General features: G+C 35.9%; 3 protein-coding genes and 1 long non-coding RNA gene across 7 annotated transcripts in view; 2 read left to right on the top strand and 2 right to left on the bottom strand.

Moving 5' to 3' along the window:
- Nucleotides 1–38,830: 38,830 nt before the first annotated feature.
- LOC150109245 (dnaJ homolog subfamily B member 9-like) lies at nucleotides 38,831–74,758 on the top strand. 3 transcript variants are annotated; one of them, XM_090406667.1, is made up of 4 exons: nucleotides 38,831–39,024; nucleotides 51,398–51,646; nucleotides 61,964–62,371; nucleotides 74,203–74,758. In XM_090406667.1, exons 2-4 carry the CDS (start codon nucleotides 51,421–51,423, stop codon nucleotides 74,271–74,273), a joined length of 705 nt encoding a protein of 234 aa, XP_090262793.1. In that variant the 5' UTR covers nucleotides 38,831–39,024; nucleotides 51,398–51,420; the 3' UTR covers nucleotides 74,274–74,758. The 3 variants fall into 3 exon arrangements, with proteins under 3 accessions (XP_090262793.1, XP_090262786.1, XP_090262801.1); XM_090406660.1 differs by having other exon boundaries at nucleotides 38,831–39,038; XM_090406675.1 differs by lacking the exon at nucleotides 38,831–39,024 and adding an exon at nucleotides 39,483–39,526.
- On the bottom strand, nucleotides 53,108–109,881 carry LOC150109244 (uncharacterized). The gene is made up of 3 exons (XR_016549614.1): nucleotides 109,780–109,881; nucleotides 69,138–69,186; nucleotides 53,108–53,461 (listed from the first exon to the last, which is right to left on the bottom strand). It is a non-coding gene; the product is annotated as an uncharacterized LOC150109244 (long non-coding RNA).
- A 124-nt stretch (nucleotides 109,882–110,005) lies between these two features.
- On the top strand, nucleotides 110,006–129,395 carry LOC150109243 (histone-lysine N-methyltransferase SETMAR). Its single transcript, XM_090406649.1, has 2 exons — nucleotides 110,006–110,253; nucleotides 128,465–129,395. The coding sequence occupies exons 1-2, from the start codon at nucleotides 110,143–110,145 to the stop codon at nucleotides 129,236–129,238; spliced, it is 885 nt and encodes a 294-aa protein (XP_090262775.1). The 5' UTR covers nucleotides 110,006–110,142; the 3' UTR covers nucleotides 129,239–129,395.
- A 14,324-nt stretch (nucleotides 129,396–143,719) lies between these two features.
- Nucleotides 143,720–144,179, bottom strand: part of LOC150109242 (prestin-like) — a 276,267-nt gene continuing 275,807 nt past the window's right edge. For both annotated transcript variants that reach the window (XM_090406632.1, XM_090406638.1), the window contains exon 18: nucleotides 143,720–143,934. In XM_090406632.1, coding sequence (XP_090262758.1) covers nucleotides 143,828–143,934 — 107 coding nt within the window. In that variant the 3' untranslated portion in view covers nucleotides 143,720–143,827. The remainder of the gene's footprint in view (nucleotides 143,935–144,179) is intronic.

Raw genomic sequence — 144,179 nt, 5'->3', positions numbered from 1 at the left:
AACCCGCATTTCCCGTGCCAGAGATCGACTAACTCGGGAACCAGTAGAAAAAAGGTTAGAAAATGTTCCTCTGGTTGGCAACTAGATTTCAATCAAGACTTCCTTCTTGCGGTCACGCACCATGAAGCACAGACGCCACTTCCACTGAGCTATACTGACCATAGAATTATAAAGCAGTAAACCATAATTATAGCCACAAAATTAATTTTAAAAAAAAGCAAATAGCAGACAATAAATGTCTTTATGAAAAAATGTGTAAAGAACTGATAAGAAATGAATCCGCCATATTCCTAATTGTTCTTTTTAATGTCAATCCCTCACACGCACACACACATACACACACACACACGAAAGGTTGCAAAACATGTAGCACAATGGTGATATGTGTTAGCAATAGATTATAGAGAATGAAGAAGACAAATGAATTGCTTAAAAAATCTGGAAGCTGTGGGGAAAACGATATGTGGAAAGCTGTTATAAAGAAAGATAGATCCAATGAAAGAAGAGAATGAGATAGATAATTCCATTAGTTTGGATCAGATCTGTAGCTTGCTCTTCTTCATATATACTGGTGTCCAAAAACTAAGGACGAGCTACATTTTTACCAGTATATGAAAGAATTTTTGTGACTACAGCCAAATGGGGACATACGTTCATTGCAAGCATACTAATAAATTATATTTAAGAAAAAGTGTGTTATAAATTTCGTGCAAATTAGCTTGCAATACCTTTTGCAAAGTTAGAAATTTCTTAAGAGATTAATTAAGAAATTAATTCAGAGTGCTTAGAAAAGTATGCAGAGAGACATTTCACTATGGATACACATCCATCCTGAACTGCAGCGCAGCTCTCTCCATATCGTACCATGCTTAGCACCAAGTGATTCAGGCTTGAGGTAAACTGGCCCAATCTTCTGTCAGAGCAAGGATAAGGCATTGTTTGTTTTCTGGAGGGGAATTTCTAGCAGCAATGTATCTCCTTATTGCGCCTAAATGTGTTCTGGTTGAGATCTCGGTAGCATGGTGGCCAGTCAATTTTATTAATATCCTCGGGCTCCTGAAGTATCTCTATTGCTGGTGTACGATGTGGTGTGGCATTGTCATCCATAAAATGAATTCTTTGCCTACAGCACCACGGAACAATCGAACATGAGTTTGAAGAGCATCGTTGCAATATCGTTCACCTAGCCGCTTTTCCAGCACTTGTAACCCTTGCGTCCTTTATGCATAATGCCTCCCCACACCATTACTCCAGTACCACCATATCCATTTCAAGAACATTCTTGCGATGAGTACCACTTTCACACCAGATCAAGTGTCATCCAGAATTTGAGGAAAGACAAAAATGGCTCTCATCTGTAAAGAGTACATTAACACGTTGATCCATTTTCGATTTTTTTTGGATATACAACACCACTGAAAACGTACTCTACGATGAGCTGTGTATAAAGGGACGCAGATTACAGGCCTTCGGGCGTATATGCCTACTGGTCGCAGATGTCTGCTGCAGTTTGTAGAGATATCCACGTCCCTCTTCTTGAATAGAGCCGACTTGCAAACTAAACTGCCGAGATGCGTCGATAACATTTTGCTGTTATAAACAAAAGTCTGTTTTCACGTAGTAGCATGAGGGCGACCTCTTAGCGAACGTCTGTAACACATTCCATTGGTTTGAAACGCTGCTCAGAGCCTGGATTCAACGTTGTGTGGGATTCCAAACTCCCTGGCAATATCAATAATTCCGCGACCTTCTTCAAGCTTTCTTGGAAATTGGAAAAAGAATTATTGAATAATTAAAGAAAAGAATTATTGGAAAAATTCTTCCCCGCGTGCAATCATCTATATGATGTCTTTAACGTTTGTAACTTTATTCCCTCGCGAAAAGAGCGATTGGAAAAAATTTTAATGTACCCGCTTTCCACTCAAAATCGTCAGTTATGAATTGCTACAACGGATTCGTTTGAATTTGCGGTTATGATCTTCAGAAATACTGTTCGTCCTTTGATTTTTGGACACCGATATATGATTAAAGTGGAGAAATGGTAGTAGTAACCAGTTTGATGGGGAAGCGTCCACGAAAACATCTAGTTTAAAAAAAAATGGTGAATTATAACTTCTATGAGAAAGCAAATGGATGATAAATTGGGTGGGGGGGGATCATCTATTAAACGGATTACCATTTTATGGATAGCATCGAAAATCCATAAAGTGTTGGTATACCACACCAAATGTGAGAACCACATGTGAGAACAACATCATCTTGAACTAAGTCAGATGGATTTGGGATTTATAAAGTGTTACGAGTTGTGGAGAGAAGTATTGTTTTTGAACGAAACGGGGAACACTAAATTTTTTGAGGTTGGAGAGGCTAGGATGGAATGCATTTGTTTGCACCAGGATATTCTAAACTTAAACTTCAATAAAAGAAAAGAAAATCCATGTTATCTGGAGAATGGAATATTAATAAACAGAAGGAGCAATGAAGTATTACAAAGATTTGAAGAATAATGGAATTTACTAAAGCCCATAAGAAAAAGAAAGCATAACTGGATCGGGCATGTATCAAGAGGAGAGAGTCTACTGAAAAGAATGACAGAAGAGAAAATTGAAGGAAAGGGACCAAGAGGAAAGAGACGACTAATGATGCTTGATGATTTAATAGGCACAAGAGGATATCAAGAAATGAAGGAGGCAGCAAGAGACAGAGGAAATTGGAGGAAGAGAATCTGCTGAGATATATCATTGGACCTGCAAGAGACAGAACACTAATGATGATGATGAAGGAGCAATAAAGAACACTGCTTGACAAAATGAACAGAGAAAATGTTTTTCATGAATTTTTTTTAACTTGTCTCCGAAGACTAATATTTAATATAATAGGCATTCTGGCATGTACATTTTGAGTATCCAACAGAAATTGATTAACCGTTCACCAGGTCCTCACACAATGAAAATTATTCATGCTTATAAAAGCAAACATTAAGACTATCACATCATTGCTTCTCTTTATTAACAATTTTTGTTACCCTCAGGATGGACGTTCTCATTGCTGAGATGAATTTTAAGACAGTGAGCTTTGAACACAGACTTGAAACCGGGTAGCAGGCAACAGTTTCACGAAGCCTGCTACCCTACTTGAAATATCATTGGACAGAGTTTCAAGAAACAGGATCCATTACAAGAAGAACTGGTACGAGTTCTATGTTAATTAGAACTCGTACTCGCTCTCTGGCTCAAACAACAAGACAGAACCTAACGTTGTCCTGTCACCAACTATCTCTTGAGATTGCTGCGGCCCCAGGAGAACACATTTCCAAAGGGACTGAAAATGCAACTTAAGTGGAATCTACGCAAGGAAGCCACTGGTTGTTTGTATCCCATTAACCACAAACCACCGCAGAATTAGTGTCACGAACATATGATTTGGGGTCCTGAAAAATGGGATAGAGTTCTGTTCTCTATTGAGTCCCGTTTTAGCCTACAAACGAATATGATTTTACTGTTTGGCAAATTAGACTTTATAAAATTAACCTCCTGAGATAAATAATCAAGGAGGTTAAAGTATTCATCAGAAAGGTTAAGAAACCGGTGAAGGCAATCAGGCGAGGAAAGGAAATCCTGAATTAAGTCAAATGATATTGAAGGGATTCGAGGGTTTGAAATCTCTGGCTTGGAAATCTGACAAAGTCCATATTCTGCTGTTGTTATAAGAGTTATGCAGAATATATTTAGGATAGTTAAGATGAACCGTAGCTGTAGCAATGACATTTGAAGTAAAATGTATAGTAACAAACTAGATTTAAATGCATGGAAGTGATGGTGTATTTCATTGGCGTGTCAGGACAAAATTACACGCGATAAATTTACACAGCCAAAATTACACGAGGACGAAATTACACAGGGACAAAATTACACAGGGAAGAAATTACACAGGGACAAAATTACACAGGGAAGAAATTACACAAGGATGAAATTACATATAATTTTTACTTTAGAGTTTTTAAATTTTTATGATGAATTTTATATTTATTTTCAGATAAGATTTCCGTTAATTTTGTAATACTTTATAAGACCTACCTGTTGACTTTAATTCGATTAAAATATTATTGGTATTTTGTTGTCAAATTAAACACATAAACTTTCTTAATACTGCAAAAATTACTTTTATTTTAAAAAATAATAAAAAAACAACACTAAGTCATGTAAACTATACAACGTAAAACTTCCAATCGTCTACTAGAGTCATAATTTTGTACAATATTTGAAATACGTTGTTTTAACAAAATATACCTACAACGTCCTGGGTTTCGTTGACCAGTTAAATGCTGCAAATAGTTTGTATGTTGTAAAGATAATTCTTTAACAATGTTATGCAAAAATTTCCAAACAGTTGGATGGGAACACTGAAAGAGAGACTGAAGTCCATAGTGCCATCCTTCGATACAATTTGTAGTTCTAGCTATACAGTTGGCTTCAGAGTGTTTATGGTTCCAAGTAGAAATATTGAATAGAGGTTGTCTATAAATGCCGTTCCTGAGCTGTCGACCTCGAATATATGTACGTTCGAAGTAAAGGAGAACTTACTCGATTTGTTCATTATATTCGTCTAAATTAGAAAACAGATCAGCAACTTCTAAAAATGTTTCTAACACTTCTTCTTCTGGTAAAAATGCAAGTAATTGTAACATTTTAATGTGTACTGCAAATGACTGATTGGATTCATATAGAGATTTTAGTCCACATTCATTTACTTTGTGTATAATAGATTGTGATAAGTGGAAAAAGCAGCTACTAATTTCTATGTTTTCAAATACGGCACGGAAAGCATTCATTGCTGCTGTTTCAAAATCGGTCAAAATTTTTCTTGGTCGAGCTTGAGGAATTTTCTCCAGTAACATGTTCAGCATCTTCACGTATATTTCTTCCTTTTTCCCTGGTAGAAGAGCCAGTAGACAAGGAAAAGCGACGCCTGAATCATATTGGACATGGATACTGTATAACTGATAATGTATTTCTGGAACCACTTTAAATGTACCATCTGCTAGCCAAAAATCGTTAACTACAAGTTGATCTAGAAGAGTCTTGTGACCAATTAGTATTATACGTTCTGGATTTTCTACCCCGGAATCATGAATAATCCGTTTAGAGTATTTCTCTGGTATTTCAAAGTTTTTGTTATCTGGATTTGACGGAACGTTTCCGATTGTTTTAGCTTTAGATCTATTTAATCGTCTCGTCATGGAGCTCTTCTTCTGTAGGCACATTTTTAATCCGTCTGATACAGTCAATAAATTGTTAGCTATAATTGCACGAGCCGTTGCGCCTGGATTCGACATTTTTCTTTTCATTTGATTTGCAAGTTGATGAGCTTCAGATTCAAAAGCCCTATTAACGTGATAGTGTTCTGAAGACTCACGGATAATCTTGTTGTCTCTGGTATGGAGCAGCGATCGACAATGTAAAGTTCTAAACTTTGCACAACGCCAATGAATAGTTCAGATAGCAGTTTCACGGTGACGAACAAACTCGAATCCTCTGTAAATTATAATTTGACCACCTTTATTACTAACGCCGTACTCAAAATCAGCCATGGGTAAATTAGAAATTAATTTAAAAAAATTAATCACGAAATTTATTAACTCGCGCGTTATACGCTAGTTGTATTACGAGTCCTAAACTAGAACTGAAGAATGTAAGACAAAAATTTACTTATATACCTTCACCCAAACAATTCTTAGAAATTCTTGAGCAGTTCATGGTGATTAACAATTGTCGATGAGTGATTTACCCCTTGCTGGTTATAAATTTTGTACAATTTTTGGTAAATTTTATTTTATGTGTAATTTCTTACTTGTGTATTTTTTCCTTTTAATTTTTTTCATAGTGTAATTTTCGTAATTTCGAAATTACTTGTGTAAATATTTTCCTATTTTTCCTTTTAATTTTTTTCGTAATTTCGAAATTACGAAATAAAATTACATTTAATTTCTTATATGTGTAATTTCTTCCCTGTGTAATTTTGTCCCTGTATAATTTCGTCCTCGTGTAATTTTGGCTGTGTAATTTTATCGCGTATAATTTTGCCCCATGTAATTTTATCATGTAACTGGTGCATATATATCTGGACTATTGATTGATATATTAAATGGTTTTGCTTGAGATTGGGTACTATGATTCGTTCATCGACTGATTTGTAGCCTGAGAATACCTTTTCAGGTTTTTGTTAAGAAGGAAACCAACTCCTGCTTCATGCTTGGTGTCACGCTATGACCATATGACTTCGCATCTATTTATCTTTCCTGCTGATGTCTATCACAACTCTGCCAGTCCTAATATATCACACCGATATCTCTTCATTTCCTCGCGAAGTAATTCTAGTTTTCTGCCATCCAAAGTGTCTGTACATCCCATGTTCCTACTGATAATAGTTCTGTTAGTTTCAGTTTCTGTTTCCATTTGGTATCCCACTTTTCGATCCAACCCGCCGATCGCGGACCTTCTTGATCTGGGCAACGTCCGAGCCGGCATGTTTTGTAGCTGCTGATCGTATATGCATCAGATAAGAATCGTGTTTTTTCTTTACGGTGACAGCATCGACACTCATCTGGTCGACCCTCCTCCTTTTCCTTTATCCAGGTTTGAAACTGGCATGAGATCCATAAGGATTCCATGACTTGTTTTTTTTTTCCTTCCTGTCAAATCAATATTAACTTACAGCGGATTATTCAGTGCTGTAAAGGGCTTACGTTCATCATTAGATCCCGAAACATTAATGGTTGATTTCGAGAAAGCTGCTATCAACGTTTTTTCTAACATATTTACATCAACAACTATAACAGGTTAGTAGTATACCGGTCACTTTGAACCAGATCAAGATCAAGATAAGATAAGGAATCATGACGTGATTGGTTGACATCATTGTGGGCGTGGCTTCATGGGTTTGGAATGTTTGGAATTTCCCTGTGGGCATATGTGTCAATGGTTTCAGTTCTTGTATTTTGGTTTGCATATGGGATTATGGGTGATGGTAGAGATAAGGATTCGTGTTGTGATTGGTGGGAAACTTTGAACCAGATGAAGATCAAGATAAGATAAGGAATCATGAAGTGAATGTTTGTTGTTATGAGATGTAGATAAGTGATGTCATTTGTTATTTGTAAATAAGTGATGTCATCTGTTAGTTGTAAATAAGTGACGTTGTTTTGAATGGAAAAGAGAGATATATTAGAGATAACGATTCGTGTTGTGATTGGTGGACACTTTAAACAAGATCAAGATCAAGATAAGATAAGAAATCGTGATATGAATGTTTGTTATTATTGATTTTAGGATGTTTGGAATTTTGCTGGGGCCCCTGTCTGTCAAGGACATCTCATGGTGTTTTTGGTTTGTTTATTGCCTTGTGGGTGATATTTAGAGATAAGAATCGTGACGTTATGTGTTTGGAAATTCATAGTTTCGAGGTTTTCTGAATAATTTAATTATATGCTATGTCACTCAAACATACAGTTTTTTTTTCTTCTATAGATGGTTGTACTAATTTCCAATACATTTTGGGTATTTCTTTCCTGTTAACGTGTGGGAATTCTTAGAGAAAGTCGTGATGGCTGTCGTGTTTCTAGTTTTTCTGAATAATTAATTATGTACTGGTGTCCCTTAAACACACACACACACACATACACATTGGACATAAAAAAATCGCTAATGTATCCATGTTGATACTCTAATATATACACTATGATTATTCTTATGGAAAAAACTATTCAGTATTAGAATTACGCTTACCAAAAACATATGAGCAGTTGTTATGTTTAAGTTAAAAAAGTACTTATAGCTTTCCAGATGACTCTTCTAAATACGAATATTCCAAAATAGTTGAATTTTATATCCACAACACAACACAAACACAAAAACCACAAAGAATGAAATTTCTGTAAATACTGTAACCTGAACTAGTTAAGTACTTTGTCCTTTAGATTACAGGCTGTAGATGCTGTGGTTTTGTGATTTGCAATATCCCCCAGCGAGCGGTTTTCTTCAAAGGGGTCTTTCATGAAGATGACATGAATCACATCCGTAATTTGTGGTATTGTTCAAAAGGTAGCATTTCCTCAAGTTTGGATATTTCTCAAATACTTACATATGACTAAGGGATTAGTATTCACGTATTTGGATGACACACAAAAAAATAAAAAAAATGCGTTTTTTTATTTTTTTCCAAAAAAAGTTATCATAAAAAAACGCGATTTTTAATTTTTTTTTCCCAAAAAAGTTATCAGTATCATTTGGAGGTGACATCACTAAAAGATATCTGCAAAAGATGAGCTCACTCATCTCCACTAGGCTGAGCAGACATCTTCTGGAGGAGAGGGGAGAGACTAGGATGATGTGGTTAGGTGGGGGAGCATTGCAGGGAAGACATCTGTCACCCTCTGTGATATCACAGAAAGAGAGACATATGTTGCCCAGAAATTTCCAAACACATAACGTTGTTGTTGTCATGTTTTGTTTGGCTATGGAATTGTGGGTGATCTTTTTGAGATAAGATATCTTGGAATTTTCCCAGGGTGACACACATCCGTTATTGTCGCCATGTTTTATCCAACAGCATGTAGAAACATCTCCATGAATCATCTGCACAAAAGTTTCATTTTGGAAGGAATGGTCAGGGTTAAGGGTCAGGTAAACAGTACTATAAGGAAAAATAAACGAGTCAAGTGTCTTTGCAGTTATGACAATTTGTTCATCCTGTGAAGTTATCATATTGTGTTGTGGTGATTGGTATCCAGGAAAGTAAAGTAACATAATGGGTGAGCCACAAAAGTCATTGAAATTTTCTTTCTTCAGGAAAATAGCATGAGACAAAACTCTTCTCCTAGCTCTAAAAGGATGGAAACCGATTATTATTTTAGAAGACACGTACATTGTGATGTATTTATCCAGGACCACTGGGAAAAATTACACAGGAAGTGGTCTGATATCCTCGGCTACTTGCAAAGAAGAGTTGACTACGAAATGGACCTCGGTGAGTGTTATATTCTGAAATGCCAAGATGGAGAACTAATACTTGATGATACAGGAGCTGATGGAAGTAAAGTATTTTCTATTAGTTGTGAAGAAGCTGAGAGATTTTCACCAAAAATGTACGCAATTGATAATCATTTACTATTTTTGGAAACTGAATTACCATCTGTCCATATCATGAGGAAAATTATTGCTCATCATTTAAATTCATCAATGGTAAAATTAGACTTTCAAGATTTTATCCAATTCGATAAAGATTCTTTATTTTGGGACATTTACAAACATTTTACAAAAACTGTTTGGGTATATTTGCTGACAAAAGAATACACAGAATGTTTAGGGAGGCATGGTGTCATTTTCAAACTGACACAATATCAAATGTATGGAAGTGTGCTTACCATGGTATCTGATTTAAAAATTCTTTTGCATGACCAACTATTTTGATGTAATGTAACCAAGAAACAGTGAGTAACAAAAATTTTATTCATTGAACTCTTTGGAAAATGTTAAGAGTCTAAACTAAATATTGTGAAATATTTTTTAGGTAATTACATGTTTCGAATTTTTCTCAGTGAATATACTTGTAAATAGTATTTCAGCAAAATAAAATATGCATTTGCAAATGTAAATGAACAAAGATGTGTGCTTTTGTTGTTATATTTTTCCACAGTGACTATTTTACTCAGTTATTCTGATTAGATCTTGATATTTAAATCCACAACTTTATATCTTAATGCAATTCTGTTTAATTATTTTAAAAAAATCACAACTGTGAAATTAATGCCAGGATGGAACATTAGTTTTCAACAAAAAAGTGTTGAAAACTAATATCCATGTCTTGATTATTTTAGAAATTGTCTAATGCTACCTATTGACATTATTTGAGTTATCTGAAAACAATTCGTTCACATAATCGAAAATCCGAACTGTTAGAATTTGGTTATTTTACAGAGAGAGAGAGAGAGAGAGAGAGAGAGAATCACCTAATTAACCCAACAAAATGTGACTTTAACTCTTCTTTAAAGTTTAGCATAGAGAAAATGTTTTTACTCTCTAGATAACACATATACAAATTTTACCTTTCCCTACACAAAGTAAGATAAAAACACACCAACAGTATATCCAACAGCATGTGAAAACATGTTGTTGAGTCATCTGTGCAAAAGGTTCATTTTGAAGGAACGGTCAGGGTAGGGCATGGTAAGTGTAAACAGTACTATAAGAAAATACCACAGAGTCGAGTGACTTTGGACTTAAGGTAATCGTTCATCCACTGCAGCTGCTGTTTTTTTATTTGTGTTTGGTAATGTAAAAATAATGGGTGAACCACAAATTCTTTGAAAGTTTCTTTGTGAAAAGTTCTAATTGTTTAGAATTTTGTAAACGAAAGTTACCAAATATACGATCAGAGCTAATAATCAGTGAAATAATAATAAATAACTATTTTTTTGTGGTACCATATGAAGTAATCTAAGAAGAAGAAGAAGAAGAGAGCAGGAAGAAGAAGAGGAAGAAGAAGAAGAACAGGAAGAGGAAGAAGAAGAGGAAGAAGAAGAAGAACAGGAAGAAGAAGATGAGGAAGGAGAGGAAGGAGAGGAAGAAGAAGAAGAAGAAGAGGAAGGAGAGGAAGGAGAGGAAGAAGAAGAAGAAGAAGAAGAAGAAGAGGAAGGAGAGGAAGAAGAAGAAGAAGAGGAAGGAGAGGAAGGAGAGGAAGAAGAGGAAGGAGAGGAAGGAGAGGAAGGAGAGGAAGAAGAGGAAGAAGAGGAAGGAGAGGAAGAAGAGGAAGGAGAGGAAGGAGAGGAAGAGGAGGAAGGAGAGGAAGAAGAGGAAGTAGAATGAAGGAAAACGATAATGAAAAATCGACAGTGGGTGAAAAATACGAATTTTCTGTTATCATTGCTATAATGATGTACAATTTCTTTTGAATAAGAGTTCAAATTTATTTCCTAAAGAAATTTGTATTTCTGATGGAATTAGTGTAAGATATGCATTAACAAAATCACCTTGTAGTTGGAAAGAATTACCTGAAAGAGTTAAAAAACAGAATTATTGGTTAATAAAATATAACCATCAGCTGAAGTGGGAAATTGGTTCACTATCTTTGGACAAACTAAGAAATTGGATGATAGAATCAACATAGAAATATATTACTTGCCAAAGGAAGAGAAAAATCAAAAACATTAACGATGTTAATAGGGAGGCCTGTTCTTGATTTAAATGAAATTGGATGCCCGAAAAGTGAAAACATAACGTGTACTTTTAAATGCTTTTGGAAACATAACGAAAGATTCTGTGCTTTTAATAATTCACAGAAGTATATGTATTGGATTCGAAAATATAAATATGTAACCCTTAATTTTACTACAGTAATAAATTCCCAACATTCACCAAATGAAAAATTAACTTTCAGATGAGAGTCACATTGTCAAAACCATATGACGGCAATTCCACAAACATGGAAGAACCTTTGATGTATTTTTCAATTTATTTATTTTCTGTATTGTTAGATTCAGTTAATATAATTTGTAAAAAATATTTTATTCAAATAAAATGTGTAAATTTAAATGAACACTTGGGTGTCGTTGATGTGTTATATACAACTTTAAGAAGGAGAATAACATTTTTTTCCCTTTTTTTTTTCCTTGTGAAATTTCATGCCACAAAGTAACCAGAGAATTTTTTTTGAGATTCATTGAATTAAAAGTCTTATTTGTTCATGCAAGCCCTCAAATATTTCAAGAAACTGACAAATCTTGGAAGCAAAAGAAATAATCGGGTATTAAATTAATAGCTAGAATTTTAGTTGTGAAGATTTCACCTGAAAAGTCACAATACTGTTAGAGGTTGGTTATTTTAGAGAGCCATTAGATATTTAAAACCAATGACACGTTACAAAAACTCTTTAAAAGATTGCTGTAGAAAAACGCTGCGGAGATTCAAAACCTTCTTTGTCTCATATCAGTTACTTAAAATTTGCTAATGCTAAAGAAAAAATAAATGAAATAAATAAATTCCACTTACAGAAATAGGTTAAAAGCACAAGGAATCAAAGGCAAAATTAATAGTTATATTGGTAATTTACCAACAGAAACCAAGAGTTCGAACCAAAACACACGATTTCTCACCTACGTACAACAAATGGCAACCAGATAAGAGAGATATCTTTAAGATAAGACTTGATGAGAAATATACAGTGTTGGAAAATAAATTCACATACACTTTATATATTAATTAATTCTGCTCAGTTATTCTGTTTGAATATGACCTTTAAAAGTAAAATACAGAAAATAACGAATCAAGTTGAAAAAAAAAATAATAATAATAATTTCGCTTGTCAGAATTCCATACTCTAACAGCAATCGGAATTCGAAACCGGAAATAACACTTACCCTAAACGAAACGGCACATAGACTTTCCCACCAAGCTTGGGTAACAGTGGGAAAGAATCGGATAGTAATCTAAATTAAGTAGTCAACTAGCTTTTCTGGTTATTTATAGAAATAGCTTATAAACTCCTATGTTTTGTGTGTTTTGTGGTGTGAATATATGTTAGCCACAGTAACCTATAAATAAAAAAGTGAACTGCATTTTCAGACTTGTATTTGTGTTCTGTGAATATATATTAATAATCAACAACTGGGAATATTCAGAATTAATTTTGCTCAGTTATTCTGTTAGAATATGACCTTTAAAAGTAAAATACAGAAAATAACCAATCAATTTGAAAAAAAAAATAATAATAATCTCACTTGTCAGAATTCCATACTCTAACAGCAATTGGAATTCGAAACCGGAAATAACACTTACCCTAAACAAAACGGCGCATAGACTTTCCCACCAAGATTGGGCAACAGTGGGAAAGATTTAATACAGAGAACCAATCAGATAGTATTCTAAATTAAAATTAAATGTAAGCATTAATTTACTACACCAATAAATGCCAACGGTAATGAAGAATGAATAATTTAGGATGTGTGTCATCCAACCATGTGAATACTTATCCCTTAGTCATATGTAAGTATTTGAGAAATATCCAAACTTGAGGAAATGCTACCTTTTGAACAATACCACAAATTACGGATGTGATTCATGTCATCTTCATGAAAGACCCCTTTGAAGAAAACCGCTCGCTGGGGGATATTGCAAATCACAAAACCACAGCATCTACAGCCTGTAATCTAAAGGACAAAGTACTTAACTAGTTCAGGTTACAGTATTTACAGAAATTTCATTCTTTGTGGTTTTTGTGTTTGTGTTGTGTTGTGGATATAAAATTCAACTATTTTGGAATATTCGTATTTAGAAGAGTCATCTGGAAAGCTATAAGTACTTTTTTAACTTAAACATAACAACTGCTCATATGTTTTTGGTAAGCGTAATTCTAATACTGAATAGTTTTTTCCATAAGAATAATCATAGTGTATATATTAGAGTATCAACATGGATACATTAGCGATTTTTTTATGTCCAATGTGTATGTGTGTGTGTGTGTGTTTAAGGGACACCAGTACATAATTAATTATTCAGAAAAACTAGAAACACGACAGCCATCACGACTTTCTCTAAGAATTCCCACACGTTAACAGGAAAGAAATACCCAAAATGTATTGGAAATTAGTACAACCATCTATAGAAGAAAAAAAAAACTGTATGTTTGAGTGACATAGCATATAATTAAATTATTCAGAAAACCTCGAAACTATGAATTTCCAAACACATAACGTCACGATTCTTATCTCTAAATATCACCCACAAGGCAATAAACAAACCAAAAACACCACGTGATGTCCCCGACAGACAAGGGCCCCAGCGAAATTCCAAACATCCTAAAATCAATAACAACAAACATTCACGTCACGATTCCTTATCTTATCTTGATCTTGATCTTGTTTAAAGTGTCCACCAATCACGACAATTCCTTATACACTAATATATCTCCCTTTCCATTCAAACTAATAACGTCACTTATTTACAACTAACAATGGCATCACTGATATTCGTCTGACAACAACAAACATTCATGTCACGATTCCTGATCTTATCTTGATCTTGATCTTGTTTAAAGTCTCCACCAATCACAACACGAATCCTTATCTCTAATATATCTCTCTTTTCCATTCAAAACAATGTCACTTATTTACAACTAACAGATAACATCAGTTATTTACAAATAACAAATGACGTCACTTATCTACATCTCATAACAACAAACATTCACGATTCCTTATCTTATCTTGATCTTCATCTGGTTCAAAGTGTCCCACCAATCACAACACGAATCCTTATCTCTACCATCACCCATAATCCCATACGTGAACCAAAATACAACAACTGAAACCATTGACACATATGCCCACAGGGAAATTCCAAGCATTCCAAACCCATGAAGCGACGCCCACAATGACGTCAACCAATCACGTCCGATTTCTTATCTTATCTTGATCTTGATCTGGTTCAAAGTGACCGGTATACTACTCAGGTTTTTATTTCTTATGGCATAAAATCTTTATTGTAAAATTGTTGCCATTGGTTTGAAGTTACGCTATCAAGCAGATGCTAATTCAACACGAAAATTAAATGCTTCACAGTATTAGCATTTTTTCCAATGAGCGATGTTACTGATGGATTTTATGAATTGACGATCCGCCGCAAAAAGTTAATTATTTACGCAGCATCTCTTTTAATTTGCACAATTTTTAATGATTTAATTATGTTATGTGTTACTAACATTCACCTTAATAAAGATTTGCCTTTTTAATGAACTTATAATACCCTTTATCATCCATTGATTATTTACAAAAATTAATGCAAAATGTCTTACAGCGAATATCTTTGCAACGAATTCTCCGGTCACGCCATCGAATACCTGTGGACCAAATTGGAGAGGCAATTCTGGTCCAGTGCAGCATGTCCTCGATCTGTCGCTAAACTTAGTGTTGCTTTGATGGAGGAATGGAGACAAATTCCACCTGATGTGTGCTGCTCGTTGGTGGAAAGCTTCCCTCAAAGGTTACAGGAGATGATCAAAGCCAAAGGTAAACATTCCCGATATTAGGGTTCGCCTGCTGGTATCAATTGCAAATTGCTAGTGTCCGGACAATTATTGGTAGATAGTGTACCTTGACGTGCCTACATTAGTTCAAGCGAAGAGGGTTGCTTCCAAGCTTGTAGCCCGAAGGTCGCCCATTAATAGGATTAAAAGTGGCCCACATGTAACTATAATAAATTTGTTTTCAATATATTTAATATTTCTCTTCTTTGCATCCCACTAAATAAAAACATCTATTTTACAAATAAAGTATCTGAAATAACTGGAAGAAAATAGTTATTATTGTGCTTTACATCAAACAGCTATTACTTAAATTTTAAATATTTCAGATTCTGATTACGAATTTAGAACAGAATCTCTTTTTAAATTCAAAGTCAAAAATACTTTGAATGAATGTTGGTTTACAAGTAAACGTTATTCATTGCATTCGATTCAAGTATAATTATTTGGCATATTTAACTTTATGGCTGTAATTAATATTATTTGTACATAATATGGAAATGTGCTTATATTTTTTTACTAAAATAAAGAGCCAAAAAGCTTCAGTTCGGCGATGCAAAATTTATAAAAATCAATTGTATATTAGATCAAGTATTATTTCAAAGCCGAATGTAGTAACTATGAAAGTTTCGTACAAATAAGTTGACCAAAGAGCTTAGGGAATATGCCCGCTGGCATTTACGAGTCGTCGCGCTAGGGCAATTTGATTTTTATAAATTTTGCATCGCCGAACTGAAGCTTTTTGGCTTTTTATTTTAACCGAGAGTTCGCTTACGAAAAATACACCTCTCCGACGTTTTAATTCCTTAATATTGAAAGAGAGTTTTTGCTCTCTTAAGATTTCTTCCGGAATTTCACTCCCGATGAGGGGGGGGACTTAAGATTTCGTGGTGGGGGTTGCCTTGAGAGAGCAATTTGAGTCTCCGGGGAAAGTGTTTTCTGGTGTGGCCCGTGTAGGGCTTTGTCGATGGATGCTTTTCCCTGGAATATGAGTGGTTCTGCTGAGTGAGAGCCTGTCACTGAGTGGAACCAACTCTGAGTTGGACGATCTTTTGGTCACTCGTAAGGAGTGGTTCGAGGGATGGCCTAATTTTTAGAGAGGACTTTAGCTAAGTATCTGCCTGGTCTCTAAGGAAAACCAACCAGTTCGAAACAGCTGTCAGGCCAGTGAAACCTTTAAAAAATTGAGTAAATTAGAAAGCGTATATACGGACGCCAGGGCAGTGTGCGTGTTTTCTAAAGCGGTCCGAGCTAGGGCGACTAGCAAATGCCGGCGGGTGTATTCTCATAAGCTCTCTAGTCAACTTATTTGTACGAAACTTTCATAGTCTCTACATTCTGTTTTGAAATAATGCTGGTGCTTATAAATAATTATATTCATAAATTATAAAAGCATTTTTATAAAAGCATATTTATAAATTATAAAAGCATATTCATAAATTATAAAAGCAAATGTAAAATGTGAAAACACATTTTCACATTTTACATAACTGATGTTTCTTTTCAAATGTAAATAAAAAGTTATTTTTACTAAATTACAAAATAATATAAAAATCTATCTTTTTCGACCATATGTCTACAACTGCCACTGACCGTAATATAGTACTTTTGGATTTTCCCCCGGCAAGGTACTACCGGCTATTCTACTATAGTCCAGTACTCGCAGGGAAACCCAACGGACTACTTGCGTGAGTAAAGAGCCCGATTTTTCCATATTATTATTTATTTTAATTACAACTACAGCAGATTTACTTATATGTCTTAACTTTTTTTTTTCAGTCTATTTGTTCTACGTAAATATACTTACATGTTTGAATGACAGATTGTCACTGCTGGCGATATGAAGTTTGTTGGCGTGTCAATTACGATATCTAAAACTACTGGGTAGGACAAAAATACGTCAAGAAAAATGGCTGTTTGAGCTAAAAATGCAGCTGAACAGAGTATTAGTATCAGTGCCTTTATGACCCTCCTGGCGAAACTGTTTACAGTGGCAATCTGGGGCAAGCCGGGGATCATAGAATTTATTATTAATAAATAAGGAATTTATTATTCCTTACCGTAGGAACTACCTTTAGAAATGGAAACATCCTGATCAGCCATAATATTCTTCAATGTTTTCCAGCCTATGAATGACTCAACTCTATAAATTACCTAGCTTTTGTACCTTCTTTTAACATCAGATAAACGCTGTGAATTGCAATAATCAATCCGCTCATGCTCTTTATATATGAACTGTGATGTTTCATAATTTAATGATCAATAAGTTCCATTAACAGATTAAAGTATTCCACTGCTTTATCTCAGTGTTTAAGTTAATTGCGTATAATCAAGATCAGTCCGAAAAATATAATTTCAATACTGCATTCAAAAATATAAAATGATATAACTTCTGATAGGCAAAACTACTCAGTTGAATTACACAATCTGTTGTCTAATTCAACTGACCACAATTTAATGTTACTGAAAATGCTCCATGGAGACAAGTACGGTTATGAAGTATATTCTCTGAAGGGAAAGAAAGCATACAAGATAAAGTAAAATAGATAGTTGGATAGTTAATGTACAAATTACGTTTGTTATAAAGGAAAGTAGAATTTAATCGACTTTCCTTTATATTTTCTTTATATTTATATATTTAAATCGACAGACTTAAATCGAATGGACAAAAGCAGACTGGAAGAAGAAGATAAGGAAAAGTTGCGTTTATGTTACTGCAAATGTTTTATGAGGACAAGTACGTTTATAAAGTAAATTCTCCGAAGAGAAAAAACGTATGCAGATGAAGTAAAATGCACAGTTAATTTAAAAATAGTATTCTTATTACGAAGGAACGTTACCAGTTTATTTAAATTACAAAATAACTGGGCTCGATGGCCAAGTGGGTAGCATACGGCATACTCCCTCCACTTAACAGGCTGCTGGCACGAATCCCACTTCGGACATACAACTATCTACCAATAACTGTCCGGACACCTCTGTTATTTGAAATTATGCAATATCCCAGGTTTGGTAATAAAAGGAAACAGTGCACATGAAGCTGTATTTCATCGTGCAGTTGAACACAGGTGGTATGGAAACACGACGGGAACTGTAACTTCCAGAAAGGTGTCATGTCGGCTGCTACAACGGTGGCATATCCATACGTGCCATTTCCGCTCAACTGGATCATCCAAAATCAACCGTTGGCGATGTGATCAACAAATAGAGACGTTCTAATATTACGAGTGCAGGAAAACACCCCAGGAGGCTGCGAAAATGACTGACACGGACAAGAGGGTGACATGCAGAAACCGTAAGTAATCGTCACAGACCATCTGTGAAGACTTCCAAAACGCCAATAACAGCATGGTGAGAACTAATACAGTACGAATAGAACGTCCATACGTACCATTGCTGCTCAAGTGGAGCATCCAAAATCAACTGTTGGCGTTGTGATTAACAAATGGAGGAAGCAGGGTGTTAAAACGGGTGGCACGCAAAATCTTGCTGCAATCTGCACAGATGAGTTCCAGTACTCAGTTCCAGATCGCGAGCAACACCATGATGAGCACTAATGTTTTACTAAAATAACTCAATTTACTGGTTTCCACGAAAGAGCAGCAAAACACAAGCTGAACATCACAAACGAACAACCCTGCTCGTCTGGCATGGTGCAAACAGTGTGTGAACGGGACAATGGACCAGTGGAAAACGATACTCTGGAGCGATAAATCAAGATTCACCTGTTTCCAGTCAATTGGCAGAGTGTGGGTGTGGAAGCAGCCTGGTGAACAGTTTTTACCCCAGTGTATTGTACACACACACACACACACAGTAAAGTTAGGTGGTGGAGGAGTAATGGTGTAGGGAGCATTCAGCTGGTTTGGAGTGGGACCACTGGTCACTGTTTGTGGTTCCATGAAGGCAGCTCAGTACCTTGATATTCTGGATAATCAAGTGCTGCCTACACTGTGGTGTTTTATGGAACGGACCTGTGTAACTATCAAGATGATAAGTCCCCATGCAACAAAGCTGCAGTTATTATGGAATGGTTTGCAGAGATGGGCATTAAACGACTGCCCTTGCTTGCGCAGAACCTTGACCTCAACTCCATCGAACACCTCTGGGACGAACTGGAGCGGCGATTGTGGTCATGAGCAGCAGCCGTCAATTGTCGTTGAATTCCACTTGATGTGTGCCGCACATTGGTTGAAAGCCTCCCTCGAAGGGCGCAGGAGGTGATCAAAGCCAAACGTTGACATTCCCGACATTAGGGTTCACCTGCTAGTATCAGTTGTAGATTGCTAAATTGTCCGGACAATTATTGTTAGATAGTGTAGCATTCGGTGCTAAGTGATTTTCCTGGGTCAGTAAAAGACGACCCAGGAAAGTCACTTAGCACCGATTTTCTGACCTGAGACGACCATCCTGCTTATCAAAAGCCTGAATTGGCTTGAAAAAAGTATCTTATTTATTCTCTTTCTAGGACTATCTAACCCTTATCCATCCGTAGTGTTAAAGTACCACTGAGTTGCAGTCATTCGTGAGTGGGATTCACATAAACATAAACAGATAAATATATTCTTAATAACGATATTAACTTTACGGCAAAATAAATCTTTAGTTTCCTAGTGATCCAATCAGTATACAAGTTCACTCTTGTAATTTTAAGAATGCCAAAATTAAAGTAATGATTTTGGGGCAAAACAAAAACCGGGTTTATTCGTTTCTGAAAGTTTCTCTCCTTCAGTCACCCAAAAATTAAAACACTTCCTTTTCTAAAGAAAAACTTGAAAATCCAACTGGAAACAAATTACATATCCAGTTTAGGTGTATTTAGCAAATTATGTATTTAGGTACACGTCAGAGCCTCCGTAGCTCAGTCAGTATAGACGAAGCCCTTTGGTCTGAAAGACCTAGGTTCGATTCCAGTCCGTGACGTGAGGAACTTTAATCTGGTCTCTTTCGAGTAAAGGTGAGTTAGCCGGTCTCATACGGAGATAAGGGGGTTATTCACCCAGAAACTCGGGTTTTTCCTCCGCCAGAATAGGCAAACCGGCCTCGTGAGCACGCATCTACAGACATAGGACACACCGGGAGACATTAGGGCCAACAACTTTATCCTCGAGAAGGTTGCGTTTGTGAAGCTCACAGCTAAAAACCTTTAGTGTTCATCAAAACTTAAGAAGATACACGTTGCAAAATGGGTAAATACCAAGTCAGTCGTTTTTTCTCACTGTCCAGTCGTTTGCTTGCCAACCTGTTTTTGTGTAATTCTTCTGTTCCGACCTTATGAAGAACTTTACTAGAGAAAAAATAATTATTATATTTGCGATGTCTACTAAAATTTACGAACCAACTCAAATTGCGTCTTAGTTGAACCCTTTTTACCGCAACTCTTGGCAAAAGTTGAAATCAAGCAAACCACGTAATAGTCTGCGCTCTTGCCGGATTGAAATTAAAAAAAGTTTTGTATTTTTTAGTCGAATATATAATTGAAGACTCCATCTCAGTAATGGTTTAAATCCAACATCTCATTTCGCTGCAAAACTTCGAAAAATGTTTCCATATTATGTTTTTTTTATTGCTTTTGTTAGAATACACGAACATCCGTGAGAATGTTCAACCCATATTCACCCACTCACAATCCCTGGTTGAAAACGCTTTCAGAATTCCTGTTCGAACTGCATAGTTATTCTTGACCAATTTCGAACTTCTGTTAGACATTACAATACGTCAATTCTATTCACTACTGATAGCGATTTCATTCCTGATTTCATGGCCAATTTACCTGTATGCGAGATTAAAAACCCGAGTTTCTGAGAGAGAAAACCACTGATACCTCCGGATCAGATCAGCTAACTAACCCTCAACTGAAAAAAAAAAAAAAAAAAAACGCATATAAAGATTCCTCTCATAACGAGAAGAATCAAACTCAGGGCTTTTCCAATCAAAGGGCGCATATACCGTTGTGCTTCCAATTGCGCTACGGAGGCAATATTAAATCCTAGACTTTTATATAACCAAAACGAGCAATTATTTTAGATTGAGAGTCGGTTGTTTTTGAAAATCAGTGAGGCTCCTGCACTCATCGTTTCATATCCACAGACGCGGATATGCTATTTCTCAGATCTTACCTTAGTGCACTTTATATACATATGCACACACTATCTACCAATAATTGTCCGGACATCCCTGTTGTTTGAAGTTATGGAACATTCCAGGTATGTTAACATAAAAACCAATGTACAGATAGTAGGAAGTAGTATTTCATCGTAGCAGTTGAACACAGGTGGTATGGCAACATGAGGTGAACTCAGTGACTTCGAGAGAGATGTCATCGTGGGCTGTCATATTGGTGGCATATCCATACGTGATATTGCCGCTCAGCTGAAGCATCCAAAATTAACAGTTGGCAATGTGATCAAGAAATGGAGACGTTCTGGCATCACTAGTACAGGAAAACATCCAGGGCAGCCGCCGAAAATGACTGACAGGGAGAGGAGGTGTTAAAATGGGTGTCATGTAAAAACTGGCTACAGCTGACACGGACCATCCGTGATGAGTTCCAGAGCGCAAGTATCACAATGGTGAGCACTAATACTGTAAAAAGGAACTCCATTTACTGGGTTTCCACGGAAGAGAAGCAGCACACAAGCGAACATCACAACAATGAACAAGGCGGCTCGTCTTCCCTGGTGCAAAGAGTGTGTGGACTGGATAACTGACCAGTGGAAAACTGTACTCTTGAGCGATGAAGCAAGGTTCACCTGTTTCCAGTCTGATGGCAGGATTTGGATGTGGAGGCGGCTTGGTGAGCGTTTGTTACCCCAGTGTCTTACACTCACAGTAAAGTTTTGTGATGGAGTAATGGTGTATGGTTATGTAATGGAGCTACCAAAAGGAAACGATGCCTAGAAGACCAGCCTTAAGTTGGGAAGACCCAATGATTAAGAAAGTCGGAAGAAAATGGAGAACAAAGGCCCAAGACATGAATAGCTGGACTTTTTACGACCTGCAGTCAAAGAGAAATCCTAACTGAAATCACAGGTCCATCAAGGTAATCAAGGTAATAGTGTATGGTGCATTCAGCTGGTTTGGAGTTGGAACACTGGTCATTGTCCATCGTTCCATGAAGGCAGCTCAGATCCTTGATATTCTGGATAATCAGGTGCTGCCTACACTGTGGAGTTTTTATGGAACGGACCCGTGTTACTATCAATATGAGAATTCCCCATGCAACAAAGCTGCAGCTGTTATGGAATGGTTGGCAGAGATGGGCGTTAAATGACTGCCCTAGCTTGCGCAGAATCCTGACCTCAACCCCATCAAACACCTGTGTATTGGAGCGGCAACTTAGGTCCAGAGCAGCATGACCTCGATCTGTTGCTGAACTCAGTGCTGTTTTAATGGAGGAACGGGAACAAATTCTGCCTGATGTTTGCCATTAGTGGAACGTCTCCCTCAAAGGATGTAGGAGGCGATCGAAGCCAAAAGTGGAACATACCGATATTGGGATTCGCCTGATGGCATAAATTGTAAATTGGTAAAGTGTCTGAGCAATTATTGCTAGGTAGTGTGTGTGTGTGTGTGTGTGTGTGTGTGTGTGTGTGTGTGTGTGTGTGTGTGTGTGTGTGTGTGTGTGTGTGTGTAATAAACGTTTAGTTAAAAATAAAAAAGAAAATTAAAATAAAATTTAATAAAAAATAATAATTGAAAATTTCGTAAGGTTGTATCCATACGATGCTTTCTCTATTCACAGCAGTCTTAATAATATTTTTGACAAGATTATCAAACTAATTCATTAAATTGAGTGTACATTCATTTCTTACTCTACCCATTTTATTAGAAATCATAGTTCCAATTTATGCACAATTTGCATAAAATGAAACTGTCGTTTTAATTTTTATAATTGAAATTGTCATTTGCAGTTAATGCTGATCACGAATCATAACTCATACCAAAAATCCTTCTTCGTTTCATTTAAATTACTTGTGCAAGAAAAAACTCATGTTTGCAAACCTCATCTGCTGATTAGGCTAGGGAAGGGAAAGTTAATGCTCTGACAACCGCTATTTTCAATATACAACCGCTATTTTCAATGTATAATATGACAATAATAGAAACGAAGGCATGTGTATCTCAGTGAAAATAGCTAGTTAGTCGATCTCTGGCATGAACTGTGGGTTTTTTTTTTCCTCCGGTATACTCAAGAAAATCGATCGTGGAATCCACACTAGATCAGACAAAAATATATATATAATAGTATTTGTATTAGGGACCACGAAATGTCGAAACTTCTGAGCCATCTCTTCAACGGATACCGGCTATAATGATTATGGTCTTCTGCTAGTTAAGTGTAATTGGCTACTGGTGGAGATTAAACTGTGCACTTTGTCTTTAAAAATCACAAAGGGCTAAACGACCTAGCCCACTCCCGACAGGTGAATAAAAGGTTTTTGCAGATCTCGGAAACTTTAAAATAAACAAGTATTTTGAAACCTAATGAAGAACGTAGCAAATTCTTGATAACGTGGAACGACATGAATCCTTACCTGATTGCTCCCAATCATTTCGGGATAGATGTCATTATAATAAACAGCAGAAGAGGAATTAACGTGCTCATTGAGATAATTAAGTAGAACATTTTTTGACTAGTTTCAGTCAGTTTCCGAGTTTGTGTAATCAACTAGTTTTCCAGAAGAAAGACTTGTTCAATAAAATCAGTAAAAATCAATAAACGTTTGTACATCAAATCAGTAAAACTCACAAAAAAAACAAAGATTTATGTGCAAATATACACCAATGTAAATTAATAACTTTTTATTCCATTTACCACCCTGTAAAATGAAACGTGCCGAATTACAGAGGTGGTTTATGATGACAGTGGTTAGCTGCCAGCCAATCTCCAAAAAATGGATAACATTAAATCTTAAATTCTAATTCCCGATGTTCTGTGGAAATGGAATTTACTTCCATAATATTAGGCTGCTAGAAGAAAGAGAAATATGATAATGAGTCTTTTTTAAATAACGAAACCTGTGGTGCGATCATAATTAAAAGAAACACACGTATTAACCACAGTGAAAATTATTTAATTGTAAATATTTCATCCTAAGTATCTTAGGACATCATCAGTACAGTAGCTTAAAACAATAATAGGAATAACATACAGTTAGAGCGCATGATTACAATAGAAACTCATTAAATACATAACGCGTTAAAAAAAATAAATAAATAAATATGAAATAAAAATAACTATATAACACAATTTTGTATTACAATTTCCCATACTTTAGGAATAGTAAGAACGTCATTGCGGTTTAAGTTTGGTCTGTGTAGTAGGGCTTCAGAACTTTCTTTCTACAAACGTTCATGTTTATATAAAGATCTATGTAAAAGTTTAGACTTTTCTCAATGGATCCGATGGTTTAGATTTTCAATTTTTGTTGAGAGAGGCCAGATTTCTGCGGTTTAAAAAAACCAATGTGGTCTTGATGTTCCGAGATGCGTTTCTAAACAGACCTACCTGTCTACCCAAAGTAAGACAATTTGCATGAGCATGGAATTTCATAAACGCCAGGCAACATCAACAGTGAGAGTTTGTCCTTAGGAGAAAATTTCCGTCTGATATAGTTGAATTGTTCAAGTTTGTTATTGCATCAGGTTACTTTACCTGGAAAGGTCAAATTTACAAGCAAGAAGAAGGAACAGCAATGGGATCTCCTTTAGCAAATATGAGATATTTGCTATATCTCATAGCAAACTTGTTTCTAGAAAATAAATTGAAGAAAAAATAATCACTTTTGAACCCAAACGAAAAATTTGGTTGAGATATGTTCACGACGTATTTGCAGCCTGGGATCATCCCGAACATGAATTACAACTGTTTCTAGATAAAATTAACCTTCTTCATCATCGCATCAACTTTACGTTAGAAAAAGAATCTCCACAGGGTATCTCCTTTTTGGATTTAACACCCAAAGAAAAGAAGACGGTTCCATCGCCACGTCTGTCTTTCGCAAGCTTACATTCTCAGGTCACTACATTCACAATTCTTCCACTCATCACCCATCTCAGAAATCTGGCATTATTAAATCACTACTTTCCAGAGCACACAAATTCTGCTCCTCTGAAGAATCTTTAACCCAGGAATTAGAAGTAATCAAAAATACAGCCATCCTAAATGGATATAATCCGAAAACAACTCAAAAAATTATCAGTCACTTCTCCACACATCAAACCAGACAGGAAGAAGTCCATAGGATTCCCATACCTTATGTCAAAGGCATCTCTGAACGTCTTTATAAAATTATGAAGAAATACAATTTTGCCACTTCTTACAAACCTATCAACCAAATTTACAACTTGTTACCTTCTCCTAAGGACAACCTCTCACCTTTGATGTTGCCTGGCGTTTATGAAATTCCATGCCCATGCAAATTGTCTTACTTTGGACAGACAGGTAGGTCTGTTCAGAAACGCATCACGGAACATCAAGACCACATTCGTCTTTTTAAACCCTAGAAATCTGGCCTCTCTCAACACGGAATTGAAAATCCAAACCATCGGATCCATTGGGAAAATACTAAACTTTTACAGAAATTTTTATATAAACATGAGCGTTTATACAAAGAAAGTTCTGAAGCCCTACTACACAGACCAAACTTAAACCAAAACGACGTTCTTACGATTCCTAAAGTATGGGAAATAATAATAATAATAATAATAATTATTATTATTATTATTATTATTATTATTATTATTATTATTATTATTATTATTATTTGATTTGATTTGATTTTTTGTAACACGTTATGCATGTTTAATGAGATTCTATTGTAATCATACGCCCAAACTGTATGTTATTCCTATTATTGTTTTAAACTACTGTACTGATGATGTCCTAAGATACTTGGGATGAAATATTTACAATTAAATAATTTTCACTGTGGTTAATACGTGTGTTTCTTTTAATAATGATAATGAGTCTGATCACAATCGTCAACAATAGTGGAATACTTTTTCTTGAAATTTTTTAATTTCTAATTAATTTAGTTTATTTCGGTCTTTCTTTAATTATTTTTTGCAGATTCCTGAGGCAGTTGAATTTTTGCAAAGTCAAGTAAGGTGTGGAATCCATAAACTCAGGTTTTCAACCCTTCAAGTGAAGAAAAATTTACCGCAGCTATCATATTGTTTCTGATAATCAACTTTTTTGACAAAATTTCAAAAAAAAAAAAAAAGAAAGAAAGAAAGAAAGAAAAATATGGTATAACGTGCAGTTTGTGATGAAGTAGAATGATATTTGGTAGAGTGGTGTACAACAGTGAAATTAGGAGACAGTGGAAACGTCCCACAGGTATAAAAGAAATGACATGGGGTGAATAAAAGTTAATAAATAAATAAATGAATTAAATTAATTTATTTATTTCTTTTTGTGGATTCCTGAGATAGTCGATTTTAGCACGGACAGGCTAGTAGGCTATTTACTTCATAATCTAGGATTTTCATCCCATCAACTGAAGAAAAATCTACCATAGCAGTCATATTATTTCAGATAATACACTTTTTGTTTAAAAATTTATAAAAAAAAAGAAAGAAAGTAGGAACGTGACGTAACTTTGCAATTGCGATGATGTAACATAATATTTGGTATGGTGGTGTACAAGAGAATAATAATGAAATTAGGTGAGTGTGAAAAGGTTCTATATGAAAATTACCAAAAACGTATTACAGAAAAGATGGTCACATAATATCAGTCTAACGTCTGATAACTTCTAGCATCTAAAGAAGTCTAGCAGCACTCGACAATAATCTATACAAGGTGTCTATATGATTCTGTATCAAAAAATCCCATACTTCTACCAGATCAGACTTTAGCTCACCCAATGACCACTGCAATGACTGTCATAGTGCAATGTTAAGGCCAAGAGTGTCTCACACATATTTCACTGGATTTAAGTCTCTGTAAAGAATTGCAGTCGTTGAATATTTTCAGTTTGAAGATACTCCTAAATCAGTTGGGCTGTTCTCACTAACAATGCTCACTTAATGTATCCCTATCAAAAGGAGTGCAGCCATTCATCATTATTCCACTCCAAATGAGAACACTGTGTCTTGTGCAAAGTGTCCGTTTCTCTGATATTAGAGGGACGAAACCGCATTCTTCGTACTCCATCGATCAAACAAAGTGTGAAATCCGTTTGTGTACAAAAACCTGGCTAGTGGCATGTTCAGAGCAATAGTTTCCAAGAGCTCTATCATGGTTCGTTGTTAATGATATTCCACCATTGGATTCCTGTTGTGAAGTCCATTTGAACTGAGCCTTTTTATCTGTCCAGTCTGAAGTATTTTCACCTGCAGTGCAGCAACAAATTGGCAATCGGCAGTAGGATCTCGTAATGTTCAGTCATCCTGGCAGAGAAGCCAGATAGCAGTGTGATCTGGTTAGCATAGCCCACGAGAGACTTTGGCCAGCTCTTCTTATAATGGTTCCTGTTTTCTGAAACCGCATCACAAGCGCAAATACGACGCATGAAGTCAGCATGTCACCTTCGCGACACATTGAGAGATTAACTCAATGTGTTATCTTGGCATATATGACTGTTCAAATCTATGTCTAATGGCTTGCCATCTTAGAATCATCAAACAAAGATGAGTTGCTCTTAAAGATACTACAACTATGGATAACCCACTAAGCATCCAAAAAACAGACATCAAGTGTTTTATAAGATGAGTAATTTGCTTTGGGGTGCTGATCGTTGTAATGGTAAATTAATTACCACTGGATACTTGGAATTTGCATATTAGAATAACTATTTGATCAAAAACATTCATGAAAGGGATTTTGTAGTGTTAATTTTGTCAAGCAGCGTATATAATGATAGCATTAGGTGATCATGAGGTTGTCACAGCTGTCTGTTATACACTTTATGCCCGTGCTTAATGAATTCATCGATAGCCCTCAGCCAGCTATCAGTGATGGCTAATGATAGAAGTGACTTCCCACTAGCCTTCAAAAGTTAATTAAGGCTAAAGGAATCTTTGATTTTGGAATAAAACTTATAGGATATATCCTTATTTTTATATCATCATGTATAAAAATTACAACAATGGTATTGTCTATAGTGTAAAATCTCTGGATATGTGCCTAAACTTATCATGTTAGTTTTTACATGTTTTTTGTATAGAAGAATGTACTGGAGTGATGTTAATTTTTTGACTGAAATAATCTTTTCTCTAATAATATTGTATTAAACCTTTGTAAAAATAATGTGGCGCATGACGTCATCATGTAAGGTTATATAGTAATGTTAAATCAGTTAGTCTTATGCTAAAACTAGTGAATAATTATAAGAATTGCTATAGATGGAAAGTTATAAAGAAGCGAAGAATGACGTCATCATGACCCTTGGATATGTATTTATCTTCGGACATGTATTTATCCGTATTTATCTTCGGACATGTTAGAATGTCCGAAGATAAATACGTGACCAATTATCCAAGAGAGGTGCGCATGCGCACAACGGAGGTCCGGGTCTATATAAGGCAATTCGTCGTGAAGGAATTTTGTCAAGGAATTCTGATTGGATTTTTGAATGCAAGGTTAGGATTATGAGTTTTGGATCAGCATTTGTTCAGCGCAAGGTAAGGTTTTGGTTTTTAATACAATTTTTCCAGGCCCTTTCCTGTTCCCTGCCCTGTGCCCATCTCTAGAAGGAGATTTTGACTGTCGGTCTACACTTGGTGGAAAGAAGGGACAAAGCAGGTCCTGAATCACACGGGGCCCCAATTAAAATCACGGGTTGATTTAATTTAATTCAATGTTCCTACTTCGAGCATTTTGCCAACGTTCGGTTTTGCTGGCAGTCCTTTGCGGCTGCGGGATTCTCTCTGTGAGTAGACCATTGATTGGGTCTACGGAACTTTTACGTGGACTTAAGGACCCAAGCTCTTAAACAGTGCTTTTACACCTCGTTTTCTCATAATGAGTGAAGTTCATGTTGATGCCCTGGTAGAGTCACTTAACAGAGGGCTAGCCAAAAACATACTTAAAAAGATTCTTAAAAAAATTGAAATCAATTTTTACTTTATGTCAGGGAACGATGAAGAGGGTGACGACAATGCTCCAACAGAAGAGAAGCTGGACTTGGTGATCTCCGCCCCCCCCCTCAGACTTCACAGAGGTCCGAGCGTGCAAGAAGCGAAAACCATTGCATATGATGAAATGGAAGATGGTGCAGTTTTGGACCCCACTGCCTCCACTAGAGAAAAGATACCTCCGATCATACTCTGCTAAAAACAAAGATGGATGCATCTTAGGGCAATCATGTCTAATCTACAGATCTCTTATATCACCACCAAAAATGTCACCGATGGCATCAAGATTCAGCCCACCACAGTGATGGACTACCGAAAACTGACAGGAGAAATGAATGTCAGAGGCATTCAGTATCACGCGTTCTTGCTCAGCTCACAGAAAAATCTGAAGGTGGTGCTCAGAGGAATGTCTAAAGACGTATTAACAGAAGAAGTGGCTGCTGATCTATGCCATCAAGACCTCCTACCCATCAAGGTCAGCAGAATGACCAAAAAAGACAAGACTCTGATGCCACTAGTATTAGTTGAGATCCATCAATCTTACAAACTGATTTATGACTTGTTGTCAATCTGTGGACTTAAAATCAGCCCAGAGCCCTTAAGGAAAAGGGCCTCAACAGGTCAGTGCCAGAGATGTCAAAAGTTTGGCCATGCCCAAGAAATGTGTAAGGCTGATTTTAAATGTCTAAAATGCAGTGACAGCCACCCAACCAATATCTGTACAAAGCCGAAAATGACCCTGGCCAAATGTACCAACTGCAGTGGTCCACACACAGCCAACGATGGAGGATGCATTCAAAACCCAAAAAATAGAAGATGGTATACAGACAGGCACTTTTCCTCTCCAAGTAGATCCATGGCAGAGGCCTCAGCTCTACAGTCTCTCAATGACCAGCAAAAATTGTCAGAAGCCCACCTGCTGCAGCCAGAGGACTTTAAAAGAACAACTCAACAACGACAGACAAGGACATATGCAGATGTAGTCCGTTCTAAACAGATAACTCATGAACAAGATCAGCCAGTACCACACACAAACCTGACAGCTATCATCACCTCTTCTCGGAAATATGCTACTAGTCTTCAGCAGATCCAACCCTATCCCATTCTCTACTAAAAAAATACACAAACCATCCTCACAGCGCTCATTCACGAACAGGAATAAACTAAATCCTGGCTCTCTGCAGATTATCGCGTAGAACGCAAACGGCGTCAGAAATAAGGTCTTGGAACTCCAAGAGTTCACCCAAAGACATCAGCCAGATGTAGTTTTGATGAGTGAAACGCATATGAGACCATCGGACAACCCCAAATTTAGCAGATATCATCTGTACAGAACTGACAGGCTGACCCACAATGTGGTGGCACTGCCATTTTCATCAAGAATTATATTAGTCATCACTCTGTAAACATCCGCTCTACCACTAATCTTGAGGTTACAGGTGTAGAGGTTCTAACAAGCTCGGCTAGTAGACTAAAAATCTATGTAGCATACAATTGTCCATTAAAATCATTACTGCCCTCGGATTTGGATGCCATCTTGGGCATCAGAGAGCCTGCCTGTCATCATTACCGGTGACTTAAATGCCAAGCATCCTGCCCGGAACAGTCGAACTACCAATAGGAATGGCCAGATACTTGCTAACTATACAGGATCCATCAATACACTTGTAATAGGTCCCACTGAACCTACCTACCATAATACGTATGGCACTGCTGATGTCTAGGACACAGTCATAAGTCATATTACAGAATGTGAGACACCCGCACAGTTTAATAACACTAAATGATCTTTCATCTGACCATAATCGAATACTGCTGCAGTTGGGAAACCAAGAAAAAATTGCCCCCTTATACACACACTCATTCGTATCATGATAAAGGTTGTCCAAAGTACTCCAGAAATATATTGGTCCTGTTCCACTTATAAAATCCAAAGAAGAAATTGAAACAGCTGTTAAAGACCTGACCCAACAAATTAACACAACCCTTACAGCAGTCACAACTGCCCTCAGGCCCAAACACTTGCAAGAAGATATCATGAACCTGATCTAGGAGAAAAATAAGGCTAGAAAAAAAAAAGTTTCACAATACCGGCACACCACAAGACAAACGAATAGGCTCAATTTTGCAGTGAGAGATGCCCTTAAAGCACATAGAAGTCAACTTTGGGAAGAAAGATTGACTTCTATTACTCCTGACAATCACTGCATTTGGAATCTAATAAGAAAGATCAAACAAAACCAAATCTGTTCCCTCTCTCCAAACAAATCTGGGCCTCAACCACACCGATACAGATAAAGCCGAAGCAACAGGAAAAAACTTAAACAAGCAATGTAAACTCCTCATATGAACATCGGCACTTCAATCACGTCTACGAGATCCATCGACATGTCAGATGTTCATTAAAATCTCCTGTAACCTGCTTCAATCAAATTGCACCCACATCACCAGCAGAAATATATGATATAATCAAGAAATTAAAAAACAAAAAAGGTTCCTGGACCAGATGGCATCACCAGCAATGTGATTAAGCGGCTGCCTCGTATAGCTATTGTACATCTGATCAACATAATTAATTCCATCCTCCGTTTTAAACATTTCCTTTCCTGTTGGAAGGTGGCAGATAAATTCCAATCCATAAAACCAGAAAATACCCGCACCTGCCTCAAAATTATCGGCCAATCAGCCTCATCTCAAATTTGGGTAAAATCGCAGAAAAGGTTATTCTTACCAGACTCCAAGCCTCCGTACACAAGTTAGACATTCTTCCTAAAGAGCAGTTCGGATTTTGTCAATTACATAGTACAACCCAACAGATACATAGACTAGTCGAATACATCTCCATTGGATACAATTGGCATCAACACTGGGGGCTGTTTTCCTTGACAAAACCAGTGTATTTGATAAAATTTGGCATTTCGGATTACTGCATAAACTGATATCAAATGGAATACCATTGGAAATAGTTCACCTAATTAAATCATACCTTTTTGACAGGCGTATGCAAATCAAGATCAACGGTACAGTATCAACACAGAAACGTATCTTGGCTGGAGTTCCACTAGGATCTTTACCAGCTCCGATTCTGTTTTCCATTTACATGTTTGATATCCCGCAAAATCCACTGTCATCCATCATGGCCCTCTACCCGGATGATACAGCAATATTAGCCAGATCTATACAACCACATCTTGCCATCAAAAAACTGCAAGAAAACCTACTAGAGATTGAAAAATGGTTCTCCAAATGGAGACTGCAAGTAAATCTCCGGAAGAGCATAGCCATGTTATTCACCAGAAAACCAATGCTTCATAAAGGGGGATATCTTCCTGATTAATACAAAAAATCCCGTGGCAAACAGAAAACTTGGTGTACTACTGGAGAGAAGGCTAACTTTCAGCTGACATACCAAGGCTCTCTGTTGAAAGACATCGAAAGCCTTTACTCAACTCTATCCTCTAATCAACAGGAACAGTAAACTAAACACCAGAATTAAAGTATTTATCTAGAAACTAATGGTTCCTCCCATACTCACTTATGCTTCTCCGGCTTGAAGCCATACCGCTGATACTAATATTCTCAACTTACAGCGAGTGCAAAACAAGTGTCTGCGTATGATCCAAACGCTCCATCTTTCTTCAGAATGTGTAGCTCCATCAGGACACAGATGTTCCCTATATTTACACTTTCCTGCAAACTATAGCAATAAAGTTCTTTTCAAAAGCATCTGTATACTGCAACAAATTGGTTCAACTAGCTACAAATTATGGAGCAACGGATAACTTCAAACTTATAAGACCAAAACCTTCTTAAACTCCAATTCTGATGTTTAATCTACAAGCCCACGCAGGGCGAGCAGTTGACTCATACATTTTTCCACTTACTGTTTCCCTATCAGATAGCTTGGAGTATGAAAAGCATTTTGCTTCACCCTTTAAGTCAGAAATGTTAATTGTTAATTAATTAGAATTTGTCTCAGGGTTTTCTAAGCTTTCTCTTACCTAAGTCCCCATCACGCCAAGTTCACAGTCGGAAATTCAAAGAGAAGCAGCGTAAGGTCTAAGTCTTTTACCTGGGATCAACGCCATGTGAAAACTACTTTTCCAATCGTCTCGAAAGGAAGGAGCTGTACATCGCCACCATGTTAAGAGTCCTGTAAGGCAAGGCATAGTCAACAAGGAAGAATTATAGCGGGAAAAACAGGAACGTGTCAGCAAGCAGAAAGAAAGCCAAGAAGAATTACATGTGAATAAAGGGTTAATGTGAAAGACTGTCTGTGGAACAAAATATGTAAGTACACCCGGGTCTCTTTTTATGCAGATCTGAAGTTATGCAGTGCATAACTTAAAAACTTATGTATCGTTGTACATAATGAACAGCGTGTTGCAGCACATTCTGGCATCAGGTGAGTAACGTGTATGCAGTGAGTGTCCGTGAAGTTTAATTTTGCATGTGAGTAAGTGTTTGTCTTTTCATTATCGAAAGCCTAAATTTTGAACTAATTTTTATTTTAAAGATTTAATTTGGCCCAATGGAGGAAAAAAGCACCAAAGAAAAGAAATTTCTTTGGAAATGAAAATTGCAATTTTAGATCGCTTTGCAAAAGGAGAGAGAGAGAGAGAGATCTACGGCGATTGGTAAACATTTTAATTTAGGCGAATCTACTATAACAGCAATCAAATAGAATGAAGCCGCAATAAGAAAATCTCATTTCTGGCACAAAACTAAGTGCCAAATTATCATCGGGCTCAAGAGATGCTTTATTAGAAAAAAAAACGGAACGAGCGCTCGTAATTTGGATCAAAGAATTCCTATAAGTGGTTAAACAAAAAGCTCTTCGGTTTTATGAAGAGATGAAGCAATTGGAGCCGTCTAGTAGGTCTGCTTCCGCTTCCCAGGCTGATAAAGAATTTTCGGCTAGGAAAGAATGGTTAACCGGAATTTTAAAAAGGAATGCACTTCATAGCGTGAAGATTACAGGCGAGGTTGCAGCAACAAATGAAGCAGCAGCCAAAAATTTTCAAGAGAAGTTAGCCAAAATTATTGAAGATAGTGGATATTGTTCTGATCAAGTGTTTAACGCTGAGGAAACAGGATTGTTTTGGAGAAAAATGCCTAGTCGAACTTACATCGCAAAGTCTGAGAAAAAAGCAAGGGGGTTTAATGCAAGCAAAGATCGAGTAACGTTGTTACTTTGTAGCAATGCATTGGGGGGTCAAATGTTGAAACCCCTCCTAGTAAATCGATCTCTAAGAACACGTGCTCTTAAAGGCAAAGATCAAAAACAGCTACTGGTACATTGGATGGCTAATACCCTGGGTAATAACTACTGTACTTTCTGAATGGTTCAATAATTGCTTTGTACCAGAAGTAAAATCATATGAAGCAAAACGCTCTCGATTTTAAAGTTTTATTAATTGTTGACAATGCACCAAGTCATCTGCATTTAGAACATCCAAATGTGCAGATAGTGTTTTTTTCAACCAATACAACAAGCATTATTCAGCCATTTGATCAAGGCATAATTGCTACTTTTAAAAAAATATTACGTTAAGCACACTTTTCGATTTATATTGGATAAACTAGAAAATGAATCATTAACAGTAACAGATGTTTGGAAATAATTTTCTATTTTGGACTGCGTAAATCATGTTACATCTGCAATCGCTGAAATAAGACCACAAACTTTAAATGCCTGCTGGAAAGGCGTGACCTGGATGCGTTGCAAACAGTACAACCATACATTATCAGCGGAAATCATTACTTTGGCACAGGAAATCGGTGGAGAAGGCTTTGATACATTTAGCCCAGAATGATGTAGACGAATAACTTGTGGATAATGCCTAAAGTTAAACAGAAAATATAATTCGAGAAGGTCTTGAACTGTGTAATAAATTGGAAAATCATTTTCTTGTTAATGATACAAATTCTGAAAGAGTCTTTAAATTCCAACATGAGCTGAAGAACTGTGTCTGAATATCGCGAGGTGTATAAAAAATTAGAAAAATCATCATCGCAAAGTTTAATCACTGATTACATTGTCAGAAGAAAAAAATCAGCACAGAACGAGGGTGAAGCTAATTCTGTTTGTGAAGAACCATTGTCTTTACCATACAGATCTGATGCGTTGACTATCTCTTCTGGTGATGAAAGTGATTTCGCACCGGTTCGCAAACGTTGCCGCATATTGTCTAATAGCGACGATAATTTTGATGACAAGATGTGAAAAAAAAAAAAATTCTTACTTTTCAATAAAATTAAATGAATAAAGCTTTAAAACAAACTTAGGTATTCTTATTTTCCTGAATTTTTATAAACTTTTTATGCGATTTTAGGTTTTTACTTCGGTTTTAGAAAAGTATGGAACGTATCCCTAATTTTTCAAATTAAGTTAGGTCTTTTTTTTTTTGTGTGCGATTTTTTATATGCGGTTTTCTGTGGAACGTATCTACCGCATAAAAAGAAACCCGCCTGTAGCTGTAATACTGAACATGAACTATGTCAAGCATCTATGTTTATGAGACAACGTATGTTAATGGCGAATTAGGCTTAACCAATGTATGTCTTATATATATATTCAGTTAATGTTAGATTGTCATGTTAGATTGTGAATTGCTTAGAACTAAGGTTAGAGTAGAAAGAATTGACATTAGCAAGAGTATTGTAATGACATTATGTATGTATGTGAATCAAATATGATTCGCATGATTCCTTTTGTCTTAATTAAATGGTTTGTAAACAACACATTGGACTGATCCTGCCAATGCACTATCGTATAAAATTCGAACCTGCATAAGATAGAAGCTTATATGAATTATATTTAAGCAACGACTAGTTTAAAGTAAGAATAATATAAACGGGGAATATAAACAATATCTGCTTAGTCTTTGATTTAAGATCTTATATTCTCATATTCAATATATCGTCTAACTGGCATAGTCGTTAGAACAAAAAAATTTGTTACTATTGAGGGTGAGAAATGAAATATAGTACAAATAGATAAATGGCGGCAGTCTACAGTTAAGGCAGCCATTCACGAATATTAAATAAAGCAAAGGTAAAGCAGGGTAATTAAAACGCAGACCGCATTATTATAGTACAGGTACATGTTGATGCTGAACCTTTCAGCATCAACATGTGCCACTATAGCTCTTAGCAAATAATTTTCTTACATTATTAGTTTGTGTGCTTTTTTACATAGTTACATGTTTTAACATGCTAGCTGATATATATTATCTCTTGTTCTTTGGAACTTAATTTATGTCTTTCCCTAGTCTTCTAGTGTAGTCTTCTTCAGCATTTATTAAAACAGCAGCCTGAATGCTAGCCACATATGTCATCATATATATATATATATAACTATGTTAATGCCTTTCATTCCCAAAAAAAGTAAGTGAGGCCGTTTAGTGCTAACTCTTGGAAACTAAGTAGAAGCAATCTCTGTTCTTAGACAATCATAATAGCTGGTCCAAGTCTGTCACTGATTTTAAATAGTGTAGCCCAGGAAAGAGAGTACGGCAGACAACTGATACCTTCTCATGGTCTCCAATCCTAAAAATATATATTATCTGAAATAGTGCAAGTTCCAAGATTAAAAATCCAAGTTTCCAGAAGAAAAGTAGCTACTTGCCAGAGATAAGCTAATAGTAACCTATCGAAGAAAGGTTTATAAAAATATCCTCTAGTCACAACTAGAATCAAACATGAGTCTTTCTTTGGGTTATCTGGTGCTATAAATTCAAATGTCATTTCCACAGGAGAAACAAACAAAATAGAAACAGAAATGGAATATCGAGTGCAGTCAAGTAACTGTAACTCAGAAGCATTCGATTGAAATTTTAATCTATTTCATAGACATATAAAGCACAGAATTTGAAATTATATTCAATCAAATGACAAATTACTACAGCGATTAATTAACTGCAACAACAGCTATTAAAGAATGCAGTTGTACAAGGCAGATTTCGATATATATTCAACAGACTTGAAAAATTAAAAAGATATAATTATCCACTTTTCAAAATATTCCAAACATTCATTGCTGGTTCATCTATTAGTTATTAAAGGGTGGAGATTTTCTTCCCACCAAGCTTCAAAAAGTTAGTGCTCAAATTGCTCTGCTACTGCAGATTGGAACTAGATGCTATAGACAAGTGAGAAAAAGATTTATCCCAGTAAAAGTGGACTTTTCCCGCTTCTGTTACATTTTTTGCAACTGATTTTACTATGGCTGGTAATGCAACTGACACTAATTCTATAAATGTAAAATACCCAGCAGTATGGTCAGAGCAACAGAGACTTGAATGCAAGGACAAACATAAGTGGCTCATAGCAAAGAATGGATATTTAGGTTGTAGTGAATGATCATCAGTAGGGTACTTAGGACTTCACGAAACTCAGGGGCTATCTCTCAGTAACGAATGGGTGAATTGCACAATTATATTTAACGGTACAGAAAAACTCAGCAATTTAAATCCCTAACAACTAAAATTTCTGCCCATCAGGCATGTATAGTACACAAAAAATGCGAGCTAATTTTAGCCTAGTGTAAAAAATCTCAGAAACTTGAACATTATAACAAAAAGAGCATCATATCAGTGACCATGAAGATTTAATTCAACTGCAAAAGAAAAATGGACTTGATGTTGGGATAACTCTTCATTCACGTTACAGTGCAGCCTGATTATCCCACCAAGTTGGGCGGAGCCTTAACCACACGATTCCTCTCATCTCGTAGGGCATACCACAGGCCTTCTCCTCTTAGAACCACGCCCACCACTCTGCCATATGGCCATCGCAATAATTATTATTATTATTATAGTGCCTTCACTTCACTTCTATTATAATGCCGCACTTCGTGCTCTGGATTTTTGTTTCCAAGGTAGAGCCATGCTTATGACAGATGTACCAACTTAAAAGGGGAAAAAAATCTTGACGATAGTGTTACAATCTATGGCCGAGGACTTTTCAGACCACCCTCATGGTACTAGGTTACGCGAAGAAAGTTCGGTTCGAATGCTAAGCATTTCTTCCACCTATTCCCGATTTAGTCGTTTTTCTCGTTTTTAATCCTGCATATCAATAGTCGACTACAAATCGCATACTATTATAGAGAATTATATAAGAGCTGGTGGCAATTGTGTACTTTTTATCCTGAAATGTTTGTATGCACTGAGAGCTTTGGTTAATTACCATTGAAGGCCTTTTTGTATGGAGACTGTTCGCCTATCTTTCTTTTAAGGCAATCATGACTAAAGAGTTTCTGCCTACTCCCATTGGGAAATAAAAAGACGTTAGAGGATATTTCATTAATGAATTCCCCCTTATCCTAAGGAAAATACTGACCATTTCTACTCGACTGAATGTCTTCCTACCATCCACTCAACTCCAGAATTAAGCTAGTTTCCATCCCATGCAGAACTTTCCAAGTGTTCCGAAAAAATTTTCTTCTCCATCCCGATATAATTTACTCATTGCAGCAAATCAAAATGAATGCCATATCTTTTACTCGAAAATTTGATGTCATTAATATTTTATTATTAATTTGAATTAAATATTTCGTAAACTTATGTTTAAAAATTGTTTGAATTATATATTTCAAAAAGGTAGTACTTCGTATCCTTTACGATGTAATCCATTCGTAAAAAAATTAGTGATCATACAATGATGCAATCATACACCTGCGTGTAATTGGATCGTTCTTGTTATGCATTTTTGTTTGCACGTTGTGCATGTGATGAAATACGTCCAATCTTGAATGGAATCGTGTCCTTATTTATTCTATACTTCATGTAACCTGTGAAATCGAAAGTTGGTCGCAGTTACTCAAGTTTGATATCTTATAGTGATACCTCACTTCTCATTTCTGTAAGTGTTTATAGGTATGTAAATTTTTGTGCAGAACACTGTATTTTAAAGAGACATCTGTTAAGAGGAATAAGTTTGTAATGCTTCTCAGCTATTTAATCTGGGCGACAATCAAAAACAGCTGTTTTATCTTGGAGAATGTAAAATTCTGTTTCACAGTCATGAAACGATTTTAATTAGCCTAGAAGTCCATTATGATGGCGCAGTTTAAACAAAATTATTAATATTGTTGTGTTATTATTACTACCTGAAGTAGGCAGCAAATTCAAAATTTCTGTAGACTGCACTTGTAAAATAAAATCTAACTTGCATATTTGATTTCTTATAACCGAAGACATTTTATAGATGCCTTCATTATTCTATCTGGGATGAAAAGGAATTAGAAATATAATCACAATGTTAATGTGTTACTTGCTAAATATTTTGTCATTCCCATGGAAACCGGTATGATCTTCGTACGCAGAAAAAATAGCAACAAAACATCTTATTTTTTTTTTAGAAGGTAGGATTGAATTAAATTATTATAGGTTGCATTTTGTATTGATAGAAACTAAAACTGCATTCTTTTTTTTTAAAAAAAATTATCACAATGTGAATATTTTTTGCAGACTATCAGTTAACTTATGACAAATGATCAGCTTCAATCAAAATCCTTTCGTCTTGAGTTCAAGAAGAAAAATTGCTAAGAGTCTATTATCATTTTAAGAAATCAATTGTTATGACTGATATTCCAGCATTCCAATATAGAGCCTTACTAAGACTTTGATTGAGAGGAAAAATTACAGAGCATTTGACAGCAACCAGTTGAAAAGCCATTACATATATTGGAGCAAATAAACACAGATGCAAAGTTAGTGACATAGTAGAAACCGTGTAGAGCCATAATAGATAGTGTAACTGTTGGGCACACTGATAATGCAATTATTTTCTATGTACAAACGCTAGGTGAATTAGAAATAATAAGTTTATTTCCCTGATAGACTGTTCTGACCAAGGTTTATTGCTGTCAGGTGAACATTATTCCTAGATAATGATGTTCAAACAGGGATAGGGTATAACATATTTCGAAAAGATGGAGGGAGGAGAGAGATGCATGGAGTTACAGAAGTATTATTTTAACAGATGTTATTTTAGCTTAGGGCAAAGGAGAAAAATGTGGCAATGGCAGCTTTGAGTGTTTGGTATATAGCAGTCGGCAGACAAAACAAAATATCAGTACATATACTAAACTGGTTTTCATTGTGATGTAGAAACTTTGGATGGGGTCCAGAGCTGAGTGACTAAGGCAATATCAGGACTCGAATGTTGGCTGTGGAGAGAGAGAGAGGTCAAAGGAGTGTGGATTTCAGAGTTTGGTGGATAGGAGGAAAAGAGGTGATGACAGAGATGTTTAATGTTAGTGAGAGGATTTCATCGGATTAATCTAGAGGAAATTATAAAAAGAGCAGAAGGCAAGAGAGTAAGAACCAAGGACATCATTGAAAGTTATGTAAGAAAGAAAGGGGTGTGAAAAGTAGATTTTTTTAGATGGAGAATTGTGGGTGAATGGAACACTACCAGAAGATGATGTGACTCCATGGAGGGTGTAATAATGATATTACTATAGGCCAGAAAACATAGGTGATGAGCAGATGTTTAGGCAAAGCAAGTGCAAAGTAGGTGATCATTATAAGTGATTTTTCAGTTTTATGTATATGTAGACTGGACAGAAGAAAGTCGCATGGTAATTAGTGAACTCCATTTCTGAAATTCTCGAGAAACAAGAGTTCTGGATTTTGTTGTAGAATCAGTGGAACTGACTGTGATTGAATGTTATTCTTATTGTGGCTAGTGTGTGCTCCCATAGTAACCTGCAGAAGGAGGTTAATCATGTGGTTTTCTCAAGGAATAAAGAATGTGTGTGGAATTATGAGAGGCAATTTTATAATTGTCTCTTGTAATTCTACCACTTATAACAGACAGCTACCAAATTTCAAATTCTTACATGAATGGAATAATTTGAAAGAAGAGATGTCAGTAGTACATGGTAACTAGTTAAGAAATATTTGTTAATAGCAGATGAGAAATATAAAAAGATCTGGGTTGAAACAGACTACTAGGGATATCCAAATAGAAATTAGAGATTTTTAAAACACGTTAAAGATATAAAGAGAGGTAGAGAGCAGTCGCATGATAAAATTATATAGTATTATCATCAAAATCCTGATATGTACCTACATTATGACTATCTGACTACCTTCCTTTTCCAAATTTGTTATTTGTCAGATCCTACATTTTGGTCTTCCCACTGGTAATAACTGCATCCATCTATCTAGATATTCCTCTGGGTTTTTTTTTTACCTATTAGAACACTTGTCTCTCATTCATTGGCACACCCAGGAAGGAGAGACAGGGGGCCCAGGCCTCCCCCAAAAAAAGGAAAAAAACACTAGAAAATTTTCCAAAAAATCTTTTCCTAATTAAAATTAATTTTTTTATTTATGTTGTGTCATGTCTTCTATTTCTACAGTACTTATGAAATAGCGGTCACATAAGGTGGGAATACCCTATAGCTCTCAGGAATCATGGTTGCTGTGAACACAAGGCGAACGAGGTAGTTCTCGGACGGACCAAACGCTACTTTTGCCAGAGCTAGGCCCAAGGAGATCACAGATTTCATTGGCGATCACTGCAGATGCTCAGTCATAGGTCGTATGCAATGTGTAGTGTCTATTCTCAAATCTACTCAACTCTACCCCTCACCCCCAAGATTAAATCTTGAGTGCTCGGGCCCTCCCCCAAGATAATTGTAAGTTAGTAAGGTAAGGTTAAGGGTCTCTGTTATTTAATAAAAGTTTCATTCTGAACTAAAGAAATTGGCAAAAAAATTTAAGCCTTATTGTGAAACAGCCCCAGATATATGGGATCCCTAAAATTCACAAACCCAATACCCCACCCCTTCATCCAATGGTTATAGATGAATCTAGAGATAAATGCAATTATAAAGAAAAAATAAAAATCTGGTACAAAGCTGATATTATCCTTGAAAAACAATTCCTTTTGTCACATGCTGCTTGAGGAAGTTGTCTCACAACTGCTCAGTAAATTCAGTTTCATTCTTCTCCTGTGATTTCATATTTAAATCCCCCATTGCTATTACTCTTTTCACATTTCTTCATCACTAGCAACCAATTCACCAGGTCTGTAATAACACCCCACTGTGTATTTAAATCTTGTTAGACTCCACCTCACATCAGATGGCTTCAAACTCACTGCCACATAAAAAACTGTTACTAGTATTGCAGTCATGGGTCTCAACTTTAACTGGATTCAAGACATTTGATGTCTTGAATCCAGTTAAAGGAGGGGAGGAGGGGGCAATCATTAGCAGATTGCCCCCTCCTCTCCTATCCTTCCTTTCTTCCTAAAAATACTGTACTCTTTGTACTCAATACCAGTTAGTATGTCTGCTTCTGATAGCCAAGTCTCACTAATACCTACAACATGAGATCCCAATATATTACCCAAGGCAACAATTCTACTCCTTTGTTTTTGATACTCCTAGCATTTGTGTACAGACAAAATAACTACCTACCTGCTCTTTTGCATGACACAGTTCAACAACTTGTAGATCTCTGTTCTTATTTAGTTCGTTACTTATGCAGACTTTGTTACACATGCTTGATAGGTCAGAACTGGACGAACACAGAATCGTTTTCTCTTTTTCATAATCATTTCCATAATAATAACCATTCCCATAATTAACACAGTTACCTAACATTGTCGCTCTTTCACACAGATTCTCAAGATTCTTCCCATCAGAATTCAGTTTTCCTAACTCTTTGTTAGGTCTTATATGAATTAATAATTTTTCAAGACTCTTGATACCAAATGCATTCAAGTGTAAGCTCTCCCTCTTATACAAATTCAATCTTACCCTCAAACTCACTCCATGAATCCATTCTTTCTACACAGCCTATGCATCAAATCATTTGCCATTATAGCTCTTCTTATTAATTCATTTTTATCATATCAAGATAATATACTTATTTTCACTTTCTCACCCTTCACTCTTGCCTCTTCCAAAAACCTTTTAATGTCCTCTCTCTCGTACTGAACTTATCATTAGTTAAGTCATTAATGCATATTACAGTTATGATTTTCTTTACTTTTCTTTCCTGTTTTTGAATTGCTTGCATTTTATTTTTAATTTTTGCACCTGGAAAGTTGACATTATAATCTGCTCATCAATGCCATATTTTATGGTAGTCACTATACCAAATAACATCATTCTTTTTTATAAACGACTTTACTTACCTGATTCTGTGCTTTGTTTTCCATTTTGCTGCTAAATTTTTTTTTATTTCCCCTGTGTTCCTCTAAATGCCACTCGACTTTCTGTAGTTTCCTCGTCGTCTGACTAATTATTATTATTCCGGGCAACTCCAAGGAGTCTACAGACTCATCGAGGGAGGCCCTAACATCATGTCAAGAACAACTATTCGACATTCACACGTATCTATCATACCTCACCTTGAACTCATTCACGGTCGTAGCACCCACAACAGACTCTGGCAGCTTATTCCACTCATTCACTACTCTCCAAGTAAAAAACCTAGCTCTAACACCCGTGCTAACCACATTCTTGCCCAGCTTCCATGTAGACTACTAATCTGCTTAGCCTAGCAATCTTGGAGGTTAAGTTATTTCAATATCCTCTTTAATATAGTCTTTAGTGGAGAATACCTTCTTGTTCAATACTTCATTGTTATTGTTAGCATTTCATTTCATGATCTACCCTTTTGTGAAGAGTAGATCATGCCTCAGTAACTTGCTCACATTTTATAACACAGTGATGGCTGAACTGGATAAGGGTAATGGGTTTACAGTGATTCTACTGGACCTTGCAAAGGCCTTTGACAGGATACACATGGAACTCTAATCGGTAAACTGGAGCAGATGGGGATGGATATAGGGTTGGTGAGATGGATAGGAGGGTGGTTGATGGAGAGATACCAGAGAGTGATTTATTCAGGAGTTGAGTCCAAAAGACGGCTTGTGACTAGTGGTGTGCCGCAGGGCTCTGTTCTTGAACCACTACTTTTCAATTTGTTCATCAATGATATAGGAAAGGATCTGAGAGGAAGTGTTCACTTGTTTGTTGATGCAAAGTTGGGTAGAGCAATTGTGAGTGCACAGGATGATTTGGATAGTTTGGAGGACTGGGCTAGGGAAAATGGATGTCAATTTAATGTGGCAAAGTGTAAGGTTATACATTTTGGGGTGAAAAGAATAGCAGCAGTATATCACATTGGTGGAACCGTACTCCAGGAGATTGATGAGGCCAGGGATTTGGGAGTGTTGGTGGATAGGGAATTGAAGTTTAGGGGCACATTGCAAAAGTGGCTAAATCAGCTCATCAAATCACATGGCTTCTGAAAAATACTTTAATAAGCAGAGACAAACAAGTTATTGTTCCTCTGTATCGAGCCTTGATAAGACCCCATCTAGACTACTGTGCCCAGATATGGGTGCCAGGGTTTCTTCTTGATGGGGAGGAGGTGGAGAGGATCCAGAGACGTGACCAAGATGATAGCAGGTCTATGGAATGAACCTTATGACAACAAGTTGAAGATTTGTGGGTTGCAAAAATTGGTCGATAGGCGGAAAAGGGGTGATATGATTGAGACATTCAAATTACTGAAGGGTTTCTATAAGATTAATCCAGAAGACATTTTTGAGAATAGGACTGGTGGGGGGAGGACTAGGAGCCATACATGGAAGCTGGGCAAGAATGTGGTTAGCAGCGGTGTTAGAGCTAGGTTTTTTACTTGGAGAGTGGTGAATGAGTGGAATAAGCTGCCAGAGTCTGTTGTGGGTTCATGAATGAGTTCAAGGCGAGGTATGATAGATACTGTGTGAATGTCGAATAGTTGTTCTTGACATGATGTTAGGGCCTCCCTCGATGAGTCTGTAGACTCCTTGGAGTTGCTTGGAATAATAATAATAAAAAAAAATAATTATTGGCGCCATTTTACACCTGTATTTAATATTAAAATATCACAAAAGAAATATGTTATAAAGACACTAAATACTCAAATAAGATTTTCAGAGTATTTAGTGTATCTAAAGTATTTGATATATTAGAGTATCTATTTTATATTTTAATGCATAGGAAACTCTTGACACCGCAAGGTAAAGAAGAAGAAGAAAAGAGTATCTTTTTTTATAGGGCTATTATATCTAAGTTAGATAGAATGTATAGTCTGTGGATAGTTTTGCACTTGGGGAATTTAACATAATATTTAAGTATAGTTTGTTAGTATTCGAATTAGAGGCCAAGCTAGTTGAGGACAAGAATTCAGAACTGGGTAGACAGCAGTAGAATTCTCTGTAGTGGAAAGAAGATCATGTTTTAGCAATCTGTTTACTTATTATAACAAGGTGATGAATACATTGGACAAGGGAGGATGCATATTTACTAGTATATTTAGATTTTGCAAAGACTTTTGATAAATTGCCACATGACAAAATAGTAATTAAATTGGAACAGATGAGGTTGGACAATAGAGTAGTGAGCTGGTTGGAGAGTGAACCTTTGAAGTTGCAGGGAAACTCAAATTATCAAGATGGATGGTAACAGGTGCCTCTTATGGAATAGTCGCTAGGGAGAAAGGGGAATATATGATGTAATGCAGAATCCAGTGGAGTCTGGAGGGAGTAATAATAGGTATGGAAACTGTGACAATGCATTAAAGATTCTTTATACCAATGCCAGGAGTATCTGGAATCTGAGATGAATTGGTGGGGGCTGATAGTCTCAGCCTGTCCAAGAATCAATTAGACATGGTTGATGGAAGATGATATACTGACAAGAATAGAAGTAGCAGGGTATAGCATTTTTTGGCAGGAGAGGAAATGCAAATACAGTGGTGGAGTATTCTATTCTCTCTTTTCTTAAGTTCTGTATTATGTTACAATCATAAGAATGGATTTATGAAATGCTCATTTAACACCTACTCAGTGTTTATCATCCTCCCATAATCCTTCCTTCTACTGGCTACATAGAAAGAAAAATAGAACACACCCTAGGATTTCTTTTAGCCTCATTTGTTAACTGCTGCTCATACTGCACTTTTGCTATCCTTACTGAGTTACCTTCCTTGCTAGATTGTACTCCTCGTGCAACTGATTTTTGCCACTCATCTTGTGCTCCTTCACAATGCTTTCTTTCGGACTGCATGCTTAACCTCTTCAGTCATCCATTTTATGCCTACATTATTTAATCTCCCGACCTTTGGAATTCACTCAGTCATTGCCTCTGTCAGATAGTTCCTAAGTAGGGACTAAGCAGCATTGATTTCCTTCCCATTCCTCATTATATGATATTGTTGCAAGCAACCTCCTGAATTTGTCATAATTGTCTGCACCTTATAGTTCCACATATAACCCTTTCTCACAAAAGTCCTGATATGGCTGGCCACCACCCAAGTGATCACTTCATGGTCACTTTCACCAATTGGAGGAAGATGTGACACTTCATTTTACAATATCTTCCAATAAGATGATCAAATCCAAGACCCTTGATCCATGGGTTAGCTTCTGTTACATACCATTCTGTTACATTTTGTTTCATTCCAGTCTTTATCACTAATTAAAATTGCCCATAATGATCATCCTTTTCTTATTAGCCAGACCAATTTGCTTATACATTTCATTCTCACTGACTTCCACATCACCAGGTCTATAGCAACAACATACTAAAGCTTTCATCCTGTCCATCTCTACTTCATGCCATACTGCTTCAAAACCAGTCACTATTTGCTCCTTGCATCTCCACCCTAGATGGGCACAACTCCTCTGCAATCATCAATAGCACTTCTCCTTCCTTTTTTGCCTTGTCTGTCTTCACGAAAGACTACATATCTCTATCGTGTAAGAATGTCATCTTCATTCAACCATGTCTCACTTATTCCAACAACTTTTGGGGCAAACTGACTATCAATGATATAATTTCATTCCCCTTGTTTCGAATACTTCTAGCATTTGTAAACACACACTAGCTCATTTCTGTTTCCATAATAAGTCCTACTGACCCCACTTCTCAGTTATGACTCCTCCACACCACCCATCCATTTCCTATCATCACTGATATTACCCCTCCCCAGACCTAAATGTCACCCCCACATCTCCAACTATCTTAATAATTTCTTGTGCACTCACACAACTACTCCTGAAATCATAATCCACACTTATCATGCAGTGTCTCTCTGTCCACAGTCTGTTCTTTCTCCCATTCTCTTTACTGGTTCTGCTCACTTCCCTTCATTCGCAAACTCTCCTGCTCTTCCACAACACTCTTCTTTTTCAGGTCTTCCATTGACTTCAGTCCTTTTCTCTTGCAGCAGCAGTTTCTCCAACTGACTCACACCAAATCTATTTAAATATAGCCCGTCTCTTTTATACAACTCTATCTGTCCCTGAAATTCACCCCACACACATTCACAAAATGACTTTCTTTCTCCTAACATAACTCTGCTAGCAGCCATTCATAATCATCGTTTGCTTTCTCAATTCATCATCATATCTGAGCAACCCACTGGCTACCTTATCTACCACACTATTATTTTTCATTCTCATGACATCCATCCTTACGTTCTCCTTGTTACCAGTCAAATCATTTGTACCAACTAGTACTACCAATTCTTTTGCTCACATACTTCACTTATCCAATGCTTCAATCGCTGTGCTCATTCTACCTCTTGAAAACAAATCTTGTGTATCTTTCCATTCATCACACGTCTAAGCATAACCATACATTGCTATTCTCAAATCATTTGCGATTTCTTTCAAATCTTTTGTCTTCTTCTTCCTCATATTTCCATGCAAATCTGTAATTCTCCTCAGTTCATTCCTCATACGTTTAACCTCTTGCTTCATCTTTACCAACTCTGCTTTCATCTCTTCAATTATTTTCTCACTTCCATTTACATCTGCATTTTCACTACCTTGCATGTCTGTTGTCTTACCACTCAACATCACTAACTCAGTGCCACTTTCACCTGCTGTCCTACTATTCAAGCACTCAACCATACTGTCAGCTTCACTTCCATGATCTTTTGTCCACTACCACTCACATTCAATTATTATTATGGGCAATTCCAGGGAGTCATTAGACTCATCGAGGGAGGCCCCAAATCATATTCATCACAACTATTCGACATTCATACAGTATCTATCATACCTCGCCTTAAACTCATACACTGTCACAGCATCCACCACAGACTCTGGGAGCACATTCCACTCATTCACCACTCTAAAAGTAAAGAACCCAGCTCTAACACCTTTACTAACCACACTTTTGCCCATTTTCCATGGATGTCCCCTAGTCTTCCCACAACCAGCCCTGTTCTCAAAAATATCTTCTGAATTAATTTTATAGAAACCCTTCAGTAATTTGAATGTCTCAATCATATCTCCCCTCCTCCACCTATCAACCAATTTTTGCAACCCACAAATCCTCAACTTGTTCTCATAAGGTTCATTCTACAGACCTGCTATCATCTTGGTCACTCGCCTCTGGATCCTCTCCACCTCCTCCCCATCAAGAAGAAACCTAGGTGACCAAAGCTGGGCACAGTAGTCGAGATGGGGTCTTATCAAGGCTCGATACAGAGGAACAATAACCTGCTTGTCAACGTATTCTTCAGCAACCAAGTGATTTGATGAGCTGATTTAGCCACTTTTGCAATGTGCCCCCTAAACTTCAACTCCTTATCCAAAAACACTCCTAAATCTCGTGCCTCGTCAATTTCCTGGAGTACAGTTCCACCAACGTAGTAAACTGCTGCTAATCTTTTCACCCCAAAATCTATAACCTTACATTTTGCCACATTAAATTGACATCCATTCTCCTTAGCCCAGACCTCCAATCTATCCAAATCATCTTGCAAAATTTTGACGTCATCTGCATTCACTATTGTCCTACCCAACTTTGCATCATCCGCAAACAAATGAACTGTTCCTCTCAGATCCTTTCCTATATCATTAATGAACAAATTAAACAGCAGTGGTCCAAGAACAGATCCTTGTGGCACACCACTAGTCACAGGCAGTCTTGTGGACTCTACTCCTGAATAAACCCCTCTCTGGTATCTCTCCATCAACCACCCTCCTATCCATCCCCATATGCTGCAATTTACTGATTAGAATTCCATGTGGTATCCTGTCAAAGGCCTTAGCAAGGTCCAGTAGAATCACTGTAAACCCATTACCTTTATCCAGTTCAGCCGTCACTGTGTTATAATATATGAGCAAGTTACTGAGGCATGACCTACCTTCATAAAACCATGCTGTCCCCGATACAGTATCCCATTTTCTTATAACCAATCTTGTATTTTCCTCGACTATTTTCTCCCAGACCTTGATAATGATTCCTGTTATGCTGATTGGCCGGTAATTTTCAACAGCAGCCTTGGAACTACCTTTATGTAGCGGAACTATTTTCCCCTCTTTCCACCCCCTTGGGACTGGCCCAGAACCGAGGCTCAAATTAAACAAAATGGTCAAGGGCACTGACAATTCTTTAGCCGCTTCACATACAACACGAGCTGGTATACCATCCAATCCCACAGATGTATTGACATTGAAGTACTGTAATAGACTAGTTACCTCTACTTCATTCATCACAATTCCAATATAAGCTGTTGGTTCTTCCATTCCTGCAATGTCACCACCTGGATGATATACTCTTGCAAAGTGCTCGCTCAGTAATTCCACTATATCGACTGATTCGGTTACCTCCCTACCCTCAGCATTTTTTAAGATCATTTTACCATGAACATTTTTCCTTTTACTTGCAACATATTGAAAAAACTGTTTGGGATTCTCTTTAGCCTGCATGGCCAATTTTCTTTCGTAATCCGCTTTTGCTTTTCTTACCACCCTTGTTACCATCCTGGCCTGAGCTTTATACTGTTCCTGCACCTGCTGGTCACCTTTCTCCTTAAATTCCCTCCACAATTGTTTCTTTTTTTGCAGCCCAAGCTTAATAGTGTTATTCATCCATTTAACTCCTACTTGTATTATTATTCGGACTCTTGGTATACAGTCAACCATTGCCTCCTGCAAACACTTCTTAACCACCTCCCATGCAGTATCAACATCCAGCCCTTGCAGTTTTACATGCCATGGCACTGAGCCAAGCACACACCTAAGCTTGTCATACTTACCAGCCCGGTAATTCCACATGTACCCTGTCTTAATTGTAAATTCCATTCTTTTAGCCACCTCCCAAGTCATGACCTTATGGTCACTCTCACCAATTGGTGGCAACATGGTCATGTTCGTTACAGCCACATTCTCAGTTGCAATTACTAGGTCAAGCACTCTCTGCCCCCTGGTATTTTCCACTACATGCTGCCGCAGATAGTTGTCCCTTAATAACCACATAAAATCCAATTCCTTCCTCCCATGTGCCCTCTCCTCTCTCCAGTCACTGTTACGATAAATTGAAATCACCCATAATAATTACCCTTCTTCCACTCATTTCTTCTATTTGCCTATGCATACTATCCCCACTATCTATTCCATCACCTGGTCTATAGCAGCACCCAATTGTATATTTTGTTCTGCTAGATTCTATCTCACACCAAACAGCCTCAAATGTGCTTTTTTCTCTATCCTGCAGTTCAACTTTTATACTCCTTGGCTGCAACTCATCAGCTATCGTCAATAACACTCCTCCCCTTTTTATTCTCCCTGTCACTCCTGAACACGCTATACCCGTCGAATTCAATCCAACTAGCTTTATCATATTCTGTAAGCCATGTTTCACTAATGCCAACAGCCTGTGGCCTGGAAGTGTTTCACTAATGCCCAAGGCCAAAAACTCTTCCTTATTGTTCCTAATACTCCTAGCATTAGTTTGCATGAATTGCAGAAGCCCATTAGTCCCATCTCTACTTTGATGCCTCATACTAACTATCCCATTCTGATTTGTTGTCCTTCGTACTCGCTCGGGCATATTATACTCATTCATACACTCGACTGCCTCCCTAAAGTCTGCATATCTACTCCCCCCCCAACCTTTATTAATCTAGTTTCCCTGAGTCTGTACATCCACTTCCACATCATTCATCAACACTTTTTCAAGCCTCCGTACACCAACCCCATTCAAATGTAACCAATCCATCTTATATAAGTCCTTTCGCCCATCGAACTCATTCCACACATCCACAAATTCCATACCACTCTCCACACCACATTCAATTATAACTCATAATCCATAAGCATGCTACACTTAACAGATTTTATATATATATATATATAATGAGCAAATGTTCTAATTTTTAGTGAATGATAATTTGTCATTAAATTTTATTTTTACTTTCAGTGGTTTAGAGTTTCCAAGCAACGATGCAGCTGTTAAGAGTATTTGCAGTTAGTAGTATATATCTTCTTGCTCACATTATTGATGATGCCTTAGGAAGACTTGGAAAAGATTATTATGAAATCCTTGGTGTGAGACAAGGGTGTTCAGACAGAGAAATTAAAAAGGCATTCAGAAAACTAGCAATGAAATACCATCCTGATAAAAATAAAGAAAAAAATGCAGAAGAGAAGTTCAGAGAAATAGCCCAAGGTAATTTATCAAGCTACAGTATTTTATGTAATGACATGAACATGTAGAGTTTGCTCACTTAAGACACTACACTCATGGAGCTAAAAAAAATAGCCTTTCATTATGAAAATTTGTTATATTTTATTTAATTGCATGTAATTTAAAACCATCAATTGTAAATGTATCATGATCTTTAACATTACAGGGTTCAATAAATTTTATTCGCCATTCATCTTTTCTGAATAATTTCACTGTTTTATTTAGACAGATTTGCAATGGAATAAATGTTACTTATAACTTAATTTGATAAATTTTCCTTATCCCCCCCCCCTCTCTAAATATATCATAAAAAATAACACAATTTGCTTTTAGTATACTATTATTACCCTTTGCCATGCTATCATGAAATGAAATTATTTTTCCAGTTTTATCCAATGGATAATTTCTAGTGAAGTGATGTTATGTCACTAAGTAGTAAAGCATTGATGTATGTCTATTTAAGTCAAGTTTGTCCATGATATGGTCTCTCAGACCATAATTTACTCTATCATCGTTTTCTAACTTGTGCAATGAAACCTACCCATATACTAACCTGAATGTATCAGTTCACAAGGCAAAAAAAAAAAAAAATAGAATATGAATGGACTTTCACCAGTACTCTTAAATTTTAAATAGTACTCAGCTTAAACTGTCTTTCTAAAATCGGTCACTGGCTCAAGGATGTGTGTGTGTGTGGGGGGGTGGAATATGGCTCTAATATTGGCCTGGTTGTTCAAGTGGTTAGCGTATCTGCTCTCCAGCCAAAAGGCTGTGGGTTCGATTCCTGCTGTGGGCATGGATGTTTGTGAAAATACTAGTGGGGGTGGTGGGCAGCAGATGACATTAGTGTAGATGGTGGTGGTAGAGATTGAGAGGTGGAGACAGAGTTGTAAAGTAGGTGTCCTCCCTCAACGAGTCTTTGGACTCCCTGGAGGTGTCACGTAATAATAATAATAATATTTACATGTTAGGGTTAGATAGTCCTGATTTAAATTGATACTAATTTATTAATTTATTTAATAAGATGATTTTTGAGAATATATTTTAAGCAGATTTCTTGCATTTATAGAAATCACATGCTATTTGTAGAGGGATCTAAGAGAAGGAAATTAGATGTTTTGTTGATGTATTTATTTAAACTTGAACATGCATGTAAATAACCTGAGCTTAAACAGACTTCATAACTTTACTGTTTATCATATTTCATTAGCTCCATATTTCAGCTGTTCATTCAGAGTTTATTTGCTGCACATTTTGGCATTGTGAACACGACTGTAGTTTCCAGAAAGTGAATGACTGCAGTATTTGGTTAATTGATATTATTAACTAAGTAATTGGTTCCCAGTTTGATTTTCAGCAGGATTATTAAGAAAGGATACAAATATCAATACTTTTTAATAAGAGTTTGAGATATTTATTTTGAATGATTTTTCACCTGTTTAAGTTGGTTCTGTTGTTTAGTAAGCCAGCCATAAAATATAATTGATGAATGCAGTGATAGGTAACAGAAACACCATATTACAATTCAACTCTTATCTTGGAAATCACTATTACAAAATACTGACCAAAGAGATCCTTATAGATGCAGTGTTATAGTAAATTTCTTTTAACATAAAAACTATTCATAGTACCACATGAATAGTTTGCTATAGTTAACTGTACATTGGCAGAAATTGCTCATTGAAAGTAACATTATGACAAAATTTGTTAGCAAGAACCATCCTGGACTTTTCCACTTCAACTATTGTAATCCTACGGTATTTGATAGTAGAATATCTATATAAAACAAGTATGTCACTGTAAAAAAAAAAAAAAATCATTAATCAGAAATATTTCATTTCACATATAAAACATAAGTATAGGTTGAAGAACAATAATGAAAATTTAGATACAAAAGAACAGAAAAATTCATAGAATCCTTTAACATAGTAGCCAGGATAAAACACTATTGAGGTGTGTGTGTGTGTTGTAAAATATTTCATGCAGTTGAGGATAATAATTTTCAAACTATATATTTAGTTTAATCCTTTATCCAAGTGTAAGCAAACAAGGTTTGCACCTGAAGTATCTTCAGGACTGGGGAAACTTGTGGAAAAGGTAGACAAAACTTCACATCACTTGCCTTAATATCCCATAATGCAAAGCACATCTCCTTGCAGACATGTATAATGCTATGCATTATGGGAAGGGTCACTACCCAGACTGGTTTTGACCTTTATTGGGGTCTCTTCAGTGGGATCCATACCAAGGCAGAACGTAAAACATTGCAGGTTTGATGGGTGAAGCACTAATGCTTTTCATATTCCCCTTTGTCTGTGAGGGAGATTCTTTGAATGGAGTGTTCATTGAGATTACCTACATTCAGCTGAGCATAAGATTGATTTGGGTCTTTTATATTTGTAATATTCTGCTTTCATTGTAGTCCGAAGCTTGTTTCATCAGTGGGTTTGGAAACTCCCAGATTCAGCAGAAAAGTTCTTCATCAAGGCAAGTAATCATCCAAACCTGCTGATATCAAGGTTGAAGCAATGCAGAAGTCATATTTACCTATACAAGTTGACAAAATGTGTCGCACCTTATTATTAAATTACTCTGAATTAGAGAAAGATGTTGGAAGTTTTTTTTCACTTGGTTAGACTATAAATTATATATTTAGTTTAATCCTTTAAAACTTCCAACATCTTTCTCTAATCCAGAGTAATTTAATAATAAGGTACGACACCTTTTGCCATCTCGTATAGGTAAATATGACTTCTGCGTTGCTTCAACCTTGGTATCACCTCTGGATCTGGCTCCCACTGAAGAGACCTCAATAAAGGTCGAAACTGGTCTGGATAGTGACTCTTCCCATAATGTGATGTGAAGTTTTTTATTCCAGTCCTGAAGATACTGCAGGCGCAAACCTTCTTTTCTTACACTTGGATATAGGATTAAACTAAATATATAATTTAGTCTAACCAACTGAAAAAAAACTTGCTTAAATGTTTGGAAAATTTTTGGAACGTAAAAAATACATGTGAACACAGTGCTAAGAAATTTTATTTAACTGCATTAAATTATACAAATATTTCATATTAAGTATCTTTAACAACACATCAGTATAACAAATAAAATTGGGAAATTCAAACAGCAACACTGTAGGCACTTGGAGAATATTTTTTATTTTTTTTTTTCATGTGCAATCATGAGAAAGCCATAAATAGATGACTCCTTATCCACTTTGGTCTACTACAAACATCACTTATCACAGAAATATGGTATTAAATTGCCTGATATCGAGAGCCCAAAATTTCTAATAGTAAAATAGTTTCTAATAATTTTTATATAAAATAGTTTCTAATAGTAAAAATTTCTTTCTGAAATGCTTCAGAAAGAAATTTTTATTATTAAACAAACCACCTCTCTCAATGACTACAACCCAGAAATTATTGAGAGAATCATCAGCTGTTTCTCTCCTCCTTATGCAAGAAGCAATTATCAACAGAATTACCATCCCTTATATCAGAGGTATTTGTGAACATTTTTCTCGTATTCTTAAGAAATTTCATCTTTCAACCATGTTTAAACCTATGAATCAACTCAACTCCTTATTGTGATCTTCTAAGGACAGAAGACAACCTTTACTGCTACCTGAAATCCATTTATTTCCATGTAATTGCAAGTTGTTAATTTACTCGTCATACAGACCGTTCTGTCACTTAAGCATATATCTGATCTGAACAAGCTGAAACCAGTTGCTACTACTTGAAGGATCTTCTGGGATGAAGCTTATTATTACTGTACAATAGCGCCCCCACAAATTTTTGAACATCTTTTTAAAGAGTGCTGAGGTCCTTTTCCTTCAACTTTAATGACAGATTATCTATGCCCAGAATATGGGAAATTGTTATCAGTAATTGTATATTTCTAAGTCTCCTACCCCAGATTATGGTTACATACACACATCTATTTTAGATCCTAATAGTGTCGTATTTACCTGGCTTCCTCACAAATGCACATAAAAAAATACCATTCTCCATGCTGAAATATTTTTGTATAATTCAGTATATTTAATTAAAACATCTTACAGCTGTGGTCACATGTATATTTAAAATTTCTTAATGGATTTCACAGTTACTGCTACATCCAAAACTTTTGAAATACAAAGTCATTACAATTTAAGTTAGATCGTTGGAGTAAGGCTTCAGCACTTTTACTAGAATTATGCATAAGTTTGGTATTATCCCATGGCTGGTATTGTCAGTTCCAATTTGAGCCAGAATAGATTTATGAGGTTTGATAAGCTAGATATTTCTAGATATTTTGAGAGGTGGTTACAGGGTTGACACTGGGGAGTTCTTTCGCTTGGTTGAACAGCGGGAAGGAGTCATGACAAGGGACCATCCCTGGAAGTTACGAAAGGTAACTGTGAGAAAGAGGGTGAGGAGTGGTTTCTTTGCGTGGAGGGTGGCTGAACCATGGAATGCATTGCCTGATGGAGTAGTGAGAGCGAGAATGGTCAATGCGTTTAAGGAGTAGTATGATAGACTTTGTGTTTCCTAGAAGGGACCTCCCTCGATGAGTCTTGATAGATTTGTTTCTTAGAAAGGACCTCCCACGATGAGTCTTTTGACTCCATGGAGGCCTGAATAATAATACTAATATAGTTCTGAAATACATTTCTGACATATTTCCATTTGACCACAATAAGCTATGTTACAAGAACATGGAACTTGGTAAACACCAGGTATCAGCAAAGATGACAGTCTATCTTTTGAAGACTGTAACAGATTGCAGATTTGGTTGATGGGTTTGAAGGTGTTGAGAGATTGGAATTTCTTCAAAATCTTTGTCCCATGTTCAGCAATATCTTTGATATTAGGAAGTTCTACAGACTTCTTCCTCTCTTGGAGAATGCTGAGAGAAACTGTCAGGAAATTTGTGTAGTTCTTAAATTATAATGTTTAATAGCATTATTTATTTGATAGTTTCCAATTCCTGTTCAAGAGAGACTTAAGAGGAGCAAATTTTATGTGCTCCAGATAACCAGTGCCAAATTTTTGAGATGAGTGGTGTGTAAAAATAAATTGAAATACAGCAATCTGTTCTGTGAAAGCTGGTTTACAATAGACAGAAGTTGAAAGCAGTCCATTAGATTCTTATTTATTTTTTGTGTAGCTCAGTGGAAGTGGTATGTGCCATCCATCATGCTGGACTGGCTGAAGAAAGAGTGCTGTAAATTCAGTTCTAGTCACCAACTAAAGGAACTTTTACTAAGTCTTTTTTCGACTGGTTCCTGAGTTAGTCAATCTCTGGCAGAGGCAAGTGGATTTTTTTTGATCCATGCTCAAAATTGACCGTAGAACCCACGCTATTTTCAGACAGTAAAGTGTTAGGATTAGGGACCATAAGATGGCAGCACGTGTCAGCTGCCTCTCTTCTCTCGATACAGCATGTAATCAGTGAGAGTCTTGGGCCAGCTATCTATGATTGGCTACCAGTAGAGATTGAATTGTCCCCTCAATCTCTGAAAAGTTAGATTGGGTTAAAATAGCCTTGCTTATAAGGGAATAACAGACACCTTTTACATTTGAAAAATATATTCTTCCTGATAATCCTTCCTTTTTGCCCTCTTTTACCTTGCAGTGTCGAGGGTTTTATATTCCTTTAACTGCAACTATACTCAAGGATAAGGTGGTTAAGCCCTGTACCTCCTGGTGTATCCTATGTCTGTAGAAGCATTGAGATCTCAAGGCCAGTTTGCCTGCTTGCAGGATGAAAAATCCTATATAAACTGGGAAGAAAAACCCTGCAGTCCACGTCCAAGACTGGCTAACTTCCTGTGTCTGAGAAAGATCCTAAGCTCCTCACGTCAGCGATGGGAATCAAACCCAGGACACTTCTTTCCCAGGCATATGGTTGCGAGGCGCATAGCCACTCGGCTAACCATGCAAACTAACAGTAATATCTAGAGTAAATTTAATTTGACTTTGTAAATGATTAATTTTATGTAGAAAGAAAAGCAGCTGCAATTCAGTGCCACTCCAAATAGCAAATTGTCATTTACATAGTGTAGTCAGAGAAAAAGTTTAGGGCTAAGAGTTAATATTATTTTTTTAAAGCATAAAAATTACCCCAAAATTTGGTGACAGAGATGAGCACGTTGCAATTCCCTCAACCTGTTCGTAAAATTTATCTTTCCAAGTGAAATATCAAGAAGTGACTATAAATTTGAATAAGTCTATATCAGAATTTTTATCCCAAGAATTTCCATCTCAGCATGAGAAATATTTATTAAAAGGGATATGTCAAAACTCACCATAATATCTGAAGACCCAAGTTTTGTCTTATTTTTGAATGAAATTTTGTAGAATTATTGAAGAAACAGACTGTCAAACTAGACAGTGGAGAAGGGTAGACAGAAACTAAGACATTTTATAGGCAGGACTGTCTGTGGAATCAATGATATGCCTAAGAGGACAGTTTTTTTTTTAATGTAGTTTAGGCATGCATGGATTTTTGAAAGCCAGCCTTGCATTATATTCTGAGTTTATATCCAATGCTTGATAAATGGATGTAGTCGTATCTTTGGCAGGATGTCTACTAATGTATTTGATTCCAAAGAAGGAAATTAATTTATTCATTTTCTAGTCAAAGTTTAGTCAAAAACAAGATGCTGGCTTTGTTAGCTTTTATGATGATAGTGTGTTGTTGCAATTTATCAACTCAACCTGTTCGTAAAGTTTATATTTCCAAGTGAAATATCAAGAAGTGATTATAAATTTGAATAAGTCTATAATGTCAAAATTTTTATTCCAAGAATTTCCACATCAGCATGAGAAATATTTATTAAAAGGGATATGTCAAAACTCACCATAACATCTGAAGACTCAATTTTTATGTCTTATATTTGAATGAAATTTTATAGAATTTTCGTGAAGGATAGACAGAAATTAAGAAATTTTATAGGCAGGGCTGTGAAGGTCGGCAATAACAAGACAAAGAAAATAGGCAGAAGCATTGAAAATATCAACTGCATTGTGAATGGAGAACCTATAGAACAAGTAAAACATTTCAGCTACGAGATGGTAATATAAATATGGAAATACTCGTAGACAGGCTTATACGTTGGTTATGCATTTCTAAATAACTTAGGGAATTGAAACAACGTAGATCCGAATATAAATTAAATTATATTTTAATAGATATTTCCGATATTACAGCAATGTCACATTGCCATTTTCTAAAGGAACTTACAAAAAGGCATGTGCACACAGGCAATAACAATACAGTAACCGAGAATGAAGATTTGAAGCTATCGTTCTCCTAGAAGTCCTGATGGTGCCCTCTGGCGGGCTAAGTAGCCGTTCTTGGCCATTGGGCTGAAGGTCTGCTGATGTATGCCTCCCAAATTTGGGGCAGTCGCATACAACCAAATTTGTTGAGGTTTGGAGAGTTTCTTAGGACAGAGGCTGATTCCATAAATAATCTTTCGAATTTATATTTGCTCCGGTGTATTATTGTTGCTTTCTTCCACCGTATTCTGTGGCGAGTATCCAGAGCATGGTCTGCAAGACCAGAATGGATATACTTGTAAAACTGGATGTAGTCCTTGTGTTCAGAAATTCTGATATTCGCTGTCCTGCCTGTTTGGCCAAAGTACGACAGTTTACAACTGCAAGGGACCTGGTATACACCAGGTAGGTCTAGGGGAAGTGGTTGGTCTTTGGTAGAGCGGATAAGGGATGCCAATTTTCTGTAAGGCCTGTAACAGGAGGCGAGGTCATGTTTTTTTAGAATTTTGGTAATTTTTTCTGAGGTGCCTCGGATGTAGGGAATGGTGATGAATTTAGAGTAATCTTTTTTGTGGAGGGGGGAGAGGAGGGGGGCTGTGGTTTGTAGGTTTTAATATTTTTTTGGGGGGGGGGGGTAGCCATTGGCTGAGAAAGTGTTGAGGATGTGATTTAGTTCAGTGTTAAGGGCTATGTCGTTAGAACAGATTAGTTTAGCCCTGTTGTATAGTGTTTTTACCACTCCATATTGTTGTGAGGGGGGGGGATTGTTGGTGGATGTATCTGCCTGTATGGGTGGGTTTTCTTTAAACTGAGAAAACCAAAGTTCCATCAGCCTGGCGGGTGACTAGTGTGTCTAGGAAAGGGAGGCAGTTGTTTTCCTCTTTTTCCAGGGTGAACTTGATTCTGGTGTGTTGGTTGTTTAAGTGTGTAAGGAAGGAGAGGAGTGTTTCAGAGCCATGTGGCCAAATAGCGAACACATCATCAACGTAGCGAAGCCATATGGTTGGTTTTTGTGGCGCAGAGGCTAAGGCTTTTTCCTCAAAGGTCTCCATAAAGAAATTGGCCAAGGGTGGTGAGAGTGGTGAGCCCATGGCTGTCCCCTCTATTCGTTTGTAGAGGGGACAGCCATGGGCTCACCACCCTTGGCCAATCTCCACCTCATTCACCACAATTCCCCGTATAAACTTTTGGGTCATTCATTTCTGCAATGTCACCACCTGGATGATATACTCTTGCAAAGTGCTCGCTCAGTAATTCAACTATATCAACTGATTCAGTTACCTTCCTACCGTCGGCCTTCTTTATAAATCATTCTGCCATATACATTTTTTCTTCTACTTGCAACATATCGAAAAAACTGTTTAGGATTGTCTTTAGCCTGCATGGCCAATGTTCTTTCGTAATCCTTTTTTTGCTTTTCTTACCACACTCGTTACCCTTCTGGCCTGGGCTTTTGTACTGTTCATATGTCTGCCGGTCACCTTTCTCCTTAAATTCCCTCCATAGTTGTTTCTTTTTTTGTAGCTCAAGCTTAATATTGTTATTCATCCATTTAACCCCTACTTGATTTATTATTCGGACTCTAGGTATACAGTCAGCCATTGCTTCATGCAAACACTTCTTAACCGCCTCCCATGCACTGTCAACTTCTAGCCCTTGCAGTTTTACATGCCATGGCACTGTACCAATCAATCTCCTAAGCTTGTCATACTTACCAGCCCAATAATTCCACATGTACCCTGTCTTAATTGTAAATTCCACACCTTTAGCCACCTCCCAAGTTAAGACCGTATGATTGCTCTCACCAATTGGTGGCAACGTGGTCATATTCGTTACAGCCAAATTCTCAGATGCAGTTACTAGGTCAAGCACTCTCTAACCCCTAGTATTTTCCATTACATGCTATCACAGATAGTTATCCCTTAATAACTGCATAAAATCCAATTCCTTCCTCCCATGTGTCCTCTCCTCCTTCCAATCAATGTTACCATAGTTGAAATCTCTCATAATAATTACCCTCCCTCCACTCATTTCTTCTATTTGCTTATGCATACTATCTCCACCATCTATTCCAATACCTGGTCTATAGCAGCAGATCTGATAATGTTAAGATAACAAGATCTGATAATGTTGGAATCTTGACAGGTAATAACAGATTGGAGGAAAATTGTAGATAGGAAGTTTACTGGTGATGTAAGTTTTTGATGTAGTACTATCATAGCCTGCACATTCTTTGAGGATACATGTCAGGAATTTGATGATGCTAATGCCATCTATGATAGGCCAAAGACGAATATTAGTTTCGTGTACCTTGGGTGTTCCATATAATCATGAAGTTAAGCGATGCTTAATTTCAATCTTTTTTTTTTTTTTAAGATCAGTGGGCCACATAGTCATGTTGCTTAAAAAGATTATTAGTTTCTTCATGGTTTGCTGAAGTCAAGTCATAATCTAATGGAGGTGTAAATAGAAGTATCAGAGAGTAAAAATGAAATTTTGGACATATAATCATTTATATTCACGATAACAATTGAATTGCCATTTGAAATGACGGTTCATTGTTCAACTAAGGAGAACGATAATGCAGTCAGTCATTAGACTACATGATCATTCTCCTTAGTTGGCAAAGTGACTACTTTCAATGCAGGCAAATTCTGATCGTATCATCACCCAACACTCTTAAATCGTGGGTTTCCTCCATTGTATGCCATTTAATTCTGAATAACTGCATTAATTTGATTTTTTCACTTAACCCTCTTCATGTAGTTCAGTTACTTTTTGCTGAGTTTGTTATGAAAGAAAGTACTAATGTATGGTATAAAGTCATGTTAATGGGGACACCATATATGTTTTGGAAATGAATGTGGACTTTTTATTTTTGTTTGTATTAGATTTTTTTTTCATTGTTTTTTATTTTTATTACTATAATGCGTACATTGCTTTTTCGAATGATTTTATTAGAATAATTCAGATGCTGGTATTCAATTATTTTTAAATATTTTTTTTGTATAATTTTATTTTTTAGCATACGAAGTGCTGTCTGATCCAGAAAAGAGAAAAAAATATGACCAGTTTGGAGAAGCAGCATTTGATAATGAAAGTGGTGGTGGTGGTGCACACTTTCATTTTAATTTTGATGATTTTTTTCGTAATTTTGATGATGCCTTTACTTTTCATTCTGATCACAGAGGGAGGGGAGGAAGAGGTTATCATGAACATGAACCACATGGATACAGATTTTCATTTGGAAGCAATGGTGGATTTTTCAATTTTGATGATCTCTTTGAAGATATAGGTCCAGATGAGAGTTCATTTGGATTTGGAGATAGCTTTCATCCATTTGGTGGAGGAGATTCCTTTTTTGGTACCCATTATGGTCATCCACAACATGTACAGGAACAGTTCAGAGCCCAGCGTTCATACAGTTCTTCTAGTAAGTACTTTCAGAATCCATTAAAAATATGTTATTAAGAATAAAAAAAAATATTTACTCAAATATAACTCACCCTCGTGTATATCTCACATCTCTAATTTTACTTTGTGAAAAAAAGAAAAAAAGTTTTGCATATACCTCACACACAAAAACAGTTTAAAATTTTAAGAAATAGATAGTGAATGTTATTATGGAAGTTTCTATTTTGGAATTTTGTTGAAATCAGTTGAATTGAAATCAGCATTTCAACTAAACAATCATAAACTTGCTTTGGTTGTTGAGTCATGCGATCTTTTGTTAATACAGTCAGCCAAACCCCACCTACTCTTAACAGAAACTCAAATCTCACCTTTCCTCCAACACTATCCATCTCAACCATCCAAACAATACACTATTTAACTCCTTTCGACCCAAGGGTGGTGTCTGCGCATATATCCACTCTGACATACCCTGCCAGAAAGCACCTAACATAGAATCGCTCAACCCCTCCCCCACTCAGTCAAATTCATCTGCTGTCTCTATCGCTCTCCTAATACCACTAACCATTCCGAGCTCTTTCATTTCCTCTCCTTAAAAGTTGATTTTCTCCAGTCCCACTCTCCTAACAGTGGAATCATTCTCCTATGTGATTTTTATATGTTTGAATTTTTTTTTGGATTCTTCCAGTTGTATAGATCCTGCATGCAGAGATGCTGAAACATAACCAAAGATCTAACACAAATTGTTCACAAGCCGACCAGAATACCAGATAACTCAAATCACTCTGCAAATACCCTAGATCTCTTCCTTATCAGTGACCCTTCCAAATATACAGTGAATGTAGCGAGCCCCTGGGTAATTCTGACCACAAACTAGTGCTCATCTCCTGCCCCATGCAACAACGCTTACAGTCACACCCACACGAGCTGTTTGGCATTATAACCGTGCCAAATGAGACAGCCTCCAAGACTACTATGCTTTATTTCCATGGTTGGACTATTGTTTGCAGTCTTCCAATCCAAACATATGCACGAACGTATCACCAAAGTAATCCTCGCATACATTCCCCACACTTCCCTTGACTGCCATCCCCTCCCTATCCAAACCCTGGTTCTCCAAAAGATGTGCCAAGGCTGTACAAATGAAAAATCAGGCATACCACAACTGGCTCAAATCAAGAACCCCATCCTCCTTCAGTGCCTATAATGAAGCCTGAAACAGATGCAAAAAAATTATCAATGATTCAAAACAGCATTTGAACAGGAAAAAAGCAGGAAACTTGCAGCTTGTCCTAGCAGCACAGCACCCATGCCTTTTGGTCTCTTGCCACACAAGAGAAGTTTGGCATTATAACAGTGCCAAATGGGACAGCCTCCAAGACTACTATCTTCATTTCCATGGTTGGACTATTGTTTGCAGTCTTCCAATCCAAACATATGCACTGAACGTATCACCAAAGTAATCCTCACTTTCATGAAAACATACATTCCCCACACTTCTCTGAACTGATTTCTCCCTATCCTTGCCAAAGTAATTGGTCTCAACTTTTGCCCTACACGACTCCCACCCCTATCATACCCAGATTGCTCAATTGCAACATCACCAGTGATAGCTCGTGGCTTGAAATCGTGGAAGTGCTGCAACTTTCGAAATATACATACACACTGTAAGTACAGTGTATACGTGTTTGGATAAAATATCAAAATTATGGTAAAAATTTAAAAAAATAAAAAATAAACATGAAAAAATATTGTTTATTATCGATAAAATTACACAGTTTAGTATATAATTCAGAATTACTTAAAAATATAAATCCATTCCTTTAATTGTAATTAAAGGAATGGATTTACGATTTTTGGACATTATAATTAAATCCTTTAATTGTAATGTCCAAATATTTAAAGAGACGGAGTAAACACGATAAGCACTACGAACGGCAAATTGCATATAAACAACAGTGGAACTGCACGACGGACAGTGCTGCATTACGCTAATAGCTCGCATCTCATTATGATGTGCATATGCTTGCACATGTAGCAATATGACACTGGTAAACACAGTGCTGCTAGACTCCTTCACCCTCCAAGATGGATTTTTATTATTTTTTATACAAAATAAGAGAATTGTATAGAATTGTTGATAAAATTAAATATTACAAGCAAATATAAATAAATTAATAAATGTATTTATATATATATCGAGAAAAACTGTGGGTGCTGCATTTCCTATGCACGAGCTGCCCCCACAGTTTTTCTCGTCAGTTAGGCATGCACAGAAAAAGCTAATCTCCTGGCTTCACACTTTGCTTCCAATGCATGCCTAACTGACAACAAATGCCCCCAGTCATTCCAACTGCCCAACATACAATGCCCCTGTATCCTTTTTCCAGAAAGAGATCATAAACATGTTGCCAAAATTAGACACACAAAAAAAATCTCCTGGCCCTGATGGCATTCCTCCAATTGTTCTGAAGGTCTGTGCAGCAGAACTGACTCCTATCCTATGCTGTCTGTACATACTCTGTTACTCCACTGTTACATATCCCGAAGCCTATATTCAATCTGTTCCTAAAAAGGGTAACAAATTGCTGCCATCTAACTAGCGCCCTATCTCATTCACCTCAATCCTATCTAAAGAAAACCATCAATTCTCAACTCCTACTCTACCTTGAAGGTACCCAGCCATTAAGCACCCACCAGTACAGATTCTGTCGATGCCGATCGACAGGTGACCTGCTCTCATATCACCCATCTCTCGACAAATGCCATGGAAAAATTTGGCGAATCCCAAGTACTTGCACTTGATATCTCAAAAGCCTTTGACCATGTCTGGCACAAAGGCTTACTAAGCAAACTTCCATCATTTAAACTGTCTCAGTACTTCTGCAGATGGATTACTAGCTTTCTGCCTGGATGCACACTATGCGTGATGGTAGATGGCTCCCTATCCTCCCACCATCCAACTAATGCTGGAGTCCCACAAAGTTCAGTTCTCTCATCGACCCTCTTTCTTCTGTATATCAATGACCTACTTCAGTTGACCTCCAACCCAATTCACAGTTTTGCAGATGACAGCACATTGCACTTCTCCCTTTCATTTGATAAACCTTACCTTACACAACTCACTTCAACCCACAGAACTTCAACCACCTTCTCTTAATTCGGACCTCCAAGCCATCCTCCAATGGGCCTCAGATAACCTCGTCAACTTCAGAGCTAGTAAAACCCAGTTCTGTCTTATTTCTCATAAAAAAAAAAGAACCATTTTCCCACAGCATTGTTTTCGATAACACTCAAATTCTCAGACAAGATGAAATTTCTCTTCTCGGAATTATCTTGACACCAGGCCTCTCCTGGCATAAACACATCAGAACCATTGCATCCTCAGCTTCCAAAAAACTAGGCTCTCTTTTGCTCAAGATGTTAATTCACCTCAAAACAGCTATTAACCTAATACAAATTACAAATCCACCCATCTATAGAATACTGTTCTCACATTTGGAGTGGAGCTCCTAAAAGCTTCCTCAAAATGCTTGACTCAATCCAGAGGACAGCAATTAGACTGATAAATGATATATCTTTTACCAACTCACTACCCCACTTTCACCTAGACATTTAGTCTCTGCAATTTGTATATTCTATAAATATTTCCATGGAAAATGTTCATCTGAAATAGCATCAATAATTCCCCCACTCTGTACTAAGCCCATTGGAACACGTACAACAGCTGCCCAACATCCTTTCACAGTACAACTTGAAACCCACAGAACAAGTTTCTTTTGCTCCTCTTTCATCCTTGCTACTGCTGTACTGTGGAATAGCCTTCCCCCTGATGTATTTCCCAAGGAATGTTATTTAATGTTCAATTTAATATAGGCTTTTAAATTGAATGTCAACAAGTTTCTCCTACCCCATCCCACTACCCATATACGGTACTGAAGTACTATAGGTTGACCAGCCAACCTCTGATATGAGCCCAACATAAAAAAACACTAATCATATGCAAGACTGGTAGTAGCAATAGCAAATAGTAGATTCTTGGTAAGTCATCCCCATTTTCAGTTTTTTTTTTTTTTTTTTTTTTTTTTTTTTTTTTTTTTTTAAAACCATGGTGATCTTATGATTCCTAAATGATAATAGGGCAAGCAATAAAGAAACTGTTTAACTTTAATTATAAAAGAATTGTTGCTAAAGATTCAAATATGTTGCGTGACGAAGGTGAGCGGCCAATTGCATAAATAACATTGATAATTAAAATTTAAATGCATTCATTTTATAAATACTGTGAGCAATTATAAATTATAATGAATACTGAGAATTTAATTATAAACGTCGATTTATTTATTTTTTCTTGAAAAACTTTAGTTTCTGAAAATCCCTGCATGTATCTCACACCTTGCTTTTTACTTTAATTTTTGGGAAAAAAGTGAGTTATATTCGAGTAAATACGGTAATAGAAAATACGAAATAATTATAATTGCATACAGTTCATTGTGCTATGGATGTTTTTATTATACTACAATGAACTGTATGCAGTTATTGTGGCAATTTTGAGGTAATTATGCCATAAATATACAAGATTTGATGTTTTGATGACATTTTGCCTACCATTTTCAGAAAGTGGTATTTAGTGCAAATTATATGTTAGCATCTTCATTACTAAAATATAAGTAATCATGGCTGGCTATTTTGTTGGCTAGTATTCTATATATCACCTTTGGAGGTTATCAATGTTTGTGATTGTTGCATCCCTTTCACTTTTATATGTGAATCCATGAAAGATTGTAGAATCTTGTATATGCAAATACTGTGAGTGGAATAAATGTTAGATAATCTAGGAACTTTACTCTAAAGACCAAACATTACTTTTTTCAAGCCACCAAATAAGCAGAATGGTGTATCTAACACCGGACAACAGAAGTTGTCTAACAACTAATATGAAATGGTAAATAATAAAATTTTGTCTTTATAGACTACAGAAAACCAGACTGAATTAATACAGTATTATCAGCTATGAGTTGTAATTCTGATTTATTCAAATACCTGATTATCAAATTGAAGATTTGAGACAACTGCTCTCACTCATAAGAACTTTTAGCCACTTAGTGAAAAGCAAATTGAGATTAATCAAGAAATCCTGACTGCATTTCTATTACTATTCATTACTATTCACAAAAATTATTCCTATAAATCAATCTCTCGACTTGTTTTCTGACAACTTATTTAAACACAGCCAATTAAAGGTAGACAACTTTGCCAACCCATCTTAGCTTGATACACAAACACAGTAAAATTTACAATGCAGTTAAAGACAACAGCATTTATTACTGTACATAATGAAATGCTTTAGGGTCAAGGCTAGGTAACTGGGAGACCTCTGCATACCGAATTTAGAGAACAAACGAGGGCTTCTGACAGTGTCTGATCCTCACCTTCAAGTGCATTCTGTTATTAGGGATTCACTTGGATATAGAATGAATGAGAATGGGCTGGCAGTTTGAGATTTAACCAGCCAAACTGTATTCAATATTGGCTTAACTATACACAATCATGATAAGACAACATGATCAAATATCATGCCAGTTGCTGCATTACCCTGACTTAATATGAATTCATAGTATTTTTAAACTTTAAAAAACAGACCACTAGTCGAAAACTACACACACACACACACACAAAAAAAAATGTTGAAATGAAAGTTAACGAGGAACATGAAAATGAAATCATGACTCAAAAAAATCCATAAAATTCATTCATAGCTGGTCAAAATTCCCAAATAAAGAGGAAATATAGCAAATATATTATATTAATTTATATTAAGTTTGATTTTTCATCTCTTGGAGATGACTATCCATGCCTGCAATGTCATTTGCAGAGCAGTATGCCAATAGTAGTTTGAAACCTTCCCTTCTGTTTCATCATTTAGAAGCAAAACAAATATTATGCAGGAAAAAAAAAAATACAGGACATCTAGTATTAGTATATATAACTATGAAATCAACAGTGAAAAAAGCACCTGTGGCATCATATTAGTAAGCTATGAAATCCCATATGCTATTTGCAGAAAATTTTATTTTTCCCATGTGCAGAAGCTGTTGTGAGGTGTATGTTCTGTTCAGTAATACAGCATCTCACATTGTAGCATTCATAGACAAACTTTAGCATCGAGATGAATGTCTCAGTAACTTGCAAGTGAACTATTTTGATAGCATCACTAAGTAAGCCTTTAAAATCGAGACTAGGAAATTCCAGCTTACCGAGTCTTTATGCTAAGAAACTCAGTGAGTATGCAACTCTTTTTAATACACAGCCAGATATTAGATGGCTGTTACACAGCATATTATAAGCATAGAAACCACAAATATTGTGAAAATATAAGCATGTTTACAGAATACTCAGTTCCACCTATTATGATGAAGTAGCTGGTATAAACATGCATCGTTAGCCAACTTCAAAAGGATGAAACTTAAGTGAAAAGATGAAAAGAAGTGCAGAAACCAAGCCTCAATTCTGCAAAGTAATTTTTAACTTAGATTTTGAATTAACAATAAACAAAACTTAATTTAGTACAAATGACAAACTTTTTAATATTGGATACATGCGATTGATTTGGGCAATGATTGTTTCATAATTAACTGAAACAAAAAATACACCTTCAGCTAAAGCATACTAAACAAAATTAACACAAATAATATAATAATAATTTGAGATTTAACTTTTCTAGGTAGAAACGGCACTTATCACAAATATTATATCTGTTTGTATTTTGTACAATTTTGTATACTCACCAATAGTCTTTTGATGATAAAACAAACATCACATCACAATATTTTTGTCCTGCCATTAATAAACAATAATCATAAAAGGACTAGAAATATATAAAAATACATTAAGTATAGTTTAGTCTAATATTTGTATTTAAAATTAGTGGTATGTTGTAAAGAAATATGCATTTCTTGCTTTCATAGCACTGGCCCTGAGATGCACAGTTAATGCCATCTACTAACATTCAGCAGATTTATATTTTATATTACTGCAGAAATACTGCAGCAGAACAAAATGATTCTTGGTTTTTTAATGATGATGAAATTCTCAGAAATTATTATTTATTTATTTTTTTGTTAAAACTAGCTTGGTTTAAAAAATAATTTAATTGCTTATTAAAAAGTTATATTTTCACAAGTGCAGAAAAGTGTAATAGAGGAATTCAAATATGTGAAGAAGCATGTAAGCACAGCTATTAGCAGCTATCAGACATGCACTAACACTGTTAACTTATAATTAACACTCTGACCACAGACATACTGTTAAACAAAACAGTTCCCACTTATCAGTCAGTAAATACAAAGTGCAGTGCACATTGTATATTTAATACGAAGACATAGGTAGGAAATGAATTACAACTTCATGTGGTGGTGAGACTTGCAGGCTGTGTACATGATGAAAATCACAGGAGATATAGTAGTGAAACATCCGATGGGCTAAAGTAATCTCTAAACAATACCACATGTACATTGAGTGGTTTTACTAAAAGAGAAAAGCAAGTAACAATTTTTCATAATTTTATATGCTAAAAAAGATTCTTTAAGTACATGCACTATTTTTCATTTGATAGATACATGCTGACAACACAGCAAAATTTGCCTAGCTTATCAAAATATTTAGAGATGTGCCAAAAAGGGATTTGGCTGAAGCACCAAATATTATATTCAGCAAAAGCATGCTGAATTAAATTTTACATACAAATATTTTCAAAAAATAAAATAGTCATTAAAAATTTTTAATAAGTGTATATTTTTTTATTGTTCAAAACATTTGTTTATAAAATTTCATTGATAATGTTTAAAATTTAATTATGCTTTAGCCAAATTTCAAATTGAAGAAAGATTAGGTGAAGTATTATTGCACATTTTATAATCATATGATACATGAAAATAAATGAATAAATAACCCCCCCCCACACACACACACGAGAGAGAGAGAGAAAGAGAATACAATCTTCAGCATTGGAGTTACGTTAAAAAGAAGAACACTGTCAAGGCATCCATATATTCGCCTTTTATCGGTTCTTTTGATTAAGGTTTCACTGACAGCTGTTTTGAACTGCTAATTTTCACCAGAGATCAGGCAGAAACCTTAAAATAAGAATCCTCATTCGATGCCAAAGCAGTTATTTTTTCAGAGAATTGTATTTTTCGTAAGTGAACAACAGTTGGTGCTTAAGAAGTAATTATCAAAGAGCCTAAATGCATTCATTTCAGCATCATAAAATAAACAGTCATTTATTTCATATTGCACTAATTAAGAAGCGTGGAAAGTTTTTTTTTTTTTTTTTAAGTAGTGCAAGCTAAGGCAATTTCGATGCCAAGGAGTGTATTGTCATGAACTCTCTCTTTATTCAAAACTTCAAGTTCCTGTATACACACACAGTCTGACCACAGATTTGATAACCTTGGCTGGCAGATTGCCAAGAAGAGTCAACTCATGTTGAAGTGGAGAAAGGAATAAAGCAATGTACGGATTCATCACCAACATGTGAAATCATATGCTTTATATGTAAAATTTTCCAACTATTGTACAAGCAAAATAGTTACCACTTTAAAAACTAGAATATTCATAAAAGAAAAGTTAATTTTCTAATGTGTAATAATAAACACTCATCCCACGAGATGCACTGATTGCCCTATTATTGGAATTGATTTGCCATTGAGTATTTATATTACAATAACTGACTGCTTTTGTAAACTAATTTGAATATTTCAAATAAGAAATAAAAAGTATATCCAATTATTAATTTTTGAGGATTTCAGTGTTTGTTGCCTTTCAAACTTAAAAAAGTATGAACAAAATAAAAAATATTTTGCATCAGTCTTGAAGGCCTTTAAACTCGTGTTCCAATTAAAGTATATTGCAACTTCTAATATATAGAAAAATTTTAAAAAAAAAGAATGTTGGAAAAAAAAAAATGTGCAAAGCTGCATGCCATATAAGGTACAAGTAACCCTCGTATAATGCGGTACTTATACAACGCGGTTTCGATATACAGGGTGTTCGGGATAAATTTGACATATTTATAATTAATTATATTTTTCCGTAAGTTACATGTATTAACACACACTTCTCTTCATTTAAAAGTTTGGACCCTTCTTCATTCATATACAAGATGTCAGAAAGGATGGATAGCTGGAACCCACCTGAATCATGGAAGAGAATAACTTGTATCATGATGATTCGTGCCCGCCATCAAAATAAGGATATTACGACTGCTGCCCAATGCTCCCTGAATACAGTAAAAACAATCAGGCATGAACTAGAGACTTGCAATGGTGACTACGAGGATGTAGCAAGAAGAAAGATCCCTAGCAGACGATCTGATTGCGTTCGTACAGCAGAATTCCTCGCAAATCTGCAGGAACAGGTGTTGAAGAACCCTGGCATTGGAATTCGGGCTTTGTTCGTGGAGTTGCTAACTGTAGTCAAGCCCTGGATAACAAGGGTAGCCAATGGTAGGCCGTATGTATGGCAGCAGGATTCGGCCCCTTGCCACACCTCTGGGAAAAGTCAAAAATGGTTGTCTGAAAATTTCTACGACTTCACCAGTCCAAATGTTTGGCCTCCAAACTCCCCAGACCTTAACCCCATGGATTATTTTGTATGGGGCGCAGTTGAAAAAGACACCAATCGCACTTCCAGTAATACAAAAGCCCAGTTAATGGATAAAATTAAAACAGTTTTTGCGGCCCTTCCCAGGGAGACTGTAGCATCAGCTTGTTCGAGGTTCCGAAGCAGAATTGAAGCTGTGATCGATGCTAATGGTGGTTATTTTGAGTAAATCTTGTTGATAGTATTGTAATTAACTCTGCCTGTAATGTTTTTTTGTCAATTCATTAAATTTAATAGATACAAAGAAGATTTTCTTTTTCCTTACGAAACTGTCAAATTTATCCCGAACACCCTGTAATGCGGACTATAAATTGTAGTGACCCTTGTTCACAATGCGGTTTTGCTAAAAACACAGTCCACAAATTGTAGTAACCCTTTATGTTTTTATATATTTTACACCCCACAACTTAAAAATCAAATTTTGTCTTCGTTAAATTTGTATATGCCTGTATCGCGCATGTGGTTATAAGTAGCGAATTTATATTAGGGGAAATATCCTTTACGTCAATTGATTACCATATAAAATGTTTATTGTTGAAAATTGTCTTCGTTTTCTGCCAGGAAAGCGCATTAAAAATCATAAGTGTGTTAATCTCAAGCCGAGCACTTTATTTTCTGGTGAGTTACATACAATATGTAATGCTTTTTTTATGTAAAAAATTTATTTTTATAGTAATGGCCACTTAGAGGGCTTTTGGGATATGATTGAAAACGAAATTAGTGAATTAATTGATGGGGAAATAGATTTAAATGAGGAGGAACTGGTACAATTAATAGATGATATCGAACCAAATGGCAGGGAAAGTTTGCCGAAGATTCTGATTGTGATGAATTCGTTAAAGAATTCAGTTTAAAAAAATTAGCGGAAGGATTGGACTTGGCAAGAAAGTTATGAAATTATTTTATGGATAATGATCCCTCAATGAAGCGCTCTGGAAAATTCATGAGACAATTGGATATTTGTTTAGCTCCATATTATGAACTTAATAAAAAAAACTACAGCATAGTGGTACGCAAGGTCTTATTACTGACTTCTTGATAACTAAACCAGCTGAAGTATGCAATGAGAATTATACAAATGATGTCCAAGAGATTTCTAGTGATGACAACGTCCGGCTACTCAAATAAAGAACATCTACGAAATGTTCGTTTTGAAAACGGTGATGACGATTAAAATATGCACTTTATTTTATTTTGCCTAAAACATTTATGCATTATGTGCAATGAAGTTTACGTACAATTTGTATTTTTATAAGTTCATACTATGTATTTTGTTTCATAGTTTGTTTTCTTAACTTATATGAATTACCTGAATTAAATAAAAATATTTTTTGTTTGGATATGTCATTGTTGTTTATATAATTTAAAAAAAAAAAACGATTTTGGAACATAACCCTACTTTTTCTATGTGACCTGAGTCTCGCATAATGTGATTTATATAATGCGGCATTTCTGTGGAACCTAACATCTGTGTTATATGAGGGTTACCTGTACTTGGTTAATTGAGGTTTACATATTACATAGTTCATTGTACCTCACATCCATCAAAATTTCATGCTTTCTAGCAGACCTTCAATCTTCACAATTTCTTATTCCTTCTCTCCACATCTTTGTATGAATGCGCACACACTGCATCCATGACAACAAACCATATTTGAAAAATCAACACCATTTATCACATTAGATTTTTGTGCTACCCTATATAACCTTGCTCTTGACACCATGTTTGTTCATTTATCATATAACATATACAGTGGGACTAACAACCTATAAAACTCGAACACTAGCAATCAGTCCCAGTTATCAAAAAATTAAAAATGCACACCATACCACCAAATATTACACTAAATTAAATTTTTTATGTTTTAATTAAGCTGCTCCAGAATAGTCTTCTTTTAATGGATATACTAGATGGTATTTTAGATACTGTAAGGTAAAACAAGGAGAATTGATAAGGACAAGAGCTCATCCCTGGTTGCAGAAGAAAATAAGAGAAAAATAGTTTTATGAATACAGAGCAGTAATAGCATGGAATACATTACCTAAGGAACAGTATAACAGGCTGTTATCTAATGTGGGTATGCTGAGATTAGTCTCATGACTCCATGGAATTCTGGAATGATGATAATTATTTATTTTAAGCAATATGTGCAAATCAATTCATATAATGTAATTTTTTCCTTCCCATAGGTGGAGGACGTTGCAAAACCGTTACCCAGAAGGTTGGCAATATGATTACAACGTATACACAGTGTTCATGAATGTAAAGAGGAGAGGATATTCTGCCAAAATTCTCAATACTTCCAAAGAATTAAAATGTTTATACATAAAATTGGAGAATATAACTTAAAACTATAAAACGTATTTAAATGTATAGCAATGTGTACAGTTTTTGTTATGTATGTAGCTGCCACTAAGTAAGTAATATGGATTGGGGTGACAACAAAAATTGACCCTTTGTACTTTAACTATCTTTTCAACCATTAGATTTTGCATACTTTTCTGATTTGATAAATGAAAGCCTGCTATTGATAACCAAATTGTTGAACTTTTCTGATTATACAAGTTGTTTAAAATCCAGTTTATTTTATTTTACACAAAGTGCATCAATGATTTAAGTTCATTGATGCAGCATTGAAACTATGATACACAGGTGACCATTTTAGAATCAAATGTATCTTCTTGCTTATGCTTTGTAAAGGAGTGCTGCAACTTTTACATTAAACAATGTAAATTAGTTTCCTTATATTATGTATTACTTTTAAATTATTAAGAATATAATAGGGTCTAAGAATAATCAGTCTGTTATCTTAGACCTAAAGCACTTCAGATATTTATTATCCTCAGCTTTTTGCTGAAATGTATAAAAGGTTGTAAATATTTTTTTTTTTTATTGTCAATAGGATAGAAGTAGACAGTTGCATGTAGTAAAATTAATTATAGTAATTACAAAAAAAAAAATCAGTTAAGTGAATATTGCAAAAACTGAAGTAAATTAAATTTTTGTAATATTTGCAAAGAGAATGTTTTTCTAATGTTTCATGTGTAAATATTACCTGAAAGAGTCAGTGATTGGGCAGTTTCATATTAAAATTCTATGAAATTGTTATTTCACAGAACATGAAATATAGGTTTACAAAAGATATTACACGTTGAAAAAAGACAATGCAAAGAAGCAATACTAAACTTATGCATATAGCATAAAGACGGTTGTGCAAATACATTAACAACTAAGAACATAATTTCAAATTTTATTTATGCTGACTATATATGAACCACAATAGTAGAAATATTTGTATATTAATATTTATGCATGTTGATAAATTATATAATCATATATATATTGCAATGATGGGAATTTTTTTTTTTCTTGGAAAAGGTGGGGGGGGGAGAGACTGTAAACAAACTGCTTGAGTAGGGAGGAAAATCTAAAGTAACTGAGTTTGTGCATTTCATGATTGGAAATTTGAGCAAAGAGAATATAAAGTTTGATTTGAACCTTTGTCATAAGGAAGCAATATACATATTTATTATATGCTATCTCAGGCTAACTGAATTTTCTTCTTCTCTTGAAATATAGTTGATGATCCTTTTTATATTATTGCCAAATGTATGTAGCAAATTTTTACACATAATATATATGCTTTGCAAGATGCTTAAAGCATGTGTATTATTTAATTATAAATGGAAAATAACTTCATTTGTGAAAAATCCTATTACTGTTAAAAAGTTCATAACAGTACATGTATGCATGTGATATATTTTTTTTTAATTAAATGCTTTATTTTATTTTTATTTTTAAAAATGTTTTGTTCAGTTCTTGATTTACTCTCAGCACCAAGAGAATGTAATTGTTGAACTGGATGCGAAGACTAATTTAATTTCCTGGAAAAGAGCAGTCAGGTTGCACATCTCAGCTAAGAACCTAGTTATTTTTTATGTACATTATACTTGACAAGAAATCGTCATTTTTTTTATTCTTTACCCAAGCAATGACAAGAAAAAGTTTGTGTTAATTCTATAACCAAACAATTTAAATATGCAACTTAAGAAAGTTTTTTTTTTCATTTAAAGCAGAAAAAGTATTCTATAACATTGCATCTGATTACAGAAATAGAACCTTAATGCATGCTTTAATTTAATCTTAGAAACTTTAAAAATTTGAGAAAGTCAAAAGAAATAAAATAGGAAGTGAAAATGAATAAAAATATGCCCTTGCAACATACTACTACTGTTGTAGGGGATTAACATTAAATTTTTTAAAATTTTTATTCTTATAATATCACTAAACAGACAGTGACTAGCATACTAAATTCATTTAAAGAAAAAATGAAAGTCTTCATAGTTGTTAAGTGTCATACTCCCCCACCCCGCCCTCAAAAACAACAGTACTACCATATTTTTTGATAGTAACGCACACCCCAACATTTTCATCACTCCTTTTGCTGTATAGATAACGCGCATGTGCCAACTAGCGGTAGAGTTAGGAAGTACTGTACAGACAGAGAACGGAGGAATTCTTTAAAAATACGTGTGTTGCTAGTAGCAGTGGTTGACATGGAAGACAGAAGTACTTCTTGGAGAAAATCCTACACAGTGCAGTTCAAGCTTGAAGTGATAGAAGTAGCAAAGGAAAAAGGGAATCGTGAAGCTGGTAGATTGTTCAGCATTGGAGAAAGTAGTGTTCGTGAATGGCGAAAGGCTGAAACAGCCCTGAAATGTTTACATATGAGGAAACGTGATATGAGGTTTAGAAGGTGCTTGTGGCCAACCATAGAAAAAAACTGTTTGATTGGGTTGTTAGCGAAAAAGCTAAAGTTATGAGAATATCTACTGTCCATGTGTTACAGGAATCAAAAAGAATTGTGCAAAACGATAATATAAAGGATATTTCAAAGCCTACCCATCTTGGGTTTTTGGATTTATGAAGAGAAACAATTTAAGTGCTCCTCCACTAGTGTTGGACAAAATTTGCCGTGTGACTGGGAAGCAAAAGGTGGTTTAACAAAAAAAAAAAAAAACTCCAACCCCTTTATCTTACAGTAAATAAACCATTCAAAGACAATTTGCAGGCTAAGTGGAAAGACTGGATGATGAATAGTATCCATGAATATAACAAAGGGCAGATGAAAAGAATGTCATATAAAGATATAGTTACGTAGATTGTAGAAAGTTGGGCTGCTGTAAGTGAAAACTGTGTTACAAATGGTTTCATTAAAGCACAAGGGAATGCAGTGGTGTCTAGTGACAATGATTATGAAGCTGAAGAAATACCAAACTAAATTTTTAACGCAATTGATTCTGATGAAGAATTTTTTGGATTTGAATAGTGCAATGTTCAATAAATATTAAGTAATACTTCTACCTTAGTTTTGTTATTACATTTGATTTACTTCTCATACCTTTCAAATGTATACCACGCATGTTTTTTTAACGAATTTAGACATTTTTTTGTATATATAGATAATGAGCGCGTTATCTATCGAAAAATACGGTATTTTTGTCTTTTTTTCCCAAATCCATAATTATTTCTGTTGCAATTTTATTGTTTTAAAAGTAATCAAATTCTTCTAACAAATATCAAATGTAACTATGTATTCTACAAAGAAAATTAAGTCCACTTTTATTAATAATGTATGAAAATAAAAAGCATCAGATAATATGAATACATTCAGTATCTCCAGTGTGGTGTTAGTTGCCAATAACTTATACAATCTCATAAAATATCCAACCATCCCCTTGTAAAAATATCTACTGCAAATGATGTTATTGTGAGGTGGAAATGCCTAGGAACAGCAGCAACACAGTTGCAACCACTGAGTACTGAAGTTCAGTGTAGTGCAAAAAACACCTCTCCTCAGTTGAAACACTTGCTGCTGAGTTTCAAATGCCTCTGCAAATAATGCCAGCACCACAACTGTTCATTAGGAGCTGAAGAACATGGGTTTCCATGACTGCCCAGCTGCACACAAACTTGGCATCAGCAAGGGCAATGCTAAGCATCAGGTTCAGTGGTGTAGTGTACCACCTTTGGACTCTGGAGAAGTGGTAATGCATTCTCTGGAGTAATGTATTATGCTTCACCATCTGGTAGTCCAACAGATGAATCTGGGTTTGGCAGATGACAGGAGAATGCAACCTGCCTGAATGTGTTGTGCCAGCTGTGAAGTTTAGTGCAAGAGGAATGATGGACTCAGGGTATTTTTCATCGCTTTAGTTCCAGTGACAGAGAAACTTAACATGGCAATCTACAATGATAATTCTCAACAATTCCGTACTTCTAACTTTATGGCAACAATTCAGTAAGATCCCCCTTTCATGTATCAACATGACAATATCCCCATTCACAAAGCAAGGTCTATACAGGAATGGTTTTGATGAGATGAGAGTGAACTTGACTGGCCTGCACACAAAGCACTCATTACAAAATTAGAATTAGAACACTGATTGCAAGCCAGACCAAATAACCATACATCACACTATGTGCTTCTGGAAGAATGAAAGGGAATTACTGCAGTAACAGAGTAAAATCTAGTTCTTCAATCTTTTCGAATAGCCTTACTAGAAGATGAAGACTGTTATAGCAGCAAAGAGTGGACCAAGTCAGTATTAATATTTTTCACATGAAAGTGGGAATTAAGATGAGGCAGTGTCCAGATATTTTTGATCATATAATATGAACAGTATCATTAAGCAGTATGAAAAAATGTCCTTTGACATTTTTAAATTCTTTATTCCTCAGTTAAAATGCATTTTTCCCTAATTTTTAGAAATTAATTTCTTGCTAATTTTCCATATATTTAGTTATGCCTTAAAACAGTGTTTCTCAAACTTTTCTAGCCCACTTGGATAAAGCATAAAACTCAATGGCTCACTATCCCCACCCTTTACAGATAGGTCATATTTTACCACAAAAGGTGAGCCTTCATATGCTGCCTCTAAGCATAAAATTGTGGAGTAGTTATTATTTCATACAATATCTTAATATTTTTCAGAAAATGATAGGATTTCTTGGTGTATACTGGGGTGACACTATGGCTGATTTTATATACCACTATACACTCAGATGTTACATAGTGATACATATTATACTGAAATTAACCAAATTATGTAAAAACTAATTAATAGGATTTTTAATAATAATATATTGTTTACTAAACCTCATCTGAAAATTTACAAACTTAGATTTAAAAAAATAATTTATTTACTAATAAAATTCTCTCGCAACCCACCAGGGAAATCATGTGGGCAAGCAGACAATACTTGGAGAACTGCTGCCTAAAAGACAGTCTCAAAAGGAACATTAAGAATTTATATAAAAGCAGTACTATTCATGTCATTACTTAAGCTTTACTGCTGAATATCTAATTTTAAATCATTATGAAATATTGCATTCATCAACATTTCAGAATTCACATTATAGGAAAGCATGTGAAACTGATGAAGAAAAGAGTGCAACTGACAATAATGAAGTGTGCAAGGAATGATGGTGAAAAACAGACTGTGATTAACAGTAAGATGGTGAATGGGACTGACAGACAAAAAGAATGTACCTGTGACAGAGAGAGAGAGAGTGTGTGAATAATAGCAAAAAAATGATGCAAGATTTGAAAGCTGAGTTGGTGAAGTTCAGACAAGAGATGAAACAGATGCAGAGTGAAATGAAGAGTAAAGACTGAAATGAATAACGTCAGAATAAAAGAGGTAACAAGACTTGCAAATGACGTGGGGGGGGGAAATGAGAATATGTATAACGTATGTTTTCTAGGAGGTAGAATGAGTAGTGATTGAAGTACTGGACATGAGGAGTAAGCAAGCAAAAGAATTGGCAGTAGGAATAAATTGTAGTTGGAAACAAGGAGAATGTGAGAATGGATATCACAAGGTTGTTAAGAATAAAAAGATAGTACTGTTGGAGAAAAGACAGCAAACATGTTATCCAAGCATGATAGTGATGAGTTGAAGCAGAGAGCAAAGATTATACTACACCTCTAGGAAGTCCAAAGACTCATCAAGGGAGGACAACTATGTCTCCAGCAACTACACCAATGCCATCTACTGTCCACCACTAGTATTTCCACAGACAATCACAAACATCCATGCCATTGGCAATATTCAAACCCACAGCCTTTTGGCTGGAGAGTAGATATGCTAACCACTTGGCCAACCAGGCCAAAACGTGTGAAGAGAAAAGAGTTCAGTTTGTGAATGTGTGGGATGAGTGTAAAGGATAAATAAAAGTGATGGATTTCATTTAAATGGATTTAGTATGAGTAATCAGGAGAGGCTGCTGCTGGAAGGGAGAGTAATGACTGCAAGTAAGAAGCAATGTGGAAGATCAGAAGAGTGATGAATGAGGGATTGAAGTGGTACTTGTAAATGGAGGATAGTATGAGTGTAGAAAATGACAGAACAAATATGAGAGAGAGAGAGAGGGGGGTCAGAATGGACAGGGGAACACAGTGTGAGAAAGGTCGATGCTCAAAGAAAGGAATGGGATGTGGGGGAGGGGAAACATTAGTTTAAAGAGGATTTTGGGATGGGTAATAGAGAGGAATGGCTGAAAGCAGGCATGAAGAGGTTACATGTAATAAGTGGTATCAGTGAAACTTGTTATAGATCTGGAAATGAACTGTTGTTATTCCACACATGAAAGGCAGAAGAGCTTATAGCAAACAGATGCCATGTGAGGGTGGTCAGGAATACAGCAAATTGTTGATATTCTTGAACTGTTGAAGATTAGTGCTTTGGAAATGCTTCATGGGGAGACCATTCCACAAAATCAAGGTGGAGGGAATGAAAGATGACTTGGCGCAGTAGGTTCAGTGTGATGCAGTTCAACTATAAAAGGATGCTGAGCAGCTGTAGTATAAGTTCCTGCAGATCTCCATAATAGATGCTAGTTATGCTGAACAATGGCCATGACAGTATCTATAGAAGAGACAATGCAAAAACTGCTTATGGGATAACAGCTGAAGAGAGTGCAAGAGAAGTGTCATTTATCAACTGGACTGCTCTTTACTGAACAGCATCAAGAATTTTTAGCGAGTTCTTAGATGCATCACCCCACACACGAGAGCAGTATTCCAAGGTTGGTTGCATCTGGGATTTATACAGAATAAGTAACTGATCAGAAGTGAAGTATATCTCCTTGAACAGAAAAGGTTGCCAACTTTTTTTGGAAGCTGATGATGCTATAGAAGTGATATGATTATGCCAGGAAAAGTTAGGAGTAAGAGTCAGTCTAAGAAAAGTGATTTGGTCTTGAATGTTATGTTATATACCAAGGCTGAAGTAATGTGGAAGTCATATTTCCACATACAAGTAGTCAAAAAGTGATACTTGGTATTACTTCTGGGTCTGGCTCTGGCTCCCAGTGCAACACAACGAACGAAACTAGTCTGGGTAGTGACCCTTCCCATAATGCATAGCATTCTACATGTCCATAAGGATGTGTGCATTGCATTATGGGATACTAAGGCAACTAATGTGAAGTCATTAGTCCTATATACAAGTAGCCCAGTCATGAAGTTACTTCATGTGCAAGCTTTGTTTGCTTACACTTAGATAAAGGATGAAACCATGAATATAATTTCTTACCATCTTTAATTTATAATCACCAAGGATGACTTCACTGTTTGCAAATTTTGACTGTCAAAGTCGATGATTTTTAGGTTTGGGAGAGCAGCAGATAAATAAAAGTTACTCTTGATGCCATGGTGTTGGTAAAGTGAATATGAAAGATTTTTTGTGTGAATTTTAGAGGATGGTTTATTTTTTGTTGAACTGCAGAGACACTATACCTATACATATACTATTACTGAAATCTCTTCAGGAATGACTTGGCAGTGTAGTTAGCAGCGAGATTATGCAGAATTTAATCAGGAAGCCTCCTAAAAGATGCGTTACTATCTGGTTTTGCCTCATACACTAACTGGCAGTCAGCCAGTAGCAGAAAATGCTTTACTGCTGTACCCTCAAAGGGTATCAACTCACTCATAACTTATTTTAACAGTATTACAATACCAAACAACTAAACTATATATATATATAAAACAATGTTTACTAACTGGCTTATATTTTGCTGGATTTCAAACCATCTTCAGAGCACATTACATGTTTCAATTAACACACAACAATGAGTAAGCGAAACAGTTCAAACTAATGAACAAAAAAAAATCTAAAGTGCTATTTTGGCACCCTCTAATGCAAAAAAAAAAAAAAAAAAAAAAAAGTATTACAGCTATGTAGGATTTGATCTTACGATAAGTCTTCCAAATTTTTGGCAAATTAATGTAACCATACTTGTTTCAGGTTAAGAGAATGCTTCATAGCCATGGCTGACTTTAAAAATAATCTTTCTGATTATTTTTAACGACTTCTATAAAGCACATTGGTTTTCTTCCATCTAATTTTGTGGGAAAGGGGGGGGGGGTTGTCCAAAGCATGATCTGCCAGTCCAGACAGTTACTTCATACACCTGAAGATATGCCAGGGAATGGATTTATCCTAGGGGAGCAGGTCGCAGTTGCTAATTTAATCTCCTGACATATCCTGGATATGTCAGGGGATTAAATGACTGGGACTTGGCCTACTATGGACAGACAGGAAGATCTCTCAACATCTACCTTGGAGAACATAAAAAAAAATACATTCACTAACATTTTTATGGCAAGTCTAGACTGACAGATTTATGTTTTGGCCCTTTCACACAGGATTAGATGGAAGAAAATGTACTTTATAGAAGTTGTTACAGGTCAGCAAGATTATTTTTACAGTCAGCCATGGAGCATTCTCCTAACCTGAACAAGTATGGCTGCATTAATTTGCCAAAAATTAGGGAAACTCATCTTAAAATCAACTTCTACATGCTGTAATACTTCTGTTTTACAGCATTAGAGGGTGCCAAAATAGGACTCGACATTTTGTCCATTACAATTTGAATTATTTCACTTACTCATTGTTGCGTGTTAACTGAAACATGTAATGTGCTCTGAAGATGCTGGTTTGAAAACCTGCAAAATATAAACCAGTTAATAAACATCTTTTTTTTTTTTATAATTTAGTTGGTTTGGTGTTGTAATACCATTAAAATAAGTTATGAATAATGTTCAACCTCAGCTTGTCTATTAGGTACCGCCCACACTGCATGTTGAAGGTTGGGATAAAACTGGATCCTTTGCTCTGGGAACAAAACATGGCAGTAACCACTTCAGGTCCCCAATAAGCAAGGTGGCAGTATTTCACCAGGCAATTAAAGTCATCCTAGGACTAATTGACATTTACTCCAACTAGGAAGGTAAAATGCTAGGAGGAAGTAAAGGTAAAAAGGAGGTAGAGTGCTGTTGATGATAGAGACCGCGCGGTTAGCCTAGTGGCTTTGCGCTTCGCAACCATATGCCTGGGGAAGGAGTGTCCCAGGTTCGATTCCCGTTGTAGACGTGAGGAATTTGAGGATCTTCCTCAGGCATAGCCAAGTTAGCCGGTCTTGGGCGCGGTCAGTAGGGTTTTTTCCGCCAGTTTATCTGGCGTTTTTCATCCCGCAAACAGGCAAACCGGCCCCGTGAACATACGCCTCTACAGTCAAAAATATATCCCCCAGCGGCAGACCAGGCGACGGGTCGGTTGGGAGTAGTACTAACAAGAAGTCGCATCTAAGTAACACGCGGACCCTGCATAGGAAGCGGGAATAACGCGTAGAAGAAGAAGAAGTGCTGTTGATGATAGAAACAGCACTCTACCTCCTTGCAAGATACAGATGCAAGGAAACTGTGGTAGTGGTTTTGAGGAAGAATGGTGCGAGATAGAATCGAAAAGCATGAAATAATTAGTCGAATGTTGCTATAAGCCTGGTAACGTGGAGGGTAGTAACCATAAAGTGTGTAAGCAAAGTAGCCAAGCACATAGGAAAAGGGTGATCATTGTGAGTGATTTTAATTGTAGCTATATAGATTAGGATGATAATGAAGTATCTGAAAGTAAAAATTAATTTCTCAAGCTTTTGAGGAACAACTACCTCAGGCAGTATGTAATAGAAGGCATGTGAGGATCAATGGTCTTGGATTTATAATCTCATCAGAAAATTTCATTATAAATGAGCTATCAAATCTTCCTCTGGTTGGTGAGTGACCATGAAGTGATTACCTGCATGGTTGCTAGCAGGTAAGCCACATTAAGAAAGGATTATATGTGGAACTACATATGCCATGCTAGTGATTATGAAAAGTTTGAGAGATGGCTTGCAGCTGTACCATGGAATGAGAAGTTGGTTAGAAAGGAGATCAAGGCTGCTTGGATGATATTCAAGAACTATCTAGTAGAGGCAATGTCTAAATGTATTCCAAGTATCAGAAGGTTAAATATGATTGGTGTGAAATGGATGTATTGAAGAGATTAAGCATGCAATACAGAGGAAGAAGACATTATGGAGGCAACATAACGAGTAATAATAATCAGTTCCATGAGGAGTACAAAGAACAAGCATACGGAGAAGCAAAAAAAAACTTAGAGTTCTTTCAATACGAGGTTGGTTCCATAAGTTTCTGGTCTGACTAACTTTTAGAGGTGATAGAAAGAAAACAACTGTCACGTTATAACATAATCTCCCATTACTGCAACATACTTTTTACATCTTTAAATTAACATTTCTATGCCCTCGAAAAAATAGTCTGTACTTTTGTCTGCAAAATGGCCTAAAACTGCATCTTTCACCTCATTGTCATCTGCAAATTTTCTTCCTGGAAGGTCTTTCTTCAGTTTCAAGAAAAGATAGTAGTCACTGGGTGCTAGATCTGGGCTGCAGGGTGGGTGTTCAATCTCCTGGAAGCCACAGTCCTTCACTGCAGACTTTGCAACAATAGTTGTATGGACTGGAGCATTGTTGTGAAGCAGGCTAAAACCATGACTCAGCATTCCTTGTCTCTTCTTCTTTATGGTGTTGCACAGTTTGTGGAGTGAGGCATAATATTCTGCATTCATGGTGGTATTCCTTTCCTTGAAGTCAATCAAGAGAATTCCCTGGCAATCCCCAAAGATTGCTGCCATGATCTTGGTGGACTGAGTGACCTTGGTTTTTCTTGGTGGTGCTTCACCTGGTTTCTGCCACTCCATGGATTCCCTTTTGGAAAGAGGATCATAAAGGACCATGGTTTCATTCTTAGTGACAATGGATTCCAGCACTTCTCTCTGATTCCCTTAGCAAAGCTCTAAAAACTTGCAGGAGCAGGTCACACAATGCTCCTTCTGAAACGAAGAGAGAAGTCGGGGCACCCACATTGCTCTGACCTTCGTTATGCGAAGCTTCTTGTAAATGATGTAAAAGACAGCTGTTATAGAAAGCCCCAACCTTGCTGAGATTTCTTTGAACTGAAGTTGTCTGTCATTGAGCAGTTCCTTCTCAACAAGAGACATTTTTCTCAGTTGTCACTTCTACAGACCAACCATCACAAGGATCATCTTCAATGCTCTCTCTCTCTCTCTCTTCCTTGGCAAAACTGTTTAGCTCATTCCTTTAAGGTGGAATATGAAGGAGAAGCTTCCCCATAAACACCATCCATTCGCTGTTTGATAGCACTTGGAAAAAGCCCTTTGGTGAAAAACTTGATTACAGTGTGGTACTCAATAAAGTTTGGCAATGAATAAAGCTGTAATGTTAAAACATTTTTAACATTACAGCTACTTAGTGTGCCACGTGTTAGTCAAAGAAGTTCTCCAACTGAACAATGCAGGTAGAGAGTTGAAATTGGTACACTAAGCTCCCCATAGATGCACTATCTGTTACACATGGCATTTTAAAGTTGGTGAGAATTTTGTATGTCAGGCCAGAAAGTTTTGAAACCTACCTCATATGTAGCTGGCAGAAAAAGCAATGATTATTGAAGGATGACATTCATTGAAGAAAATAGTAAAAGGATAAGACAAGATTGTACCACTTTGTAAGGGAAGTGAGAACTCAAGCTTCAAATTGTAGGCCAATTTCAAGTGTTGGAGAGGTTAGTGAGAATCAGGATCCAGACCTAGGTTGACAACAGTGGTATTCTATTTGGGCAGCACAGATTTACTCAAGTTTTATTAATCTTACTTATTACAATAAGGTGACAGGAGCATTGGACAAGGGAGATGGATACATAGTAGCATACTTAGATTTTACAAAGGCTTTTGATGGATTGCCACATGATAAGTTGATAGTTAAACTAGACTGGATGGGAGTGAATATTAGATTAGTGCATTGGATTAGAAATTGGCTATCTCATAGGTATCAGTGAATTGTGTATCTGAGAGCAATATACCAAAGGAGGAACTTCATTAGTGGTGTGCCTCGAGGGAGTTTATTTTAGGGCCATTGCTGTTTAACCTGTATGTTAATGATATTGGGGAAGATTTGAATGTGGATATTCAACTGTCTGCAGATGATGCAAAGTTGGGAAAAACTGAGGAGTAGAGCAGATGTGATTTTACAAGAGGACTTGAATAGACTGAATGAATGGGCATGAGAATGAAGTTATCAGTTCAATGTTGCAAGGTGTAAAGTTAAAATTTGGAAAACAAAGATGGGGATGTATATACCTGATGAAGATATATTCATTTTAGAAGTGCCTCCAACTGAACGATGCAGGTAGAGAGTTGAAACTGGTACACCAAGCTCCCGATGACACATTGCTAATAATGTGAGGACAGCAAAATCTGGCAGTATGCAGAGGACACCAACTTCCAGATGCAAGGAGTTTCTAGTTGCACTGTATAAGGCCTACTATGCACAAATTTGGTCATGTCATTTTCAAAAGGATAAAGAGGTATTGGAAAAGGTCCAAAAGTGATTGACTAAGGTGGTTTCTGGAACATTTAGTATGAAGAATGATTGCGAGGATGCAATTTACAGTCTAGTGGATAGGAGGAGATGATATGATGATATTGATCTATAAGTTGGTTAAGGGGGGTACTTATCAGATTAATGTTGAAGAGGTTTTTTCATAGAATGGTGGAAAAACAGGAGTTATGTGAGCAAAGGAGAAACAACTATTTTGTTAATCTTGTTGGCATTATAGCCAGGAGGGTATGGCAAATAATTGAGTGTTCAGCTGGATGGGAAGCCTAGTTGGAAGATCTATTGACAAGGTTTTAATTATACCATATTGTCAGGATGGTGGATAATAGCCAAGTTTGTCTATGTGGGTAAGTTTTCTGTAATCTGAGAAAAAAATAGTGCCATTAGGAAGATGTGTGATTAGTGTCCAAAAAAAGCGGGTTATTGTTATTTTCTTATCTATAAGTTAACGGATGCTGGCTGTTGAGGTGGAGGAAAGAGTGACAACATACAAGGTTTGAGAATTGCATTATCAAAAGGATGTTTTTCAAACTTATCCATATAGAAATTAGCTGGAGGAGGAATGAGACCCTGGCTCTAGCTTATGTTTATACATATGGTGTACTTGAAAATGAAGTTACTGGTATGCATGACAAAACCAAAGAGATCAGTGATACTGGGGGGGAGGGCATTTTTAAGTGGAGTGTCAGAAATGGAGATACTGGTAAACAGAGGTGACACTGAAACTCACCATGATATCAATATTATTTAAAGCTAAATTTTAGATTAAAGAGTAGCTAGCTGTTTGACTAGTTAAAGTATGGGGGTTCAGTAGCTATAGGGAAGAGAGGGTTATTATGATTTTTCAATTTTAAGCAAACCAAAACACACACACACAACACACACACACACACAGATAGAGTAGGAACTAAAGTGATTTTTTTTTATACTAATTCAAGTGGTCAAGATGTGATATTTTTAAGAAATCTTTTCTTTTTTTTGGGGGGGGGGGAATTAGTGGGTCCATAATCTAGCCTTTATAAGTAGTGCAATCTCTGCACAACACAATTTCCAATTATAATAACTGGTACTGAGGATCATAAGGAAGGGTATTGCCAGTATACAGGCTACCAAAAATCACAAACAGAATGTGCCATTATGACCAATTGTAAATATCATTGATTTATCTACATACAAACATTTCGTCCAAGTTTTTTTTTCCCCAATAAATATATTGGCACCACCTTCACACAAAAAATTCATCCCACTTGAAAGCCAGTACAAAAAACTTTACACTCCAGTAGCATTATGACATTATGGTCAGTTTTGATGTTTTCTCTGTTCACCAGTGTACTACATAAACATATTTAGGAACTTATTCAAGCTGAATTTCCTACCGAGATCTCAGTCCTGTTTAAGTTAACAGTGAACTCTTTTGTTCGGCAAGGAAAGTTTTACAAATAGGCAGAGGGGACAGCTATGGACTCACTGCTTCCCCATACCCAGGCTAACTACTTCATAGAGACCTCTGAAGAGAAAGCCTTAACCCTCCTGCCCCACTGTTTGGCTACTCTTTGATGATGTGTTCTCTATTTGGCCACATGGCCTAGATGCCTGCAACATTTTTAACCCCCCCCTCTTAAACAACTAACGTACCAGGATACAGTTCACCTTAGATAATGAAAATAATCTCCTCTTCCTAGACACTTTAATTACATGCCAGTCTAATGTATCTCAGACATTCTCCATTTATAGAACCCCCCCCCCCACCTCCACACACATGCACATTGGTAGATACATTCACAAATCAGCCCCTCCTCCCAGCAGTATGGGATTATTAAAACCCTATATAACAGAGTTAAATTAATTAGTTCAGATAACAATGCCCTCTCCACTGAACTTGACCACATTTGCAAAACCTTGGTTAATGGTTACAATTCCCATCATATCCATAAAATATTAAAACTCCAAAACCACCTTTCTCTCTCTCTCTCTCTAGAACAGACAATACAAAAGCTATCATTCTGTATATCCAGGACACATCTGAAAAACTAGCTAAAACCCTAAAAAATGACCACCTTAAAACCACTTACAGACCATATAAAAAAAATTGGCATATCTTATCTGATCCACCAAAGACCAACTACAGTCCCTAGATCTTCCAGGTTATTTACCAGGTTCCATACATTATAAACTATCCTGCTATGACTAAACGGGCAAGACAGCCAACATAAGAATTGCTGAATATAAGGACACTATACCTGCTATCACCAATACAGCCACTCAGGACTTGCTGCCCATTAGGGTTTCTCAGTTATTTTTCTGATGAAAATGCATAACTTTACATTTGGCAACATTGGAATGACATCTCCATTCTTCAGAACTAAGCACCAACTTGTTCGTATCCTCTTGTAACAACACATGAGTACTTTCTGACATTGCTCTTCCTAAATTAGCATCATTGCCAAATGACTGAATATCTCCTTTCACACTGTGAATTGCATCATTAAGTTAAACAGTGGTCCCAGAACAGAACCATGTGGTACTCCATTGTTCACCTTCCAATGGAGGCATATACACAATGGTCTCTAATTCAACTTGACCAGCTTGGATTCTCCCTTATGCAGTGGCACTAATTTTTCTCTCCTTCAACTTTTCTGGGATTGTTCCTGTTTTCCAGATTTCTGTTGAACAACCAAGTCAAGGGCACTGTTAACTCTTTCACACATTACTGCAATACATGGTGATATATCCCATGCAGCCTTATTAACATCATGATATTCTGAACACATCCATTCTCAAACTTCAGTCTTCATTCCTCTTAAAAGTATGGTGCTACACCTTTTCACTACTTGTATATGGGGAACACATGACTTCTGCATTACTTCAACCTTTGTATCTCTTCTAGGTCCGACTCCCCGTGATAACATCTCAGGCTCCTACTGATGACATTTATTAATGCTCATCATTGTGTTTGCTTACTTCTTGGGGAGTTGAGAGGTTCAACTTGGTGGTTAGTTTTTGCCTGTCACTAGGTGGAACCACCACTGAGTTTCCTATCATGGAGTGATTCAGGTCAGGAGTAATGAGTTTAGTATCGATCCATAAGGATCACTCAGTGAGATTTAGAGTGATCTTGTAATCACTCAGTTTTTGGAGAGGTATCCTTGCACTTAAACATATCTCAATAAAGGTCGAACTACGTAGTAGCCTTTCCCATAATGCATAGCATTATTATTATTATTATTATTATTCAGGCCTCCAAGGAGTCAAAAGACTCATTGAGGGAGGTCCCTCCTAAGACATAAAGTCTGTCAAGACTCATAGAGGGGAGGCCCCCCCCCTGAGAAACACAAAGTCCATCATACCACTCGTTAAACTCACTGACCGTTCTCGTTCCCACCACTCCATCGGGTAATGCATTCCACGGCTCAACCACCCTCCACACAAAGAAACCACTCCTTACCCTCTTGCTCACAGTTTCCTTTCGTAACTTCCAGGGATGGCCTCTTGTCATCACTCCTTCCCGCTGTTCAACCAAGCCAAAGAACTCCCTAGTGTCAACCCTGTAACCACCTCTCAACAGTTTAAAAGTCTCAATCATATCACCTCTCCTTCTTCTATCCACCAAACTCTGCAGTCCACATTCTCTCAGCCGATCCTCATAACTATCCTTGTACAGTCCTGAAACCATCTTTGTCATCCGTCTTTGTATCCTTTCCACAGTTAATTTATCCCCTTCAAATCCTGAGGACCAAATCTGAGAACAATAGTCCAAGTGTGGTCTGATCAGAGACTTATACAACGGAATGACAACCCTCTTATCTCTGCAGGTCAGTGTCCTTCTCACTATTATGAGAAGGACAGTGTTAGTGTCCTTCTCATTATACACATCCAAAAGAATGTTTGCTTTGCATTATGGGATACTGAGCAGAGAACACTTATATACTAAAACAACTACTAAATGCTGTACCAAATACTAAAGAAACCTGGCAGAGAACACTTGTTTTGCTAATCTTTTCTCTCCCATTCAGTTTAAGTAGCCATACCACCTGAGATTAGCTTTGCTAACACATTCCTTGATGCTAACAATATCAAGTTCTTTCTTAATAGCCTTATTTTTAATATGATACTGCCTTTGATGCCATCTGTTCAGTCTCCTATCTTTCTCAAGACTCTCATATCTGTGGTCTCCAGTCTTTGATTAAGAGTTTTATTTCTAACCCAGCTCTCAGCATAAGTTAAAATTGGTTTGAACACTGTCTTGTATACGGCTAGTTTATATTTTGACTAATTTCTCTCTTATTCCATATAAATTTATTCATTTGACTCCCTACTATACCAGCTTTACTAATTCTGCTATTTCCAAATTTAATTTGCCATCTTCACTAAAAATTGTGCCCAATTAGGTAGCTAAAATATTTTCCTTATTCTAAAGGATCTCCATTCAGGATGCAGTTGATGTTTTCAATGTTTCTATTTTCAGCACCTTTGTCTTTTTAATACTGATTTTCATATCAAGTTTATTGCAGCAGTTAATTTGGTCAGGGAATCCTGCAGACTTGTCCTTGGATTTATTTAGAAGTATAACATCATTTGTATAAAGGAAAGCGATGAAACCAACATCTCCAATCTTGATATCAGGTTTAACACCACTTTCCTTCATAATGTGATCCATATACATTATAGATAATGAATGACAGTGGAGATAGAACCATCTTCCTGTACCCTCCTTCAATTTTAATTGCTGATTTACAACTGAGATCATTATTTACTATTATCTCTTCATTCTAATGCTTTAATTCCAATAGTTCAAGGCACTAAAGTACAAAAATTTGACTGTGACAAACTTAAGGAGTCTAAAATTGCATCTCAATATGAAAATAAGCTACAAGGATATTTGAAGAATTCTGAGTTAAATGAACAGTCAACCATTGAAGACTAGAAACTGGGATTAAGGAGTCAGCACAATGAATATTAAGTATAAAAAAAATAAAAAGGAAGTAGATAATTGGTATGATGAGGAATGTAAAGTAGTAACAGAAGAAAATAATAAATGTTATATCAGGATGCATCAGAAGAATTTTACAAGAGCTGCTTGACGAACATCATGAAGAAAAAGGGGAAAAAAGATACATAAAAGAAAAAAAAAAAAAAAAAAAAGAGGGATTACGTAAACCATAAGATGGAAGAGCTGGAGCATTTAAGAACTAAGAATGAAGTCAAGATGTTTTGTGGAGAGATAAATAAAACTAGAAAAGAACTGAAACCTAGACTGACGATATGCAGGAATGAAAATGGTGATATAATAAATGATAAAGAATATATATTGCTCAGATGGCAGAGACATTTTAAAAATCTTTTACCTAAAGAAACAATGTTAGATAATAACAGCAGTGAATATCACTATTATAACCACACTAGTAATGGTATAGAGGAACAACTGCCGACCTTGGTGGAAGTACAAGTAGCAGTGTCTAAATTAAAGCATGGTAAAGCTCCCAGATCCTATAATCTGCAGGCAGATCTATTGAAACAAGGAGGAAGAGAATTCATGAGTTAATGGTGCAATATATATATATATATATATATATATATATATATATTTTTTTTTTTTTAAAGAATTGAATGACATAAACCGAGAGAAAAGGAAAAAGGTTTAATAGTATCACAGAACTAGTTTCGGCTTTTAAAGCCTTCTTCAGGTGTTTTTATAAAAAAAAGAAAAAACATTAAACATTGAAGATAAAAACTGTGAACAGCACAGGAAGGTCACTATACATATTTAAAGTGAAAACGTTGTAGTTAACATATTCAAAGCTGTTCCTTCGTTGGCCACATTGTTGGGTGAGTGCCAGTATTTGATAACAGCAGAATGACAGTCTAGGAGGTTATAGCTTAAATTATTATTTAAATGTACAGGGTTAAAGATGATTTCTCTAGATCCTACAATTTTTGTCTCCAATTCATCATGGCAATGGAAAATGTTGTTAGATCTATCCCAAAGGATTGTATGACTATAGTTTTCATCATCAGAATCGGTCTAAAAAAGGATATGACTGGATAAAGCACTGGCCCGTGTTCTCTTGTAAGCGATGTCCCTCCTGTGCTCCTCTATACTCAATTCAATAGACTTATGCATCCAAAGTAAGGAATGTCGCACTCACACCATAATATACCGGGATATTTTAGATTGTGATGGGTAGGCTTTGGATGGCTCACTAGAGAGCGGATCTTAGGAAGCGGAGTAAATAAAGTTCTAATGAATAATAGAATCCCACATCAACTCTGACAAAGTTGTAATTAATAAATCATCTCACATCCTTCCAGATGCAGAAAAAAGTATCCTCAGCAATGGTTTAAATTTTATTCCTTCTCCAAAATCTATCCCAAAAGAATCACTCCTCACCAAGATAGAAAAGGCTGCTTCCTTCCTCCCTTCACAAGATGTAAAACTTTAATATTGAATCTATCTTTATCATCAACAATGCAAAACCACCCACAGATAACATCTCTTCATCGGAATGACAGGCTCTTAAGAGTTTAAAAAATAACAGAAATATAATTACCCTTCCCGCAGATAAAGGCAATGCCACAGTTGTCCTTAACTTTGAAGATTATCAAAATAAGATGCTTGAATTACTACAGAGTGACACTTACTCAATTCTTGAGAGAGAGAGATCCCACTCGTGAACGTCAAAATCTTACCAACAATTTATTAAAAACAACTTCTGAACTGTCTAAAAGCATTTGCCTTTCTCTTCACTCTCTCCATCCACTTATTCCACACATATATGGAGTTCCAAAGATCCACAGGGAAAATACCCAACTTCATCCCATCATTGAAAGCATTGATTCACTAACATACAACCTTTCAAAACATCTCGCAATATACCTCAAATGTTTTTCCGGCATGTCTTCATCTTTTATTAATAACTCTGCGGATTTTGTATCATACATTAAGGATATTACTGTTAAAGAAAATGAAATCATGGCTAGCTTTGACATAGTATCCTTGTTCACAAATGTTCTTACAGACGAAGTCCTGACACTACTCAAAGATAAGTTATCCAAAAAAATGTTAGCCTTACTGCATCAAGTCTGGATACTTGAGATTTCAAGACACCATCATGGTCTAGCAATGGGTAATCCTTTATCTCCTGTACTTGCCAACATTTATCTGGAAAATTTTGAAGTTAAAGCTATCTCTTCCTATTCCTTAGCACTTAGAATTTGGAAACGATATGTGGACGACATTTTCCTCATTTGGAGCCATGAACGTGATTCTCTCCTGGATTTCCTTGAACATCTCAATAGTCAACACCCGAATATCCAATTCACGGCTGAGTTTGAAACTAACGGTTCCCTGCCTTTCCTGGACGTGAAACTGACCCGTTCTTATGAAAAACTTAAAATTTTGATGTACAGAAAACCTATACACACCAATAGATATCTCCATCAGTCCCATCATTTCCCTCCTCAGAAACTTGGAATTATTTCTGCTTTGGGACATAGCACTCACTCTCTTCTTGATGACCCAGATGAACTTCGTAAAGAAATCAGTTTTTCTTAGATCTACTTTCAGACTGAATGTTTATTCTCAAAAAATTACTAAAAAATTCCTTTTTAATCCTCCTAGTACGACTAGGAGGATTAAAAAGTGTCGAAATGAATAATGTTAAAGGCAATATATACCATACATAAGCCTCAGTCTCTCAAAAATTAGCCAAGGTTCTCAAAAAATATAACAGAACTTTATTTACTCCACTTCCTAAGATCCGCTCTCTAGTGAGCCATCCAAAGCCTAGCCATCACAATCTAAAATACCCCAGTGTGTGTGTATAAGATATGGTGTGACTGCGATATTCCTTACTTTGGCCAGACGGATAAGTCTATTGAATTGCATATGGAAGAGAACAGGAGGGGCATCGCTCACAAGAGAACACGTGCCAGTGCTTTATCCAGCCATATCCTTTTTTCGGCCGATTCTGATAATGAAAACCATAGTCATACAATCCTTTGGGATAGATCTAACAACATTTTTCGTTGTCATGATGAATTGGAGAGAAAAATTGTAGAATCTAGAGAAATCATCTTCAACCCTGTACATTTAAATAATAATTTAAGCTATAACCTCCCAGACTGTCATTCTGCTGTGATCAAATACTAGTGCTCACACACTCACCCAACAATGTGGCCAACAAAGGAACAGCTTTGAATACGTTAACTACAATGTTTTCACGTTAAATATGTATAGTGGCTTTCCTGTGCTGTTCACAGTTTTTATTTTCAATGTTTAATGTTTTTTCTTTTCTTTTATAAAAACACCTGAAGAAGGCTGTAAAAAGCCGAAACTAGTCGTGTGATACTATTAAACCTTTTTCCTTTTCTCTCAGTTTATATCATTCAATTCTTTTAAAAAATATGTTTAACAGCCAAGCAAATGAAGCTCCATGCATATATATATATTATATGAATGAAATTCTCCTGAAAGACTGGTCTACCAGTGTCATATGTGCAATATTAAAAAAAGGAGCTGAGACGAGACCCTTTAGAATGTGCTAATTATAGAGGGATTAGCCTTTTAAATACAATATATAAAGTATTCTCTAGTATCTTATATAATAGATTGTCCAAATATACTGAAAAATAATTAGGAAGCTATCAATGTGGATTTTGACTAAACAGGTCAACAGCAGAGCAGATATCCACAACAAATATTGCAAAAAAGGGTGAATACAATATAACTACTCATCTTCATTCTTAGTTCTTAAATGCTCCAGCTCTTCCATCTTATGGTTTACGTAATCCCTCTTTTTTCTTCTATGTAACTTTTTTCCCCTTTTTCTTCATGATCGTCAAGCAGCTCTTGTAAAATTCTTCTGATGCATCCTTATAACATTTATTTTTTTCTTCTGTAGCTACTTTACATTCCTCATCATACCAATTATCTACTTCCTTTTTATTTTTTTTATACTTAATATCCGTTGTGCTGACTCCTTAATCCCAGTTACCAGTCTATGATACTGTTGATAGGAAACAGTTATTTTTGGCAAATGACAGAACTGAACATCCCAACTAAACGAATTTGATTAGTCCAGATGACAATGAAATCCACAGTATGTCATGAATTTGTTGTTTCAAGAATTTGAAATGACAAATGATCTAAGGCAGGGCTGTCCAAAGCTACACGCAGCCCGCATGTAGGTTTTGATTTTCACGAGCAAAAAAATAAAATAACACTTTGAACCAAATGCATCTTAGGATATTTTAATTCCATCACTAATAGATCATCTCAATGTTGATAATTTTATTTGTTGTTTTTACATCACTATGTTTTTACATCACTATATGCCCATGTGTTTTCAAATATTAGATGTGTCAAAGAAGCTTTCTTACATTGTTTTGTTCCAACGCGCATGCTCCGGGCACTCATGGGGAACGTAAGCACGTGATAGTGTTCATTCTAGGTTGTGTCACTGCTGCTCACCAAATTAATTACTAGATACGCATTGTGATGCGGCCCTCGGACAAATTTTTTTTTTCCTAATGCGATCCTCAGATTACCTAAGGTTGGATAGCCCTGGTCTAAGGCAAGCTTGCTATTGTTTAACATAGCATTAGAGAAGACTTTAAGGGACTGGAATACTGAGAATAAATACAATTTATTATAAATCAGTCCAGGTCTTGGCATATGCTGATGACATCAATGTTATTACTAGAACACAGAAGGCCTTGGTAGAGGCATTCATCTCCCTGTTAAATTCAGCAAAAAGAATGGGCCTAAAGATTAATGAAAAAAAAGACTAAAATACATGGTGTTATGTCCCTATCTATGATTAATAAACTTTCTTTTATCCTTTCAAGTGAATCTCTATTTTATCTTTATTCAAAACATAACTATGCATGAGATATTACAAAATTCAAACATTTAAGCTTTTTCTCCCCTTAGTGTCCCTAATATTTATATTATACTGCGCCTCTCCGGACATTTAGTTTAAGATATATGATTCGAAAACAAGGAGCAATTACAAAAATATGTTTGAGTGTGAAACTATTAAGCAGTCGTGACCCTTTATCTTGTAACTTAACACATTAATTTCCCGTGTGATTAGGTTTGTATGTTTTTTCAAGTGGTGCATTAGGCAGCAATTTCAGACAACTGTACTATTACTGAACAAAATTTTATTTAAGGTCTTAAACATGGTACAATTCAATTTCTATTATATAAAACGCAATCAATACTAAGAATAAAATTACACAAGCAAAATACAAGTATTAGGGCAAAATCCTATATGGGAATTTGAGATCATGCCGTCATATCAGACTTTATACATATAAACATATAATCCTGGAAGAAATTAACACTTTACTTAACCTTATACTAGTCAGAATGTTCTATATTGCTATAATACCATGGACATTAATGTTTATATTCAATTTACCTTATCTAACTTACAAAACAAACAATATAGGTTAAACTATCCTTTCGCTATGCCCATACATACATTTGACCTTTAAGACACTCTCATATGAAATACCATGCACATACATAAATCTCTAGCACATGAATGCTTATCAAATAATATAAACTAGTTTACTCTCATTCTACTCTGCTTTGTACTAAAGTCCTAGTATATCTTCGACTGTCCAGTAATTAACAATGATTGCAACTGTATGCGATTTCAATTGATACAAGATTTTACAGTACCTTTCTAGGACGAACCCTGGTTTTCACGATCTATACCTTTCGTGCTTGAATAAAGGACACACACAGGATCTTCTATTCTATCGTTATGGAACTCATCACGTGGGCACAGATTTCTGTATGGATTTTCTTTCCCTCGATACGAGTACTGGATGATGAGATATATAGACAATTCCTTCCTTCTTGTAACTATATGGCGTTCTTCATCGCAACAAGGAAAAAAAGTGTGCAGGAATTCAATCCCGTATTCCGTTAGACAGAGATAACTCCTACGGCGTCACTCAGGAAAACCCATGTTACCTATACAAAAATTTCGTGAAGAAACTCTGAGGGAAAAAAAAAGCCTCGTGGGGGGTTCCTCACCCTTTTATCTGCATGGCCCCTATCGGCACCTTCTTCAATTTCTTCCCCCCCCCCCTTCTGGAGTCGATCTCACTCACCAATTAAAGTAGTGTTTTTCTGCCCAAAACATGCTACGGTTCACTTGCACGCGACTCTCACGTGCCAACATCTCAACAACAAGTGAGATGTTGATCGATCATCATTTGTTTTAAGCTAGCCTCTATACTAAATTAATCCCCTTTTTAGAATTTACTTGAATATTTTAATCTCCTTTTTTCAAGTGTTAAACTAGCCTCTCACATACAAATTCTTATCTGTAATCTTTGTGTTACTTAACCTATTTTTTTTCCATATCCTTTTTTTTTGTAATAAGATTCCCTTTTTTATTATTTAGTTAAACAAACAATTTCTGCTATAATTAATTTTCTGTCTTTATATATCTTGTATTAGCTACTTACATAGGATTTGATATTTTTATTTTCTTGTTACACCATGATAACTGAAATTATTACATTCTTGGTTATCAGGGTGTAACAATGGTTTCAAGCCCCAATAATAATAACATGAATTTATTAGGTTATATAACAATTGAAAATTATAAATTTGAACAGGTGGAAAACTATATATTTAGGTTCCATGATAATGATACATTCCTTGAGATTACAAAAAGAATATCTGTAGCAAATGCATCTTATCATGGACTTTTAAGACATATAAAATCAAAACTATGAATTCTCCAAAGTAAAATTAGGATTTCTAAAACCTTAATTCGTGTATGCATCGGAAACATGGAGCATGAACAAACAGGATATAAGAAGATTAAGTATTTTCGAAAGAAAAATATGAGCTACATATAGAACAGTTTAAAGTGAATAACGAATGGAGAATAACATAGATAATGAGCTGTATGATTTGTTTAGGGAACCAGATATTACCTTCATAAAAATTGGTTGCCGGCAATGGGCTGGATATTTAATAAGAATAGAAGACCTAAGACCAGTAAAGAAAGTCTTTCTCTCTAACCCAGAGGGTAATAGATCTAGAGGAAGACCAAGAACTAGATGGGAGGATAATGTGACAGAAGATCAGTGGCGGCTCGTGAAGTTTTAAGTGGGGGTGCTGCCTATACAAAACAATTTTTAAAAAATTCTTTTTTTCCTAATCAGTAACCAATTTATTAATAAATAAATTGACAGATTTATTTATTAATAAATTGATTACTAATTAGGAAAAAAAAAGAATGATTTTTTTTAAATTTTGTATAGGCAGCACCCCCACTTAAAACTTCACGGGCCGTCACTGCAGAAGATGCCCAAACTATTCAGTTGTTTGCAGATGATGATGTGAAGATGGGAAGGGTTATTAGTAATAGTACAGATGTGCCAGTCCTGCAAGAGGATTTGAATAAACTAGACAGATGGGCAAATGAATGAGGGTGTTGATTTTATGCAGCAAAATGTAAAGTCTTGAAGTTTGTGATACATCAATGGGAGGCTGCATACTTGGAACTGTACTGGAGGAAGTAGGGGGGACGAGATCTGGGAGTGATGATTGATAGAAAACTGAAATTCAGGGGGCATATTGCAAAGGTGGTAAAAGTAACCCAGAGAATTGCTGCAATACTGAGAAGGACACTGACCTGCAGAGATAGAAGAGTTATCATTCCATTGTATAAGACCCTGATCAGACCACACTTAGACTATTGTTCTCATATTTGGTCCCTAGAATTTGAAGGGGATAAATTACCTGTGGAAAGGGTGCAGAGGCAGATAACAAAGATCGTTTCAGGACTACAATGTTAATTATGAGGAACAGTTGAGAGAATGTGTACTGCAGAGTTTGGTAGATAGAAGAAGGAGAGATGATATGATCGAGACTTTTAAACTGTTGAGAGGCAGTTAGTGGACACTGGAGAGTTCTTTCACTTGGTGGAGCAGTGGAAAGGAGCGATGACAAGGAGCCATTCCTGAAAGTTACGAAAGGAAGCTGTGAGCAAGAGGGGGTGAGGAGTGGTTTCTTTGAGTGGAGGTGGGAGAACCGTGGAATGCATTGCCTGATAGTGTGGTGAGAAAGAACGGTCAATGAGTTCAAGGAGTGGTATGAGAGACTTTGTGTTTCCTAGGAAGGACCTCCCACGATGAGTCTCGACTCTATGGAGGCCTGAATAATAATAATAATAAATTATTGGGGAATATAATTGAATGACTAAGGCAAAAAACAGAGAAGAGTGGCAGAAGCTCCTGAGGAAGGCTAGGACTCTGAAAGGGTTGTTAAGCCAATGATGACAATTTACAACTGAAATAAAGACTATGTACTGCTTGATATAATGTCCCATTTACACCATTGTAAATGGGACATATAACTGGAGTGTTTTGAACAACTTTCCTCTTGGCACCTTGTCATATGCGTTTTCCAGATCTACAAAACTTAAATACAGATCCTTGTTATATTGCCATGATTTCTCAACTATTTCTCTTAAAGTGAAAATCTGAACCCAGCTTGTTCTTCACCAAGCTTCTCCTCCACAATTTTTCTTAGCTGTTTCTCAAGAATACGTGCATAAATCTTACCAGGAACATTCAGTAGAGAAATTCCTCTGTAATTCTCACATTCAGCTTTATTTCCTTTTTTTTTTTACAGATGGTACTATGAGTGCTGCTCTACTCCAAGCATCTGGAATTAGACCTCTGACCAGGCCTTCTGAATTATGCAGTATAGAGACTGTAAAACTTTTATACCTGCATATTTTAGCATTTCTCGTCAAATATCATCTACTCCAGCTGCCTTTCCACATTTCAGGTTTGTAATAGCTTTTTCTACTTCAAGTGCAGATATATATTCCAGATGGCATTCCCAGTGAGTGCTTTCTGCCACCATGCTGCACTGCGTGTTTAATTTAGCAATCTTTCAAAGTAATTACTCCATACATTAAGAATATCTTTATCCTCAGTTTTCATGTTCTCTTTACTCTCTAATTCCTTCTACAGTACTCTTTCCTCCATTTCTGAGCTTTTGCAATAGCCTAGAATATTTTACCACCTTCCTGATATTTATTTTCACTGTCCTTAAAGTATTCCCATGACTTTTGTTTAGCTAATTTTACACAGTGCTTTGCTTTCTTAAATTTTTCTCTGTATTCCCTAAGTGCACAAGGTGACTTACTTGCCAGGAACTTTTCATGTGCATTCTTCTTTTTCTTGACTGCCTCTTTAACTTCCTGAGTCCACCATGGAGTTTTATCCTTACAGATTACTTCAGCACATACCTCTCTGGCTGAATCAATCAGTTTTTTTTTCAGGGTTTGCCACTGAATCCCCAAGGTTTGGTTCTAGTTTTCAAACCTCTTTCAGTTTTTCTTGAATAATGTTTGTATATTTGAGTCTACAGTTCACATCTGTTAGCTATTAAACTTTGATTCATTTCAAAACTTTCTTATACACCCTTTTTTTTTTTCAATATAAAGTTCAATTTTATCCTGCTCAAGCTTTAGTTTTAAATAATTCTGATATCACCACTTTATTTACCAATATCCCTGCTTTCCAACAATTTTAGCTTCACTTAAAAATGCCTCCCCCCCATCCACCCAAACATCATCATAGCTCTTTTCACTTCTGCCATCCAGACCAGTTTCTTCATTTGAAGGACACCATATATAAACAGATAGATGGTGCAGTCACGTGCTCTTTCCTCCTCCTCCTCCAGCCAATTTCTATATGGAGTATTTTGAAAAATATGCTTATGTGTTTTCTATATGGCCACATGCAGGGCCAGTGCTACCATTTAGGCAAACTAGGCAACCGCCTAGGGCGCAAGCCATGAAGGGGGCACAAAACTTCAAGCTATGCTTTATTCATACTTTACTAAAATATCAAAATTAAATAGTGATATATGATTTAGGTATCAATTATTTTTCCTTATCACTCACACATCACGCTATTTAACTCTTGGTTCTTTTTTGTTCCTTACCTAAATGATTTGAACCTGCCGCTATTTAAAATTCAGTTAAGATAAATATTTTAAAACGTTAACATTTTAAAATATTAAATTTCGGTATTTTATAACTTTTTTTTTTGTAAATGAATTATAACAGAGAAATTTCAAATTAATTAAAAAAGAAAATAAAAAAAAAACTATTAATTTAACCTAAAAGACAATTTTATTTTGTTTAATGTCAATTAGAAACATTTTAGTTTATGAAATAAGGGGCACACTTGTAAACTTTGCCTAGGGTGCAAAATAACCTGGCACAGACAGTGGCCACATGGCTCAGCATTCCGGAGACCAGTTCAAGAAAGAAAATAACAATAGACTGCCTTCTCTAGACACTAAGCACATCTTTCCAATGGTACTCCTTTCTTTCTTTCTTAGTCTGCAGAAATCTACCAATAGAGATAGATATGGATACAAATTTTCTCATCCTCCACACCTACAACAATATGGTATTATTGTCTGGCACCCAGGAGGTAAAAATGTGAAAAGGAAAAATTCACACACAAGTAGATACATTCATCAATGGTCATATCACCCCCCCCACACACACACACATACCAATAATTTGGGACTGTAAAAACCTTAGTCCACCAGGCAAAATTAATTTGCTCAGATAACAGTGCACTCAACACAGAGCTCACCCATATAAAAAACACTACACCACCCGCCAAATACAAAGAATTTGAACATAATACACACACATACACCGTTCCTTCCTCTAATCCAAACATAGATTACAGCAAAATCTACCACCATCCCCTATATCAATGGCATCTCAGAAAAGGTGGCCAAGATACTAAAAAAGCACAATCTTGTGATCCCCTATAAACTACAAAAAAGCTAGCAGCCCTTATCCACTCTCCCAAAGACCAGCTACAACCTCTGGAGTTTACCAGGTACCCTGCAACCGTAACCTTTCTTATTATGGACAAACAGGCAGGACAGCCAACATCTGTATAACAGAGACCAAGATTACATCTGATTTCACCACTACGGCCACTCAGGATTAGCAGACCACGCCCTGGATACCTGGTACAGAATCCATTGAAGAAAAGCTACCTTACTCCACCGAAGTAAATACAAGTTCGAGAGACTCTTCCTAGAATCTGCTGCAGCTCATACCAACTACCCTTACTTAGTGGCTCTTCCTAATCTAAACAAATATGGTTATATCAGACTCCTCCTCATCTGAGACACCCTTATCTGCAGACAGTCAGCCCAACAACCGAAGCCAATAGGTGGCGTAACTGTGGAACTAAGTCTCCTATATCTATTTAGTTTCTTCATCTTTGTTACCGAAGTGTGCATTTGTCTAATACAAGTGTATGTTTCCCTGATGATGTCGATTTGACTTCAGCAAAATATAGGATAGTAAGTAAATAAGTTTATTTATTAACCAATAAGTTGTCAATTTCCTTAAAAAATATAACGCATAAACCTAAACACTAGGATTTAAAAAAATACAATTTTTACACTACTTTCAAACTCCATTTAAAGCTGGCTGCTTTGAACTTGGGATAGTGTCTAAGCTCGGCAAGTGGGTTCCTCACGAACTGACGAACAACAATTGAAGCAAGTGCATCAACATCTGTACTGCTCTTCATTCTTGAGAGGTTCGATCTCGTTTTTGAGTCATGGAGTTGCCAGTGATGAAAAGTGGATACCTTACAAGAATGTTAAGTGCTGAAGGCAGTGGGTTCATTTAGGGGAACAGGCTACACTTCAGCCAAAACAAGACCTTCACACTCAGAAGATTTTGTTAAACATTTGGTGGGATATGACTAGTATTATACACTTTGAACTCTTGCCATAAAACCAAGCAATCACAGCTGATGTATATTGTGAACAATTTGATCGATTGAATAAAAAATTGAGAGAAAAACAGTGTTCTCTGGTCAATCGAAAGAGTGTTGTTTTTCAACATGATAACGCACACCCTCATAGTGCATGAATCAAATGTACCAAGATTGAGGAACTCGGCTGGGAAAAGCTTCCACATCCTCCATATTCTCCTGATCTTGCACCTTCAGATTACTACTTATTTCTAAGTTTGCAACATCTCATTACTGAAAAACAATACAATACATTAGAAGCACTGAAGTTGAGCCTATGTGACTTCTTTGCCTCCTAATCTCCTGGATTCTATAGAAATGGCATTATGAAGCTTTCATAATGTTGGAAGAGCATTATTGATTCAAATGGAGATTATTATTATGAGCTACTCCAAAGAGTCCTTAGACTCATCGAAGGAGGCCCTCAACATCATGTCAAGAACTATTCAACATTTGCACAGTATCTATCAAACTTTGCTTTGAACTCATTCAATCATGGCACCCACAACACTCTCTGGCAACCTATTCCACTCATTCACTAATCTCCAAGCAAAAAACCTAGTTCTAACACCCTTGCTAACTATACTCTTCTCAGTTTTTAATGGATGGCTCCTAGTTCTCCCACCACATCTGTTCTGAAAAATTTCCTCTGAATTAATCTTGTAAAAATCCCTCAGTAATTTGTATTTTTCAATCATATCACCCCTTTACCGCCTATCAACCAGTTTCTGTAACCCACAAATCTTCAACCTGTTCTCGTAAGGTTCATTCCATACACCAGCTACCATGTATCTTGATCACTCACCTCTGGATCCTCTCCACATCCTCCTCATCACCAAGAAACCCTGGCACCCAGATATGCGCACAGTAACGAAGATGGGGTCTTATCAAGGCTCGATAAAGAGGAACAACCTGCTTGTCTCTGCTCAACGTATTCTTCGGTAATGAAGTAATCTGATGAGTTGCTTTAACAACTTTTGCTATATATCCCCCTAAACGTTAACTCCCTATAAACTAACACTCCCAAGTCTCTGGCTTCATCAATTTCCTGGAGTGTAGTTCCACCAATATGGTATACTGCTGATAATCTTTTCACCACAAAATGCATAACCTTACACTTTGCCACATTAAACTGACATCCATTCTCCTTAGCCCAGTCTGCAATCTATCCAAATCATCCTGCAAAATTTTGACATCATGTGTATTCACTATTGCTCTCCCAAACTTTGCATCATTGGCAAATAAATGAACAGTTACTCACAGATCCTTTCCTATATCATTAATGAACAAATTAAACAGCAGTGGTCCAAGAACAGAACCCTCCAACGCATCATTAGTCACAGGCCTTCTTTTGGACTCTACTCTTGAATGAACTACTCTCTGATATCTCTCCATCAACTACCCTCCTATCCAATTCAACTCACCAACCCTATATCCATTCCCATGTGCTGTAGTTTACTGATTATAATTCCACGTGGTATCCTGTCAAAGAAAGGCCTTTGCAAAGTTCAGCAGTATCACATTAACCCGTTACCTTTATCCAGCTCAGATGTTGCTGTATTATAAAACGTAAGTTACTGAGTCATGACCTACCATTGATTAAATTAGCAAGTGATTTATGTTTTATATCCTTTCAAAGGCGAGTGAGGCAAGTCCACTTCCCCGTCATGCTCCCTGGAACCTTCCATAGGGTACATTACCTACAAGGATGCTAACAGACCTCTGTGAAGAACAACGAACAAATCAGCGGAAGACAATTCATATCCCAAATGTGAAATGTGCAGAAAAATCTTCACAGGAGCAGACCTCTATAAACAACCCAGGCTCAGCTGGTTCCGGCTGTTGGTACATGGTTAGGGGCCCTATTTAGGGTTACAAGGAAAATTAAAGGATTCAATCCTCTGACAAGCTAGAAGTCTCATGATGATGGTAAAACGTGTCATTAGAAAATTACAGATGGCAATACAGTTTATTGTGTACATCTATAATACTGCGGAGCAGAAAGCAAATGGAGAAACCACTGCTATATTCTCTCCAGACTAACTACCATGGCAAGCAAATCTACATAAATGGCCTGAGTAGGGGAATTATTGATGCTATTTCAGATGAACATTTGCCATGGAAATATTTATAGAATATACAAGGGTGGTCTGAAAATTTATTGACTTCGACCATAGATGGAAACACTATCGGCAAGATTTTTTTTTTCTAAGTTGGTACGTCTGTCATAAGCATCCATGTGAAATTGCAAGTCATTCTATCGAGTAGTTTGTTTTATATAGCTGTCTGAAGCAAAAGTGTTGTCTGTATCCCTTGAAACGGATAAAATTGAGTATGGCATGGTTATAAAATTCTTTGTAAAAGAAGGTTTAACGCAAAAAGAAATTCATTCGAAGTTCATAAAAGTTTATGGGCACTCTTCTAATTCATTTTCAACAATTAAGAAATGGATTTGCTGAGTTTAAATGTGGCCATACCAGCCTTGAAGATGATCCACATGAAGGACGTCCAAAACGTGTAACAACATCAGAAACCATTGATCAAGTGCACGATATGGTATTGGTGACCAGCGAGTCAAAGTGTGTGAAATGCTGAGACTATAGGCATTTCAAAAGAACGTGTAGGATATATTTTGCATGAAGAATTGCATATGAAATAGCTTTGCGCAAGATGAGTGCTGTACTTGCTCACAGCAAAAACGATCAAAAACGCACTCGCATAAAAATCTCTGAACAGTGCTTGAAGCGTTTTAACAAGAATAAAACCGATTTTGTGCATCAATTTATTACTATGGATGAGACTTGTATTCACCATTACACACCACTTTCCAAACAGCAGTCAAAACAGTGGACAGAAGCCGATTGTTCAGTGCCAAAGAAGACAAAGTCAGTTCCATCAGAAGGAAAGGTCATTGCATTGGCGTTTTGGGATGCTAAAGGCATTTTGTTTATTAATTATCTTGAAAAGGATAAAACAATAACGGGGGAATATTATTCTGATCTTTTAACCATACTAGACGAAAAAATTCATGAGAAAAGACCCGCTTTGCAGAAGAAAAAAATCATCTTTCATCAGGACAATGCACCTGCTCACAAAGGTGTTTTAGCAATGGGAAAATTAATGGATCTGCACTATGAATTGTTGGAACAGCCACCCTATTCTCCAGATTTGGCTCCCTCTGAGTTCTATCTCTTCCCAAAACTAAATCTCCTCCTCAGTGGTCAGTATTTTTCTTCTAATCAAGGTGATTGCAGATCTTACTGAGAACCACTACAGGGACGGATAATGGCGCTTGAGCACCGCTGGAATAAATGTATTAGTCTTAAGGGAGATTATGTTGAAAATAAAAATAATTTTGAAATTATAAATTCGTTTTTTCATTGTTAGGCCAAGAACTTTTCAGACTACCCTCATACATATTGCAGAAACCAAATGCTTATGTGAAAGTGGGAGAAGTGAGCAGATAAGAGATGGGTGGGTCATCAATCAATCTAATTGCTCTCCTCTGTATTGAGGAGCAGATTGTACAAAAGAGTGGTGAATAAGTGGGCACATTTCATATATATATATATATATATATATATATATATATATGGAGAGTGGTGGGTGAGTGGAATGCATTGCCTCAAAATGTCGATGCTAAGAGTGTGAATGAGTTTAAGCTTCAGTGCGATAGATATGTTGCAGACAGAGGAGAGAGAGATTTTTATGTTAAGTGTGTGGACTTCTGTTATATATGTATGCTTCTTATACAATGTAATTTAATATAATGTGTACTTCCTTTATTTCCTCTGTATTGACTGACTGCTCTGCACAGATCTGGTCACTTGGTTTTCAACAGCAGGAAGATAACTTAGTGAATCTTATCTAGATGTTCTCTAAGTCAGTGTTGGGTCTCTGAAATGTGGAATGTGAAGGGAGATTGAAGGAATGCAAACTGCAAAGCTTTGTGAATAGAAGGAGAAGAGGAAGATATGACTGAAACAAAGAAGTTGGGCTGTTACCATATTAATGTCGACAAAGTTTCCAAGAAGAGAAAGACAAGGGTACAGTGGCTGTCTCTTCAAGCTGTATAAAGAAGGTGTAAGCAAGGGAGTGTTGGTGAGTGGGATCTTGGCCCAAGTGTATGGCAAGTGTGAAGACTGAATGGGCTTAAGGCACAATTCCATGATCTTTTTGCACAAATTGTGAACCTCATGTGATGAGTCTTGACTCCATGAAAGTCTAATCATGATACTACCTCTAATAATAATATTCAGACTGTCATGCATCCCTATACCACTTTAGCTTATGATGAGCATCCCTTCACTTTTTTTCACCTCAAAAAAAAGTTCAAACTACTCTGGACAGTGAAACTTCCAATAACCGCTTTTGCATTATGGCAGTACCGAGGTAACTGAAGTGAAGTCAACGCCTTCATTTTCAAATCAGGAGATACTTCACATGCAAATTTTATTTGATTACACTCGGGTAAAGGATGAAAACAAGAGCATCATTTCATGTCAAATAAGATGGCAAATATGTTACAGTTAATGTGGAATTTTTCAAGAAATCTACTAGCTTCAAGGAAGCTGGTCAATAACTGTGGCATAGCACGAGAGTAATAAGTTCGACAAATGTTCTCTAGTTGGAGGGAACTACAAAACCTTAAGGATGAAATTTTGGGGTATCTACTGCCATTCCAAGGAGACAGACATCCTAAACACATAATTTTGACTCTGATAAGTTGTCTAATTTACAGATTTTGCAGAAATTAAAAAAAAAAAAAAAAAAATCAGCTAATGCCTTTTATTCTCGTATAAGGTGTAGGCAAGACTGTTTTAGCCCTAACTTTTTAGAAGCTGAGGGGGAAGTTCAATCTCCACTGGCAGCCAATCAGAGACAGCTTACCCAAGACTATCATTAATTATACATGTTGTCTGGTGAAGAGAGGCAACTGAAAGTGCCGCCATCTCATGGTCCTTAATCCTAACACTATATGTTGCTGTCTGAAAATAGTGTGGGTCTATGGTTGATTTTCTTGAGATTCCAGGATGAAAAATACAAGTTTCTGTGAGAAAAAAAACCTGCTGCTTGTGTCAGAGATTGACTAACTTGGGAACCAGTTGAAAAAAAGGCTTAATAAAAGTTCTAGTCAGTGACTAGAATTGAACTTACAATGCTCTTTCTTCAGGCAATTTAGTGCTGTGGATGGTACACACCACTTCCACTGAGCTACACAGGCCAATGCAAAAATCAAATTCAAAATTTATGTGAACGAAAAAATAAAATATATAAATGCCTTTTATTCCCTTATTAGGAATAGGCAAGGCCGTTTTAACTATATTTAACTTTTGGAGACTGAGGAGCCAGTTACTGATCTCCATCAGTAACGAATCAGTGATAGCTAGCCAAATGCTATCACTAATTATAAATGGCATCTAATACTATATTTTTTATTGTTTGAAATGGTGTGGGTTCTATGGTCGATTTTCTTGAATTTATTGGAAGAAAACCTGAATTTCTCTTTGAAAGAAACCTGTTGGAGTTACTAGATATCAATTGGAAACTAGTTGAAGAAAGGCTTAGAAAAAGTTCCTCTAGTTGGCGACAATAATTCAACTTGGATCTTTCTTTGGGCGGATTAGCATCACGGGTGCAAACGCCACTTCCGCTGAGCTACACACACTTCTTCTTCTGCAGCTTTTTCCACTTAAGTAGGGTCGCTGTTTGTGGTCGCTGTTTCTGTCTCACACACTAATAAACCTTAAAAAAATAATAATAATCGGACATCTACACCTCAAAAAGTAAACATCACTCTTTCAGAATCACTGGAATCTATTCTTAAAGCATACTCCATTGCCTCGTTTGGTTATTTAGGCAGAACGACGCCGCTTTCAGATTTTGAACCAGTATCTCATTCTACAAATGCAAAAGAATTATATTTTACATAATTCATGGAAGAAGCTGTTATCCAAAATAACATATTATCAACGAATGTTTTATTATTATTATGAAAATGAAATTTTAAGCAAAATTACAGAAAGTTGAATCTCAATGAAACATTTACGTAAATTGCCAATTCTTAATGAGCATGCATAAGTAATACTTACAGTTAGTATTATGCGTAATAGCAGCATTTTAGCTGAACGTGCTTTCCATAAGCGGTAGCATATCTACAGACCTACGCATTGATAGTGTAGTAACACGCCGATGATTTCAACTTCAGATGCTCAATCGAACGTGTTTTGAAAGAACTGCCAAAAAAGTATCACGTGATCTGTAAATAACCTATCGTGTAGTCTCCATATTCCGAAATTACTTCGGATCGTCAGTAATTGCAAGCTGCTCTTTATATTTTTTGAAACGATGGTAACTTTGGGTAGTCATTGAATAATCTTAATTTATAAGGAAGGAATAATGAGAAACTTCAGAATTTTATGAATAATAACAAATACTATCCATAATTTGATACGATGGCTATGCCTTTTCATAATATTTCTGTGGAAGACATCAGTAATGGCTTGGAGAATCACCGTGTATCATTTGTAAATAATATAAATTCTGAAAATCTTTCGAAAATTAAGGTGAGGATCTTTTATTATTTTTTCCCCAATCAGTAAGTGAAATGCCGAATTCCTTTGGATGACCATAGCAAAACTTTTACGGGCAGGAACATTTTTATGTGTTATTCACTTTAGTATACATGATTTCATGTTTCTTTGGGGACATATTAATGTTTGAAAATATTTAAATATTAAAGTTTTAACTCAGACAGCAACACATCAATAATAATGAAATGTAAAGTCTGTGTATGACTTAAGTTTACGAATAGCCAGGTGCAAAAAGCACCTGCAAATATTTAAGTTCGATTCTTAAATAATGTACGCTATTTTGGAGACTTTTTAAAATATACCCTCTACTCACTGTTTGCAGAGTTTTGGAATATTCTTATTTCCTTGTGTCTAAATTAAAAGGCAGAGAAATATAATAATATTGGATATTAATTAAAAAGAAGGATAGTATGAATCCTCCATCTTAATATATACTTATATATAAAGTTTCGAAAATTTACCAGAGAGCTTATGAAAATGTTACCATCGAAATTGTATGGGTTTACACTACTTAAATACAAACTCTGTTCAGAAGCTCTATGTTCGCATTTTATTAGTGCTTTAATTAGGTTTCACTGGCCTGACAGCTGTTTCGAACGTTGGTTCTCGTCAGAATCCTAAAAAGCAATAGCTTTCTCTATACCTTAGCAGTTCTATCCAGAAATTCAAATTCATCGTAAGTGAACTCTCGGTAGGTGCATAATCAAATTACTGAAGTATAGAGCCATAATATCCTCCATTGTATAATATTGATATGTAAAGTCTAATATTGAAATGTAAAGATCAGGCCATATCTGTACTACTGTGCTCAAATCTTGTCACTAGGATTTCGAAGGAGTGAAGACACTGAAGAAGATGCAGAGGTAGCTGACAAAAATTATTTAAAAACTGTGGAATTTGTTAGCTGTGAGAATCAGTTGAATTTGTATAATCTGTAGAGTTTGGCAGATTGAAGATGAAGGGGTAATGTAATTGAGATGTAAGAGATGTATTTTGGATGATGGAACAGAAGGAAGAGATAAGATCTAAGGACCATCCTTGGAAATTGTACAAAGGAGTGGTGAATAAGAGAGTGCATTTTATATATATATATATATATATATGGAGAGTGGTGGGTGAGTGTGGAATGCATTGCCTCAAAATGTTGTCAATGCTAGTAGTGTGAATGAGTTTAAGCTTCAGTACGATAGATATAATATGCCAGCCTGGTTAGTCAAGTAGTTAGCGTATTTGATGTATGTGATTATGAAAATAGTAGTGGTGATGGGTGGTAGATGGCATTGGTGTAGTTGTGGTTTGTTGGTGGAGACAGTTGTAGAGTAGGTGCCCACCCTTGATGTGTCTTTGGACTCACTGGAGGTGTCACAATAATAATATGCTTCAGGAAGGAGAGATATTTTTGTGTTATGTCTGTGGACTTTTGTTATATATGTATGCTTCTTATACAGCATACTTTAATATAATCTGTATTTCCTTTATTATTATTATTATGCTGATACCTCCTGGAATCGAGATGAATCTTAATTTCAGGAGGAAACAAGCAATAGTAAGATGTAGTCTAACAGAAATAATATTATCATGCCTCATCTTAAATTGATTAAATGTTTGGACACTTACCATCTCATTCAGTTAAGCATTTCAGTCACCAACCACTCTCCATGAAAGAAAAGTCATTCTTTCATGGAGAGTGAAACATCTTTATTCAGTTTCCAGGAATGACCTCTTGTCCCCTTCTCACCTTCACTCATTTGAAAAATATCCTAATAACATAGCAAATTGGAATGTAAGCCATAATTAGATGAATACCTACATACTGTTCTTATTATAAGCAGAATTTTTGCCCAACTATTAACTACATCTTCAATATGACTTTCAAATTCAACAACTAGAACAGAAACAGGAAGGCTCAACAATGAAAATGCAAGCTACATGGTGTGGAGTGGCATGGTCTAAAATACATTAAGCTCCTAACTATACAACTTTAAACAAGAGATAATTAATTAATATTCAGGTTCAGATAGTGTTGTAAGGTTTCACAACTGTGTTTGCATAAGCATTCTATAAGATAATTTACTTTCATGATGGACCTTGATCTTCTTTTAAAATGTGTTCTACTGAAACACTACTGTGTCAGGAAGTAAATTACATCAAGTCCACCTTCCTCTTGCAAATGGTTTTACTGAGTCTTATGTCAACAAAATCATTAATAACTCTAAAGTTTTGTTGTTATCTGCTTCCTAAAGAGGTACTCATCATGTCACCATTCATTTTATTAAAGGTGTATGTGTGTCTGAAGGAATAGCCAAACTACTTTGATCTGCTGGCCTATGGGTGTCCTTTTGTACTATTAACGATATTTCTGCTCATTAGACTCTGCAAAAGGATAAACTTCTGCCTTTTGCCCACCCTGGAGTCTGTAAAATTCCTTGCCAATGTGGATTATCATATTTTGGCCATACTGGTCAAAGGATCAGTAGATCAGTGGCTAAACATTGCAATTAACATCTCGATTACATTTTCCATGCTTGAACAGTGGAACATGCTATCTCCACAAAACATCAAATCCTTTGGAAGAAGATTAAGGTCTTTCTAAAAAGTAACTGTCTTATGGAATGCTTATACAAATAAAGTTGTGAACCTTACTACGCTATCTGAACCTAAACAGAAATGAGGGACTGGAATTATTTTGGGAAATAGTACTTCACACAATCTTATTTTTTTAATCTTAATAATTTTTAATATTAATTAATTGTTTCTTGTTTAAATTTGTATAGTTAAGATTTTAATGCATTTTAGACTATGTCACTCCATATCTTGTATGTGTAGCTCGTATTTTCATTGTTGAGTCATCCGATTTCTGTTCTACCTTGTTTAATTTGAAAGTTTGAAGATGTCCTTGATACTTGGTCAAAAATTTTGTGCTTAGCAATAAAATTATTATGTAAGTACAATCCATAGATGAGGTTCATTTATCTGAAAATTAGCCTAGGTATCTATTTTGTGTGCTGCTCTTAAACAATTTCTGTCTCAATCATGTCACTTCCTCCTACAGTTATTTACTAAAGTCTGAAAGTTACATTTCCTCAATCCATCATCACAGTCGATATTCCACAAACCTGATACTACATTTGTTCCTCCTCTGAACATTTTTTAAGAACTTGCTTCTCTTCCAGAAATTCAAGCAATCAAAGCCTTGTCGTGACGAGAATCGAACTTAGGTCTATTCCAATCGAAGGGCGCAATGTACCGTTGTTCTTCCAATTGCGCTATGGAGGCATATAATATAATACGGAAACAAATAATAACAGCCTTAAAATTCTGTGTCCTGTGGCACCTTATTGACTTTCCTATTCCAGTCTACTGCACGTCCTCTATGGTAAAACTTCTGCTGATACCATTCACACAATTTCGGCAATGTGACATTGCCGAAATATAGGAAGTATTTATTAAAGTTTCTTTTAATTAATATTCCAGACGTTGTAAATTGCTTAAATAATTTAATAGTCATGTGTTGCCAACTTATAAGCCTTTCTACAGGGATTATAAAAAGAGTGAAAGGTAAAAGGGGAAGAACCAGAGGCCATTCCATAGTTCTTCTGGAAGTTAAGAGTGTGATGAAGAGGGCTGTGAGGAATAGAAGATAGGACAGTGTTGGAGACTTGAAATAACAGATGATTTAATTTCTAATTTCAAACTATTGATAGAACGCTAGTAACAATGTATACTTATGTACCATTATCATAGTATCTTGTACACCTCTTGAGGGTACATATGGAAATGATTATAACAAGGTAGAAGATTTGGTGGAAGGGGGAAAATGCATATACATTAATATATCTAGATTTTGTTAAGTCCTATGATAGACTGCTACATGATGGATATTTAAATTGGGTTTGGATAATTGTTGGAGCATGGTAGGATATTAATTGTGTGAATGGTATCAGCAGACCTTTTACATAAGGGACGTGCAGTAGACTGGAATAGAAAAGTCAATAAGGTGCCACAGGACACAGAATTTTAAGGCTGTTATTATTTGCTTAATATGTTGATGATACTGAGAGAGACTGGAGATATGCAGTTGCCAGCAAATATACAAAGCTGGCAAGAGATATGAGAAGTGAAAGTGACGTTGTAAGCCATAGATAGATGAATTGGCAGAAATTAATTACTGTATATTCATTTGGCAAGGAATGAATTATGGACATTGGAATGATGATAGAGGCTAAAATTTAGAGATTGCATTTGAAGACCTGTAAGAACAATGGAAATGATGAGCAACAGATTGTCATGTAGAAATTGTAAGAAACTGTAAGAGATTACAGTTACACTTGCCATAATCAGGTTGTGTTATGACTGTCCGCAGATTGTCATCTAGTTTTGAAAAATAAAGGTAACCTGAAAAGGATCCAAAGAAAGGTAATGTCAGGTCTCTGGAACACTGGGTATGACATATTGAGGCAATGACATCTACAGAACCCAGTGTTTATCAGTTAGTACTTATTAATGCAGAAGTGACTTTTCATACAGTGGAGGAAGACCGTAAAAACAGACATATATATTATGGGAATAGTCGGTCATATCATAACTGACTATCCCATATGGAATCTTTATATGAACTGTTTCAGTTGAAGGTGAATTAACTGATCTTATATATGGGAGTAATCAGTCATTGGTACTATTTAATTTTTCCATTTTTTACAAAGAGAAAGAGATTCAGATGTTAATTGCACACACTATATTTTGACTTCCAAATTTAAACATGCTCATGGTTCTCTAGAATTCGTTTGTTGAACAAATATCGGAATCCTTAAATGTTTCCGATATGCTTGCTATCTTGGATGCGTGACTATGAATGTTGCTGAAGTTTTGGACTTAGAAAAGCATCCAAAAATACACAGCTCTGAATCTGTTTCAAACACATTGCAGAAAAATTTTTATTCTCTTCATAGAGTTTCAGGACATGTTTATTCTTTTGTCGATGGCAGTTTTTTTTTTTTTTTTTCATCCATGTGAGTAGTTTTAGCCATCAAGAACATAAGGTTCAGTAGCTAACATTATTATTGTCATCAGACCTCTATGAAGTCAAAAGATTTGTGGGAGGTTGGTCACTACCAAACCACCTTAAACTTGTTTGCTGTTTCTGTAAATTACACTCAGGTAATGGCATATAAACTGTGGACTCCAAATAGGAGAGTTCAACTTGCCTGGAGTGCATTCAGAAAATTGAAAAACATTTTTCAAAATGATGATGTCCCACTCTGTTTAAAAAGGAAGACATTTAACCAGTGTATACTTCCAGTCATCTCACATGGTTGCGAAACTTGGTTGCTAACAAGAGCACTGGCAAATAAATTAACAACGCAAAGAAAAATGGAAAAGTTGATGCCAGGCATCACATTAAAAGATAAGAAGCGAAACACCTGGATAAGAAGCCAGACTTGCATCACTGACATCATTCTTCACCACAAGTGACTAAAATGGAAATGGGCCGGACATTTATCCAGAAGAGAAGATGAACGATGGACCACCATACTTACGTACTGGATTCCTAAAGAAGGGAAACGAAGCTGAGGACATCCTAAAAGAAGGTGGAGTGATGAACTGTCAGAGTTTATTGGGGAAAGTTGGTCAACTATTGCCAAGAACAGAGAAAGATGGAAAGAACTGGAGGAGGCCTTCATCCAGCAGTGGACAGAAAATGGCTGAAAAGAAGAAGAAGAATGGCATGTCATCTAACCATTGCTTCCAAAAAAAAAAAAAAAAAAAACTTTGTTACCCTATTTATATTCTTCCCTGTACAACTTTCAGTATTTTAATTAACATATTAAAAGAAAGACAAATGCGTAATAATATTCTAAAAGCTATCATAAGTAAATATGAAAATAATCAAGTACAAATAAGATTAAATTATGAACTATCATATCCAAGAGAGACAAACCAAGGAGTCTGACAGGGATTTCCCTTTCAGCAACTTTTTTTAATATTTATCTAAATGAAATAATAATAAAATGAAATAAAAATTTCCATCAAGGTATTAAACTTTCTCCTACTGTGAATTTACATACTCTCTTTTTTGCTGATGACCAAATAATAATTACAAATTCTGAAGATAACTTACAGAAAGATATTTTAAATTTAAATGAAATAGCCAAAGATTATGGAATGATAATATCAGCAGAAAAATCAAAAAGAATGGCCTTTAAAGGACAAGATCCAATAAGAACAAAAATAGTAATATATAAGATTTTAGAACAGGTGAAGTCATTTAACTACCTCGGATGTATGATTACATATGAAAATGAAAAAGATATAAACCTAAAAATTGTGAAAATATTTAAAAATGACAGGTGTAATTAACTCTATATTTAAACTTAATCTAGTTCAAAAACAAACCAGACTAAAAGTATACAATACATTAGCCCAACTAGTCCTGTTATATGGAAGTGAAATTTGGACATTAAAACAAAAAAAAACAAGTGAAGGTTACTAACAGCTGAAATGAAGTTTATGAGAAAAACTGCGAAGTATACTCTATTCAGTCACAAAAGAAATTATGAAAGAATTAAACCAGGAATCAGTAATAGAAAAAAATTAAAAAATATAAACATAAATGGATGGAGCTCATTGAAAGAATGAAAACAGAAAGATTACCAAAACAAGCCTTAAATTACAAACCATTAGGAAAAAAGAAAACTAGAACTTCCTCTAAAGAGATTCAGTGATAATATTTAAGGCCAGAACAGGCCACTCTAAATCCTTGAAAAGCATGATGATGACAACTTTCAGATATAACTTGCTCTTTTGTTATTGTCTTCCTCCATTCATTCATCACTGACACTTAGAAGCCATCACAGTCTACAACCTACCAAGTGTCCTTATCTTTCATAACATTAATTTTATTAGGATAATGTGGTTAGTGTTATTCTTATTAAATATATTTTATTTCTAAATTACATGTATTCTTCTGGCCAGTTTGTCTGTTTTGCAGAACGAAGGAAAAACACCTTGCACTTCCTTGTGAAACCGACAACTCACCTTTAGTTGAAAAGCCTTTATAAAGATGTTCTCATCCTAGTCACAATTTGCTGTTACTGTCCTCCAGTATATAAAAAGTCTCTTCTGCATTAATAAGCATTAACTGCTCACCACTGGGTTCTGTAGATGTCATTGCCTCAATTTGTCATACCCAGTGTTCCAGAGACCTGGCATTACCTTTGTCACCCTTTCTTTGGATCTTTTCAGGTTACCTTTATTTGTCCATAAACTAGATGGCTTTCTGTGGACAGCAGTCATAGCACATCCTGATTAATGCATTGTACAGTATAACTGTAACCTCTTTATTTCTACATGTTAATATGCTGCTCATCATTTCCATCAGTTACATTGTCCTTGCAAGTCTTCAAATTCATCCTCTAAATTTTAGCCTTCTGTCAACACTCAAGTGCACCTAATTCATTATTTGAAAACAGATTAATACAGATTTGAAAACCTATGAGCATTCTGCAAAGCATAGGGTTTCAAATCTGTATTATGAAGTGTGCCCACTTATCTACCCGCTTTGCATATCTGCTGCCAACTGCATACTTCCAGTTAAGTGTCTCTCAGTATCATTAACATATTAAGTAAATAATAATAGCCTTAATATTCTGTGTCCTGTGGCACCACAGTTAATATCCTATCATGCCCATAACTTTATCCAACCTAAATATCCATGTCATGTTGCACTTCACTTCATTGGAGGCCTTAACCAAATCTAGATATACTCTTGTATATGCATTTTCTCCCCTTCCAACAAATCAACATTTACAGAATGCAGTTCTTAGAACATTTGAAAGGAGGACATATTGATCCACATCTGTAACTTGTAGAGTAGGTGCCCATGGGAGGGCACCTACTCTACAAGGCGCAAATGGATTATTCCTCAACAAATTGACAAAGTTGCAACTGTTGTTGTATTACATGAAATGAATAACATACAAGGGTCTCATACTCAAGCTTTGCTTCATGGTGATGCAGAAACTTGACTACAGTGTGTCTTGATGTTCTTAGCTCGAATAGAGGTGGATGATGCATTGCTGTGGACGATCTTGTGGAGTGTCAAGACACATATTTTACCTGAATGGTAGTGTTAATTCACAAAATTGCTGCATTTTGGCTGCAAATAACCCTCATGTGTTCCATCAGAACTCTTTACACTTACCAAAAGTCACAGTGTGGTGGTTTCACTGCATCATTTATTATCGGTCTGTACTTTTTTCGAAGAACTTTGCCTGACAGTACCAGTGACTTGTGCTGTCTCTGCTGCTCAGTGTTGAGAAATGCTGCGCAACTTTGTTGTTCTGCAATTGCAGTAGCGAAGATGCGATATTCGTGCAGGAAGGAGCGCACCACCTTGCATTGGATTGTCGGTGCAGCAAATGTTATGAAAACACCTCACAGAGCAATTAGTCGTGCATTTCCCACTGCATGGCCACCTTGTTTGTCTGATCTCAACCCCCTGTGACTTGGTTGTGGGGGCCATCTGAAATGTATGGTGTATGAAGGACATGTTCCTGATTTAGCAACCTTAAACGACAGAATAATGCAATGACATGCGAGTCAAATCAATGCAGATCTGTTGCATTGTGCTGTAAAAAATATCATTTGCAGAATGCGTTTCTAGAACATCCGAAATGAGGACATATTGATCCACATCTATAAGTTATACAAAACACAAAAATTGATTCGTTGTGTCTCTTTTAGCCATTACTATTTAATTAATCCCAAACCATGCACTTACAGCACCAAATGTCCCCTGGTTGCAGAATTTTGTACTATTTTTTATCTTTTGTAAATAAAAACCTAAAAAAAGATATAAACCTAAAAATTGTGAAAATATTTAAAAATGACAAGTGTAATTAACTCCCTGAGTCAAATCAATGCAGATCTGTTGCATTCTGCTGTAAAAAATATCATTTGGAGTGTACTTACACCAAGTTTGGTTGAATTTCATCCAATACATTTTTTGTTACAGGGTTCTGAGCACCTCCTCTTTAATTATTTCTACCCTGTATAAGGATAAAGGATTAAACAAAAATATTGTTTCTAGGCAAGTTTAAATAATTTGTAACCAAGTGAAGAGACTTTCCACAGCTAAATCTAATCCAGGGTGTTTTAATAATAAGTAATGATGAAACCTTTTCACTATTTATAAATAGGAAATACAGGAAAACTTTGCTTAACACAAATTCGATATGCAGGATAATCAGTTAGCGTGATTGAGTGAAACGATACTATTTCCCACCTTAAGCGAGTGATTAATTAGTTGACGTGATTTTTTTACGTTATGCAAAATTTTTTGTCGCCAATCTGCAGCGAGTGGCAGCACTTGTCAATGTAGCAGGCAGTGGAAGTGTTGCGGGCGGTGGCCAGCGACACTCAGCAGTTGACTCAAAGCTATCGTCGCAAGCACAAGTGCAAACGCTGATTTCGTGCTTAATCATTTTTCCTTCATTTTGTTTTAATTTAAATACCTATAAGGCTTTATAATGTTCAGCCCTTGATATGAAAAAGAGAAAGACTGATAAAGAAGACAACAGTAATAAAAAGAGAATAAAAGTAATTATGTTAAAGGAAAAGATGGAAGTCATTATGAGACATGAAAATGATGTTAGTAATACAATGATTGTGCGAGACCTGGGATACAGTGAGTCTACAGTTCGGACTATATTAAATAAGAGCAAAGAATAAAAAAAAACAAGGAAAAGTTGTTACTGCTTCTTTAAGCATGCAGATCACCCAAAATAGAAGCCATTTAACTCCCCAACCGGCCATGACATCTATAGATGTCCAGCTAAATCTGGATACAATTCTGTAACACCCATTGAATAACATGGATAAGAAGTGCAATTTGGTCTCACTATTTCATCCACCTTGCCAATAGGGAGGTTAATGATTCAGATGGAATGTCTTCTATCACTGGATTAAGGTTGCAATCAAAAAAAAAAAAGAATAGCTCTTAGTACAAGGAATATTCAGGCAAAAGCTCTCAGCATTTTTACCTCATTGAAAGAAGCCAGATTTCAAGAGGAATGTGAAAGCTTCACTGCGAGTTTAGGATGATTTGATCGTTTTAAAATTGAGCTGGACTGCATAATGTAAGAATAACTGGAGAATCTGCTAGTACTGATAAAGATTCTTCAGCCAAATTTCCTAAAGAATTGCAAAGGATAACTCAAGAGGGTGATTATGATGATTGTCAAATATTCACTGGTTTCTTTTGGAAGCGTATGCCGACAAAAACTTTCCTGGCTAAAACTGAAGCATTGTAAATGTGATGTGTGTGTTTTTTATCTATTTTGATATCCTTTATTTTTTTTTATTAATATCCCTGTCGTTACTGCACCATTGTAATATCTTAGGGTTTTTCTATATTTTACTTTATCTTATTTCTTTATATCTCTCTTCTATATTATATATCTTATCGTCAATTCCCAAATCTTTAACTTGTCTCTTTCCCTTATACAACTCTATTAACTTTAAACTTATATCCTCCTGTTCCTTATTTTTATCTCCAGTATTCCTATTTTTATTATACCAAGTATCGTATCTCTAGATATTTATTGAATTAGTGACTGCGCCTCAGGAAATCCTTTTATGGCATTAAATATTACTACTTTCGGTAGATATCATTCCTTACTCTTATATACAGTCATGGCTATCCCTTTATCTAATTCTCGTATTAATTATCTATCTTCCCCGCTCACAAGCTCGGTTGTTTTTATTTTAGAACAGTGCATCAAAGAACTAAAATATCAGGCAACACTCTATTAATATTTAAACAACAAAATTTTAATTCACATAAGACAAATTTTACACTGCATTTTCGATAATAAAAAAGAAACATCACAATTCAAATCTGCATAAATAGACTAGTTAAGTTCCTGCATTTTCTCACACAAATCATATCACATATTTAACTAATTTTCTTAATATCACATAAATCATTTATACTGAGCAATGGTACTTATTACTTAAATGTTAACTCTTACTCACCGAACACAACAATATCTTTTACACACAATTGCTGTGGGATTGGATGGTATACCATCCAATCCCACAGATGTATTGACATTGAGCTTTTGTAATAGACTACTCACCTCCACTTCATTTACCACAATTCTCGTATAATGTATTGGTTCATTCATTCTTGCAATATCACCACCTGGATGATATATTCTTGCAAAGTGCTCACTCAGTAATTCAACTATATCAACTGATTTGGTTACCTCTCTACCATCGGCATTCTTTAAAATCATTCTGCCATATACATTTTTTCTTTTACTTGCAGCATATCGAAAAAACTGTTTGGGATTCTCTTTAGCCTGCATGGCTAATGTTCTTTCATAATCCGTTTTTGCTTTTCTTACCACACTTGTTACCCTTCTGGCCTGCGCTTTATACCATTCATGTGCCTGCCGGTCACCTTTCTCCTTAAATTCCCTCCATAGGTGTTTCTTTTTTTGCAGCTCAAGCTTAATGGTGTTATTCATCCATTTAACCTCTACTTGATTTATTATTCGGACTCTAGGTATACAGTCAGCCATTGCCTAATGCAAACACTTCCTAACCGCCTCCCATGCACTATCAACATCTATCCATTGCAGTTTTAAATGCATGGCACTGAACCAATCAAACTCCTAAGCTTGTCATACTTACCAGCCCGATAATTCCACATGTACCCTGTCTTAATTGTAAATTCCACACCTTTAGCCACCTCCCAAGTCAAGACCCTATGATCACTCTCACCAATTGGTGGCAATGTGATCATATTCATTACAGCCCAATTCTCAGATGCAATTACTAGGTCAAGTACTTTCTGACCCCTAATATTTTCCATTACATGCTGTCGCAGATAGTTATCCCTTAATAATCGCATAAAATCCAATTCCTTCCTCCCGTGTGTCATTCCACACATAAATTTGAGGAATTTATATGAGTCTATCTTTATATATGTGGAATTACAAGGCTGTAAGTATGACAAACTTAGGTGATTTCTTGAAACAATATTATGGTATGAGAAACTACAAGGGCTGGATGTTGATAGTGCACAGGTGGTGATAACGATGTGTTTGAAGGAAGTAATAGTAGACTGCATACTTCGTCAGTGGGAATTAAATAGCATCATTAAGCAGGAGGGTAAAAAAAAAAAAAAAAACAATTGTGGAGTGAATTCAAAGAGAAAGATAAGCAGCAGACACATGAGAAGCACAAAGCACAGGCTATGATCAGTATAGTAAAAGGCAGTATCAGTGGAAGGTTATGAAAGATGAGAATATTATGAGAAATCAGGATATGAGAGGAAATTAGCAGTATAGGTGAAAGGTAATTTCAGAGTTAATTTTAATGAATGCTGATGGTAGAGAGGTTACTAAAGCAGATGAAATAGTTGAATTACTAAGTGAATATTTTGCAAGATTATATCATTTAGGTGGAGATATTGCAGTAACAAGAGAAGCAAGGGCTTTTAGGGAAATAACGGTAGATGAACTGAAGGCGCATAGGATAACACTCCCCTCAGGGGTGCGCCAGTGGTGTCCGGTGCCTGCGTGCAAAACTTTAGTTGGTGCCCCTATCCCCCCCTCCAATAAAAAATCACTTTAAAAAAACATTTTTTTAAAAGTATTTCCTCCTCTTTGGCACCTGTGTGCATCACACACATTGCACATATGGCCAGCGCTCCCCTGACCCCCCCCCCCCCCCCCAACAGGCTTGGGGGGGGTAGTGGATAGTGGATAAGAGGGTGCTCGATGGAAACATAGCAGAAATTAGTTTATTCAGGAGTAGAGTCAGCAGAAAACTTGTTACTGGTATTTTACAGAAATGCAACTATGGGAGTTGATGGTATACCAACTTGATTTTACGAGAAGGTGCTGAGGAATTTGCAGTGACTTTTACCACTTTCTTTAATTTAAATCTCCGCCCTGAGTTTGTCACAAGGGGCTGTAGAGGGAAAAATAATTTCAGTGCATAAAGGAGGCTCCAAGACAGAGATAGCAAATTACCGACCAATTAGCTTCTCAGGCATCATGGTCAAGGTATTGAAGAAGTTGGTTAAGCACAAAATACATTGAGTAGACAGAATGAGAATACTATATGGAGACAACATGGTTTTGTTGAAGGGCAGGCGATGCCTCAGTAAGTTAAGTTATTCACCTTTTATAATACAGTGACAGCTGAGTTGGATAAAGGTAATGGGTTTACACTGATACTACTAGACTTTGCAAAGGCTTTTGACAGGACACCAGATGGAATTCTAATCAATAAATTGCAGCAGATGCGAATGGATGTAAAATTGGTGAAGAAGATAAGAGGGTGTTTGGAGATATAGCAGAAAGTAGTTTATATTCAGGAGTAGAGTCCAGCTGAAGGGTTGTGACTGGTGACATGTTACAAGGTTCTGTTCTCGGGCCACTACTGTTTAATTTGTACATTGATATAGGAAATGATCTGAGAGGAACTATTCCATTGTTTGCTGATGATGCAAAATTGGGTGGAGCAATAGTTAATAAAGATGTTAACATTTTGCAGGATCGTTTAAATAGATATGGGCAAAGGAGAAATTTAATGTGGCAAAGTGTAAGGTTATGCATTTTTGGGTGGAAAAAAAAAAAATTATCACCCGTGTGCCATATTGATGGAACTGTGCTCCAGGAAATTGATGAGGCTGGTTTTTTTTGGGGGGGGGGGGGGGTTAGTGGATAGGGAGTTGAAGTTTAGAGGACATTTTGCAAAAGTGGCTAAAACAACTGATCAGATTACTTGGTTACTGAAGAACACCTTGAAAATCAGAGATAAACAAGTTATTATATCTCTTTATAGGGTTTTGGTAAGACTCTATCTTGACTGTCATGCACAGATCTAGTCACCTGGGTCTCTTCAGGATGAAGATGATGTGAAGAGGATCTCGAGGTAAGTGACAAGATGGTGACATGTCTATGGAATACACCTTATTTGTGGATTACAGAAATTGGTTGACAGATGGATGAGGTGGATATGATTGCGACATACAAACTACTGAAGAGTTTTTACAGGATTAATACAAAGAAAATTCTTTAGATCAGATGTAGTGGTGGGAGAACTGGGGTCATCCTTAGAAATTAAAGAGTGTTGTTGGCAAGGATGTGAGGACTAAATTTTTTTGCTTGGAGAGTGGTGAATGAGTGGAATAGATTGCTGGAGTCTTTTGTGGGTGTGAATACTGTAAACAAGTTAAAAGCAAAGTATGATAGTTTTGCACAAATGTTGGATAGTGCTTTGCATAATGTTTGGAGTCTCCTTTGATGAATCTTCCGTCTCCATTTCATTGCTCATATAATAATAATGTCTTTGTATTTGGCTCATTGCCTGTTTCTTTGTAGTCATACAAAGCTTTATGTTCAGAGTAACTATTTTAAGTCATGAGTTACTTGTTGTTGGGAGTTTCTTGTGTTTTGTTCTTTTTAGTTCTCAAATTAGACATAAAAAGCACATGCTATGTGACTTTTGTCTGTTTTGAATGTTGCCAACTACCTCCCCCCACTCCCAATTGTCTTCCATATTTGGGACATGGAAGACAATTCATATCCCAAATGTGAAATGTGCAGAAAAATCTATAAACAACCCAGGCTCAGCTGGTTCTGGCTGTTGGTACATGGTTAGGGGCCCCTATTTAGGATTACAAGGAAAATTAAAGGATTCAATCCTCTGACACAAGGTAGAAGTCTCATGATGACGGTAAAACGTGTCATTAGAAAATTGCAGATGGCAATACAGTTTATTGCGTACATCTGTAATACTGCAGAGCAGAAAGCAAATGGAGAAACCACCATGGCAAGCAAATCTACATTAATGGCCCAAGTAGGGGAATTATTGATGCTATTTCAGATAAACATTTGCCATGGAAATATTTATAGAATATACAAGGGTGGTCTGAAAATTTATTTACCTCGACCATAGATGGAAACCCTATCGGCAAGATTTTTTTTTTTTTTCTAAGTTGGTACATCTGTCATAAGCATCCATGTGAAATTGCAAGTCATTATATCAAGTAGTTTGTTTTATACAGCTGTCTAAAAAAAAAAGTGTTGTCTATATCCCTTGAAATGGATAAAATTGAGTATCATGCAGTTATCAAATTCTTTGTAAAAGAAGGTTTAAAGCCAAAAGAAATTCATTTGAAGTTAATAAAAGTTTACAGGCATTCTTCTCTTTCATTTTCAACAATTAAGAAATGGGCTGCTGGGTTTAAATGTAGCCATACCAGCCTTGAAGATGATCCAGGTGAAGGATGTCCAAAAAGTGTAACAACACCAGAAATCATTGATCAAATGCACAATATGGTATTGGATGACCAGCGAGTCAAAATGTGTGAAATTGCAAAAGAACGCGTAGGATATATTTTGCATGAACAATTGCATATGAAAAAGCTTTGCGCAAAATGGGTGCTGCGCTTGCTCACAGCAGATCAAAAAACACACTCACATGAAAATCTCTGAACAGTACTTGGAGCATTTCAATAAGAATAAAACTGATTTTGTGCATCGATTTATTACTATGGATGAGACTTGGATTCACCATTACACACCAGAATCCAAACAATAGTCAAAACAGTGAATAGAAGCCAGTTGTTCAGTGCCAAAGAAGACAAAGCCGGTTCCATCAGCAGGAAAGGTCATGCATCGGTGTTTTGAGATGCTAAAGGCATTTTGTTTATTAATTATCTTGAAAAGGGTAAAACAATAACCAGGGAGTATTATTCTGATCTTTTAACCAGACCCGATTTGTAGAAGAAAAAAATCATCTTTCATCATGACAATGCACCAGCCCACAAAAGTGTTTTGGCAATGAGAAAATTAAGCGATCTGTACTATTAATTGTTGGAACATCCACCTGTTCCCCAGATTTGGTCCTTCTGATTTCTATCTCTTCCTAAAACTAAAACTCTTCCTTGCTGGTCAGCGTTTTTCTTCCATCAAGAGGTGATTGCAGCTGTAGAGGGGTGTTTTGCAGATGTTACTGAGGACCACCACAGGGACAGGATAATGGTACTGGAGCATCAGATGAATAAATGTATTAGTCTTAAGGGAAATTATGTTGAAAATAAAAATAATTTTGAAATTATAAATTCATTTTTTCATTGTTATGCCGAGAACTTTTCAGACCACCCTTGTAGAATGTGAGAACAGTGAAAATGCGAGTAGGCAGAAGTTATACCTGCTGGACTTGACTACAGACAAAAAAAAGATTTGAATACCATTAGAACAATAGGCAAGTTGGTTTCATTTGAACCTCTCATAATGGATTTAGATTTATTGTTGGCTTTTTTTTTGCTATCTCTTCCTAAAACTAAAACTCTTCCTTGCTGGTCAGCGTTTTTCTTTGAATCAAGAGGTGATTGCTGCAATGTAGGCTGAGTATGATGCTGAAGTTTTATTCTCAACCTATTCATGGTGTGCTGAATTTTTTTTTTCATGGACTGTTTTGGAACACTTATTGCCAATGCTATCCAAGCCTTAGATAGTGGTTGGTAATTTTGGATGGAGTGAGGATTCAAGGCATTCATTCCAGTTAAAATTATTTCTGTTATTTGATTCAGGAGAACTAAAGCAGTAATCATACCACAGAAAGGAGGAATAAAAGTTGTGGTTGACCCATTTGGCACTGTTCTAATGCCAGAGGACATGTTACTGAGGATGGCTGGGTCTGAGTTGCAAAGTGTAGAACTGACATCGATAGTGTATTCAGAAGGGAAGGTTGTTAGGAAGAGGTCTAGGGTATTGGCAAATATAGTGAGGACCATTTGGCATTCACGTAGGAAGGTGGATTGTCTGTGTTAGGTCATTGCTAGTGACAAATACCTTGGCATCTCTGCCTTCTTGATCAGTAGAAGTGAAGATGGGAAATCAGTTTGAGTTACGGATATTAAAGTGCCCAGGGAAGATGATTTCACGATTTGGGTAGTTTGACTGCAGAATATGAAGCTTTAGAGTTAGTTACTCAATAGTATAGTTACTCAATAGATGTTGGGAATGATGGAGACAACAAATGGATACAACATGGGTTGGTAGGGAAAGGAAATGGGGAGGGGGGGTTAAGGCTTTGCACTCTCTCTCTCTAACATGGAATGTCAATTCTGATGAATGCACAAGTGCTACCCTTGTGGTGGAAGAACTTATGCAAGGTGTAGTTTAGGCAGTTGAGATCACTAGCTGAGGTTCTGTAGGAATAATAAGTCTTCATGACTGTAGGTGGTGATGCACATACTTTTTGCTGTTTAGGCCATGAATGTTTGTAAAGTGGATATGGAAACTTTTTTTTTTTTTTTTTTTTGTAAGAATTATTAATCTGTTGCTTTTTTGATTTTTATTGTTTTATGTAATTATCAAAAAAAAAAAGAAAAAGGCTCTCAAAACTTTCAAGTTTCTATATTTATTCAGTTAGTTTTTGCGAAAGATTTATTTTGATCCTCAGTAAAGCAGAATTTCAGTAAGTTGTTTTCCTTTGTATGGAAGAGGGAGGATTACATAAAGTGTAAGGGTATGCAATGGAGCATAAAAATTTTGCAACATGCGTGGACTTGATAGTTCCTCCTGCTCGATAGTGGGCTTGAGAAATTGTTTTACTGCTGTTTCCTTAAATGGGGGAATGTTGGTTCCTATAGTGTATTTGGCATGTCTTTTCATCCACATTGCATGTGAGAAAGAGGTGGGGGGGGATGGATAGTAACTGGAGCTCTTGTTGTGAAGACCAAACATGGAAGGAGGCCACCTCTAGTAAGTAAGGTGATAATGTTTCACCGAGTGATGAAGACACATACTTCCTAGAAGTATAAGTACACAAGTCCTTTAACTGCATGAAGGTCATGAAGTTAATAATAAAATTTAGGTATTAGTTTTGGTCCACACAAGGTAAACAGGATACAGATCCTTCAGGTTGAAGTAGTAGATAGTTTTATTGCCCATTGTAGATGCCATCCCCCTCCTTCCTTCATAAAAGGGGGTTTTACTAATGATTTCCTGAAAATTTTGTCTGTTTCTTGCTTATGAGTTTACATGCAAACTAGTGTAAGTTGAAATTCAGAAGTTTGTACCTTGTGTGTTGCATTTATATAAAAATTTCTCTATTGGAATATTTATAGACCAGTAATATTTTTTGTATATTACAGTATGTTGCAAGTAATGTTCCTGGTCCAGGAGCAAGAAGAGAAGAGTTTGAAACATTTCTTCCAGGATGTAGCTGTAATGAAGTTGAATGCTCTCCTGATTCTTGTTTATGTCTTGCACTATTTGGCATTAACTATGATAAAAATAAGTGCTTACTCCCTGATAATGTTGGACAATATGGTCATCCAGTCATAGAATGCTCACGGTTTTGCAGTTGCCAGAAAATGTGTACTAATCGAGTAGTTCAGCATGGAATGGAGCATAAACTTCAGATCTTTAAAACAGAGAAAAAAGGATTTGGTGTAAGGACAACTGGTGCAATACATAGATATAGCTTTGTGTGTGAGTATGCAGGTGAAGTAATTAATAAAATTGAAGCTCTGAGAAGAACTGAAGCCCAGAATCCTGAGGACAATAATTATATTTTTGTTCTTAGAGAACATGTGCAGCATAGTAGTACAATTGAAACAGTTATTGATCCAACAAAAATTGGTAATGTAGGTAGGTTTTTAAATCATTCATGTAATCCAAACCTTTTTATGCTACCAGTAAGGACTGACTGTATGGTACCAAAACTGTGCCTTTTTGCATCATGTGATATTTCACCTATGGAAGAGCTTTGTTATGATTATGGTGGAGGATTTACTTTCTCTGAAATTACACAGAATGATAAAGTTAATAACACTGAAAAAAATTCTAGTTTAAAGGCCTGTTATTGTGGTTTTGATAACTGTCAAGGAACACTGCCATATGATCCTTTACTATTTGACGAATGAAAGTATGTTTTTGGTGTGTGTGTAACTTCATTTTAAACTTTGTTTTCCTAAGCCTGTTATATTTATATATTTTTGAATCACTTGCATTCAGAATCAGATTAACAATATATATATTTGTAATTTCAAGAATATAATAAATAAAATTATTTGTAGTGTTCTTTTGAGTATCAAATATTATTTACTAATAATCTCCACTGAAATCTCTCTCTCACACACACAGTTGGTGACATATTATTATTCAAATTAAAATTAACTTCAATTTTCCCAGTATTTCTGTTTATATTTTTCTTTATACAGAAAGTTCAAATAACAGGTTTCTGATGGCTTGAACTTATTTGTTCAATGTAAAGAGAGAAAAATCATCATAGATCATATTTCTGTCCCTAATGTTGAAGATCATTATTGCAATATTGATTTTGGGGAAGGGAGGAACTAAAAGGTTTAAGTTTATTAATAACGTCAGGATGCCAAGACATATCATTTTTTAGAAGCCTTTTTAATGTCTTTTTCTGAGAGTAAAAATGTTCTACTCAGAGACCACACTATTTATAAACTACTGGATTATTATCCTACTAAGTCTCAGAAGAAAAAAAAATTAAAAAGGTTTCTAAAAATGTCACATCTTGGCCTCCTGAAGTTGTTAAAAAACTTTTTAGTCCCACCCCAGTATATACAGATTGCCAAAAATTCATAAACTTGACTCTCCTCCTTTAAGTTAGCAAAATCTTTAATTCCACCTACTAGCTACACTTCTTCTTATATAAAAAATTCCACTCATTTTAAATCTTTAATCCAGAATTTAGTTTTAAACAGTTATGGTATTATGGTGAGCTTTGATGTTGCCTCCTTGTTAAAAAATATCCCCATTTCTAAGACACTAAATTTACTGAAAAATGCTTTTTCCCCCAGACAATATTGATATTTTAAATTTTTCTATCCATACTGGTTACTTCTCCTGGAAGGGCACATTATATAAACAGATAGAAGATACTTCCATTATCTCTTGTCCCCTCTGGCCAATTTCTATATGGAGCATTTTGATAAAAATGCTCTTGATGCTACCAGTCTCAAAACGTCTATTTGGTTATGATATGTTGATGATGTGGTCTCTATTTTGCAACTTGGCTCAGACACATTAGACTCTTTCCTTCTCTACTGCAACATTCAACACCCCAGAATCGAGTTCACTATTGAAATTATTATTGTTACGTGACACCTCCAAGGAGTCCAAAGACTCAGAGGGAAGCCACTTACTCCCTTCTCAACAATATGAAATCATCAAAACCCTTATCAACAAAGCCTCCAACTTCTGTTCCATCCAAGCTTCTCTTATAGTAGAACTTGCCTTTATTCACTAAATCTTCTTTTTGTCCAGTAGTTACAATGCCAAAAAAAACCCTATAAATTATCTGTCTCTTCCACCTCCTCGCATCTCTCTCTCAACATAAAGACTACAGTAATGCCATTACTATTCCCTATAGGCACTTCAGAAAAAATAGCCAGAACTTTGAAGAAATATAATCTCTGTAATGCCTTCTCTTCTCTGCTCTCCTAGGGATCTGCTTCCTTCCCTCTTTATTCCAGGTGTTTGTAAGGTTCCCTGCTCTTGCAAATTATCATATTATGGTCAGACTGGGAGAGCTGCTAACATCTGCCTATAAAAACACACAAAAATACATCTGCCACCATGATTGTGGTCAATCGGGATACTTTATATGGATACTTTACACAGAATCAGATGGAAGAAAAACCACTGTTCTCTATTGCAGCAAATACAAATTTGAAAGACTTTTTAGAATTTGCAGTATATACTTAGAAAGCTAGCCTAATCTTAATAAATATGGTTGTATTAAACTTCTGAAAATTTGGGAAACTTTAATTCTTAGGTCTCTTGCCCAACATCTAAAGCTAGTCAACAGCACCCACACATGACTTGAGTCTTTATTTATTCTATCTAATTTCTTCCATTTATTGTTTCCTGTGTGTTTTTGGGTGTTATTACAATTTTAACATTTGTATTCCTGATGATGTCTATGTGACTGAGATGAAATGTCGAAATCGATTAAACCTGTTGTTTAATTATTTCTCTTTATGCTCTAAGCTATTCTATTAAAGTGCAACATGAATGTAAATCAGCAACCAAGATGAAATACTCAAACATGTTTCACACCATGAAACATATCTTATCTGTATTATATAATGCTATATGACGGGTGTTCAACCCATCAATCGCAGAGCAATTTTTGGTCGATCTCTTGTGTATTCCTCCTTACTTACAAATTTAATTAAAACTGAAAACATATTTTATTTATCATTATTTTGTATTATTTTTAATTCGCTTTAAGTGTATTGCTATTGTTTATTTATTTTTCGTTAAAATTGTCAAATCAGTAATTTTCTTAAAAGTCCGGTTAAATTAATTAATTTGGATCAGTGGAAGTCAAACAGCGAGCCGAGTGAATACGATTATAAGCAAAGTGTAAAAACTCGATTGTAGCTTAAATATTAAATATTCCAAAGCACATTACATCAATTTTTTACTTAGGTTAAGTCCCATATGAATAGTGTAAAAAAATAAACTTTGTCTCGGTATAGTTTGTATTAGATGTTTTTGTAAATAACTCTTTTGAAGCTAACTGTATATACTGCTTTAATAAGAATATGTTAGAGTGTTAAAAACAAAGGCAATGTTTTTGTCGCCGAAGTTGTACATGGCGGCATTAGAAAGATTGTTATTGAAACTTGTATGTATGAGAAAGGCTTGGAGGCTCTAAGTGTAAACATCTCCGAAGTCAGTCAGAAAGAGTTCAAACAACTTTCTGATGGTGGCAACTTACAATCAAAAGAAAGCGGAGGAGAACAAAAGGCATGCCGAACTTGAAGATGAAAGACTCATACCGATTCTTTGGGAGTTGCCAAACTTTGAGATGCCAGATTTTTATTAGGCCTCCTTTGAGACCTCATGCGAGGTCTCAAAGGAGGCCTAATAAAAAGGGACTGAAGCAAGCAGAAGGGGTCCCGGTTCCAGAATTGCTGTCAGAGAGACTGCCCAGATCCACGTTGCTCGAGAGAGGAGTTTCTCGGTTTGAGACGTCACTAGAGAGAGAGATTACTTCTAGTCTGCAGACAAGGTTTCAAATTGCCAAAGGAAGAGTTCCAATTGCCAGAGAAAAGTTTCCAGGCCAGGTTAATGTCAGACATTCACCAGTGTGTTGACTTTTCATTACAATTTGATGAATTAAACGACTCCACTGATATTGCTCAGTTAATGGTATTTATTCGCATGGTATTTCAAGATTATTCAAGTAAAGAACTTTTGAAAATTATACCATTATTGGGAAGGACTAGGGGAGAAGACATTTTTTCAGCATTTGATGAATTTGTGAAACAACACAAACTTTCGCTTTTTAAACTTGTGTCTATTTCTACTGATGGTGTTCCTGCAATGATAGGTAATAAATCAGGCTTCATTTCATTATTTAAAACAATGACAAATATCCAGATTTTTTAACGTACCGCTGTATTATTCACCAACAAGTACTGTGTTGTTTAATCTTTTACTACAAAAGATGTTTTGGATATTACATTTAAAATTGTAAATTCTGTTCGAGGAAAAGGCCGCAGTTATTTAAATTACAGGCAGATGATGATAGGGAACTTCTCTTGTACAATAATGTTCACTGGCTCAGCAGAAGTCAATTTTTAGAAAGATTTCTTGTATTAATTAATGATATAAAAATTTTTCTTGATGAAAAAGGAGATATTTATCCACATGAGTGATAAAAGATGGTTGTTACGCTTATCATTTTTAGTAGATTTCCGTACGAAAATAAGCAATTTAAATTTAGAGTTACAAGGTAGAGATAAAAATTTAATTGACATGTTAAGTTCAATAAAAACTTTCCAACAATATTTACTTTTATTAAAGAAAAATATAAATGATCGCGAATTTAGACATCTCCCATATTTATTAAAATTTTTTGAACAAAATCAAGAAATGCTTCGCTATGATTTAAAAGAATTTATTCATGAAATAGAATTAGTTGAGGAAGAAATAAATTCAAGATTTAAAGATTTGAATAAAATTGAAATGATTGTATCTTTTATCAATAATCCATTTCAAGAAAACTTGAACATTACAGAAATTTCAAATAAAATTAGTGAGCTGTTTGATATAAACCAAGCTGAAGTAGAACTTGAGATAATAAACATTCAGAATAGTTTACATTTAAAATCAATAAATAATGAAGTCATTTGGAAGTATGCACATGAAAAATTCCCAATATTAACTGATATTGCAAGAAAAATTCTGTCGTGTTTCGATCGACATACTTGTTAGAATCCGCTTTTTCAAATATGACCGTCATAAAAAATCAATTAAGAAGCTAAATTGCAAATGATCATTTGGAAGGTTGTCTGTGATTCGCCACTGCTTCATATCAACTTGACTATGAAAATATTGCGAGGTCCAAACAATGCCAAATTTCACATTAACTTTTTTTTTTTAATCAACCAGCATTTCCTGTAACTTGTCAGTTTGTAATCAATCTGTTGTTTTTTCTAACTTTGGTTTTCCAAAATAGAGAAATAAATATTTTATTCCAATATATTTGTTTGTTTGTTTTTTGTTGTATTAAAATAATTAAAAGTGATAAATTTTTAAATACACAAATAAAGTTTTTAGTTGTGTATTTTTTTTTTTAGTTGTTTATTTGTGCGTAATCAGATATCAGGTTGGGGGAACGTGATCTATATAAGAGAGTAGATCGGCGAATAACTTTTTATAGAAAAGTAGCTCGTGTAGTAAAAAAAAAAGGTTGAACACCACTGCTACGATATGACATGAATATATCAACAATATCATTGTTTTAATGTTCTCATACAGAAATGTTGTAGAATGTGGTCAGTTGTGGCCAAGCATTGCAAGTCAGCATAACCACACATGCGTATGGAGGATACAATGATTTTTACATTTATTGCAGTAAATGTTCAAACTTGTATCTTTTGTTGCTGATGTTTTCTAATATGGTCTGTAAACTATAGCATAATATCATAGTGTTTCTCTGGTAATGGCTGCAAATTACCATATTAGACTGCACAAATATGAAATACATCGCTGCTTTTGAGGCAGTTATCATATACTGCAAATTTCAGATCATCCTACAGGGAGAGGGAAGGATTCCTCCTTCCAGTCAGTAGCCCTCATAAAGACACAGAGCAAGAAAGAAATGGAATTTATGCACCTACTAAGAGATAATATTGAAACAGTATGCAATGGTCATGATAGTGAATGAGTCAAAGCATAGGTTCTGCAGGAAGGATAATGTGTAGCTTGTGGATATGTATAATAAATTTAGTTTAATCCTTTATCCAAGTGTGAGCAAACAAAGTTTGCGCCTGAATGTATCTTCAGGACTGGGGTAAAGTGGTACAACACCAGGGCACTCCTTGCAAAGGTGTTGTATCACTTTACCCCAGTCCTGAAGATACATTCAGGTGCAAACTTTGTTTGCTCACACTTGGATAAAGGATTAAACTAAATTTATTATACTCTAACCAAGTGAAAAATAAACTTTCAACATCTTTCTCTAAATCCAGAGTAATTTATTATAAAAGTGTGGATATGTGCGTAATGAGTTTGACAGATGAAAGGACATACAAGATGGATAGTTTGCATTTGAATGGATTTGATGTTCAGAGGAAAAGTAGTGTTAAATGAAGTGAAATTGAATGTGTAAAAAAATCAGGGAAACTAGAGCTTGAGGTGGGGGACAGCTGTTGAGCAAGTACACAGATGCCAGTGAGACAGTTGAGTGTAAGAATGTGCAGCAAATCCCTAAGTTAGTACCACTGGTAATGAACAAGAATGAGATAGCATAAAGTTCAAGGACAGCAGTGCACCAAAGGGACTGTTGCACTTTGTGTGCACTAATGCCAGGAGCATTTGAAACGAGGGGAAGGAGTTTTTAGCATTGCTTATTTTGTCTTGGCCAAAGGTTATTGTCATTAGTAAGACATGGCTGACAGAAGATGATATAGTTAGTGGAACAGAATGTTCCACTAACTATATCATGCAGTTGAACTACTTCCTGCAGTAGTTCAACTGCAGGCCAGTGAAAATAGCATATTTGAGGCAGTCTGGTTTGAGATTGAGGCCAGTAGAACAAAATATATAGTTGGTTCTTCTGTTGACCAGCAAATTAACTCCATGAGTGGAGGACAGCTAATTATTATGGAGGGCTTCTACTATGGAACATAGCTTTGAAGGAGGAAGGAAATGAAATTTATAAAGTTACTGAAGAATAATTACATGAGGCAGCATGCGATGGAATGTGCCAGATCTAGTAATTGCATCAGAAAATTTGTCTATAACCAGCTGACAACATTAGTGCCAATTGGTGAGAGAGTGATCATGTGATCTTGACCTAGGAGGTGGCTAAATGTGTGGAATTTTCAGTTAAGATGGGGTATATGTGGAATTACAGGGCTGGTAAATATGAGAAGCATATGTGATTGCTTGGAGCAGTGGCATGATGTGAAACTGGATATTGATAGTGCATGAGAAGTGGTAAAGGAGTGTTTGAGGGAAGTAATAGCAGACTGCATACCTAAAATCAGGAAGATAAATTAAATTGGCATTAAATGGATGAGTAACATCATTGAGCAGGAGCTACAAAAAAATATATATATACAGTGGTGCCTCGTAGTTCGAAAGCTTGAGAATGCAAGAAATTTGATTTGCAGTTCGAACTATGGTCCAGGAACTCAGTCATATAGCATTGGACAATTTCGGCATGCTTCCCCCCCCCCCAAAAAAAATTCCCTCACTCACTTCCCCATGCCTGTGCAGTGCGTTGTCCTTTACTTTACACAGCCTAGTCATTGCGCGATATGTTTGTGTAGAGAATTTTTAACTGTTTTTGGCATTTTTTTTTATTGCCCATGGCATCCAAGAATGTAGAAAGAACAAAACTTAGAAGAAAAGTTGTAGTATCGACAATTGAGATGAAAAAAGAGATTATCATGAAACACGAAAGCAGTACACGTTTGACAGATCTGGCGACGATGTTTAAAAGTCAAAGTCAACGATAAGTAGCATTCTTAGGCAATAAAAGCGCAAATGTGGCTAAAGGTGTGACAACATTGACCTCCAGGAGATCACATGTTATTGAAGAGATGGAAAAACTCCTTTTAGTTTGGATAAACAAGAAGCGATTACTTGGTGAAATTATTACTGAGAGAATTTGTGAGAAAGCCAAATATCTGCATAGTGAACTTAAGAAACGCACACCTGGGACAGTACTGAAATTGGGGAGTTTAAAGTAGAGGCTGGTTCGATAAATTCAAAAAAAAAAACGAACTGGGATCCATAGTGTTGTCATGCACGAAGAGGCTGCGAGTGCCGATGTAAAAGAAGCGGACAAATTTGTAAAAACCTTTAAGGACTACGTGGATAGTGAGGGATTTGTATCTCAGCAGGTTTTTAATTGTGATGAAACAGGTCTTTTTTGGAAAAAAAAATGCCCAAAAGGACCTATATCAGAACAGAAGAAAAGACTGCACCAGGATATAAGCCAATGAAAGATAGAATTACTTTGCTTACAAGCTTATAAAAGCCAACATACCCATAAAGATCGTAAGACTGATCAAATCCTATCTCTCAGACAGATACGTGCAAATAAAAATGAATGGAATTATATCATCCAGAAGAAAAATTCTGGCAGGAGTACCCCAGGGCTCTCTTCTGCCCCCCCCCCCTACTCTTCTCAATCTATGTAGCTGATATCCCACAAAACCCAACAACAACCATCACTGCCTTATATGCCAATGATACGGCAATATTGTCCAGATCTCTCTCAGCTCCAAGCTGGCAACCAAAAGACTACAGGATAGTATCACCTCTCTTGCAAAGTTGTTCTCAGATTGGAGGATTCAAGTCAATCCCCAGAAAAGCTCAACTTTGCTTTTTACAAGAAGAAAAGTACCCATCTATGAGGATATCCAACTCTATGGGAAAAAGATTCCGTGGCAAACAGATTCAACAGTCACATTAAACTCATCTGCAGCAAGACATCCAGAGCCATAGCACAGCTATACCCCATGATCAACCACAAAATTAAACTTCACGCACAAAATAAACTACTAATATACAAGATGGTATTACGTCCTGTAATCATGTATACCTCCCCAGCGTGGAGCCACACCTCACAGTCTAATATCCTAAAACTCCAGAGGATACAAAATAAATGCCTATGGATGATCTTGGATGCACCGTAGTATGTCAGAAACACACAGATCCATTGGGAAACCAAAACGCCATACATAGCCCTCCTACTACATGACCTAGCAGAGAAGTTTTTCACCAGAGCAATCACTCATCCTAATCCACTGATCAGTCAAGCTTCAGAATACGATGAGACAGTCTACAACAAGCACAAAAGACCAAAAACAATCCTGCTCCCACTTGAAATCAACTAACTACACTGCCCACAAAGGGAGAGGAGAGCATAAAGCTCAAAACTACCCAATTCATCTGTACATACACCAACCCAGATAAAGGGGAATGTAAAAGCATATTTGCTTCGCCCATCCAGTCAGTAACGTTGAATTACTTTGCTGCTTTTGGTAATGCTAGTGGAGACTGTAAGATAAAGCCTTTGTCATTTACTATTCTGAAAATCCACACCTTTTTAAAAAGAACAATGTCATAAAGAGCAAATTTGGTGTTATGTGGAGGGCCAACATGAAAGCTTACCAGAGAGTTTTTCACTGAGTGGATTTATCAAGAATTTGCTCCCACTGTAAAAGCTTATCTTACTGAAAAAAATCTACCATTAAAAGCTCTTCTAGTGATGGACAATGCTCCTACTCATCCCCCAAATTTAGAGGAGGATTAAGTTGGTGAATTCAGTTTCATCACGATAAAGTTTTTGCCACCCAATACCACTTCTATCATACAGCCCATGGACCAGCAAGTGATTTCAAATTTCAAAAAACTGTATATTAAGGCTATGTTTCAAAAGTGCTTTGAAATAACCAATGCCACAGAACTGACTCGTAAAGAATTTTGGAAAGAGCATTACAACATTCTTCATTGCTTAAGGATCATCGATAAGGCATGGAGAGAAATTTCTATTAAAACAATGATTTCTGCTTGGAAAAAACTCTGGCCAGATTGTATTTCAGTCAGTGAAGTAGTAAGCTGTGAAGAAGAGTCTGTTGTAAATGAAATTGTGTCTTTGGGTAAAGCTATGGGATTAGAGGTGAGTGATGAGGATGTAGAGGAGTTAATAGATGATCATAAAACTCAACTCAGCACAGAAGACCTTCAACATCTGCATGATCAACAACAAAAAGAAGTGGAAAAAGAAATTTTTATGGAAGAGAAGGATGCCAAAAGATGCATTTCCAATGCAGACTTTCAAGAATTGTTCTCTGTTTGGGTTAGAAAACAAGCTATTGTGGAAAAATGGCACCCTAATAAGACAGTAGTGACCAGGAATATCGACTTATTTGATGACAACGTGATGAGTTATTTTAAAAATATCAAAGAAAATCGTCAGTGCCAAACAACATTAGATAGATTCTTCTCTGCAGAAAAAAGAGAACGTGAATCAGCATTCTCAACTCCAGCCAAGAAGTAGAAAGAAGACACTTAACGGGAGCATTATTTTCGTCTTTGTGATTTTTATATTTAAAAAAATATTCTTCACTGTTATTTTTATGTTGTAATAATTAAAATTAATAAAATAAATATAAGATTATTTTGTATAATTTTTTCTAAGTTATTAACATTAAAAAACCTAAAATAGATAAAAAAAATTATTGAAATTTTTTGGATATGGGAACGGATTATTTCCTATGTAAAATCTTGATTTGAACTTCGAATGGGTTTCTGGAACGAATTAAATACGAACTACGAGGCACCACTGTATGTATATATATATATATTGCGGAGGGAATTCAATGAGAAACGTGACCAGCAGGCACTTAAGCATTACAACACACAGGCAAGGGCAAAAAATATGATAAAAAAAGACAAAATCAGAGTGTGAAAGAAAATTAGTAGTATAGGTCAAAGATAATCTCAAACTGTTCTTTCTGTATGTTACAAGTAAAAGGAAGAATGGTTATGAAAGAATTTTAATGAATGTTGGTGGAAGGGAAGTAGTAACTTCCCTGCCATCCACATTCAACTTGATGTGAATACAGTTGTGGAAGTTGATGGTATATCAGCTCATGTTTTACAACAATGCACTAGGGAATTGGAAATGCCTTTGCCTCTTTAAGTCTCAGCCATGGGTTGGTCCCAAGGAAGTGGAAAGAGTTCCATTGCATAAAAAAATCTCCAAGTCTGAGATGGCAAATTACTGACCAATCAGCATATCTGAGTCATAGTCAAGGTACTGGAGAAGTTGGTTAAGAGCAAAATACAGGAATGGTTAGATAGAAACTATATGGTGAGGGGGGGGGAATGGTTTTGTGGAGGGTGGGCAGGTCATACCTCAGTAACTTGCTCACCTTTTGTATAATACAGTGACAGCTGAGTTGGGTAAAGGTAATGGGTTTACACCAATACTTTCAAAAGTATTGGTGTAAACTTTGGACTTTCAAAAGCTTTTGACAGGATACCAGATGGAATACTAATCAATAAATTTCAGCACATGCAGATGGATATGAAGTTGAAGAGGATAAGCGGATGGTTGATAGAGAGATAACAGACAGTAGTTTATTGGAGTAAAGTCCAGGAGAAGGCTTGAGAGGAAATTTTTCAGAACAGGTTTGATGGGAGAATTAGGGCCACCCTAGGAAATTGAACAAGAGTGTAGTTAGCACGGTTTTGAGAACTAGATCTATTGCTTGGAGAGTTGTGATTGTGTGTGAAATAAGTTGCCAGAGTCTGTTGCAGGTGCCATGACTGTGAATGATTTCAAAGCAAGTATGATAGATATTGTGCAAAATGTTAGATAGGGCTCCCAATGTAAGTGAGAACTTCATGAGTTTCTCATATAATAATGATGATAAGAAACTGTAAGCCAGTGACGCTGGCTATGCATGGAAAATGAACAAAGAGTTTGAGGGAAGAATTCATATGAGAATTAAATGGACGAGTAGCATCATTAAGCAGGATATGCAAAATAAGTAAATGTTTTTGAGGGGAAAATAAACAAAAAAAAAAAAAAATGATTAGCAGGCTCATATGCAGTACGAAACACAGTGAAGAAGAATTAGCAACATAAAAAGGAAAAAATTAGACTATGAGAAGAATTAGCCAAACAGGCTAAATGACATATCAAAGATTTCTTTTGCTATGTGCTGAGTTAGAAAAAAAAAAGAAAAAACAATAATTCAAGGATACCTTCAATGAATGCTGATGGTGAGACGATAGCAGAAAAAATAATTGAGTCATGAGTGATCATTGGCAAAAGTATATCATCCAGGTGGAGCTACTGTAATGCAACAGAGTGATGTAAAAATAGGGTTTTATAATGAAAATATGGGATATCATGAAACCTCAGTATGAATACAGCCATGAGATAATTGAACGAGAGTGTTTCTTGTGAATGTGCAAGAAAATTGACAGTACCTCTGATCATGCTGTTTAATTCATGTCTCAGCTCTAGCACGGTCCTATGAAGTGGTGGGAGGAATAAAATAATTCCATTATGAGAGCCTCCAAGAGAGAAATAGCAAATTTTAGACTGCATAGCATGTCAGGACAGTGGTCAAGGTATTGAAATTGTTGGTGGACAAAATTTGGGTGGAGTACAGCTTTGTGAAGGATAGGTCTTGCTGTATTAATTTCCTCACTTTCTATAAAGTGAGTAAATTAATAAGGACTTTGCAAAGACATGTGACAGGAGCATGCACAGAAATTATGCACTTAGTGGTGACTGACCAAAATAAGCTGCCAGAGGTATTTGTGACGGTTTTGTCAGTGAATGAGTTCAAGAAGTATGATAGATATTAATGGAATAATAGTATGGGCCTTCTAAAATCAATCTTCACACACCATGCAATGTCCATATAATAATAATAATTGTTGGATTTATAGAGATTTTATTATATCCATTATAGTGTAGGAGTAATTCGTTATATTTGTGTGGCTGCCAGAAAGAGTATATTTTAATGAATTTTTTTTTTTTTTGGGGTGGGGGGGGGGGAGATGCATACCTTTGTTTAATTTTGTCTATCAATCTGTCTATATCTGGAAAGACAGTAAAAACATAAGACAGAAATCAGCTGAAATGTGACGTATCAAGACAGTGTTCGAATGAATTTTATCTTATGCATCTGACAGTTGGGTTAGAAATTTAAAAAAAAATAATAAAATACTAGAGATCGCACGACATGATAATTCCAAGAAAAATTGGGGGTGTGAACAGATATCAATAGTAGAATCACAGTAAAAATGAAGATCGTAGTAAGGAACTTGACTAGGTTTGTTGATACATTCTTCAATGCTGGCAATATGGACATTGGCACTTGAACAAATGAGATAGAAAAAGCTAACAAAAAAAAAGGTAGTTTGGATAGCAGCTAAAAAACCCATGACCTAGATGGAATGATGTTTAAACGTGCCTTAGAAGGCCGAAATGTTATGTGATTACATTGGTGACCTGACAGATCAAGCTTCTGTAGTTTCTATTATCCATTGTAATGTTTCTGGTATAATCAGAATATAACGCCTCCGTAGTGCAGTTAGAAGAATGACGGTACATTGTGTCCTTCGATTGGGATAGGCCTAAGTTCGATTCTCATCGTGAATGGGAGGAATCTTTATGTGACTTTTTCAATTGAAGATGAGTTAGCCGATCTCATATGGAGGTAGCAGGGTTTTTTCTCCCGGAAACTCTAGTTTTTCATCCCGCATACAGACAAATCAGCCCTTCAGAACATGCAATTTACAGACAAAAAATACTAGTTGTGGTGGTGGTGGTAGTGGACGGTTGATGGAGATGATTGGTAGCAGAGGTTCGGTGTAATGGTGGAGACAGTTGTATTAGGTGTCCTCCAGCAATGAGTCTACGGACCCCTTGGAGATGTCACGAATAATAATAATAACTGTGAAAGCCAGAATTTTTAATTCAGTTTCCTATGCAGTATGGTGTACTTCATCAGGGATGAGGTATACACCATCATAGTAGCAGAATGGTTTTTAATATGTAAACTGATGTCACTCAAATTCTCATAGTATTTGAGTCATAGTATCTGGTAGAAAGCCAGAGACTACTTATAAAGGGATTGGCTTAGCTGCCCTAATATTCTATGTTGCTATTCATTCCACTGATGTTTCATTATATAAGGCCCTCTGCTAGCCACTGTAATGTTTAGAACTTATTGATTTTAAACTCGTGTAATCAGTGATTATAAAATCATTAGTGACAGTGTTATTGCAGTGAAAGGTATGAGAACTAGTGCTATAACATTGACAATGTATGACCTCATGATTCCATTCACTATGATTAGTGGATTCATGCATACTATTAGAAACAATCCCATGTTATTACATTGCCACCTCCAAACTTCATCAACGGGACAACACACCTAAGTTAAAAAGTCATGAACACCCTTTTGGCCCATAAAATCAGTGGTTTACTCAGAATTAATTTTGATCTTGCATGTTGAGCAATGAGCACATAGACATTTGTTCATAACAATAAATATTATGTGGTATGGACAAAGACAATTCAACATGGACTGATAAATTACAGTAATTCATTTTTCAGGTATTCTCCATACACAGATATGTCTATTAAAATGGAAGAGTGCATATTGTAATTGACTACTAACAAGGGTTTCTGGGCTGCATGTTTTTCATGAAAATGCATAACATGCAATGCTATCACTTAAGGGATTGCTTTTGGCTGCACATCTCAAAAAAAAAAAAAAAGAAAAAAAAGATTCTTCATCTAATGATCCATTGAGGTAATCAGCCTTCTCAAGCAACATCATCTCCTGTCAATCAGTATAACAACTTGGTCATTTGGTGCTGGATAAGAAATTATAATCTTGTTTATTCCTTTGCCCAAACTTATGCTTGGGCAGTTTGCATGTGAAATATCTTCACAACAACTAGACTACATATATAACTTCATATAAATATTGAGGCAACAGCTTCTATATATAAGTAGTTGAGTTGTGAAGATAAATATGGAAATTTTTTTTGCTTATCTGGTAGAAAGGATTAAACAAGGAATATAATTTACTTTGTAACCAATTTAATTTTCTGCAACCAATCTATTATATGCCAAAAAAAAAAAAAATTTCATATCGCATAGTCACATTTTCTTGCAGTCAAGATGTTCATGACTTCTGGTGAGATCTTATATATTGTGCAGTACTTATTCCTTGTGAATGAAAACTGCTCTGTCGAATAAATTATTGTGCAGTACTTATTCCTTGTGAATTAAAACTGCTCTGTCGAATAAATTACTAAGCTTTTATTTCATATAATAATACTGAATAAATATCAATGCATACAGTTTGTTAGTATTTATTTTACAAAAATATCTACACATAAACAGCACTTTTTTTTTCCTTCTGTATCACTTAAACAGCTATGATTTCAAATATGGTTTTCTAATATCATAATTGCTGGCAGTGTTGTACAGCATCATGAATAGATGGAAAAATAGAAGGATGTGGTATCTTCTGCAGAAAGCCAGTTTTCTCCAACATTTCACACATGGAAACTGAAAGAACATAAGACAATTAAAAAAAAAAAAAACATCAGAATTAAATGCAGCTAATTTTATGCAATAATAACCAATAAATGGTGAATACATTTACTTTAGTTTTAAGTCAACCATTTGAGTTAAGTGTGATGCACATACATGCTTTTTTGTAGGTAGGCCTGCTTATAGAATCAACAATAAATTTAAGAGGACAATTTTTTCATGTTGTTTTGATGTACTATACATTCTAGGAGGCCTTACAT

This window comes from Typopeltis vanoorti, chromosome 2 (assembly GCF_054136105.1).
Source record: "Typopeltis vanoorti isolate ZY-2024b chromosome 2, IOZ_Tvanoo_1.0, whole genome shotgun sequence".
Classification (NCBI taxonomy): domain Eukaryota; kingdom Metazoa; phylum Arthropoda; class Arachnida; order Uropygi; family Thelyphonidae; genus Typopeltis; species Typopeltis vanoorti.
The sequence above is the reverse complement of the archived record's forward strand: the minus strand, read 5'-3'. Positions and strand labels throughout refer to the sequence as shown.

What these genes read in the sequence shown, in the direction of transcription:
- LOC150109245 (XM_090406667.1), top strand. Translation starts at nt 51,421, where the DNA reads ATGCAGCTGTTAAGAGTATTTGCAGTTAGTAGTATATATCTTCTTGCT. An exon ending in GTTCAGAGAAATAGCCCAAG is followed by an intron (nt 51,647 to 61,963) that starts GTAATTTATCAA and finishes TTTATTTTTTAG; the next exon opens with CATACGAAGTGCTGTCTGAT. An exon ending in GCGTTCATACAGTTCTTCTA is followed by an intron (nt 62,372 to 74,202) that starts GTAAGTACTTTC and finishes TCCTTCCCATAG; the next exon opens with GTGGAGGACGTTGCAAAACC.
- LOC150109243 (XM_090406649.1), top strand. Translation starts at nt 110,143, where the DNA reads ATGGCTATGCCTTTTCATAATATTTCTGTGGAAGACATCAGTAATGGC. An exon ending in AAAATCTTTCGAAAATTAAG is followed by an intron (nt 110,254 to 128,464) that starts GTGAGGATCTTT and finishes TGTATATTACAG; the next exon opens with TATGTTGCAAGTAATGTTCC.